Source organism: Pongo abelii, chromosome 18 (assembly GCF_028885655.2).
Source record: "Pongo abelii isolate AG06213 chromosome 18, NHGRI_mPonAbe1-v2.0_pri, whole genome shotgun sequence".
Classification (NCBI taxonomy): Eukaryota; Metazoa; Chordata; class Mammalia; order Primates; family Hominidae; genus Pongo; species Pongo abelii.
In genome coordinates, this window is record NC_072003.2 from 21,433,190 (window position 1) to 21,575,560 (window position 142,371).

Here is a 142,371-nt window from a genome sequence, read left to right on the forward strand (position 1 = left end):
ATTTATTTATTTATTTATTTATTTATTTATTTATTGAGACAGGGTCTCACTCTGTCACCCAGGCTGGAGTGCAGTGACATGATCTCAGCTCACTGTAGCCTTCACCTCCCGGGTGCAAGCGATTCTCCTGCCTCAGCTTCTGGAGTAGCTGGAACTATAGGCACACACCACCATGCCTAGCTAATTTTTGTATGTTTAGTAGAGACGGGGTTTCTCTATGTTGGCAAGGCTGGTCTGGAACTCCTGACCTCAAGTGATCTGCCTGCCTTGGCCTCCCAAAGTGCTGGAATTTACAGGTGTGAGCCACAGCACCCGGTCCGAATGCTTTATTTTATTCTTTTATTTATTTATTTATTTTTCCCTTGAGATGGAGTCTTGCTCTGTTGCCCAGGCTGGAGTGCAGTGGTGAGATCTTGGCTTACTGCAAGCTCTGCCTCCCAGGTTCACACCATTCTCCTGCCTCAGCCTCCCGTGTGAGCTGGGACTACAGGTGCCCACCATCATGCCCGGCTAATTTTTTTGTATTTTTATTAGAGACGGGGTTTCACTGTGTTAGCCAGGATGGTCTCGATCTCCTGACTTGGTGATCTGCCCTCCTCGGCCTCCCAAAGTGCTGGGATTACAAGCGTGAGCCACCACGCCCGGCCGCTTTATTGTTACAGACATACTAGCACCCACACAGATGTCTTCTACTCATGCGGTAACATATATGGGAAAATTCTAGAATCCTCCATGAAAATGTCTCCCAAACATGATTAAAAATATGAACACTGGATAGGTGTGGTGGCTAATGCTTGTAATACCAGCATTTTGGGAGGTGGAGGCAGAAGGATTGATTGAACCCAGAAGCTTGAGACCAGCCTGGGCAACAAATTAAGACCCTGTGTGTACAGAATTTTTTATTTTTTATTAGCCAGGTGTTGTGGTATGTACCTGTAGTCCCAGCTACTCAAGAGGCTGAGGTGGGAGGATCACTGGAGTCCGGAAGGTTGAGGTTGCAGTGAGCTATGATCACCACTGTACTCCAGCCTGGGTGACAGAGTGAGACCTTGTCTGAAAAAAAAATTTTGCAAAAATGTGGATGGTGCTACAGTTCATAACCAATTTAGGAATTGCTCCAAAAAGCACAGGAAGAGAGAGAAAGAGACTGAACAACAATGAAATCTGTTAGCTTTGTCGCCTAGTGCTGTTGCCAGCCATTTTCTGCTGCCTGTACTGGAAAGTAGAAAGCCAGGACACAGAGAAGGAATAAGAAGCCTCAGAGAGAGGCCGAAAAGAGATAAAAGGAGAGAGCCACCGTCCTCGGTTCCCTCTGGTCCTCAGCTCCCATCTCCTTCTAAACTCAGCTGCATCTCACCCAGTGTCTTTCCAGTGAATTCCCACTATCTCTTAAGCAAATCAGACTGGGTTATCATTACTGGCAAATAAAAGAACTGTGGTCTTTACAGCAACATTTTATCAGCAGGTACCAGGACTTTAAGGTAAGTAAGGGAATGTGTTGGTGTGGTCTTTACAGCAACGTTTTATCAATCAGCAGGTACCAGGACTTTAAGATAAGTAAGGGAATGTGTTGGAAGAGGAAGAAAACATTTTGCCAAAGGTTTTGTTTAGGCAAACCAGCCAAATGGGTTTAAAAAAAAAAGAAAAGCAAACAAATTAATAGCAAACTTCAATGATCTGTGAAAATTCAGAGAAGCAAAAACATCGGCTAATTCTTTTACTATAAATGAACTAAAATGATGTGTATACATCTGTTGGTGCATGTGACATAATTTAAAAAATATATATTTGGTCTCTGTCCTTGGTTCCTGGTACACAGCTCCTAAAACCCTTGTAATTTCCTGAGTGATGGGGTGATAAGAGCATCTTTTGCTATGTTTAGTCTTTTTTGTTTGTTTGTTTCTTTGTGATGGAGTCTCACTCTGTCGCCCAGGCTGGAGTGCAGTGGCACAATCTCGGCTTACTGCAACCTCCGCTTCCCAGGTTCAAGAGATTCTCCTGCCTTAGCCTCCCGAGTAGCTGGGATCACAGGCACCCACTGCCATGCTTGGCTAATTTTGGAATTAGTAGAGACAGGGTTTCACCATGTTGGCCAGGCTGATCTTGAACTCCTGATGTCAGGTGATCCACCTGCCTCGGCCTCCCAAAGTGCTGGGATTACAGGCATGAGCCACCATGCCCAGCCATGTTTAGTCTTAATCCCTGGTTCCTGATGCAAGAACTTTTAAGACCCTTGGAATTTCCAGACTGATAAGTCTCTTTTCGTAAGTTTATGAGCTGACTGGTGGCTGTGGTCCTAGACAGTTTCAGGATGGTGGCTGGTTGTCAGAGAAACCCACAACATGATTAGAGGGTTGGAATTTTTAGCCCCACCCCGATCCCTGGAGAGGGGAGACAGGCTGGAAGTTGAGTTCAATTACCAATGGCCAGTGAATTTAACCAATCGTGCCTGCATAATGGAACCCCCATTAAAAACCCTAAACAATTTGAAGAGCTCCTGGATTAGTGAGCACGCGGAGGTGCTGCGGGGATGCCTAGAGAGGGCGTGGAAGGTCCACGCCCCTTCCCCATACCTTGGCTTATGCCTCTCTTCCTCCCGCTGTTCATTTGTACCTTTCATAACAAACCAGTAAATGTAATTCAAGTGCTTCCCTGAGTTCTGTGAGCTGTTTTAGGCAATTATCAAACCTGAAGAGAGGGTCATGGGAACCCCCAATTTGTAGCCGTGTCAGTCAGAAGCACTGGAGGCGTAGGCTTTGCAACTGGCGTCTGAAATGAGGGCAGTCTTGTGGGACTGAGCCCTTTATCTGTGAAGTTTGACTCTACTCAAGGTAGGTAGTGTCAGAATTGAATTGAATCGTAGGTCGCCCAGCTGGTGTCAGGAGAGTTGAAAGAGTGGTTGGTGATATGGTTTGGATCTATGTCCCCACCCAAATCTCATGTCAAATTGCAACTCCCAGTGTTGGAGGTGGGGCCTGGTGGGAAGTGACTGGTTCATGGAGGCGGAGGCAGATTTCTCCCTTTGGTGCTGTTCTCATGAGAGAGTTCTCAGGAGCTTGCTCTCTCTCTCTTTCTCTCTCTTATTATTATTTTTTTAGATGGAGTCTCACTCTGTTGCCCAGGCTGGAGTGTAGTGGCGCGATCTAGGCTCACTGCAACCTCTGCCTCCCAGGTTCAAGTGAGTCTCATGCCTCAGCCTCCTGAGTAGCTGGGATGACAGACGTGCTAATTTTTGTATTTTTAGTAGAGATGGGATTTCACCATGTTGACCAGGCAGGTCTTGAACTCCTGACCTCAGGCGGTCTGCCCACCTTGGCCTCCCAAAGTGCTGGGATTACAGGCATGAGCCACTGTGCCCGGCCTGAGATCTGGTTGTTTAAAAGTGTGTGGCACCTTCTCATTCTCTGTCTCTTCCTCCTGCTCCTGCCATGTGAGACATCTCATTCCCCTCTTGCCTTCTGCCTTGATTGTAAGTTTCCTGAGGCCTCCCCAGCCATGCTTCCTATACAATGTGCAGAATCGTGAGTCAATGAAACCTCTTTTCTTTATAAATTACCCAGTCTCAGGTATTTCTTTAAAGCAAGGTAAGAATGGACTAATACATTTGGTGTGAGGAAAAAACCCACACACACATTTGGTGTCAGAAGTGTTGTGAGAGGAACTGATCGTTTCCTTTGGTGTGTCTAGTGCCCTCTCCTTTGGTCCATTTTGCAATCCCACAATTTCTTTTCTTTCTTTTTTTTCTTTTCTTTTTTTTTTTTGGGAACAGAGTTTTTGCTTTTGTCACCCAGGCTGGAGTGCAATGGCGTGATCTCGGCTCACTGCAACCTCTGCCTCCTGGGTTCGTGATTCTCCTGCTTCAGCCTCTTGAGTAGCTGGGACTATAGGCATGTGCCATCACGCCTGGCTAATTTTTTGTATTTTTCGTAGAGATAGGGTTTCACCGTGTTAGCCGGGATGGTCTCCATCTCCTGACCTCATCATCTGCCCACCTTGGCCCCCCAAAGTGCTGGGATTACAGGTGTGAGCCACCGAGCCTGGCAACAATCCCACAATTCTAAGTCTTACATAGCCACGGCTATGGCATTAACATTTATTTAGAAGTTTACATTTTGCAAAGCATTTCTGTTGTAGACAATGTGTGGAATGACAGTAGGTGGGGGTGGGAGGAAGGGAAAAAGATGCAGGGTGTCCGGGGTCCCAGTTTGTATCAGGACAACCTGCATTAAGGCCAAAGATGATGGGGCCAGGAATTTACTCTTTTTTTTTGAGACAGAGTCTTGCTCTGTCACCCAGGCTGGAGTGCAGTAGCACGATCTCGGCTCATTGCAACCTCTGCCCCCTGGGTTCCAGTGATTCTCCTGCCTTAGCCTCCCTGGTAGCTGGGATTACAGGCATGAACCACCATGCCAGGCTAATTTTTGTATTTTTAGTAGAGACAGAGTTTCGCCATGTTGGCCAGGCTGGTCTCAAACTCCTGACCTCAAGTGATCCACCCACCTGGGCCTCCCAAAGTGCTGGGATTACAGGCATGAGCCACTGCGCCAGGCCCATTAATATAATTTCTTAAAAAAATATGAGTGACAATGGCCCATGACAAAGCCCTCAGGAGGTCTTGAGAACATGTGCCTAGACCTCCTTTTCTGAGAGGTTTGCTCCGAGTGCTGATGCACAAGACTTGGGCGAGGCAGGGAGATGGTCAGGAGGCCGACCTTGCCTTGGCAGGGGTGGTGGTGCTGGGTGAGGTGAGCCGCTGGAGGGAAGGAGCAGAGAGGAGAGATTCCACTTTCCCTCCGAGCCATGGTTCTTTTCTCTATAACATGGAGTTGAAGCTTCCTACTGATGTCTTAGAGAGGATGAAGGTAAATGAAGGGGCATGTGGTAAGCGTTTGGCTCAGAGTAAGTTCTCAGTAAGTGACAGTTGTTGTTTTTCCCCCTAATAGTAAAAGGGAGCCCTCACCAAGCTTATAGTCTAGTGTGAGAAACAGATAGAACAATTGGCCGGGCGCGGTGGCTCACAACTGTAATCCCAGCACTTTGGGAGGCCAAGGCAGGCGGATCACCAGGTTAGGAGGTGGAGACCATCCTGGCTAACACGGTGAAACCCGGTCTCTACTAAAAATACAAAAAATTAGCCGGGCGAGGTGGCACACGCCTGTAGTCCCAGCTACTTGGGAGGCTGATGCAGGAGAATTGCTTGAACCAGGGAGACAGAGGTTGCAGTGAGCTGAGATCATACCACTGCACTTCAGCCTGGGCGACAGAGCGAGACTCCGTCTCAAAAAATAAAAAAAAAAAGAAAGCATCACATGAATTGATAATTCTGCCCGTCGTTCTGTCCTACTCACCATCCTTCTGTCTGAATTTCTTTGTATCCATCTGTCTGCCTTCTTCCTCTTCTATTCCTTCTAACAGGAGATTTTAGTGACTCTTGCTTCCTTAAGAACTATCCTATTTTGATTCCTGTAAAATTGTCTCCTGGGAGCAAGGAGTCTCCTTCGGGAGCCTGCCTCATTCTTCTGCTCCTGGAAAAATAACTGAGTTCTCTCTGGCTCAGGATGCAGAGCCAAGCCAGGGCCAGGTGCCAGGTGCAGCCAGCAAGAAGTGCTGGGTCTTCTCTCTAGGGTCACTGCACAGTCACCACTCGCCTCCATCACATTCCATCTTCCATATGCAGAAAAACTGGGTTCCACCCATCCCTTTCCAGATCTGCAGGCTGGGACTGTGGGCTGGGAGGTGGCCTCCAGTAAGGAAGGGAAGAGGGAGGAATTGTCTCTCAGAAATAGTCATCATTTCCTGACACTCCCTCTGTGCCACAGGTTTAAAGATCATTTTTTAACATTTGAGTATGTATCAGTAATATGTCTATGGAGTAAAAAAAGGGGTAATTAATAAAAATTCCCCTGCCCTTATCCTGAGATGTAAGCTGCATTTACAAACAGATACATATATATTCTTGCTTTTTTTAACCCAAATCGTGGCTTACCTGATACACTTGTTCATCTTGGTTTTTTTTTTGTTTGTTTGTTTGTTTTGTTTTTGAGATGGTGTCTCGCTGTTGCTGGAGGGCAGTGTCATGAGCATAGCTCACTGAACCTTGAACTCCTGGGCTCAAGCAATCCTCCTGCCTTAGCCTCCTAAGTAGCCAGGACTACAGATGTGTGCCACCACACCTGGATAATTTTTATTTTTGTAGAGATAGGGATCTCACTATGTTGCCCAGGCTGGTCTTAAACTCCTAGACTCAAGTGACCCTCCTGCCTCAGCCTCCCAAAATGCTGGGGTTATAGGCATGAGCTACCACGCCCAGCCTCCACCTTGCTTTTTCACTTAATAATATACCTTCTATAAATATAATTTTCGATACATCTCCGTGTAGTATGTAATTGCTGGACAGATGTGTCAAAATTTATTTAACCCCTCTCCTATCAACAGAAATTTAGACTGCCCCTAGGCAGTTGTTGTTGCCACAGCCCTGGGACCTAAGCTCTAGTCTTATATCCTCATTTTACAGATGAGAAAACAGGCTCAGAAAGTTTGTGGCACATGGTCCAGCTCACATAGGAAATAATCAGAAACCAGGTTCCCATCCAGTGACCTTACCCTTAACCACAATAAAAACAGCTTTTATCAGCTGGGCACGGTGGCTCATGCCTGTCATCCCAGCACTTTGGGAGGCCAAGACGGGCGAATCACTTGAGGTCGGTGGTTTGAAACCAGCCTGGCCAACATGGCGAAACCCCATCTCTACTAAAAATACAAAAATTAGCTGGCGTGGTGGCAGGTGCCTGTAATCCCAGCTACTCGGGAGGCTGAGGCAGGAGAATTGCTTGAACCTGGGAGGCAGAGGTTGCAGTGAGCCAAGATTGTGCCACTGCCGCCAGCCTGGGCAACAGAGTGAGACTCTGTCTCAAAATAAATAAATAAATTAAAAATAGCTTTTATTTTGAGCCAGGAAATTACTTACCCACACACATAATTTTCTGTTTTGGAATAGTTTTAGATCTACAGAAAACCTTTGAGGATAAGATAGTGAGTTTTCACATGGCCCACGCCCAGTTTCCCCTACTATTAACATCTTACATCAATATGGTACATTTCTCACAATTAATGAACCAAGATTGATACATGACTATTAACTGAAGTCCCTACTTTATTAAGATTTCCATAGTTTTTAATGCGTTTTAACTTGTGTTCCAGGAACTGAGTAGCTCAGATTATAGGCATGCACTACCACATTCAGATAATTTTTAAAAATTTTTGGAGAGATGGGGTCTCAGTATGTTGCTCAGGCTAGTCTCCAACTCCTGGGCTCAAGCCATCCTCCTACCTCAGCCTTCTAAAGTGCTGGGATTGTAGGCATGAGTCACTGCATCCAGCCTCCTTTTTTCTCCTTTTTTTTTTTTTTCTTTTGAGACGGAGTCTCACTCTGTCGCTCAGGCTGGAGCGCAGTGGCACAATCTCGGCTCACTGCAAGCTCCGCCTCCTGGGTTCAAGCAATTCTCTGCCTCAGCCTCCTGAGTAGCTGGGGTTACAGGTACCTGCCACCACACACAGCTAATTTTTATTATTATTATTATTATTATTATTATTATTATACTTTAGGTTTTATGGTACATGTGCGCAATGTGCAGGTAAGTTACATATGTATACATGTGCCATGCTGGTGCGCTGCACCCACTAACTCGTCATCTAGCATTAGGTATATCTCCCAGTGCTATTCCTCCCCCTCCCCCAACCCCACAACAGTCCCCGAAGTGTGATGTTCCCCTTCCTGTGTCCATGTGTTCTCATTGTTCAATTCCCACCTATGAGTGAGAATATGCGGTGTTTGGTTTTTTGTTCTTGCGATAGTTTACTGAGAATGGTGATTTCCAATTTCATCCATGTCCCTACAAAGGACATGAACTCATCATTTTTTATGGCTGCATAGTATTCCATGGTGTATATGTGCCACATTCTCTTAATCCAGTCTATCATTGTTGGACATTTGGGTTGGTTCCAAGCCTTTGCTATTGTGAATAATGCCGCAATAAACATACATGTGCATGTGTCTTTATAGCAGCACGATTTATAGTCCTTTGGGTATATACCCAGTAATGGGATGGCTGGGTCGAATGGAATTTCTAGTTCTAGATCCCTGAGGAATCGCCACACTGACTTCCACAATGGTTGAACTAGTTCACAGTCCCACCAACAGTGTAAAAGTGGTCCTATTTCTCCACATCCTCTCCAGCACCTGTTGTTTCCTGACTTTTTAATGATTGCCATTCTAACTGGTGTGAGATGGTATCTCATTGTGGTTTTGATTTGCATTTCTCTGATGGCCAGTGATGGTGAGCATTTTTTCATGTGTTTTTTGGCTGCATAAATGTCTTCTTTTGAGAAGTGTCTGTTCATGTCCTTCACCCACTTTTTGATGGGGTTGTTTGTTTTTTTCTTGTAAATTTGTTTGAGTTCATTGTAGATTCTGGATATTAGCCCTTTGTCAGATGAGTAGATTGCGAAAATTTTCTCCCATTTTGTAGGTTGCCTGTTCACTCTGATGGTAGTTTCCTTTGCTGTGCAGAAGCTCTTTAGTTTAATGAGATCCCATTTGTCAATTTTGGCTTTTGTTGCCATTGCTTTTGGTGTTTTAGACATGAAGTCCTTGCCCATGCCTATGTCCTGAATGGTAATGCCTAGGTTTTCTTCTAGGGTTTTTATGGTTTTAGGTCTAACATTTAAGTCTTTAATCCATCTTGAATTGATTTTTGTATAAGGTGTAAGGAAGGGATCCAGTTTCAGCTTTCTACATACAGCTAGCCAGTTTTCCCAGCACCATTTATTAAATAGGGAAACCTTTCCCCATTTCTTGTTTTTGTCAGGTTTGTCAAAGATCAGATAGTTGTAGATATTTGGCATTATTTCTGATGGCTCTGTTCTGTTCCATTGATCTATATCTCTGTTTTGGTACCAGTACCATGCTGTTTTGGTTGCTGTAGACTTGTAGTATAGTTTGAAGTCAGGTAGTGTGATGCCTCCAGCTTTGTTCTTTTGGCTTAGGATTGACTTGGTGATGCAGGCTCTTTTTTGGTTCCATATGAACTTTAAAGTAGTTTTTTCCAATTCTGTGAAGAAAGTCATTGGTAGCTTGATGGGGATGGCATTGAATCTGTAAATTACCTTGGGAAGGATGGCCATTTTCACGATATTGATTCTTCCTACCCATGAGCACGGAATGTTCTTCCATTTGTTTGTATCCTCTTTTATTTCCTTGAGCAGTACACACAGCTAATTTTTTGTATTTTTTTAGTGGAGACAGGGTTTCACCATCTTGGCCAGGCTGGTCTCGAACTCCTGACCTTGTGATCCACCCGCCTTGGCCTCCCAAAGTGCTTGGATTACAGGCATGAGTCACCACACCCAGTCTCCAGCCTCCTTTTTTTTTTTTTTTTTTAAATGACCTTGACCGTTTTGAGGAATACTAATTATGTATTCTGTAGAATGCCCCTCAGTTGAATTTGTCTGATATTTTTCTTATAACCACAGGGGTAAAGTGCCCTTCTCATCACATCATAGGAAGGGTGCACACTATCCTCATGGCTTAATGTTGATGTTAACTTATTTACTTATTTTTTTTTTTGGAGATGGAGTCTTACTCTGTTGCCCAGGTTGGAGTGCAGTAGTGCAATCTTGACTCATTGCAACCTCCGCCTCCTGGGTTCAAGAGATTCTCCTGCCTCAGCCTCCCTAGTAGCTGGGATTACAGGCGCCCGCCACCATGCCCAGCTAATTTTTTTGTATTTTTGGTAGAGATGGGGTTTCGCCATGTTGGCCAGGCTGATCTCGAACTCCTGACCTCAAGTGATCCACCTGCCTCTGCCTCCCAAAGTGCTGGGATTACAGGTGTGAGCCACCGAGCCCGGCTGATGTTAACTTTGATCATCTGTCTGAGACAGTGTTTGTCAGGTATTATCTAATATAAAGCCTACCCCCACCCTCTTCCACTACCACTTCCATACTGCACTCTTTTGGAAAGATGTCACTATGGGCAACTCACACTTAAGGAGTAGGGAGCTAAGCTCTCCATCCTTGAAGTATCTACGTAAATGATTTCAAAATCTGCACAGATTTCTCTCCATTTTCCCCATTTATTTATATTTAGCAATTACTTTTCTTTTTCTTTCTTTCTTTCTTTTTTTTTTTCTGAGATGGAGTCTCCCTCTGTCACCCAGGCTGGAGTGCAGTGGCGTGATCTCAGCTCACTGCAACCTCTGCCTCCTGGTTTCCAGCGATTCTCCTGCCTCAGCCTCCCTGGTAGCTGGGACTATAGGCATGCACCACCATGGCAGGCTAATTTTGTATTTTTAGTAGAGACAGGGTTTCACCGTGTTGGTCAGGCTAGTCTCGAACTCCTGACCTCAGGTGATCCTCCCGCCTCGGCCTCTCAAAGTGGTGAGATTACAGGCGTGAGCCACTGCGCCTGGCAATTTTATGTTTTAACCTGCACACGAACAAAGGTAGAGATGAAACGAGGATATAGTGCAAAACGTAAAAGACAAACACTGCACGTGGTTTTCTCTTCACTCAGCCCTCTAGCTCCCCACCCAGGGCTACCACAGGTAGCCAGTTTTTTGCACCCTCTAGGGAGATAGCTTAGGCATTTACAAGCATGTACAAATATATTTTTTGGTTTCCTTTTTGTTCCCAAATGGTAACTTACTAGATGCACTGATTTGGAGTCTTGGGGTTTTTTGTGTGTGGACTTTTTATTTTTTAATTTTAAAGATAGGGGTCTCACTGTGTTGGCCAGGTTAGTCTCAAACTTGTGAGTTCATGCGGTCCTCCAGCCTCGGACTCCCAAAATGCGAGGATTACAGACGTGAGCCACAACGCCCAACCAGTTATTTTTGTTATTTATTTCTTTATTAGATCAGGTTTGATTTTAGATGCAGGGGGTCCATGTGCATGTTAGTTACATGGGTGTACCGGGTCCTGGTGGGGACTAGGCTCCCAGTGCGCCCATTCTATTGTTATTTTTTAAGCTCAGTGAGACATCAGGGAGGTCGCTGCTTGTCGCCGCCGCTGGATGGAGCCTTGCCGGATCTCCCGGGCTCTGCAGCACCTCTCCGGTCCCTGATGCTCGGCTCCTCGAGGGGGCGCCCCACTCCAGCCTCTGTGAGGTCAGCGCCGGAACCTGGAATCCCGGCTCCGCGAGGGAAGGCCGGGGAGGCGGCGGCGGCGGCAGCGGCGGCTGGAGAGGGTCCTCGGCAGCCTCTGAGGAGCGCGGGGCGCAGCCATGAGTGAGTCCAGCGCCACTGCGCTCCCGTCTGGCAGGCCCAGCCGGCAGCCGGCGGTCCATCCAGGTAGGGCGGCAGGGAGCGCGCGCGGGGACGGTGCGCCTGGGGTCCGAGGGCGCACGGAGGGAGCCGGGTGCTGGAGGCTGGGCCTGGCCGCTCTTCCCTCCCACCCCCGGCGCCGGGTGCTCCCGGCTCCGGGGAACAGCAGGTGGGAAGGAGATCTTCCTTATTCCTGCTCCCTCCACAAACGCGTCCTCATCCAATCCAGTGGAAGCCAGCCGGGCCAAAAGGACACTAGAATTGCAGTCTGCACCGTGGTGGGTTTGTCTTCCAGCTGTTGACCGAGACAATCTTTCAATAGCCTCATCTGTTAAATGAAAGGATTGCGAGCACCCCCTCCACGCCTAACATTCTGGTATGAGGTGCCTGCCTCCCAGACATTTCAGCCTTCACATACAGTTAGACCAACTTGAAACCGAATTCTGCCTTGTCTGTTTATTGCTGTGGGACCTTTGGTAAGTGGCTTGCCTTCTCTGAGCCTCATATCCTTCAGCAGTAAAATGGGAGTAGAATGGGGCGGGGATTAGCTGAGAATCGTGTGATGTGTCCAGCACAGTGCCTGGCATTGTGGCTAGACAGTCACAATAAATGGTAGCCAGCCAAGTATTATAATCTTTTGTGTTGGGTAGACTTACAGTAAAGTATACAGCTCCATGAATTTCTACAGAAATATGTACAACCGCTGCCCAGTCAGAATAAGAAACTTGCCAGCACTCAGGCAGGGTTCCTTGTAGCATTTGGAACTTACGAATCTTGTCCTGAACAAAACACAAGACCCTGCTGTAAAGTTTTATCTGCAATGTTTTCTCTTTTTCAATTTTAGAATAGAGATTTACTGAAACCAAGGATGTAGGGCTGGGCATGGTGGCTCACGCCTGTAATACCAGCACTTTGGGAGGCTGAGGCGGGTGGATCACGAGGTCAGGAGTTGAAGACCAGCCTGGCCAAGATGGTGAAACCCCATCTCTACTAAAAATACAAAAATTAGCCAGGTGTGGTGGTGGGTGCTTGTAATCCCAGCTACTCGGGAGGCTGAGGCAGAGAATAGCTTGAACCTGGGAGGCGGAGGTTGCAGTGAGCCAAGATTGCGCCACTGCACTCCAGCCTGGGCGACAGAGCAAGACTGTCTCAAAAAAAAAAAAAAAAAAAAAGAAACCAAGGATATAGAATAAAACATGAGTGTAGATTTGGGCATTGAGGCCTTCAAATTGGATTGTTCCCAATGTCCAGAAGAAAAAAAAAATTTAGAAGAGACCCAAATCAGAAAACAAAAGTTGGAGTGGATTCAATGCGAATTATTTTCTAGCTTAATATTGATACTGCTTATGTCAGCTGAATTTCAGCCTTTCATTAACAGCTAGTCAAGTATTTTTTTAGTTGGTTCCTATTGATCGTCATCTTATTTTAGTGGAATCTATTATATTGAAGATGTCAAGTTCCTCATTTCCCATACAAAGAATGTGAGATTCATCTTTCTTGAATCTTTGCTAAGTGTTTAAGGGGACTTTTGGCATCTTTTCAGGAGGACTATAATTGGGCCCTCTAACTAAAGTCTCCTATGCCCCTTAGATAGATGAGATTTTTTTTTTTTTGACCTTGTACCCACCAACATTGGTGGGAGGCTCAGAAGGGACTGTGTTTGTAACTTTGTAGCACTTTCTAAACAGTGACCTGTTGTATGGGCATTATAGGACAGTCCGTGGGGTGGGGCGGGGGATGGGGGAGGTGACAAATGAGGTTTGGTTTAAAGAATGAGAAGTGTGACCAGGCTTGGTGACTCATGCCTGTAATCCAGCACTTTGGGATGCTGAGGCGGGAGGATCACTTGCTCCCAGGAGTTTGAGGTTACAGTAAGCTATGATTGTGCCGCTGGGCTCCAGCCTGGGTAACAGAACTAGACCCTGTCTCTAAAAAAAGAAGAAGAGGTGTGTATCCTTCTAAATGATAAAACAGATCACTCCCCTGCTTACATAAAACTTTCCAGGCACGGTGGCTCACGCCTGTAATCCCAGCACTTTGGGAGGCCGAGGTGGGCAGATCACGAGGTCAGGAAATCGAGACCACCCTGGCTAACATGGTGAAATCCTGTCTCTACTAAAAACACAAAAAATTGGCCAGGTGTGGTGGCATGCACCTGTAGTCCCAGCTACTCGGGAGGCTGAGGCAGGAGAATCGCTTGAACCCGGGAGTGGAGGTTGCAGTGAGCCGAGATTGCGCCACTGCACTCCAGCCTGGGCGACAGAGTGAGACTCTGTCTCAAAAAAAAAAAAAAAAAAAAAAAATTAGATGGGTGTGGTGGCATGTGCCTGTAATCTCAGCTACCGGGGAGCCTGAGGCAGGAGAATCACTTGAACCTGGGAGGCAGAGGTTACAGTGAGCCGAGATTGCACCACTGCAGTCTGCCTGGGTGACAGAGCTAGACTCTGTCTCAAAAACAAAAAAACATAAAACAACTCTTCAGTGGCTTCTCACTGCTCTGATAATAAACTCCAGGCTCTTCCATCGCAACCAACAGGATCTGGTGATTCGACCCCAGCCCCTCTTTCCAGGCTCTCATCACCTTGATCCTCCCTTAACCTATCCTGCTCCAGCTGCACTGGCTGCCTTCCTGTTCCTCCAGCATACCAAGATTGTTTCTGCCTCAGGGCCTTTGCATCTGCTGTTCTCTTCGCCTGGACTCCTCTTGGTTCTTTTCTTTTTTCTTTGAGATGGAGTCTCGCTCTGTCGCCCAGGCTGAAGTGCAGTGGCGCGATCTCGGCTCACTGCAAACTCCGTCTCCCGGGTTCACGCCATTCTCCTGCCTCAGCCTCCCGAGTAGCTGGGACTACAGGCATCCACCACCACGCCTGGCTAATTTTTTTGTATTTTTAGTAGAGACGGGGTTTCATCGTCTTAGCCAGGATGGTCTTGATCTCCTGACCTCGTGATCCGCCTGCCTGGGCCTCCCAAAGTGCTGGGATTACAGGTGTGAGCCACCATGCCCAGCCATAGAGCAGCCTCTTCCTTTTCCTGTTGGGTCTCTGCTCAAATCTCATGTCGGAGAGGCAGACCTCTGGGGCAGTCTATCTGAGGGAATGCACCCATCTCTCTTCCTCTGACCAGTTAGTTACCTTGCTTATTCTTTCAAAGCCCTTACCACCACCTGAAGTCATCTATCTGGTTTGGTTATTTTCTTGTTTAGTAGCAGTGTTTTTTTTTTTTTTTTTTTTTTTTTTTTTTTTTTTTGTGATGGAGTCTCACTCTGTTGCCCAGGCTGGAGTGCAGTAGCGTGATCTCGGCTCACCACAACCTCTGCCTCCCAGGTTCAAGCGATTCTCCTGCCTTAGCCTCCTGAATAGCTGGGACTACAGGCACATGCCACCATGTCCAGCTGATCTTTGTACTTTTAGTAGAAACGGGGTTTCACTATGTTGGCCAGGCTGGTCTCGAACTCCTGACATCAAGTGATCTGCCCACCTCGGCCTCCCAAAGTACTGGGATTACAGGCATGAGCCACCACGCCAGGCTGGTAGCAGTTTTTCCTAGAATGTGGATGCTTTGGAAAACAGGGGCTTTGCCTTGTTTCCCTAGAACCTAGAATGGCATCTGGCACACAGCAGATGCTACATCTATTGTGAATGAATAAATGAATGAATGAAAGGAGTGTCCTTGCAGCCACACTGGCAGCTGTAACATAGTGGTTATAAATCTAGACTCTGGAGTCTCAAGTGCAAATGTCATTGGCCTCTCCTCCAGCCTCCTCAAGGGGCACTCAATGAAAGAACCTGGAAGGGCCCTGATATGACTGTGGTTGGACTGACCTGACTGCCAGATGGTGGGACTTGGTCTGGAGCAGGAACTACTTGGAATGGTAGAGGCAAAACTCAACAGCTCTAGGAGCTGCTCTTGTGGTGGAGCTGGACCCTGATTTTAGCTGGACCTTTTTTTTAGAGACAGGGTTTCCTTCTGCAGTCTCAAACTCCTAGCCTTGATTGATCTTCCTGCCTTGGCCTCCCAAAGTGCTGAGACTACAGTTGCATGCAACCACACCTGGCTAATTTTCTTTTCTTCTCTCTTTTTTTTTTTTTTTTGACAGAGTCTTGTTCTGTTGCCCAGGCTGGAGTGCAATGGTGCGATCTCGGCTCACTGCAACCTCTGCCTCCTGAGTTCAATCCATTCTCCTGCCTCAGCCTCCCAAGTAGCTGGGACTACAGCTGTGTGCCACCGTGCCTAGCTAATTTTTGTATTTTTAGTAGAGATGAGACTTCACCATGTTGGCCAGGCTGGTCTCGAACTCCTGACCTCAGGTGATCCACCCACCTTGGCCTCCCAAAATGCTGGGACTACAGGCGCATGCCTCGTCTGGCTAATTTTCTTGAGTTTTAGTAGAGACTGGGTCTCGTTATGTTGTCCAGGCTGGTCCTGAACTTCTGAGTTCAATTGATCTTCCTGCCTTGGTCTCGCAAAGTGCTGGGCCTACAGGCGTGAGCCACCATACCCAGCCCAATTTTTGTATATTTTGTAGAGACAGAGTCTTGCTGTGTTGTCCAGGCTGGTCTCAAACTCCTGGGCTCAAGGGATCTTCTCGCCTTGGCCTCCCGGAGCACTTGATTACAGGCATGACTGCATGTGCTGTTGTGCCTATACTTTCTGGAGATACGTTGTTAGGAATTTATGTAGTTGGCCAGGCACAGTGGCTCACGCCTGTAATCCCAGCACTCTGGGATGCTGAGGCGGGTGGATCACCTGAGGTCAGGAGTTCAAGACCAGCCTGGTCAACATGGTGAACTCCTGTCTCTACTAACAATACTAAAATTAGCTGAGCGTGGTGGCACATGCCTGTAGTCCCAGCTACTTGGGAAGCTGAGGCAGGAGAATGGCTTGAGCCCGGGAGCAGAGGTTGCTTGCAGTGAGCCAAGATCATACCATTGCACTCCAGCCTGGGCAACAGAGCGAGACTGTCTCAAAAAAAAAAAAAAAAAAGGAATTTACATAGTTGAACAACTATTCTTTGGACGTCTTTCAGTCCAGTAGATGGTGTTAAACTTGAAGACAAATAACCATTTGACCTGTGATATTTGTTTTTCCCTCTTATCTTCCAAGCCCATTCGTCCAGGTCATTCATCACCTTTAAAGGCATCCCCAGAGGGAGGCAGGTCTGGACAGAACTGAAGATTACACAGGCCATTTGCAGGCTGGATTCGTTCTCTTGTGACCCTCCTGTCTGACTCGAGTTATTTTTTTCCCATGTCTGGACAAGACTGACCTCTGCCCAGCAACTCAGGCCTGGATTTAGTCCAAGGGCCCTCAGTGGCTTTTGTTTGTTTTTTCAGGAAGTGAAGAATTTAGAGGGATAAAAGGCGGAAATAACTTTTCGGCCTCTGACCTTTGTCACAATCTGGTTTCCGTTTAAAGGAGCATTGTTTGGGTCTGGGGCCACCTAGACCTTCTGATGCTCTGTCCCCACCCTTGGAGGAGGAGGAAAGGATGAAAATGGGCCCTGAGGGATCACCACATACCAGGCCCTGGGGGTCTAGTGGTGAAGGAGGCAGGTGGGGTCTCTGCTTTCATGGAGCTTCTAGTCAAGCGAGACGCACTAAACAGTAAAGGGACAAATAGGATTACTGGAGGTAGCCCTAACTACTGGGACAGAAACAAGATGGTAAGATAGAGAAGGAAGAGTGGCCTCCTCAGATGGGGTGGTCCAGAGGCCTCTCGGGGGAGGTGACTCCTTTTTATTTTATTTTTTTTGAGATGGAATCTAGCTCTGTCGCCCAGCCTGAAGTGCAGTCGTGTGTTTCATGCGCGTCCGTGTGAAGAGACCACCAAACAGGCTTTGTGTGAGCAACATGGCTGTTTATTTCACCTGGGTGCAGACGGGCTGAGTCCGAAAAGAGAGTCAGCAAAGGGTGGTGGATTATCATTAGTTCTTAGAGGTTTTGGGATAGGCGGTGAAGTTAAGAGCAATGTTTTGCCAGCAGGGGTGGATCTCACAAAGTACATTCTCAAGCGTGGGGAGAATTCCAAAGAACCTTTTTAAGGGTGGGGGAGATTACAAACTACATTGATCAGTTCGGGTGGAGCAGAAACAAATCACAATGGTGGAATGTCATCAGTTAAGGCTATTTTTACTTCTTTCGTGGATCTTCAGTTACTTCAGGCCATCTGGATGTATACGTGCAAGTCACAGGGGATGCAATGGCTTGGCTTGGGCTCAGAGGCCTGACAGTGTGATCTTGGCTCACTGCAAACTCTGCCTCCTGGGTTCAAGCAATTTTTGTGCCTCAGCTTCCCGAGTAGCTGGGATTACAGGTGCCCGCCACCATGCCCGGCTAATTTTTGTATTTTTAGCAGAGACAGGGTTTCACCAGATTGGCCAGGCTGGTCTCGAACTCCTGTCTCACGTGTCCATGTGAAGAGACCACCAAACAGGCTTTGTGTGAGCAACGTGGCTGTTTATTTCACCTGGGTGCAGGCGGGCTGAGTCCGAAAAAGGAGTCAGCAAAGTGTGGTGGGATTATCATTGGTTCTTATAGGTTTTGGGATAGGCAGTGGAGTTAAGAGCAATGTTTTGGGGGCAGGAGGTGGATCTCACAAAGTACATTCTCAAGGGTGAGGAGAATTACAAAGAAACTTCTTAAGGGTGGGGGAGATTATAAAGAACCTTCTTAAGAGTGGGGCAGATTACAAAGTACATTGATCAGTTAGGGTGGGGCAGAAACAAATCACAATGGTGGAATGTCATCAGTTAAGGCTGTTTTCACTTCTGTGGATCTTCAGTTGCTTCAGGCCATCTGGATGTATAACGTGCAGGTCACTGGGATATGATGGCTTAGCTTGGACTCAGAGGCTGACATTCCTGTCTTCTTATGTTAATAAGAAAAATAAAACAAAATAGTGGTAAAGTGTTGGGGCAGTGAAAATTTTTGGGGGTGTTATGGAGAGATAATGGGTGATGTTTCTCAGAGCTGCTTCGAGCGGGATTAGGGGCGGCAAGGGAACCTACAGTGGGAGAGATTCAACTGAATATTTTGGGGTAAGGGCTGATATTGTGGGGTTGTTAGAAGGAGCATTTGTCATATAGAATTATTGATGATGGCCTGGATACGATTTTGTATGAATTGAGAAACTTAACAGAAACACAAGGTCCGAATAAGAGAAGGAGAAAAACAGGTATTAAAGGACTAAGAATTGGGAGGACCCAGGACATCCAATTAAGAGAGTGCCCAAGGCGGTTCAGCATAATTACTTGCTTGGGTGGCAAGTTTTTGGGCTCTATCCTTGAGTTTTTTTATGTTGTCATATACCAGGCCAGATTGATTTAGGTAAAAACAACACTCTTCATTTAAAAATATACAGAGTCCTCCTTTTTCAGCAATGAGTAAATTGAGGCCTCGGTGATTTTGGAGGAAAGAGAATTGCAAAGCCAGCAATTGTTTCTTTTTTATTTATTTACTTATTTTTTTAAATTATACTTTAAGTTATGGGGAACATGTCACAATGTACAGGTTTGTTACATATGTATACATGTGCCATGTTGGTGTGCTGCACCCATTTACTCGTCATTTACATTAGGTGTACCTCCTACTGCTATCCCTTCCCCCTCCCCCACCACACAAGAGGCCCCATTGTGTGATGTTCCCCTTCCTGTGTCCAAGTGTTCTCATTGTTCAATTCCCACCTGTGAGTGAAAACATGCGATGTTTGGTTTTTTGTCCTTGTGATAGTTTGCTGAGAGTGATGGTTTCTGGCTTCATCCATGTCGCTACAAAGGACATGAACTCATCCTTTTCATGGCTGCATAGTATTCCATGGTGTATATGTGCCACATTTTCTTAATCCAGTCTATCATTGATGGACATTTGGGTTGGTTCCAAGTCTTTGCTATCGTGAATAGTGCCGCGATAAACATACATGTGCATGTGTCTTTATAGCAGCATGATTTATAATCCTTTGGGTATATATCCAGTAATGGGATGGCTGGGTCAAATGGTATTTCTAGTTCTAGATCCCTGAGGAATCGCCACACTGTCTTCCACAATGGTTGAACCAGTTTACAGTCCCACCAATGGTGTAAAAGTGTTCCTATTTCTCCACATCCTCTCCGGCACCTGTTGTTTCCTGACTTTTTAACGATCGCCATTCTAACTGGTGTGAGATGATATCTCATTGTGGTTTTGATTTGCATTTCTCTGATGGCCAGTGATGATGAGCATTTTTTCATGTGTCTGTTGGCTGCATAAATGTCTTCTTTTGAGAAGTGTCTGTTCATATCCTTTGCCCACTTTTTGATGTTTTTTTTTTCTTGTAAATTTGTTTGTGTTCTTTGTAGTTTCTAGATATTAGCCTTTTGTCAGATGAGTAGATGGCAAAAATTTTCTCCCATTCTGTAGGTTGCCTGTTCACTCTGATCCTAGTTTCTTTTGCTGTGCAGAAGCTCTTTAGTTTAATTAGATCCCATTTGTCAATTTTGGCTTCTGTTGCCATTGCTTTTGGTGTTTTAGACATGAAATCCTTGCCCATCCCTATGTCCTGAATGGTATTGCCTAGGTTTTCTTCTAGGGTTTTTATGGTTTTAGGTCTAACAGTTAAGTCTTTAATCCGTCTTGAATTAATTTTTGTATAAGGTGTAAGGAAGGGATCCAGTTTCAGCTTTCTACATATGGCTAGCCAGTTTTCCCAGCACTATTTATTAAATAGGGAATCCTTTCCCCATTTCTTGTTTTTGTCAGGTTTGTCAAAGATCAGATGGTTGTAGATGCGTGGTATTATTTCTGAGGGCTCTGTTCTGTTCCATTGGTCTGTATCTCTGTTTCGGTACCAGTACCATGCTGTTTTGGTTACTGTAGCCTTGTAGTATAGTTTGAAGTCAGGCAGCGTGATGCCTCCAGCTTTGTACTTTTGAAAGCCAGCAATTGTTTCTTAAAGAAGGATTAGAAATGGCTAGGAGAGAGTGAGTGAGATTGATAGTGTGGTGGAGATAGCTGGGGAGAGGTAGAGGGTTGAATAAGAACGGGAACGAGAACGAGAGTGAGTATAAAAGTAAAGAATAGGACTTCATCAGGGTGAAAGTGTTGGAGTGTGTTCTGTCAGCAAAGATCATCTATCCACTCCAAGAGGGAGTCAAGAGTGGAGGATTGGGGATAGATATTCACGATGGAAAGGAAATGAGAAGTTTTAAGAGGCAGGCTAACAGCTTGTAACCTACATGGAAGAGGTTATGAAATGACGATGGAATAGAATGGGCCTGTGAGGCTGGAAGGAGATATTTTCCTTGGTCTAAGAACCATTTGCCTTGTGTGGGAAGAGACTGATAGGTGGAAACTTCAGTAGGAGAGTAAATAGGAGTGACTAATGAGAAGGAGAAAAGCTGGCCATGAGGGACAGAAGTTGAAATGCTGCTGCTTCTTTAGCTACCTTATCAGCATAAGTGTTGCCCTGAGTGATGGAATCTGATGCCTTTTGATGGCCCTTGCAGTGAATGACTCCAGCTTCCTTTGGAAGTAAAGTGGCTTTGAGAAGAGTTTTTATTAAAGAGGCATTAATGATGGAGGACCCTTGCATGGTGAGGAAATTTCTTTCTGCCCATATAACAGCATGGTGGTGCAGGATATGGAAGGCATATTTAGAGTCAGTGTAAATATTGATGCGTAGTCCCTTTGCAAGAGTGAGGGCCCAAGTTAAGGCAATGAGTTCAGCTTGCTGAGAGGTAGTGGAGGGGGGCAGAGCAGTAGCCTCAATGATAGATGTGGACGATACTATAGCATAGCCTGCCTTTGCTGGTGAGTGGCAATTAGGCCTGGTGGAACTGCCATCAATAAACCAAGTGTGATTAGGATAAGGAACAGGAAAGAAAGAAATATGGGGAAATGGAGTGAATGTCAGGTGGATCAGAGAGATACAGTCATGGGGGTCAGATGTGGTATCTGGAATAATGTGGGAGGCCGGATTGAAGTCCGGGCTAGGAACAATAGTAATTGTGGGAGACTCAACAAAGACTGAGTATAGCTGAAGGAGCTGGGGGGCAGAAAGTATATGCATCAAGTATGAGGAGGAAAATAGATTTTGAAAGTTATGAGAACTGTAGAGAGTAAGTGGAGGATAGTTTGTGATTTTGAGGGCCTCTAAAAGTATTAAAGCAGCAGCAGCCGCCACATGCAGACATGGGGGCTATGCTACAACAGTAAGGTCAAGTTGTTTGGACAGAAAGGCTACAGGGCGCAGTCCTGGCTCTTGTATAAGAATTCTGACCATCACGCCACTGCACTCCAGCCTGGGTGACACAGCGAGACTTGTCTCTTAAAAAAAAAAAAAAAGGAATTCTGACCGCACAGCCCTGTACTTTGGCTGTGTGTAATGAAAAGGGTTGGGATGAGTTAGAGAGAGCTAGCGTGAGAGCAGCTTTTAGGGCTGCTTCTTAAGGAATGGAAAGGAGAGTGGGGAAAGGAGTTAGGATTTATGGGGTCAGCTAGGTTTATCTAGAACAGAATGGGTTGTGGAGGGAGGTATTGAGGATGGGAGAGTATATAGCTTTTGCACCATGGGGTGGGCAGGCAAAGATAATTTGGTTCATAAGGTGCAGATCCTGAACTAACCTGTAAGACTTGTCCGGTTTTTGGACAGGTAAAATGGGGGAATTGTAAGGCTTTAAAAGGCCATGCTGTAACAGGCAAGTGATAACAGGCTTTAATCCTTTTAAAGCGTTCTGTGAGGTGGGATATTGGCATTGAGCAGGGTAATGGTGATTAGGTTTTAATGGGATGGTAAGGGGTGCATGATCCATTGCCAAGGAGGGTGTAGAGGTGTCCTATACTTGTGGATTAAGGTGGGGAGATACAAGGAGAGGATGTGAAGGAGGCTTTGAACTGGGGGAAAAGGCGGCAATGAGGTGTGGCTGTAGCCCAGGAATAGTCAGAGAAACAGATAATTTAGTTAAAATGTCTCAACCTAATAAGAGCTGAGCAGGTGGGGATAAATAAAAGGAGTGCATTAAAGAATGTTGTCCAAGTTGGCACCAGAGTTGGGGAGTTTTAAGAGGTTTAGCAGCCTGGCCGTCAATACCTACAACAGTTATGGAGGCAAGGGAAACAGGCCCTTGAAAAGAGGGTAATGTGGAGTGGGTAGCCTCCTTATTGATTAAGAAGGGGATAGACTTACCCTCCACTGTAAGAGTTACCCAAAGCATCCATGATGGTCCAGGAGGCTTCTGAGGCGACTGGGCAGCATCAGTCTTCAGCCGCTAAGCTGAGAAGATCTGGGAAGGAGTCGGTTAGCGAGCCTTGAGCCAGAGTTCCAGGGGCTCTGGGAGTGGCTGCCGGGTGAGTTGGACAGTCCGATTTCCAGTGGGGTGCCACACAGATGGGACATGGCTTAGGAGGAATCCTGGGCTGCGGGCATTCCTTGGCGCAGTGGCCAGATTTCCAGCACTTAGAGAAAGACCCTGGGGGAGGCGGTCCTGGAGGAATGCCTAGCCACTGTGGTTCAGATGTTTTGAAGTTCTTGTGTGGTAGAGATGTGGCTGGGGTTTCTCTCACAGTGGAGGCAAGTAATTGCAACTCAGAAATACATTGCTACTTGGCTGCATCTACTCTATTATTGTACACCTTGAAAGAGAGGTTAATTAGGTCCTGTTACGGGGTTTGAGGGCCGGAATCTAATTTTTGGAGCTTTTTCTAATTTTGGGAGTGGATTGGGTAATAAAATGCATATTGATAATAAGACAGCCTTCCTCTGGGGTCTAGGACAGTAAAGTGTCTAAGGGTTGTTGCCAACCATGCCATGAACTGGGCTGGGTTTTTATATTTGATGAAAAAGAGCCTAAATGCTAACTGATTTGGGAGTGGTCAGTTAAAGAAACCTTGACTTGCCTTTAGCTCCAGCCACCTCTTTAAGAGGAAATTGTTGGGCAGGTGGGGGAGGGCTAGTTGCAGAACGAATCTGTAAGCCAGACCGGGTGTGAGGAGGGGAGGTGACAGAAAGATCCTAGGGTTGGGGAGCAGAGGCTGAGGAAGAATTGAGACCTGGCTTGGCCTGGCGAGGAGCAGCCTGGGGAGAAGGAGAGAAGTCAGATGAGTCTGTAGAAAAGAAGGATTCAAAGGACTCAGAGCTTGGGGTGGTGACTGAAGGAACAGACAGGAGAGAAAGAAGAAAGATTTGGGACGAGTCGCATGGGAGCAGAGACTAGGGAGGGAGCTATGTGTAAAAGAATGCCTGGATGTCAGGCACCTCAGACCATTTCCCATTTTTCGACAAAAATTATCTAGATCTTGTAGGAATTTGCCCATTTTTCAACAAAAATTATCTAGATCTTGTAGGATAGACGGATCGAAAGTGCCATTCTCTGGCCACTTGGAACTACTGTCGAGTTTGTATTGGGGCCAAGCGGTATTGCAGAAGAAAAGAAGACATTTAAGTTTTAGGTCAGATGTGAGTTGAAGAGGTTTTAAGTTCTTGAGAACACAGGCTAAGGGAGAAGAAGGGGGAATGGAGGGCGGAAGTTTGCCCATAGTGAAGGATGTAAGTTTAAAGAGAAAGGCAGAGACATGGAGAAAGGGGTGGGTGAGCAGCCAAAGCAGGCGTCTCCACAATTGACTTGCTACCAAGGGAATGTGGGTGAATGACCAAGGCAGGCGTCCCTGCGGTGATCTGACACCAATGAAATGTGGGTGAATAATCAGGCAGGCATCCCCGCAGTGATTAAACACGAAGGGAAGACTGTCTTCCCAGGTCCGTGACCAGCACCAGAGTTTTGGGTCCACGGATAAAATGTGTCTCCTTTGTCTCTATTAGAGAGGAAAAAGAACTGGAATTGGAATGACAGGGAGATTGAAGGGTAGCAAGAGAGGCCAGAGAAGAGTGAAAAGACCACTTAACCTGATTTGAAATTGGTGAGATGTTCCTTGGGCTGGTTGGTCTGAGGACCCGAGGTCATAGGTGGATCTCCTCATGGAGTGAGGGCGAGGACAGGGGACCGGTCTCCCAAAGGAGTCCTCCCGTCCCGGGTTTTGGCACCAAATGTCTCACGTGTCCGTGTGAAGAGACCACCAAACAGGCCATCTGGATGTATACGTGCAGGTCACTGGGGATATAATGGCTTAGCTTGGGCTCAGAGGCCTGACACTGACCTCAAGTGATCAGCCTGTCTCAGCCTCTCAAAGTGCTGGGATTACAGGTGTGAGCCACCGCACCCGACCTTTTTATTTTTTGAGACAGGGTCTCACTCTGTCACCCAGACTGGAGTGCAGTGGTGTGATCTCAACTCACTGCAACCTCTGACTCCTGGATTCAAGCGATTCTCCTGCCTTAGCCCCCCAGGTAGCTGGGATTACAGGCGCCCACCACCACACCCAGCTAATTTTTGTATTTTTAGTAGAGACAGGGTTTCGCCATGTTGGCCAGGCTGGTCTCCAACTCCTGACCTCAGGTGATCCACCCGTCTCTGGCCTCCAAAGTGCTGGGATTGAGCCACCGCACCCAGCCTCAGGCACTGTTTTGAGCCAAGGATCTGCCAACAACTCCTGTGCCAAATCCAGCCTTTTTTTTTTGAGACAGAGTCTTGCTCTGTCGCCCAGGCTGGAGTGCAGTGGCGCGATCTCGGCTCACTGCAAGCTCCTCCTCCTGGGTTCACGCCATTCTCCTGCCTCAGCCTCCCGAGTAGCTGGGACTACAGGCGCCCGCCTTCACGCCCGGCTAATTTTTTTTTTGTATTTTAGTAGAGATGGGGTTTCACCATGTTAGCCAGGATGGTCTCAATCTCCTGACCTCGTGATCTGCCCGCCTAAGCCTCCCAAAATGCTGGGATTACAGGCGTGAGCCACCGAGCCTGGCCAACCTTTTTTTTTTTGTAATTAAACCCTTAGTAGAACACAGCCATGCCCATTCGCTTATGAATTATCTGTAGCTGCTTTCCTGCTACAAGGACAAAGCTGAGTAATTGCAAATAGTAAATTCTTACCTCTTTTCAGAAAACGTTTGCTGACCTCTGTTCTAAGCACATTACATATGATTGCCATCTAATCCTCAGGACAGCTATAGGAGGTAGGAACTGCTGTCCACATTTTATAGGTGGGAAAACCGAGGCACGGAATGGTCAAGTAACTTGCCAGGTTATGCAGGCGGCAAGTGAGGCTGGGGTCCAAATCCAGGCAGGGTGCGTTGGGAAACTGTGCTTTTAACTGTCAGGCCTTGCCACCTTCTCGGACAGACAGAATCGCAGTAACTGCCCCACAGACCCCTGACCAGATGCTCCACGGGCACGAAAAGCAGGGGCTTGGCTGGACACGGTGGCTCACGCTTGTAATCCCAGCACTTTGGGAGGCTGAGGTGGGCGGATCACGAGGTCAGGAGATCGAGACGATCCTGGCCAACATGGTGAAACCCCGTCTCTACTAAAAATACAAAAAATTAGCCGGGCATGGTGGCGGGTGCCTGTAGTCCCAGCTACTCGGGAAGCTGAGGCAGGAGAATGGCGTGAACCCGGGAGGCGGAGCTTGCAGTGAGCCGAGATCAAGCCACTGCACTCCAGCCTGGGTGACAGAGCGAGACTCTGTCTAAAAAAAAAACAAGAAAAGCAGGGGCTTGAGGGCTTGAGTTCCAGGCTCAGCAGCAGCTCTGATGATGGAGTTAGTCACTGCTCCTGAAGGCTGTTTGCTCATCTGTTTGTAAAGCCTTAGACCCAGCCAGTCGCCAGCCCCACCCAGGTGGCAGTTGGCGTGAGTCATGCAGTTTCTCCTGACACTACTGTTACAAAGTCTAGCAGATCTGGGAGGCTACCAGGGCCTCTGGCTCCTCCCTTCTCAGACTAAGCCCTGGGCTGCTGTGAGTGAGGCCCCTCTACGCTGTATTTATTTATTTATTTTGAGACAGTGTCTTGCTCTGTCACCTAGGCTGGAGTGCATTGCTTCAATCACAGCTCACTGCAGCCTCGACCTTCCAGGCTCAAGCGATCCTCCCCTCAGCCAAAAAAATGTTTTATTTTTTTGTAGAGACAAGGTCTCACTGTGGTGCCCAGGTTGGTCTTGAACTCCTGGGTTCAAGCAATCCTCCCGCATCATCCTCTCAAAGTGTTGGGATTATAGGCGTGAGCCACTGCATCCAGCCAGTCATATTTCAATTGCTTATTAGTCCCACGTGGCCAGTGGCCACTGTATTGGACATTGCAGATATAGAACATGCCTTTCATTGCTGAAGCCCAACAAAGGGTAAGCCACCATGCCCGGACCCCTGACTTATTTTTCTCCATGCACTTATCAACATCTGAAATACATTGTTTTTACTTGTTCAATGTCTGTCTCCACCAAATAGAATGTAAGTTTCATAAAAGCAGGGAAATAGTGTGTGGTGTTCAAGGCTATATTGTAGTCCTAGAATAGTGCTTGAGCGGTGATAGTTGCTCAGTAAATGTTTCTGAGTGACTGAGTGGTGGGTGAATAAGTGAATGGATGGATGGGTAGGTGGTCTTTCCAGGAGCAGGGCAGTGATCAGCCCCTGGCTTTGGAGGGCTTCTTGCACTTGATTGACATGTCACAGCAGCTTCAACTAGAGTTCGGGGACTTTTTTTTTTTTTTTTTTTGAGACGGAGTTTCACCCTGTCGCCCAGGCTGGAGTGCAGTGGTGCCATCTCGGCTCACTGCAAGCCCTGCCTCCCAAGTTCAGGCCATTCTCCTGCCTCAGCCTCCCGAGTAGCTGGGACTACAGGCGCCCGCCACCACGCCCGGCTAATTTTTTGTATTTTTAGTGGAGACGGGGTTTCACCGTGTTAGCCAGGATGGTCTCGATCTCCTTACCTCGTGATCCGCCTGCCTTGGCCTTTCAAAATTCTGGGATTGCAGGCGTGTAATCGCAAAGGTGATTGGCCGTGAGCCACCGCGCCCGGCTGAGTCTGGGCTTTATGAATTCTTGGGTTAAGACCCTTTAGTAGCTGTAAGCACAGATTATCTGGACACCCTACCTCCACTTAACATCCAAAATAAAAACAATTCAGCCAGGCATGGTGGCTCATGCCTATAATCTCAGCACTTTGGGAGGCCGAGGCAAGTGGATCATTTGAGGCCAAGAGTTTGAGAGCAGCCTGGCCAGCATGGTGAGATCTTGTATCTACTAAAAATACAAAAAATTAGCCGAGTGTGGTGGTGCACGCTTGTAATCCCAGCTGCTTGGGAGGCTGAGGCAGGAGAATCACTTGAACCCGGGAGGCAGAGGTTGCAGTGAGCCGAGATTGCGCCACTGCACCACTGCACTCCAGCCTGGGTGACAGAGCAAGACTCTGTCTCAAGAGCAAAAACAAAAAATAAAAACAATTCAGGTGAAAAGAAGTCCATAATGTTTTGAGATTGATACCTACATTGACTTATTGGTAATATCAGATTGTGTGTGCGTGCATGACATTTTATCATTCCATGAGAAAAAAAAGCAAAGCACATTTCTAATAGGGTTGGTTTGTGTAAAGTACCTGAAATAGGAAGAATGTGATATATGGTCAACATCTCAGTCAATATTTTTTGCCAGCTTTTTTTACCCTTTAAATTATTTTTGTTCCAGGTGCGGTGGCTCACCCCTGTCATTTCAATAGTTTGGGAGGTGGAAGCAGGTGCATTGCTTGGGTCTAGGAGTTTGAGACCAGTCTGGGCAATACGGTAAAACCCCATCTCTACAAAAAATACAAAAAATTAACCAGGTGTGGTGGCACACACCTGTAATCCCAGCTACTTGGGAGGCTGAGGCCGGAGGATTGCCTGAGCCTGGAAGGCAGAGTGAGTGGAAATGGCACCACTGCGCTCTAGCGTGGGTGACAGAGTGAGATCCTGTCTCAAAAACAAAACACAAAACAAAACAACAAAACATTTTATATTGTGAAAAAAATACATCATTCATATAGAAAAGAATAATATTCAAGGCTTAAATTCCTAAAATATTTTACTCATTTTTTTGACACCCTTTCTTTCCTGGTATGTAAAGTACTTTGGTTGGCTTGGTGGGTGGTCTAACGTATCTTGTATCCTCAGCACCAAATTCATTCATTCCTGAATTATTCATTCATTCAACTTAGGAGGTATTTATTAAGCATCTGTCCTGTACCAGGCTCTGTGCTAGACCCTGGTAATTCAGCAGTGACAGAAAGAGACAAGGTCCCTGCCTTCATAGAGGTTATAGAGTCAGAGACAACACACAAGTAAACAATTAAAAAGGACAGACTAGGCTGATTGTGGTGGTTCACACCTATAATCCCAGCACTTTGGGAGGCTGAGGCGGGAGGATCACTTGAGCCCAGAAGTTCGAGACTAGCCTGGGCAACATAACGAGACCTCATCTATACTAAAATATATGCATATTAACTGGCTGTAGTGGTGCACACCTGTGGTGCCAGCTACTCAGGAGGCTGAGGCGAGGAGTATTGCCTGAGCCTGGGAGATCAAGGCTGCAGTGAGCTATGATGGCACCACTGCACTCCAGCCTGGGCAACAGAGCAAAACCTTGTCTTAAACAAACAACACAAAAAGGATGGAGTAGTAACAGGGGTGAGTGAGTGCGGTGGAGTGGGCACTTAGGAGCTATGTGGTGTTTGAAGGAGTGAGCAAAAGCTCATCAAAGCACAGAGCAAGTCTTCGTCTTCTCCAGAGTCCCAACCTCCAGTCTGGAGTCTGGCACAGAGAGAGGATCCATGCAAGTTGTCAAACAGAACTAATTCCCATAGCAGCTGGTGAGAGGCCTGGATTCAGTGACCTACAAGGTCCCTTTTTACCCAGAGTTTCCATGATACTTTGTGTGGGAAACAAACCCCTGCTGTGAACTCAGCACCAAATACGGTTGGGCAACTTTCTTGGCTAGAACGCGGGGGAAGCTGGTGGTGGTTTTAGTGCCATTTAGATCATACTTGGCTGGTGCCCACATCCTGGGAGGGTTCATGCCTGTTGGTAGAATGTGGTGTCCTGTGGGAAAAGTTGCCAAGAAAGGTCCTCAGGATGCTCTCCAGATGTATCTGCCTCTGCCACTGCTCATTCATTCATTCATTCATTCTTCAGATGGAGGGCTGCTTTTTTTTTTTTTTTTTTAAGTTGGAGTTTCGCTGTTCTTGTCCAGGCTGGAGTGTGATGGAGTGATCTCAGCTCACTGCAACCCCCGCCTCCTGGGTTCAAGTGGTTCTCCTGCCTCAGCCTCCCAAGTAGTGGGATTACAGGCATGCATCACCACGCCCAGCTAATTTTGTATTTTTTTAGTAGAGATGGGGTTTCACCATGTTGGTCAGGCTGGTCTTGAACTCCTGACCTCAGGTAATCCACCTGCCTTGGCCTCCCAAAGTGCTGGGATTACAGGTGTGAGCCACAGTGCCCAGCCTGGATGGAGGGCCTTCTATGAGCACGACACCGCTTTTAAGCCTCAGAGAGACTTTGTCCTTAACCTGGAAGAATAGTATATGGCAGAAAAATTGGCTATGCCTGGCCCTGCTCCCTCATGTCTCCTGGAATTACCCAGTCATCCTCCTACCTAAGTAATAATCTCCTAATTGCTGAAATCTGGCTCCAGTGACCAAGAAGTTCTAGGCATTCTTAGATAGAGGCACCCCAATATCTGAAATATGCTACCCGCTCCTGTGCAGATGGTCAACAGCGGCCCACGCTGACCACAGGACTACAGTGGCCATCCCAACAGCAAGGCTCTTGGCTGGACCAATTCAGTAGAATGTCTGACAATAACTGTAATGAGACGATCTTATTCCTTAAGGATGAGAAGGACATCAAGGCTCTAAGTGGTGAAATGACCTGTGGTAAAATCAGGAGTCTATCTTGACACTCAAGCTTTGGGCAAGTCACCATGCCTGGGCCTCAGTTTCCCTGTTGGAAAGCCACAGCAGGCCAGGGGTGGTGGCTTATGCCTGTAATCCCAGCCCTTTGGGAGGCTAAGGTGGGAGGATCACTTGAGCCCAGGAGTTTGAGACCAGTCTAGACAACAAAGCAAGACCCTGTCTCTACTAAAAACTGAAAAAAAAGAAAAAAATTAGCCAGGTGTAGTGGTGTTCATCTGTAGTCCCAGCTATTTGGGAGGCTGAGGTGGGAGGATCGCTTGAGCCCAGGAGTTCAGGTTACACTCCAGCCTGGGCAATAGAGCAAGACCCTGTCTCAAAAAAAAAAAAAAAAAAACCAGGGCAGTGAAGCCCTCGGTGTTTACCTCTGCAGGTTGGCGTGAGAAATGAGGTGACGTCGTGCTGGGAAAAGTGTGTGTTCCTATATGCAAACAAGAGGGGGTGGATCCTAGTTATAAAAATAATGATGCCTGTGTTCAAAGACATGGTTATGACATTTTTTGTTTGAAGTTGAGGAACTTCCCTGGAGTGTCTAAAGAGGAAAAATCAGGACAGTTCTTCCTAGGAGGGGGTAGGTGGTATATGAAAAACAGGATAATTACCTAGTTGATTTGTATGGAATTTTATTTTTATTTTTATTTTTATTTATATATTTGTATATATTTTTTAGGGTGGAGTCTTGCTGTGTTGCCCAGGTTGGAGTGCAGTGGCGTGATCTCGGCTCACTGCAACCTCCGCCTCCTGGGTTCAAGCAATTCTCCTGCCTCAGTCTCCTGAGTAGCTGGGATTACAGGCACCCGCCACCATGCCTGGCTAATTTTTGTATTTTTAGTAGAGACAGGGTTTCACCATGTTGGCCAGGCCAAGACTCATCTACATGAGTCTTGAACTCATGACCTCAAGTGATCCACCTGCCTCAGCCTCCCAAAGTGCTGGGATTACAGGCGTGAGCCACCGTGCCCGGCTTATATGGTATTTTAACATTTACAAAGCACTTTTAAATCTATGGCCCCCTGAATTTTTTCATGGTGAATACTACAGCTCTGGGGTCTGATAAACCTGTGATGGGTTCCTAGTTCCAACACTTACTGTGTGAGCAAGCAGCCCTTACTAATTGTCTGAGCCTCAGTTATTAATCTGTAACATGGAGATAATTCTTTTGTTTGTCTTTTGGGTTTTTTTTTGTTTTTCTTGGAATCGGAGTCTTGTTATGTTGACCAGGCTGGTCTTGAATTCCTGGGCTCAAGCAATCCTCCTGCTTTAGCCTCCCAAAGTAGCTGAGACCACACTAGCACAATGGGGATAATTCTCTCCAAAGAGTAGTTTGGAGTATTAAGTGTGACGATGCATGTTCAATACTTTATTTTATTTATTTATTTATTTATTTATTTTCTGAGATGGAGTCTTGCTCTGTCGCCCAGGCTGGAGTGCAATGGCATGATCTTGGCTCACTGCAAGCTCTGCCTCCTGGGTTCACGCCATTCTTCTGCTTCAGCCTCCCGAGTTAGCTGGGACTACAGGCACCCGCCACCATGCCTGGCTAATTTTTTGTATTTTTAGTAGAGATGGAGTTTCACCATGTTAGCAGGATGGTCTCGATCTCCTGACCTGGTGATCCACCTGCCTTGGCCTCCCAAAGTGCTGGGATTACAGGCGTGAGCCACCACGCCCGGCCCACATGTTAAATCTTTTAAATAGCCTGGTACAAGGTAGGCAAGTACTCAATAAATCTTAGCCAGTGTTGTTCATGTTGTTTGCAACTCCTTCCTCACCATCGTGCTGATGAGGCCTATGGTATTAGATCCTCCATTCCCGAGATGAGAAAAATGTGACTCTGAGGCAGCTGTGGTCTCTCCTGGGGTGGCTTGGCTGGTGGATGACAGGCCAGTGTTTTAAACCAACCCAGGCTCCAGCCTGGGGCCCCTGACCCCACAGCTGTTGAATATTCAGTAGGTCCGTGCTGTTCTATATTCAAAGACCTTTGTTTGTGGTTAATAATAGCTCTTTGTTTCTGCTAGCGGGAGGGTAGCCTCCATGCAGGGCTTAGACCCTTTTCCTTTTCAGGGGCCACACCCGCCCTACCCTCATATTGGCTCTAGGGAGCCACTGCCACTAATGGAAGTGTGTCATATCCTCAGGGTGTGCTAGACAGGGAGGTAGAAGGAGGGGTGAGGCTCGTAGACTTGCACATGACGATTGGCAGGGCCCCAGCCACGTGTCCGTGTGTCATCTACAGTGGGACAGCTGCTCCATTGTGTCTGAACTTGCCTATCCGAGAAAGGCAAAGATTACAGTGTCAGAGCCAGGCCTTGACCGGTCCCCATCTGGCCCTGCCCCTGCCCATCCTCATCCGGTTGGTGCCTTTATGGAGCTCTGTGTGTGCCAAGCACTACCTAGGACCTTCTACCCATGTGATCCCCTTTAATGTTCATAAACAGGCTGTGTAGCAAGTCCTGACCCCAGCCTTGCCCTTGCAGCCTCCAGGGTGACCTTTTTTTTTTTTTTTTGAGACGGAGTTTCGCTCTTGTTGCCCAGGCTGGAGTGCAATGGCACGATCTTGGCTCACTGCAACCTCCACCTCCTGGGTTCAAGCGATCCTAAATAGCTGGGATTACAGGCATGCGCCAGCGTGCCCAGCTAATTTTGTATTTTTAGTAGAGACGGGGTTTCTCAATGTTGGTCAGGCTGGTCTCGGACTCCTGACCTCAGGTGATCCCCTTGCCTTGGCCTCCCAAAGTGCTGGAATTACAGGCGTAAGCCACCGTGCCCGGCCCAGGGTGACCTTTTAAAACGCAGTCAAAGCACGACATCCCAAGGTCCTGCCACAGTCTACAAAGCCCGACTTGGTTCGACCCCAGCCACCCTTCTGACTTCAGCGTTTCCATTCTCCCTGTCCTAAATACCTATCGTTGCTCAATACACTGCTCCAAACGTGCTGGCTTAAACCATGTTATTATTTCTGCTGATTCTGTGCATCAGGGACGATGCAGGGCATGGGGGAGCCCGCTTGCACTGCTGCCTGGGATGTCTGCTGGGGCTGGAGCACCCAAGATGGCCTCATCATGGCGATGCCTAGTGAGGATGCCCCAGGGGTTTTTTTTGTTTTCTTTTGTTTTGCTTTTTTTTGAGACAAAGTCTTGCTCTGTCGCTTAGGCTGGAGTGCAGTGGTCCAATTTTGGCTCACTGCAACCTCTGCCTCCCAGGTTCAAGCTATTCTCCTACCTCAGCCTCCTGAGTAGCTGGGATTATAGGCGCGTGCCACCACGCCCAGCTAGTTTTTTTTTTTGTATTTTTAGTAGAGATGGGATTTCACCATGTTGGCCAGGCTGGTCTTGAACTCCCCACGTCAGGTGATCTGCCTGTCTCGGCCTCCCAAAGTGCTGGGATTATAGGTGTGAGCCACTGTGCCTGGCTGTCCCAGGGAGTTGAAGACACAAGCCTGGGGCCTTGGTTCTTGCAGTCACCCAGGTTGTTGGTTCTTTTTGTAGGCTTAGGGACTCTTCCTCTCCACCTCATTGTCCTAGGTAGTTGGACTTCCTACCAGGCAACCCTGGCCCAAGAACACAGAAGTGGCTACTGAAAGGCCTTCTTATGACTTTGGGCTGGAAATGGCAGAGCATTACTTCCATTGAGTCCTTTGGTTAAAGCAAGCACAGGTCCTGTGCAGATTCAAGGAGGGGACCAAGCAGAGGGCCAGTGTGACTCATTGGAGGCCACCAATGAAACCGCCTACCAGGTTCTTGCTCATTCACTCTTCCTCCAACCTGTTACACACTCTCCTGCTGCTGGGCCTTTCCACTTATGGGCTCCCTCTGCCTGGGGTGCTTTTCCCCAAATATCCAATGGTCTCAACCCTTCCCTTCATTCAGCCTTAGCTAAATGTCACCTTTAAAGAGAGACCGAGATCGTGCGCCACTGCACTCCAGCCTGGGTGACAGAGCAAGACTCCGTCTCAAAAAAAAAAAAAATAAAGAGAGACCATACCTGACCCCACCTTATCAAAAACAGTTCACCCCCCTCATATCACCTCTGTCCCCTGACACCACGCTGTTCTTTTTTTTTTTCATTGCACTTATCACTTCCTGGCATAATATTTACTGCCTGTTTATTATTTGATATCCCTCTCCCCCATCTCAGAATATAACTGCCATGTGAGTAGGGCACTTGCCTTGTTCATTGCAGTTCCCTTAGCTCCAGATATGACACATGGTAGATAGAGTTGTTGAATGAATATTTGAGATGAGGAAACTGAGGCTTAGAATGGTTAAGTAACTTTCACAAAGACACACAGCTAATAAGTGACAGAGTGGGGATCCAAATTCAATCATTTAGCATCGATCATGAAGCTTTGCTGAATAGAAGCTTTGCTGCATAGGGGTAATTGCTTAGGGCTGCCTGCCCCCTCTTCTCCCTGAGTCCTGTCTGTCTCCACTCAGAGTGATCTTCCTGCAACTAAAATCTGATCAGGGATAAAACCCATCTTGAAGGTAGCTTCCCTCCCCTTAAGCAGAAAGCCCACCCGCCTTAGCCTGCTGCCCAAGACACAGCAAAGCTTGGCTTCTGGCTCTGGCCTGATATAGAAACGATAAGGGTTTTGGAGTCAACCCTGGCTTTGTCTGCAGTGCGCCCAATCACCAGCTCTCTAAATGCAAGCAAATTAGGAATGTCATTCATTCTGAGTGTCTGTGGTTAGCAGGGCGGTCAAGCTGGCTGAAGACTGGTCTGGAGTGGCCTCAGCTGGGGCAGTCATCCCACATAGTCTTATCTTCCAGCAGGCTAGCTCAGGCTTGTTCTGGCTGGGCTCCAGAGAGAAGCAGAAGTCTGCAAGACCTCCTAAGGCTGGGCTTAGAACTGGCCCAGCATCACTTCTGCTGTGTTCTGTTGGTCCAAGCAGATCAGGAGCCAGCCCAGATCCCATGAATATGTGTGAAGCTCTTAACACCATGCCTGACACACAGGAAATGCTATTATTATTGTTATTGATGTTGTTGCCATGCATTTGCATGGTATACTTTATGCTTTTTAGAGTTTTATTGAATACATTACTATACCCTACACTGTGGGAGGAAGTTGGAGCAAATATTACTAGCCCCATTTGACAAATATTTAAAATATTTAAAACTTTGGGCAAGTTTAGATAACTTGCCCAAGGCCATGCTTTTAGCTAGTGTCTGCAGCCAAACACTGAATATCAGATATTGTGCAATTTAAAGCACGTCTGCAAACGCATCTGCAGAAAGTGAGCCCATCTGCAAATGATTTCATTGTCCTGAGCACCACTGTGATAAATAAAATAAGATCAAAATGCTGTCGTCACTGACCCAGGCTAGTAACTATCTGCAAGGTTCAGTGATGATGTACAAGATCCAAGTTTCCTGCTTGGTTTCCGAACTCACTGGAATGAATGATGACTTTCTTTTCTTTTACATAGAGAACCTCTCTCTAGACTCCAGTTGCTTTTCCTCTCCACCGGTGAACTTCCTCCAAGAATTGCCAAGCTACCGGTCCATTGCACGCAGGAGAACGACTGTCCATTCCCGCGACAAGCAAAGCGGTACTTTGCTAAAGCCAACCGACTCTTACAGCTCCCAGCTGGAGGACAGAATCGCTGAAAACCTCAGCGGCCAATCTCTTCGAAATTATGCACTGAACATCTCTGAGAAGCGGAGACTAAGGTTTGTTCACTAGCCACCTGGAACCTGCATTGTGTATGTTATGGCCCAGAGGTACGTTTTGTGCATGAAATGCATTTCCTGAAGAGCTCATATAATTAAAATTTTATTCCTTAGGGTAAGCTAAGCCTCTTTGACAAAGATACCCGAATTTTCTTCTCCACTCCTACTGCTTCACTTGACTAGCCTTAAAAAAGAAAAAAAAAAAAAAGACACCCAAACATACTCAACATATTAGAAGTTTCTTTCCAGGCTGGGCGCGGTGGCTCACGCCTATAATCCCAGCACTTTGGGAGGCTGAGGTGGGTGGATCACCTGAGGTCAGGAGTTCGAGACCAGCCTGGCCAACAAGGTGAAACCTCTTTTCTACTAAAAATACAAAAAATTAGCCAGGCATGGTGGCGGGCGTCTGTAGTCCCAGCTACTCTGGAGGTTGAGGCAGGGGAATGGCGTGAACCCGGGAGGCGGAGCTTGCAGTGAGCCGAGATTGCGCTACTGCACTCCAGCCTGGGGAACAGAGTGAGACTCCATCTCAAAAAAAAAAAAAAAAAAAGAAATTTCTTTCTTTCTTTCCTTCCTTCCTTCTTTCTCTTTCTTTCTTTCTTCTTTCTTTCCTTCCTTCCTTCCTTCTTTTCTCTTTCTCTCTTTCTTTCCTTCCTTCCTTCCTCCCTCCCTCCCTCCCTCCCTCCGTCCCTCCTTTCTTTCCTTCCTTCCTTCCTTCTTTCTTTCTTTCTTTCTTTCTTTCTTTCTCTTTCTTTTCTTTCTTTCTTTCCGACAGAGTTTCACTCTTGTTGCCCAGGCTGGAGTGCAACGGCACGATCTCAGCTCACCTCAACCTCCACCTCCTGGATTCAAGCAATTCTCCTGCCTCAGTCTCCTGAGTAGCTAGGATTACAGGCATGTGCCACCATGCCTGGCTAATTTTGTATTTTTAGTAGAGACAGGGTTTCGCCATGTTGGCCAGGCTGGTCTTGAACTCCTGACCTCAGGTAATCCGCCCACCTTGGCCTCCCAAACTGCTGGGATTACAGGCATGAGCTACCGTGCCTGGCAGAAGTTTATTTCTTGCTAGCATAAAGTACTAGGTTCAGGTCAGTGGGGGACTTTGCAGCCATTCAGGGACCCAGGCTCTTTCCATCTTGTGGCTCTGCATACCCCTAAAGCCTCATTTTTGTCTGCAACCAAGCAGTGCAAAAAGAAAGAGTTTGCAGTATGAGTATACCAGTTAGCTACGCAGCAGAATAAATCACCCCACAACTGAGTAGCTTAAAACAATAGTTTCTCAAGTCTACCAGTCAGCTGGACAAATCCTTCTAGTTTCAGTTCGGCTGAATCTTTATCCATAGTTGGCTGTTGTTGAGGAGGTGTCTCTGCTGATCTAGGCTGGGAATCAGCTGGCTGTAAGCTGGTCTGGGGTGGCTTCAGCTGGGATGATCACATGGAGTCATCGGGATAGCTCGGGTTTGTTTGCATGGCAACAGCTGGAGCCTAAGAGAGGATCAGAAGCCTGCAGAACCTCCTGAGACTAGGCTTAGAACCAGCTCTGCTTCCCTTCTACTGCAGTCTGTGGTCTAACCAGATCACAGTCCAGATTCAATGGGTGGGAAAAGATTCCTCCCGCTAATGGGAAGAGCTGTAAAGTCACATGGCCATGGGGCATTCACACATTCATTGAGTAATCGGGAGTTTTGGAAGTGGGTTAAGAGCCAAGTCTGAAAGGTGCACATATCACTTTTCTTTACATTTCTACCAGAGAGAATTTAGCCACATGGTCATACCTAACTGCCAGGAAGGCTGGGAAGTGTCTCCAGCTAGTGCCAGAGAAGGGGAGAATGGATTTGGGTGGTAGCTTGCCATCTCCCCTATTCTTGAAGAATTTAAAACATAATTTTCCCATTGACCTGGAGTAATGACAGAGGTGGTTATTTCTGCTTAACTCTCAAATTACTGCCCCCCACAGGGTCAGTAGCATAAATGCATTAGAAGGATCGGGCAAAGTGGCTCATGCCTGTAATCACAGCACCTTGAGAGCCTGAGACAGGAGGATTGCTTGACAGCAGGAGTTCTAGACCAGCCTGGACAGCATAGCAAGACCCTGTCTTTACAAAATAAATAAATAAATAAATAAATAAAATAATAATAATAGAAAAATTAGCTGGGTGTGGTGATGTGTGCCTATAGTCCCAGCTACTCAGAAGGCTGAGGCAGGTGTATCACTCAAGCCCAGGACTAGGAGGGCTGCAGTGAGCTATGATTGTGCCACTACCTTCCACCCTGGGTGACAGAGTAAGACCCTGTCTCTACGAAAAAAATAGCAAAACAAAATGACACATTGGATGATACACTGTACCTTGTAGGTTTGAGAATATGTTATCTTTGGTTTTATTTTTAATTTGGGTGGTCTTGTATTCTCAAAAAATATTCGGACTTTATAAATGTATTTTAGCTGGCACAGTGGATTATACCTGTAGTCCCAGCACTTTGGGAGGCTGAGGCAGGTGGATCACTTGAGCTCAGGAGTTCGCGACCAGCCTGGGCAATGTAGTGAAACACTGTTTCTACTAAAATTACAAAATTTAGCTGGGCATGGTGGTGCACTCCTGTAGTCTCAGCTACTCAGGAGGCTGAGGTGGGAGGATCACCTGAGCCTGGGAGGTTGAGGCTGCAGCAAGCCAAGATGGCGCCACTGCACGTCAGTCTGGGTGACAAAGCGAGACGTTGTCTCAAAAAAAAAGGAGAAAAAAAGTATTTTAGTGTTCCCTTGGGCAGCGCATATACTAAAATTGGAGCGATACAGAGAAAATTAGCATGGCCTCTGGGCAAGAATGACACACAAATTCATGAAGCGTTCCATATATTGATTTATTTAAAAAGCAAATAAATAAATAATGTATTTTATTTCCCACTCTTTCAGATTCACAGATTTTGAATTCTTATAAACTATTACTGCTCTATACCAAACTCTGCCACACCTAAGAGAGAGACATATTTTCTTCCATCAAGGGACTTCCAGGCTCACTGGAAAAATGAAAATAACAGACTCATGAGAGCAGGGCCCATGTCTATCTGGTTTACCAGTGAATCCCTAGAAAGTGGCAAAGAAGGCTGGATGCAGTGGCTCACGCCTGTAATCCCAGCATTTTGAGAGGCCAAAGATCACCTGAGGTCAGGAGTTCGAGAACAGCCTGGCCAACATGGTGAAACCTCATCTCTACTAAAAACACAAAAATTAGCCAGGCGTGGTGGTGGGCGCCTGTTATCCCAGCTACTTGTGAGACTGAGGCAGGAGAATTGCTTGAACCCAGGAGGCAGAGGTTGTAGTGAGCCGAGATCGTGCCACTGCACTCCAGCCTGGGCGACAGAGTGAGACTCTGTCTCAAAAAATAAAAAAAAAAAAAAAAAAAAAAAAAAAAAGAAAGTGGCAAAGAAAAGGATACAGGAAGGATCATTCTTTTTTTTTTTTGAGACGGAGTCTTGCTCTATCGCCCAGGCTGGAGTACAATGGCACGATCTCGGTTCACTGCAACCTCCCTGCCTCAGGTTCAAGGAATTCTCCTGCCTCAGCCTCCTGAGTAGCTTGGGATTACAGGCACCCGCCAGCATGCCTGGCTAATTTTTGTAATTTTTAGTAGAGACAGGGTTTCACCACATTGGTCAGGCTGGTTTCGAACTCCTGACCTCAGGTGATCCGCCTGCCTTGGCCTCCCAAAGTGCTGGGATTATAGGCTTAGCCACCGCACCCGGCCAGGAAGGATAATTCTAATTGCTAACAGTTGTTATTCTGAGCTCTTTATTTCCTTTAATTCCCACTCCACCCTCTGAGGCAAGGTTTTCAAATTATTATTATTATTATTTTATTTATTTATTTTTAGATGGAGTTTCGCTCTTGTTGCCCAGGCTGGAGTGTAATGGTGTGATCTCGGCTCACCGCAACCTCTACCTCCCGGGTTCAAGTGATTCTCCTGCCTCAGCCTCCAGAGTAGCTGGGATTACAGGTATGCGCCATCATGCCTGGCTAATTTTATATTTTTAGTAGAGACAGGGTTTCTTCATGTTGGTCAGGCTGGTCTCAAACTCCCGACCTCAGGTGATCCACCCGCCTCAGCCTCCCAAAGAGCTGGGATTACAGGCATGAGCCACCACACCTGGTCTATTTTATTTATTTATTTTTGAGACGGAGTCTCACTCTGTCGCCCAGGCCGGAATGCAGTGGTGCCATCTTGCCTCACTGCAACCTCTGCCTCTTGGGTTCCAGCGATTGTCCCACCTCAGCCTCCTGAGTAGCTGGGATTACAGGCACCTGCCACCATGCCTGGCTAATTTTTTCTATTTTTGGTAGAGACGGGGTTTCACCATGTTGGCCAGGCTTGTCTGGAATTCCTAGCCTCAGGTAATCCATCTGCCTTGGACTCCCAAAGTGCTGGGATTACAAGCATAAGCCACCGCACCCGGCCGAGGGAGGGTTTTTTTAACTTTAGCACTCTTGCTTTTTTTTTGAGATGGAGTCTCGCTCTGTCACCCAGGCTGGAGTGCACTGGCACCATCTTGGCTCACTGCAAGCTCTGCCTCCCGGGTTCACGCCATTCTCCTGCCTCAGCCTCCCGAGTAGCTGGGACTACAGGCGCCCACCACCACACCCGGCTAATTTTTTGTATTTTCTTTTTTTTAGTAGAGACGGGGTTTCACTGTGTTAGCCAGGATGGTCTCGATCTTCTGACCTTGTGATCCGCCTGCCTCGGCCTCCCAAAGTGCTGGGATTACAGGCGTGAGCCACCGCGCCTGGCTGCCCTCTTGCTTATTGACATTTGGGGCCAGATAGTTCTCTGTTGTGGAGGGCTGTCTGTGGATTAGAGGATGTGTAGCACATCCCTGGCCTCTACCACTAGATGCTAGAAGCATGTGCCCCTCCCCCAAGTTGTGACAATCAAAGATGTCCCCAGACCATTGCCTGATGTTCCTTGGGGGGTGTGCAAAATCGCCCTGACTTGAGAACCACTGATCTAAGGGTAGGTACTTTACTAACTCCAACTTACAGATAAGGACCCGATGCAGAGCACTGGGAAGCTTGTTTAGATGGAAGGTTCAAGTCCTTTTCTTTAATAGGAGCTTCCTGTCTGATGGAGGAGGACAGACTGGTGGGAGGGTGGAGGCGTGTGCCATGTGCCATAGATGGCTGGCAAATTCCTCAAGTTTCCTCTCTTGCCTTCAGGCCCCAGCACCTTCTCTTTCCCCTGCTCTCCTTACTCCCTGCTCCAACACCAACTTGGACTTGGGGCGCCTCCTCCAGGTTTCCAGAGCTCTGACCACATCCCCTTTTGTAGCACTTCTCCCAGGGTGCTGTCGTTGTTGGATGTCAGCATGTTTGCCTTCCCTCTAGACTCAGGATCAGCTTTGTGGGCTGTGCAGTCTCTGTTGCAACCACTCAGTTCTGCTGTTGCAGATGGTTCATAAATGAATTGGCATGGCTGTGTTCTAGGAATATTTATGGACACTGAAATTTGAATTTCATGTGATTTTCATGTGTCACAAAATATTATTTTTCTTTTGGCTTTTATTATTTTTATTTAATTTTTTTTTTTTTTTTTTTTTTTTTGATATCGAGTCTCGCTCTGTCACCCAGGCTGGAGTGCAATGGCAACATCTCGGCTCACTGCAACCTCTGCCTTCTGGGTTCAAGCGATTCTCCTGCCTCAGCCTCCCTAGTAGCTGGGATTACAGGTGCCTGCCATCATGCCCACCTAATTTTGGTGTTTTCAGTAGAGACAGGGTTTCGCCATGTTGGTCAGGCTGGTCTTGAACTCCTGGCTTCATGTGATCTGCCTGCCTCGGCCTCCCAAAGTGATGGGATTACAAGTGTGAGCCACTATGCCTGGCCTCCTTGTTTTTTTTGAGACAGGGCCTTGCTCTGTCTCCCAGGCTGGAGTGCAGTGGTGAGATCTCAGCTCACTACAGCCTGATCCCCCAGGCTCAAGCAATCCTCCTGCCTCAGCCTTCCAAAGTGCGGAGATTACAGGCATGAGCCACTGTGCCTGGCCCGTCATTCCTTTTTGAGGTTGAATAATATCCTATTGTGTGGATAGACCACATTTAAAAAAATCCACTTATCCGTCAATGGACATTTGGATTGTTTCTACCTTTTGATTATTAGCAATAATGCTGCTATGAACACTCAAGACAAGTTTTTTTGTTTGTTTGTTTTTGAGACCAAATTTCACTCTTGTTGCCCAGACTGGCCAACATAGTGCAGTGGCATGATCTTGGCTCACTGCAAACTCCGCCTCCCGGGTTCAAGAAATTCTTCTGCCTCGGCCTCCCAAGTAGCTGAGATTATAGACGCCCACCACCATGCCTGGCTAATTTGTATTTTTAGTAGAGACGGAGTTTCACTATGTTGGCCAGGCTGGTCTCGAATTCCTGACCTCAGGTGATCCACCCGCCTCAGCCTCCCAAAGTGTTTGGATTACAGGCATGAGCCACCGCGCCCAGCCTCATGACAAGTTTTTGTTTGAGAGCTCTGTTTTCAATTCTTTGTATGTACTAGGAGTGGAACTGCATGGCACGTGGTTATTCTGTTTGACATTTTGACGGACTGCCAAACTTTTTTCCATAGCGGCGGCATTTTATATTCCTTGCAGCAATGTATGAGGGCTCACACATTTCTCTGTCCTTTCAGCTGGGGTTTTATGAGATGCTGAGTCTTTCTTTTCTTTTTTTTTTTTTTTGTGAGATGAAGTTTCACTCTTGTTGCCCAGGCTGGAGTGCAATGGCACCATCTCGGCTCACCGCAACCTCCGCCTCCCAGGTTCAAGCGATTCTCCTGCCTCAGCCTCCTGGAGTAGCTGGATTACAGGCGCCCACCACCACACTTGGCTAATTTTGTATTTTTAGTAGAGATGGCATTTCACCATGTTGGCCAGGCTGGTCTTGAACTCCTGACCTCAGGTGATCCACCTGCCTCGGCCTCCCGAAGTGCTGGGATTACAGGCATGAGCCACCGTGCCAGGCTGGGATGCTGAGTCTTGATGCTGCTGTTGTTGTCATTGTCATGATCATGTTTTCCATGCAGGGACATTCAGGAGACACAAATGAAGTATCTCTCCGAATGGGACCAGTGGAAGCGGTATAGCAGCAAGTCTTGGAAGAGGTTCCTAGAGAAGGCTCGAGAGATGACGACCCACCTGGAGCTGTGGCGGGAGGACATTCGCAGCATAGAAGGTACCCCGCCCTGGCCTCTCTGCAGGCTCCTCCGCAGAAGTCTCTGTGTCTGGGGAGCAAGTACAGCTTCCTTTCCACTAGGGTCTAGCTGAAATTGAGCATTTCTTTCCATGATGAATGTGAGCAACAAACCACAGCAAGGTTTAGCAGAACCTGTGTCTTTGTCACCAGGAAAAAATTGTGGATATTTTCCTGTCCCTTCTAGTTGTTGTATTTATCTTGGAATACCATTAATGCCCATGACTACTTGGAAATTTTAGTCGTTATTAGACTTGCCACTAGATCTTGTTATTTAGTGTGCTAGTGAAGACCAGGCACAGTGGCTCACTCCTGTAATCCCAGCACTTTGGGAGGCCAAGGTGGGTGCATCATGAGTTCAGGAGTTCGAGACCAGCCTGGACAACATGGTGAAATCCCACCTCTACTAAAACTACAAAAAATTAGCTGGGCATGGTAGTGCATGCCTGTAATCCCGGCTATTTGGGAGGCTGAGGCATGAGAATCACTTGAACACGGGAGGTGGACGTTGCAGTAAGCCGAGACCGCACTATTGCACTCCAGCTTGGGTAGCAGAGTGAGACTCTGTCTCAAAAGAAGTGACAGTAAAGGTGCTCACCGATGCTCACATAGGTCATTCTATCACACATATTTTTTAAATAATATGATAACTATATCTGTTTTTATCTTATTCATTTAAATTAAATAAAATAGTATTATTTAAAAATATTAAATTATTTAATAATTTAATTTAAATTAAATGCATAAAATAGTACTATTTAAAAATAATATTAAATTATAATATTTTAATATTAGTAAACTATTATTTCATGCATTAAAATATTATTATGCATAAATATATTATTTTTAAAATGTTATACTTTTAATTTCAATGCATAAAATAAAAACAGACATACAGTTATCATATTATTAAAAATATTATCCCAGCCAGGCGGTGGTTCATGCCTGTAATCCTAGCATTTTGGGAAACAGGCGGGAAGATCATGTGAGCCCAGGAGTTTGAGACCAGCCTGGGAAACAAAGTTTAAGACTTTGCCTCTACAAAAAAAAGTTTTTAAAAAATTTTTTTGAGACGGAGTCTTGCTCTGTCGCCCAGGCTGGAGTACAGTGGTGCCATCTCGGCTCACTGCAGGCTCCGCCCCCAGGGGTTCACGCCAGTCTCCTGCCTCAGCCTCCTGAGTAGCTGGGACTACAGGTGCCCGCCACCTCGCCTGGCTAATTTTTTGTATTTTTAGTAGAGACGGGGTTTCACCGTGTTAGCCAGGATGGTCTCAATCTCCTGACCTCGTGATCCGCCCTTCTCGGCCTCCCAAAGTGCTGGGTTTACAGGTGTGAGCCACCACGCCTGACTCCAAAAAAAGTTTTAAAAATTAGCTGGATGTCGTGCTATACGCCCATAGTCCCAGCTTCTGGGGAAGCTTAGGCAGGAGGATCACCTGAGCCCAGGAGTTTGAGGCTGCAGTAAGCTATCATTGTGCTATTGCACTCCAGCCTGGGCAACAGAGCCAGACCCTGTCTCAAAACAAAAACATAAATAAACAAACAGCCTTATTATCCTGAGTCGAGGTTCATCACTCTTACCAAACTGCAAAGAGTTCCCATGGCCCTGAAAATACTGCGAACCCCTACTTTCCTATAATGGTGAGAATTTGGGATTAAAATAATTGTTATTAGTTGGCTTGGGCTGCCGTAACAAAACACCGCAGACTGGATGGCTTAAAAAACAAACTTTTTTTTCTCATAGTTTTGGAGGCTTGAACAGGCCTTCTTGCTGTGTTCACGTAACCTTTGCTTTGAGTGTGCTCTGAGAAAGAGTGCAAACTGTCCGGTGTCTCTTTTTATAAGGACACTAATCCCATCATGGGGCCCCACTCTCAAGACCTCATTGAAACCTAATCACCTCCCAAAGGCCCATCTCCAAATACCATGACACTGGGGGTTAGGACTTCACCATACGAATTTGAGGGTGGGGACACAATTTGGTGCATAGCAGGTATGCAAAAATGGGAAGTTGTGCCAAAATACAAAATTAGCCGGGCATAGTGGCTCATGCCCCCATCCTAGCACTTTGGGAGGCTGAGACAGGAGGATCACTTGAGCTCAGGAGTTTGTGACCAGCCTGGGTAACATAGTAAGATCCTGTCTCTATTTCATCTAAAAATAAAAATGAAAATAAAAAAAAAACAAAATACAAAATTAGAAACATTAAACATTTTTTTGATTATCTATTTGATTTTATTTGTTGAGACAAAGTTTCGCTCTTGTTGCTCAGGCTGGAGTGCAATGGTGCGGTCTTGGCTTACTGCAACCTCCGCCTCCCAGGTTCAAGTGATTCTCCTGCTTCAGCCTCCCACTTAGCTGAGACTATAGGCACGTGCCACCAGGCCGGCTAATTTTTGTATTTTTGGTAGAGACAGGGTTTCACCATGTTGGACAGGCTGGTCTTGAATTCCTGACCTCAGGTGATCTGCCTGCCTTGGCCTCCCAGAGTGCTCTGGGATTACAGGCATGAGCCACCACTCCCAGCCAGGATTATCTATTTTACAGCAAAACATTTTTCAAACATCTCCCCAAAACTGCTAAAATGGAAACTTTGTGAGGTTTGTAAGGAATGTAGTAGGATAAATAAAGGAAATGATTGTCTCCATTATTACTATTTTAAGACCTATAAAATATAATTGGCAATCTATCCAATGAACTACCTTTTTATTGTTGTTTTATTTGGAGAATATAACATATTTCTAAAAGGCTTCTTGGCTCACTTAAGACTTCGACCATGCACTCATATACTTTTTCTCTTGAGATTTAAGTGTAATATGTTTGGAGCAAAATAATAAAAGCTAATTGTTACTGAGCATTTACTATGAACCAGGCATTGTGTTAAGCACTTTACTCATTACTTCAGTTAATCTTCAGAGGAAACTTTCATTTAGGTACTTGTCATTTGTATGGCTCAGAGAGTTTGAGATCTTGTCCAGGTTCACTCAGACAGGGTGAGGCAGAACCAGGGTTTGAATCCAGGCATTCAAGATGTAGAGTCCAAGGTTTTAGCCACTATGTCTAGCTCCCTCTCTTGCGAAGTGGTAGGCTTTCTGGAGATTTTCATTCAGAAAGTGGCCTGTGTGGTAGAGGGTAGATTCTCCCTGGGAACCGGGATTTTTATTTTCTCTGCAGTTACTCTACCCCTGTGATTTCTTGGCTGGGTAGGTGCTCATCTGACATGAAGTGCAGGTGTGATAATTAAATTTCTTGCCTCTGGCAGATTGCTAAGTATTAGAGAGTGGCAAAAAACTGTGGGTATCTTATATCTTCGGTCTCCAGTAATAAGTTCTTTGCTCCTACCAAGAACAAGAAGCCATCCTTGCTCTTCAGAATGCTTTCTATCCTCAGCAATTTAATCATCATCTAGCAGAAGGTTGGTTTTCTATTTGCAAATCAATCAATGTAATTTACCACAAAACAGAATAAAAGAAAAAAATTATATGATCATCCCAACAGATGCAGAAAAAGCACTGATAAACTTCAGTTCTCATTTTTAGCAAATAAGAAATACATAAGACCTTTCTTAATTTTGATTTTAAAAACCTATAAACATTATACAGCAAACAACATACTTAATGATGAAATATTAAAAGCTTTTTCCCTGAGATTGAGAATGAGAAAAAGGTGCCGCTTATCACAGATTCTGCTCAAAATCATCCTGGAAGTTCTAGCCAGTGTAGTAGGATGGGCTGGGGGAAGGATAATAATTGGAAAGGAAGAAATAAAATGTCATTTTTTTTGGCAGATGACAATGATATGCATGTAGATAATTAAAAAGACAACTATTAAAATTAATGTAACAAGGTTTATTGTTAATGTTAAAATGTCTCTATATAAAATGTATTGTATTTCCATATACCAACAACAAACATTTAGAAAGTGAAAATTTTTAAATGATACAATTTACAATAATATCAAAAATGTCAGGGCCGGGCGTGGTGGCTCACGCCTATAATCCCAGCACTTTGGGAGGCTGAGGCAGGTGGGTCACCTGAGGTCAGGAGTTTGAGACCAGCTTGGCCAACATAGTGAAACCTCGTCTCTACTAAAAACATAAAAATTAGCCGGGCGTGGTGGCTCATGCCTATGGTCCCAGCTACTGGGGAGGCTGAGACAGGAGAATTCCTTGAACCCAGGAGGCAGAGGTTGCAGTGAGCTGAGATCACGCCATTGCACTCTACCCTGGGCAACAGAGTGAGACTTGGTGTCAAAAAAAAAAAAAAAAGTCAGATATCTAGGAATATATCTAAAGAATCATATGCAATAATTATGCACAGAAAACTATAAAGTATTATTGAGAAAAACTAAGGAAGACCTAAATATACCATGTTCATGGATCAGAAGACTTAATATTATAAATATGTCACTTATCCTCAAATTGACCTATATATTTTATGTAATCCCAATCAGAATCTTAGCAGATTGTGCGTGAAAATTAAAACACTAATTCTAACATTTGTATATAAATGCAAAAGACCAAAGATATCTAAGACAATCTTGAGAAGTAACAAAGCTGAAAGATACCATATATCAAGTCTTGCAAATCTGCAATAATTAAGACAGTCTAGCATTGGTGTAAGGATAGACATGTAGACTCATGGAACAGGATAGAGTTCAGAAACAGATTCATACATATATGGTCAGGTGATTATTTCCAAAAAAGACAACCAATAAGTGGTACTGAGTCAACTAGAGATTCATATAAGGAAGAGATAAATACTGAGCCTTCCCTCATACCATTCTCAAGTGATTAATTCAAGATTAATTGTAGATCTGCAGGTGAAAAGTTAAAACACTAGAAGATCTAATCTTAAAGCTAACAATTAAAAAAAAATAAAATGTTTCTTCCTCCTTCCAGCTACTGATTCCTCCAGCTTCAGCTTTTGTGGCTGATTGAATCTGTGATGTGTAGTTCATCAATATCCCTGGTCAGTGATGTCCGGGTTTGTTTTTTCCAGGGAAATTTGGCACTGGGATTCAGTCCTATTTCTCCTTCTTGAGATTCCTGGTGTTGCTGAATTTGGTGGTATTTCTGATCATCTTTATGCTGGTTTTGCTCCCAGTCTTACTCACGAAGTACAAGCTCACCAACAGCAGCTTCGTGCTCATTCCTTTCAAAGAGACGGGTGAGTCTAAGGCCTGGTTTACTACGGAGTGTGTTTGTTTTTCACCGTGTACCTTGCTACAATGCTTCCTTTGCTAAGAATCTTTATTTTAATTCTTGGGCGACTGTATTAGTCAGGATGGTCTAGGTTATGCTGCAGAAGCAAGTGACCCCATAACACTCACGCTGCTATGGAATAACAGCATGCAAGCATGACAGCATAACAGTATGAGACTGTGAGTGAGAAATAACCACAAAGGTTCACTTCTCACTCACAGTCCATGGCCACTGTGGGCTGGTGAGCTTCACTCTGGAGCCCAAGCTGATGGAGCAGCCTCTATCTGTAGCATTGATAGTCGCAAGCAAAAAACAAGCTCTATATGCGGACTTACATAAAAAAATATAAAAAAAGACATATCCCCAGATGTGTGGGGAGAATAGTGAAGGAAACACTAGAAGTAGAAGGAGAAAGAAATGTTACTGTATTGGACATATTGGGGTTTGGACTGAAAATGGCAAATCACAAACACACAAACATATCTATGTGCAAATACGCAAATATATATGACATTTCTAAATGTAATATACATATACAGTCATGTACCCCATGTCAATGTTTCAATTAACAATGGACCACATATGCAATGGTGGTCCCCTAAGATTATAATACTGGATTTTTACTGTACTTTTTCTTTGTTTAGATATGTTTAGATACACAAATACTTAACATTATGTTGCAGTTACCTACAGTATTCAGTGCAGTAATGTGCTGTCCGCGTTTGTAACCTAGCAGCAATAGGCCATACCATACAGCCTAGGTGTGTAGTAGGCCATCCCATCTAGGTTTGCGTAAGTCCACTCCGTGATGTTCGCATGACGAAATTGCCTAGGGACATATTTATCAGACTGTATCCTCCTCGTTAAGCCATGCATGACTGTACATGCTTATACACACAAATAGTGAAAAACAGGCAGGCTGTGGCTGGGTGCGGGGGCTCACGCCTGTAATCCCAGCACTTTGGGAGGCTGAGGTGGGGGGATCACCTGAGGTCAGGAGTTCAAGACCAGCCTGGCCAACATGGCGAAACCCCGTCTCTACTAAAAATACAAAAATGAGCCAGGTGTGGTGGTGAATGCCTATGATCCCAGCTACTTGGGAGGTTGAGGCAGAATTGCTTGAATCCAGGAGGCGGAGGCTTCAGTGAGCCAAGATCATGTCATTGCACTCCAGCCTGGGCGACAGAGTGAGACTCCTTCTCAAAACAAACGAACAAACAAACAAAAAAACAGGCAGGTTATAGAGACTGTAAAACTGTTTCCACTGACATTCTGGTTTTTGTTTCTTACAGATATACAATGTACAGTCTATCCAGTAAGCAGTTCTGGACTCATTTACTTTTACAGTTATATCATAGACTTGCTTTCTGGCACTGTAAGTATTTAATATAATCCTTTGTTTAGCTCCTCAATCTACTAAAAATTGATTGATTTAAAGATCAGTTTCCCAAATTTCTGCAGTGAGAGCCAAACACCAGTGTTGGTTGACATATGTACCAGTAAATGAAATAGGATTTGCAGTTACCTCATCAGAAAGAACAATGTTCACCATCGCCTGCTAGAATGTCAGGAAATATGCTTTATCACTTTCGGCCATTGGCCTTTTTCTAGTCCTTTCTTTTTATTTATTATTATTATTTTTTTGAGATGGAGTCTCGCTCTGTTGCCAGGCTGGAGTGCAGTGGTACAATCTTGGCTCACTGCAATCTCCACTTCCCGGTTTCAAGTGATTCTCCTGCCTCAGCCTCTTGAGTAGCTGGAATTACACATGTGTGCCACCACGCCCAGCTAATTTTTGTATTTTTAGTAGAGACGGGGTTTCATCATGTTGGCCAGGCTGGTCTGGAACTCCTGACCTCAGGTGGTCCACCCTCCTTGGCCTCCCAAAGTACTGGGATTATAGGCGTGAGCCACCGTACTGGCCTCTAGTTCTTCAATCTTTGTATTGATCTGCAACAAAATACCGAGGTGCCCCACAGAAAGAAGCTTCAGTGAAAATGAACCCAGATAGAATGTTTACAATTTCTCTGACACTGATAAACCCCAACATTTTGGAGTCCCAGACTGGGTGGATGAAAGACGTAGCTCTTCTTTCCAGAAATTACACACAGGGACATGTGCGATGCACAACTTCACACTTTTAGATGAGATGATATGCACATATACCTGCATATCATGTACATGGGCATATGAAGATTCTCTGAAATCCCTTATAAGTCAATCCCAGGTTAACATCCCCCACCACCACCCCAACTCTAAAATGGAATTAATCTCTTTGCTTTTATGGTAGTTGTAAAAGGTTTTTATTATCGCCTTCTAAAAAAATGATTTTGGCCAGATGCAGTGGCTCACACCTGTAACCCCAACACTTTGAGAGGCCGAGGCAGGAGGATTGCTTGAGGCCAGGAGTTTGAAACCAGCCTGGGTAACATATCTCTATACAAAATAAACATAATTAGCTGGGCGTGGTGGCATGCACCTGTAGTCCCAGTTACTCTGGAGGCTGAGGTAGAGGAATCACATGAGCCCAGAAGGTTGAGGCTGCAGTGAGCCAAGACTGAACCACTGCACTTCAGCCTGGGCAACAGAGCAAGACCCCATCTTGAAAAACAGATTTTGTGGTTTTTCATTTTTTTATTTCACTTTTTTCAGCAAATAAGATTGCAGCTATGAAAGATGCCATCTTTGCCCTTTAGACCAGGGTTTCTCAAACTTGGCACTATTGATATTCTTTTTTCTTTTTTTTTTAGAGATAGGATCACGCTCTGTTGCCCAGGTTAGAGTGTAGTGGTGCAATCGTAGCTCACTGTAATCTCAAACTCCTGGGCTTAAACGATTTTCCCAAGTAGCTAGGACTACAGGCGTGCACTACACTTGGCTAAAAGCAATGAGATTTTGGCTCGGTGTGGTGGCTCACGCCTGTAATCCCAGCACTTTCGGAGGCTGAGGCGGGTGGGTCACAAGGTCAGGAGATCGAGACCATCCTGCCTAACACGGTGAAACCCCATCTCTACTAAAAATACAAAAAATTAGCCAGGCGTGGTGGTGGGCGCCTGTAGTCCCAGCTGCTCGGGAGGCTGAGGGAGGAGAATGGTGTGAACCCGGGAGCCGGAGCTTGCAGTGAGCCGAGATTGCACCACTGCAGTCCAGCCTGGGCAACAGAGTAAGACTCCGTCTCAAAAAAAAAGCAATGAGATTTTAAGTACTGGGGTAACAGGCATGAGCCACCGTGCCCGGTGGATTAGATAACTCTGTGTTGTGTAGGGCTATCTGGTGCACGGTAGCACGCTGAGCTATATCCCTGGTCTCCACCCACTAGATGCCAGCAGCACTGCCCTCTTCCAACTCTGACAACCAAAAATGTTTCCAGAGATTGCCAAATGTTCCCCAGTGGACAAAATTACCCCCAGTTGAGAACCACTGCTCTAGGTGTTTAAGAAATACAAATAAGTATTTTTATTTTTTCAGAAATACTTTCTGAAAATTACTGGTATCAAAATACCATACTGGCCGGGTGCAGTGGCTCATGCCTGTAACCCTAGCACTTCAGAGAGGCCAAGGGGGGCAGATCACCTGAGGTCAGGAGTTCAAGACCAGCCTGGCCAACATGGTGAAACCCCATCTCTACTAAAAATGCAAAAATTATCCAGGCATGGTGGCGGGTGCCTGTAATCCCAACTACTCAGGAGGCTGAGGCAGGAGAATTTCTTGAACCTGGAGGCCGAAGCTGCAGTGAGCTGAGATCGCGCAACTGCACTCCAGCCTGGGCAATGAGAGGGAGAGTTCGTCTCAAAACAAAACAAAACAAAACAAAAAACAAAAAACAAATAAACAAATGCCATACCATTGAGCTTCTACTTTTCTGAATAAATTGTTAGAAAGCCTTGAATTTGTCCACTGCATTTGATTTTGAAAAAGCCCCCCACCCTTTTTTTTTTTTCTTTTTGAGACAAGATCTGGCTCTGTTGCTCAGAGAGTGCAGTGGCACGATCTTGGCTCATTGCAACCTCTGCTTCCTAGGCTCAAGCCATCCTCCCACCTTAAGCCTCTGAAGTAGCTAGGACTACAGGTGCATACCCCCATGCCCAGCTAATTTGTGTGTGTGTGTGTGTGTGTGTGTGTGTCTGTGTGTTTCGTAGAGACAGAGTTTTGCCATGTTGCCTAGGCTGGTCTCGAGCTCCTGAGCTCAAGCAATCCACCTGTCTCGGCTTCCCAAAGTGCTGGGATTACAGGTGTGAGCCACTATGCCCCGCTTGATTTTGAAAAAATGCTTTTATATCTCTGCTCTCACATTTTCCTAAAAACAACCCAGAGGAATTGTTGGGTGGGTGTTCAAATGTCTACTGTGCAAAAAAAGTTAAAAAAAAATAGATGGCTGGGCACAGTGGCTCACGCCTGTAATCCCAGCACTTTGGGAGGCCGAGGCGGGCGGATCACGAGGTCAGGAGATCAAGAGCATCCTGGCTAACATGGTGAAACCCTGTCTCTACTAAAAATAGAAAAAAATTAGCCGGGTATGGTGGCGGGCACCTGTAGTCCCAGCTACTTGGGAGGCTGAGGCAGGAGAATGGCGTGAACCCGGGAGGTGGAGCTTGCAGTGAGCCGAGATCGCACCACTGCACTCCAGCCTGGGCGACAGAGTGAGACTCCGTCTCAAAAAAAAAAAGAAAGCAAAGTTAGGATCAAATCCCAGAGCTGCTCTTAACCCTATTTCTTTAGATTGCATCCCACAAGAAAAGTTTCTGTTTGTGAGAAAAAAAAGTTTCTTCGCACACTGTAACCTTCTTCCTGATAGGAAAAATTTTATAGGAGAGTTAGCTTGATTATAGATGTTCAATAAAGTAAGCATGATAACAGCCTGTCTGAAAGAGAACTTTCTGCAATGATCTGGAGAATGTGGACCTGTGCTGTATAACAATGGAACCACTAACTCTTTTTTGTTTGTTTTTTGAGACAGAGTCTTGCTCTGTCGCCCAGGCTGGAGTGCATTGGCGTGATCTTGGCCCACTGCAACCTCTGCCCCCTAGGTTCAAGCGATTCTCCTGCCTCAGCCTCCCAAGTAGCTGGGGTTGCAGGTGCACACCACCACACCCAGCTAATTTTTATATTTTTAGTAGAGACGGGGTTTCACCATGTTGGCCAGGCTGGTCTCGAACTCCTGACCTCAGGTGATCCACCCACCTCGGCCTCCCAAAGTGCTGGGATTACAGGTGTGAGCCACCGTGCCTGACCTTTTTTTTTTTTTTTCTAAGACAGAGTCTTGCTCTGTCACCCAGCCTGGATTGCAGTGGTGCAATCTTGGCTCACTGCAACCTCTGCCTCCTGGTTTCAAGCAATTCTTGTACCTCAGCCTCCCGAGTTGCTGGGATTACAGGTGTGTGCGATGATGCCTGGCTAAATTTTGTTTTTAGTAGAGACAGGGTTTCATCATGTTGGCCAGGCCAGTCTCGAACCCGTGACCTCAAGTGATCTGCTTGCCTCAGCCTCCAAAAGTGCTGGGATTACAGGTGTGAGCCACTGTGCCCGGCCCAGAACCACTAACTCTTGAGCACTTGAAATGTGTCTAGTGTGGCTGGGAAACTGAATTTTCATTTAATGTTATTGTTAATAATCTAAATGTAAATAGGCACAAGTGAAAGAGGGCCAGAGAGATCAAACAGGGGCTTGTTTTTCTTGAAAACAATTGAACCAAGCTCATTATCAAATCAGAAAATATTTTCCAGGCCCAGCTGACCTTTCCCCTGTAATTGTTACATTATTTTTAGGGAAAGGTTGGTGATAGCCCTGATATCAGCCCTTGGCAGTATAAACAGGTTTCTTCTGGTTGGACACGTTTTTGTGGCCTTTGGGAGAGTTGAAAGGAGAATGGAGTCTTCTGCTTCTACTTTTTCGTTTCCAGTTAACACATGACTTAATTACCCAGATAATATAAGAATGCACGGTTGTCTTGTATAATTTTAAAATACAGATATGCACAATTGTATAATATAAATATGCTCAGCTTCAATAAATTTGTTTTAAGAAGACACACACACACACAAGAATGCACAGTTGTCATGAAAAATACAGAATTTATAGAGTAAAAAATGAAAATATCCCTCCCCAGAGGTCACTGAACATTTAACCCCATGGTTTACAGCCTACTTGACTGCTGACCTTTCTCTGTGCACTTACATGGTCTTGCTTGATATTTCATAATATGGATTTTTAGTGTTCTAGCCCAATCCCTGTATGGACATTCAGATTTCCTCTCATTTCCTTCCTTTATAAACAGTGCTGTAGGGAACCTCTATGTATTATCTACCTACAGTGTTTCTGCTATATCTGTTCTCTCTTCACTCTCCTGGAGTTTTTCTGCCATCCAAGGAGGTATTTGAGGTGTTCAATCATTCCCACCATAAGAAGTCAGTCAGTCGGGCACAGTGGCTCAAAGCCTGTAATCCTGGCACTTTGAGAGGCTGAGGCTGGAGGATCGTTTGAGCCCAGGAGTTGGAGACCAGCCAGGGCAACATGGCGAGACCATATCTCTACTTTTTTATTTAAAAAAAAAGAAGGAGAAGAAGTCAGAGAGTGTTCTGAGCCACCAGGCCTTACTGTTCTTCTTCTTCAAAGTTGTTTTGGCTCTTCTGGGTGCGTTGCGATTCCATATGAATTTTAGGATCAGCTTGTCAGTTTTTCTATAAGGAAGCCAGCTAGGATTCTAACAAGGATGATGTATCTGTAAATCAATTTGAGGAATTTGGCCATAGATCTTCTGATCCATAAGCATGGGATGTTTTCAGTTTCTTTAGAGCTTCTTTAATTATTATTATTATTTTTTTGAGACAGAGTCTGGCTCTGTTGCCCAGGCTGGAATGCAGCGGCGTGATCTCGGCTCACCACAACCTCTACCTCTCGGGTTCAAGTGATTCTCCTGCCTTAGCCTCCCAAGTAGCTGGGACTACAGGCACATGCCACCATGCCCGGCTAATTTTTATATTTTTAGTGGAGATAGGGTTTCACTGTGTTGGCCAGGCTGATCTCGAACTCCTGACCTCATGATCCACCCGCCTCGGCCTCCCAAGGTTCTGGGATTACAGGCATGAGCCACTTTGCCCGGCTGAGATTTGCACTTTTTTTTTTTAAAATTTTTAATTATTTTATTTTATTTAATTTATTTATTTATTTTGAGACGGAGTCTTGCTCTGTTGCCCAGGCTGGAGTGCAGTGGCGCGATCTCGGCTCACTGCAAGATCCGCCTCCCGGGTTCACACCATTCTCCTGCCTCAGCCTCCTGAGTAGCTGGGACTACAGGCGCCTGCCACCACGCCTGGCTAATTTTTTGTATTTTTAGTAGAGACGGGGTTTCACCGTGTTAGCCAGGATGGTTTTGATCTCCTGACCTTGTGATCTGCCTGCCTTGGCCTCCCAAAGTGCTGGGATTACAGGCGTGAGCCACCATGCCCGGCACGACATTTGCACTTCTTTAGTTAAATTTAGTCCTAATGTTTTATTCTTTTTGATGCTATGGCACATGGAATTTTATTCTTAATTTCAGTTTTGGCTTGTTATATGTGCTTTTTTTCTTTCAGAGACAGGGTCTGCACCCAGTCTAGGGTGCAGTAGCACAGTCACGGCTTACTCCAGCCTCCCGAGCAGCTGGGACCGTAGCCATGCACCTCTATGCCTAGCTAATTTTTTTAAAAAAAATTTGTAGAGATAGGGATCTCTCTATGTTGCCCAGGCTTGTCTCAAACTCCTGGGCTCAAGTAATCCTCCTGCCTCGGCCTTCTAAGGTGCTGGGATTACAGGTGTGAGCCACCATGCCTGGCCATCTGTGCATTTTTTTTTTTTTTTTTTTTTGAGATGGAGCCTCACTCTGTTGCCCAGGCTGGAATGCAGTGGTGTGATCTCAGCTCACTGCAACCTCCGCCTCCCGGGTTCAAGTGATTCTCCTGCCTCAGCCTCCCGAGTAGCTGGGGTTACAGGCACGCAACACCAGGCCTGCCTAATTTTTTTGTATTTTTAGTGGAGATGGGGGTTTCGCCACGTTGGTCAGGCTGGTCTTGAACTCCTGATCTTAGGTGATCTGCCCGCCTCAGCCTCCCAAAGGGCTGGGATTACAGGTGTGAGCCACCTTGCCCGGCCCACCTGTGCATTTTTAATGCCACGGTTTTATCAGTGCTTTATTTACCAAACACTGAGTACTCCCTGTGCCTCTGGGGCTGTTCCAGTCTCTGGGGATACAGAGAGGAAAGGGGACACTGGAACTTGTGTTCCTTGAGGCAGGGACTACTCTTCTGGTTCCTTGCAGTGAGCTGACCAGTCTGACCTCATGCTCTTGGCTTTGTTTCAGGGTTTCCTGGAGGAAACTAGCCTCTTTTACGGACATTACACCATTGATGGGGTGAAATTTCAGAACTTCACCTATGATCTGCCCCTGGCGTATTTGTTAAGCACAATCACCTACCTGGCCCTGAGCCTTCTTTGGATAGTGAAAAGGTAAAGTCTGTCCTTGCATTCTCTCTGAATTACCCTTGATGGCTGGAGGCTATTGGAGATAAGGGAGCTCTGGGAGCCATTGCCTAAAGATGAGTGGAGTCCAATGGTGGGTTTTGTGGGGAAGGGCTTGTGAGTACATTGGCAGCTGAAGAGACCTGGGAGAAATAGAAGTCAAGATTTGGGATGGAGTAGCCGACTAGCAGACTGAGGTTCTTTTTTTTTTTTTTTTTTTTTTTCCCCCGAGACAGAGTCTTTCTCTGTCACCCGGACTGGAGTGCAGTGGTGGGATCTCGGCACACTGCAACCTCTGCCCCACAGGTTCAAGTGATTCTTGTGCCTCAGCCTCCTGGGTAGCTAGGACTACAGGAATGTGCCACCACGCCTAGCTAATTTTTGTATTTTTAGGAGAGTTTGGCCAGGCTGGTCTCGAACTCCTGACCTCAGGTGATCCGCCCACCCTGGCCTCCCAAAGTTCTGGGATTACAGGTGTGAGCCTGGCCTGGGGTTCTCCACTCAATCATTACTGAACACATCTGGCAATCCCACCCCACTGCACACATACCCCTTCCTTTGCTTCGGTGTGTATGTTAACTAGATCTCTACTGGGTTGTAACTAGCAGAAACCTAGCTCTGAGGGTTATTGAGTGGCTCACAGATCCAAGGAAGGGAGGAAACTCAAATTACAGGAAGGACAAAGATGGAGCCACGGCTCAGGAACAACATCAAAAGCAAGAATCCCTCGTCTTCAATTCTTTGGTGTAGTGGTGGCTTTCTTAAGTGGTGGGAAATAGGGCATCTTATAGTTTGCATCAGCCTTGACCTCCTGGGTCACAGGTGCAGAAATCCTTAGAAGAAACTTGTTGTGTCTGCTTCATTCAGGTTCCCAGCCCTGACCCTTCCACCGTGGCCATGGGGAGCAGTGTGTCTGCGATGAGCCCCTGGTGGTTCAAGTGCTCAGCACTGTGCTCCTTCAGCTGTGGCCAGGGGCTAGGGTCCTATGACAACATGGCTTTTCCTGTGGGAGACAAGTGGTTTAGGGAGAGAGAGCAATTCCCAGGAAAAGAGAAGAGTATTAATTCCCTTAACAAACAACAGGTACAAAAGGTACAATGACCCAAACACAATAGAAATTTTATTTCTTTTTTATTAGCTGGGCGTGGTGGCACACACCTGTAGTCCCAGCTACTTGGGAGGCGGAGACAGGAGAATCACTTGAACCTGGGAGGCGGAGGTTGCAGTGAGCCAAGATCGTGCCACTGCACTCCAGCCTGGGCGACAGAGCCAGACTCTGTCTCAAAAACAAACAAACAAGCAAAACAAAAACAAAACCTGTATTTCTCTTTTACGTGACAGTTCTGGGTAGGGGCACAGGTTAGTGTGGTAGAATTCATCTTATAGTATTCTAGGACTAAGGTTGACCAAAGTTCAGCCATCTTCAGCATGTGGCTTTGAAGGTCCTGCCAAGGGATGGGAAAGGAAAACTCATGGAGGAGAACCATGTGGATGGTATTTATAGGCCAGACCTGGAAGTGGTGTACATCACTCACGTCCCATTGGCTACAGCTCAGTCACATGACTATAGCCAACTGCAAGGGAGGCCTGGAAACATTGTTCCTGGCTGGGCGGCTGTTACCCAGCAGTGACACTGTACTATAGAAAGTGAACCACAAATTTTTGATGGATAGCTTGCCATCTCTGCCCCAGGGGGGTTGCTTGGCAGACAGTATCATGGATGGGCCTCTTTCTTGCCCACTTGATTGTCCCTGTGAGAGCATGCATCCTGTAAGCCATGGAGCTGTGAAGCTCCTTATCACAGGTGCAGAAGAGACCAGGGTGCTGCAGATTGATTTGGCCCTCCATAAGGACCAGGATTCACCACTGCAAAGAAAACCCAAATGCCCAACTGGGAACTTGTATCCTGAGTCAGAATCTATGAGATGAGCGTTAACTAGTGAGCGTCCATCCCCCACCCAAATGTACTATGTACAAATGAGAAGCAGCCTCAGGCTGCTTTTGAGGGGCAAAGTGATGCTTGGTAAAGAAATATTGGTGGATTGGGGTTCCGTGATTGTGCCAGGGGAGATCCAAGTTTTATAGACCTACAGGCTGGACAATTTGGAAGCGTCATCTTTAAGACAAAGAGTATGAAAATATGTTTTGTAAATGATAAAAAAAAACCCCAGATAAGACCATAGGAACACATTGCTAGAGTCTTCCAAAGCCTTGGAAGAGGCCCTGAAGAATGAATAAGGTTTTTTGTTTTTGTTTTTGTTTTCAAGAGGGAGTCTTGGTCTGTCACCTAGGCTGGAGTGCAGTGGTGTGATCTCGGTTCACTGCAACCTCTGCCTTCTGGGTTCAAGCAATTCTTCTGCCTCAGCCTCCCAAGTAGCTGAGATTACAGATGCACGCCACCACGACTGGCTTAATTTTTGTATTTTTAGTAGAGATGGGGTTTCACCACATTGTCCAGGCTGGTCTCGAACTCCTGACCTTGTGATCTACCCACCTCAGCCTCCCAAAGTGCTAGGATTACAGGCGTGAGCCACCGCACCCGGCCAAATGAATAAGGTTTGTTAGTTGCACAGCGAATCTACCTATGAATCTTGTTCAAGCCCAAGGCCTTGATTGCTTTCTGGGGAAGGCCATGGAGGGAGGGCTGGGTGTGATGTAATGGGATAAAGGCCTGCTGTGGCCCAGAAAGTGGATGTGCCACAGAGTGACAAAGAGTATGGACTTTGTAGGCCAGAGACCATGACTGGAATGTCAGTTCACCTCTTTGAGCCTCATTTTCTTCATCTGTGAAATGTGCATCCTGGAAGGGTTGCTGGGAGGATGAACATAAACTAGGCAGGTGAATGAAACCTTAGCACTGTGCCTAGTACCTTATAGACATTTATTAAGTTAAAATTATCATCATCATCATCATTATCATCAAAGTAGCACCAGTTCTGCCACCTAACTCTCTGGATATAGGGAAATAATTTTCCTTCCTCTGGATCTTAGTTTTCTCATCTGTAAAATGTAGTTCTGGGTCAGGCATGGTGGCTCACACCTGTAATCCTAGCACTTTGGGAGTACCAGGTGGTTGGATCACTTGAGCCCAGGAGTTCAAGACCAACTCTGGGCAACATGGCAAAACCCTATTTCTACAAAAATACAAATAATTAGCTAGGTGTGGTAGCGTGTGCTTGTAGTTTGAGCTATGCAGGAGGCTGAGGTGGGAGGATCACCTGAACTTGGAGAGGTTGAGGCTGCAGTGAGCCATGATCACACCGCTGCACTCCACCCTGGGTGACAGAGTGAGACCCCATCTCAAAAAGTAAAAAATAAAATAAAATGTAGCTCTGTTCTGAATCAGAGGCTTGCAACTGGGATGGGTCACCGTGAGCTTTATAACATGGCATATTTCTGGAACCCACGTGAGACCTATTGAATTGAAAATCTCAGGTAAGAAACCATTTGGGAACCTGGATTTGGGGAAAGCATTCCATGTGGTTCTGACATAAATTCTTTGCTGTAATCCTTTGGCAGAAGGACTGATCATAACAATTCCTTCCATTTCTGTTGTTTTCATGCCTCACTGGCAAATCCTAAAAATAACCTGTTTCATCTACAGAGGACTGTGCATGGCATCTGGTGTTTTATACCAAGTGCCAGGTGGATTTTTTTCCATGAAAGCATTTGAATGAATAAAAATATGCAACAGAATTGTATCTGACCTAAACAGGTGCTCACTAAATAGTTAATTTAAGTCATTTATTCATTGCTTCATCCATCAGTTGCATGTTAATCAAAGTATATAGTCCATACATTATGGATATAAAGGTGGCAAGATAGCCAGGGTACCTGCTCTCAAGGAATTTAAAATTTAGTTAGAGTAAGGAGTTACAAGCAGTAAACAGATGAATAAGATAATTGCAGGTTAGTGTCATTCCCATGAATTAAATAAAAGGGATTGGGCTGGGCGCGGTGGCTCATGCCTGTAATCTCAGCGCTTTGGGAGGCTGAGGTGGACGGATCATGGGGTCAGGAGGTCGAGACCAGCCTGGCCAACCTGGTGAAATCCTGTCTCTACTAAAAATACAGAAAATTAGCTGGGCATGGTGGCAGATGCCTGTAATCCCAGCTGCTCGGAAGGCTCAGGCAGGAGAATCACTTGAACCCGGGAGGCGGAGGTTGCAGTGAGCCAAGACCACGCCACTGCACTCCAGCCTGGGCAACAGAATGAGACTCCGTCTCAAAAATAAATAAATAAGTAAATAAATAGATAAATAAAAGGGACTGACTTGAAGTGGGGGTTATAGCCTTAGATGGGGGAGGTGAGGGATTATAAAGGGATTGTTTGAGCCAAAACCTGAAGGATGGGAAGGAGACCAGCCATAGGGAGGGTCAGAGGAGCACCATCTCTGGAGATGGTGGTGGGAATTCCCAAGTGTAGAGTCCCAGAGGCAGGAACAGGAATTTGTGTATTTATAGAAAGGAGAGAAAGCAAGTATAGTTACATGGGAGGAGAGACGACGGCAGAGCTGGATCGTATAGGATATCTAGGCTGTATTAAGGAGTCTGGATTTTAAAAGAAAATGAATCGTTCTACCAGAAAGACATATGCACTCGTATATTCATCACAGTGCTGTTCACAATAGCAAAGAAATGGAATCAACCTAGGTGCCCATCAACGGAGGACTGGATAAAGAAAATGTGGTACACATACACCATGGAATACTACACAGCCATAAAAAAGAATGAAATCATGTCCTTTGCAGCAACATGGTTGCAGCTAGAGGCCGTTATCCAAAGCAAATTAATGCAGGAACAGAAAACCAAATACCTCATGTTCTCACTTATTAGTGGGAGCTAAACATTGGGTACTCATGGACATAAAGATGGCAACAAAAGACACTGAGGACTCCTAGAGTGGAGAGGGAGAGGGAGAGAGGGAGCAAGGATTGAAGAACTATTGGATACTGTGCTCAGTACCTGGATGATGGGATCGTTTCTATCCCAAATCTCAGCATTGTGCAATATTACCAAGGTTACAAACCTGCACATGTATTCCTGAATCTAAAATAAAAGTTGGGGAAGAAAATTTGGATTTTATTCTAGCTGTGATTGAAGCGATTAGATAGGTAAAAGGAAAGGATCAACAATGAGATACCTTGTTAGCTGCCACATATATTTAGAATGGCCCCAAACTTGACCATGTCACAATGGGCTGAAAATGCAGCTATGTCTAACTTTTTAAGTTTCAGACAGAGCCAATTCAGGGGACTCTCTTTTGCTGTTGTTTCTATAAGAAGGATGATTGTGTTTTGGGGTCAGGTCGGTGGAAGGGTTCAAAATCAACCTGATTCGGAGTGAGGAGCACTTTCAGAGTTACTGCAACAAGATATTTGCTGGCTGGGACTTCTGCATCACTAACCGTGGCATGGCGGATCTGAAGCACAGCAGCTTGCGGTACGAGCTCCGAGTGAGTGCTCCTGGGTTTGCCCCTGGTGGGGTCCTCACCAGCAAGGTCCTGCCTTTGGATCCTGAGTTTTCAGCTTGCAGAGGATCAGGGTGGGGGACAGGTTGTCCCTGGTGCTTAGCAAGTTACCCCTCTGTAGCTTTCAAGAACTTCTCACAGCAAACACGTTACTGGGGTTGATTACCCTAGACCTGAACAGGAGCACTGGTGAACTGGTACTGGGAAGTAGGGTGGGGTCGCAGTGGCTGGAAGAAGGTGATGTCTTTCCCCATGCCCTGCTACTTTACACTGTTATTTTTCCACCTGAGGAGGACCTGTCATAAACACTACTTATACCACGAGAAATGGGAGTAAGGAGGGAATGTTATGACAATAGTGTGGGATGGAGAGTATATGAAAAAGTACAGACCGGGCGTGGTGGCTTATGCCTGTAATCCCAGCACTTTGGGAGGCTGAGGCAGGCAGATCACAAGGTCAGGAAATCGAGACCATCCTGGCTAACATGGTGAAACCCTATCTCTACTAAAAATACAAAAAATTAGCCGGGCATGGTGGCGCCTGTAGTCCTAGCTACTTGGGAGTCTGAGGCAAGAGAATCACTTGAACCGGGAGGCAGAGGTTGCAGTGAGCCGAGATTGTGCCACTGCATTCCAGCCTGGGTGACAGAGTGAGACTCTGTCTCAAAAAAGAAAAAAAAAGTACAAGAGAGTTTCCAACCATCTCTACTAAAAATACAAAAAATTAGCTGGGCATGGTGGCACATGCCTGTAGTCCCAGCTACTTGGGAGTCTGAGGCAAGAGAATCACTTGAACCGGGAGGCAGAGGTTGCAGTGAGCCAAGATTGCACCACTGCATTCCAGCCTGGGTGACAGAGCGAGACTCCATCTCAAAAAAAAAAAAAAAAAAAAAAAGTACATGACAGTTTCCAAATGAATAAGGAGAGAAAGGAGTAAAGAATAGCACGTTAATAAACCCATCAAAGAAAAGGAGGAGGGAACAAATAAATCAAAAGCATAATAAAATGGAAGGAATCAAATCAAATCTATTCTTTCTTACACTAAATACGAACTGATTAAATTCTCCTAATAAAAGCAGAGACTACTACATTGTGTAAAAGAAAAAATAACAACACCTTACCTGTATTGTGTTTGAAGAAATGACACATACTATATTTAAGTAATATCATGAATAGTTTATAGTTCTGTTTTCACATTTATTGCAAAGCCCAATTGCAGTCTTAAATAGGAGGTTCTGCCTTTACTTAGGTCTTTAGTAGATATAAAAAATAGTTGGGCTAGGCCAGGCATGGTGGCTCATGCCTGTAATCCAGCACTTTGGGAGGCCGAGGCAGGTCAGGATCAGGAGATTGAGACCATCCTGGCCAATATGGTGAAACCCCGTCTCTACTAAAATTACAAAAATTAGCTGGCGTGGTGGTGCATGCCTGTAATCCTAGCTATTCGGGAGGCTGAGGCAGAAGAATGACTTGAACCAGGGAGTCAGAGGTTGCAGTGAGCCGAGATTGGACCACTGCACTCCAGTCTGGCAATAGAGCGAGACTCCGTCTCAAAAAAAAAAAAAAAAAAGTAGTTGGGCTAAGTCTAGGATGGTTTCTTGGGGGAGATGAATATTTAAAAGATGTCTTTTTTTTTTTTTTTTTTCTTTCTGAGATCGCATTTCACTCTGTCACCCAGGCTGGAGTACAGTGACGTGATCATACATAACTGCAGACTCGAACTCCCGGGCTTAAGCAATCTTCCACATCAGCCTCCTGAGTAGCAGGGACTACAGGCACTCATCACCACACCCAGCTAATTCTTCTGGGTTTTCTTGTAGAGATGGGGTCTCACTATGTTGCTAGGGTTGGTCTTGAACTCCTGGGCTCAAGTGATCCTCCTACCTTGGCCTCCCACGGTGCTAGGGTTACAGGAGTGAGCCACCATGCCTGGCTAGAACTCTTAAAGATGGATAGGGAGAGAATGATTAATCAGTTTCTATCCCTGAGTATCCCTTCATCCCACTGCTCACAAGTGAATTTTCTTTTATCTTCAGGCAGATCTGGAGGAAGAAAGAATACGGCAGAAAATAGCAGAAAGGACCTCAGAAGAAACAATACGCATTTACTCTTTGAGACTGTTTTTGAACTGTATTGTTCTGGCTGTTTTAGGGGCGTGCTTTTATGCAATATACGTAGCAACTGTCTTCTCGCAAGAGCACATGAAAAAGGTAAGTTAACTTGTACTCTGGCTGGACATTATGCCTAGTGCACTGAAAATCTGTGAGGTAGATACCATCGTCATTTCTGTTTTACTTATGGAGATACAAGTTTGGCTGATATGATCAAGGCCTGAAAATCAGAGGTGATCAGTTTCCACTTTTTTTTGAGACAGAGTTTCGCTCTTGTTGCCCAGGCTGGTGTGCAATGGCATTGTCTTGGCTCACTGCAGCCTCTGCCTCCCAGGTTCAAATGATTCTCCTGCCTCAGCCTCCAGAGTAGCTGGGATTACAGGCATGTGCCACCACGCCCGGCTAATTTTGTGTTTTTAGTAGAGACGGGGTTTCTCCATGTTGGTCAGGCTGGTCTTGAACTTCTGACCTCAGGTGATCTGCTCGCCTCCGCCTCCCAAAGTGCTGGGATTACAGGTGTGAGCCACTGTGCCCTGCCCAGTTTTCATTTTTAGGGGAACTTTTTTGTTTTTGTTGTTGAGACAGAGTCTCACTCTGTCGCTCAGGCTGAAGTGTGGTGGTGTGATCTCAGCTCACTGTAACCTCCACCTCCCAGGTTCAAGCGATTCTCGTGCCTCAGCCTCCCTAGTAGCTGGCATTACAGGGATGCACCACCACACCCAGCTAATTTTTGTATTTTTAGCAGAGACAGGGTTTCACCATGTTGGCCAGGCTGGTCTCAAACTCTTGACCTCAAGAGATCCACCCACCTTGGCCTCCCAAAGTGCTGGGATTGCAGGTGTGAGTCACCGCACCTGGCCTTAGAGAATTTTTTAAAAGCATCTAAAGTGTAGTGTTTGAGATCCTTACTGCTCCTGGAATTTGCAATATTCAAAACTAGGCTGGATTAGGGTTTTATCCCTGACTGTTATTTATGAACTAAGGCCTTGGTTTACTTAAAATAGCAGTGGTTTTAAAAATCCAAGTTTGTCCAGTGGCTCTGTTTTATGAAATCAATCAGCAGGTGTCCAGGTTCCGTTCATCTTGTGGCTCTGCCCTCCCTAGGATATGGTTTTCTTTTCTTCTTTCTTTTTTCTTTCTTTTTTTTTTGAGACAGAGTCTCGCTCTGTCACCCAGGCTGGTGTACAGTGGTGCAATCTTGGCTCACCGCAACCTCCACCTCCTGGGTTCAAGTAATTCTCCTGTCTCAGCCTCCCGAGTAGCTGGGATTACAGGCACCCGCCACCACACCTGGCTAATTTTTGTATTTTTGGTAAAGACAGGGTTTCGCCAGTTTGGCCAGGCTGGTCTCGAACTTTTGACCTCAAGTGATCCACCTGTCTCAGCCTCCCAAAGTGCTGGGATTACAGGCATGAGCCACCGTGCCTGGCTGGGTATCGTCTTCTGTATGGTAAAAGATAGCTCACCACCATGGCCACGTTCTAGCCAAGGGGAAGGAGATGAAGGGGCTAAGGAGGTCACATTTCTTCCTTTAAAGGACATAACCTGGAGGTTACGCTAAAAACTTCCACTCATATCCCCTTGGCCAGAATTTAGTCACATGGTAGTACCTAGCTACAAGGGAGGCTAGGAAATTTACTTTTTATTGCGGATGGCTATATATTGTCTAAGTGGTCTGTTACTGTGAAAGCAGGGAATTGCTCTTTCAATTTCAAATCAATCAATTCTACACCGTTGAAGATACTTTAAATTGCCCGTTTATACAGAATACATGGGTCTTCTTATACATCCCCTTAATAAATCCAGTAGAGACTGGTTTTCTTCCAGCACAGTACTAGATACCTCTTTTTGAACATCTGAAGAAGGAGATGGCGGCCGGGCGAGGTGGCTCATGCCTGTAATCCTAGTACTTTGGGAGGCCAAAGTGGGGTGGATCACCTGAGGTCAGGAGTTTGAGACCAGCCTGACCAACATGGTGAAACCCTGTCTCTACTAAAAATACAAAAATTAGCCTGGCATGGTGGCGGGTACCTGTAGTCCCAGCTACTCGGGAGGCTGAGGCAGGAGAATTGCTTGAACCAGGGAGACGGAGGTTGCAGTGAGCCGAGATCATGTCCCTGCACTCAAGCCTGGGCGACAGAGGTAGACTCCATCTCATTAAAAAAAAAAGGAACGAGATGTCTTGCATTTTCAGGCCATGCTCAATGACAAATATGTTTTGTTTTCCCAACACACATAGTTGAGTTCTTTTTCGTTCTATTTGTGGTGTAACTTCCTTATATACTCCTGACTAATAAGTTTTGTTATCCTCCTAGGAAATCGACAAGATGGTTTTTGGAGAGAACCTCTTGATATTGTATCTACCGTCTATCGTGATCACACTGGCCAATTTTATCACCCCAATGATCTTTACCAAGATCATCCGCTATGAGGATTATTCTCCAGGCTTTGAGATCCGTCTGACAATCCTTAGGTAATGCCTAACATGAAGATGGCAGGCATGTTCAAGCCAGTCACCACCTACCCACTCTCTTGCCCATGGCAGACATCGCTAATCAATTGTGGTGCATTTTCTTGCTGCGCCAAGAGTCCTCCTCAACCTTCAGACAGCCCCCATGAATGAATCAGAATTTGTATATATGGTGAAATGTCTTTGATTTGAGAGTCTATTCCTTGGTATTATATTTTTGCTCCATATAATAGCACAGGGCATAGGCTGGGACCCTAAGAGGAGGGGTTGCTCTAAAGTTGTCAGAAATGACAGCTATAAGGCAGAGTCCAGGGAGTTAACACAAATGAGTGGAGAGGACCAGGTGGGACTGTGCAGGACTTGAGAGTTTTCTTTCTGTTTCTCAAATGCCTTAGATTGCATTTGCAACTTATTTAAAACATTTTTTATTTTGAAAATTTTCTTCCTTTTTTTTTTTTTTGAGATGGGGTCTTACTCTGTCACCCAGGCTGGAGTGCAGTGGTGCAATCATAATTCACTGCAGTCTCAAATCCCTGATCTCAAACAATCCTCCCACCTCAGCCTCCCACGTAGCTGGGACTATAGACATGCACCACCATGCCCAGCTAATTAAAAAAATTTTTTTTGGTAGAGACAGGGTTTTGTTATGTTGCCCAGGCTGGTCTTGAATTCCTGGGCTTAAGTGACCCTCCCACCTCCACCTCCCAAATCCTGGGATTACAGGCAAGAGCCACCATGCCCCGTCTCAAAGTTTTCAAACAGAATGCATAGTGTAATGATCCCCATATACCTTTCACTTACATTTCAGTCATTCCCAACATTTTGCTAATCTCATTTCCATCCATTCTCTCCTAATTTGCTGGATTACTTTAAGCAAATCTCAGGCAACATGCCATTTCATCTGTAAACACTTCATTATACCTTTTTTTTTTTGAGATGGAGTCTTGCTCTGTTGTTCAGGCTGGAGTGCAGTGGCGTGATCTTGGCTCACTGCAACCTCCACCTCCCGGGTTCAAGCAATTCTCCTGCCTCAGTCTCTTGAATAGCTGGGACTACAGGCATGGGCCACCATGCCTGGCTAATTTTTTAAAATATATTTTTAGTAGAGATGGGGTTTCACCATGTTGGCCAGGCTGGTCTTGAACTCCTGACCTCCGATGATCCACCCACCTTAACCTCCCAAAGTGCTGGGATTACAGGCATGAGTCACCGTGCCCAGCCAACTTCATTATATCTCTAAGTGATGGGAGCTTTAAATATATAACCATCATCACACCTAATAAAATCGAGGCGGTCTCCCCATTGGGGTTGCAGATGGTTTTCCACAGTTGATTTGTTCAAAGCCGAATCCAAACAAGGCCCACATGCTGTTTGGTGGTCATGTCTCCTAAATCTCTTTTATTCTTGTCAGAGTTTCCCCTCCCCTTTTGTTAGGCTTTTGATTTGTGGAAGAAACTGGATCATTTTCCTGTAGAATAGTTCCTATTCTGGATTTCGTCCATTGTTTCTTCCTGGTGTGTTTAATTTGTTTTTCTATGCCCATAGTTGCTGTAAATGACTGTGTAGATTCAGAGTTTTTGTTAGATTCTGTGTCAGTTTTTAGTTAAGGAAACCTCATCAGGGGTGCCATGTCCTTCCTGTTGTATCCCAGCAGAGACACAGAAGGTGGTGTTAGTAATGAGAAGAGTGAGCAGAGGGCGTGGGTTCGCTCTTTCCCCCATTCTTCTCTTTCCATTTTTTTTTTCTGGGACTGGGTCTTGCTGTGTTGTCCAGGCTGGAGTGCAGTGGCACGATCATAGGTCACTGCAGCCTTGACCACCTGGGCCCAAGTGACCCTCCTGCCTCAGTCTCTCGAGTAGCTGGGACTACAGGTGCACACGACCGTGCCAAGCCAATTTTTTGATTTTTTGTAGAGACAGGATCTCCTCACGTTGCCCAGGCTGTTCTCAAACTCCTGGGGTCAAGCAATCTTCCCACCTCAGCCTCCCAAAGCGTTGGGATTACAGGCTTATGAGCCACCATGCCCAGCCTCCCTTATTTTTTAAATTATTCCTTCTTTTTCTGTTTTTTTCTTTTTTTTTGAGATGGAGTCTCGCTTTGTTGCCCAGGCTGGAATGCAGTGGCTCGATCTTGGCTCACTGTAAGCTCTGCCTCCCGGGTTCACGCCATTCTTCTGCCTCAGCCTCCCAAGTAGCTGGGACTACAGGTGCCCAGCACCACGGCCGGCTAATTTTTTGTATTTTTTAGTAGAGATGGGCTTTCGCCATGTTAGCCAAATGTTTCTATTTAATTTATTTTTGTATTACAAACCAAACAATGGAAAATTGTCTTAAAAAAAAATGAGAACAAAAACTCACCGTCTCCGCCCACCTCCCTTGAATCCAGTGTGTTTTTGTCTGCACAGTTCCTTATGTTTGTGCCAACACTCACATGTTTTTTCTTCCAAAAATAGGATCGTATTTATGTGATATCTCTGCAGCATACTTTTTTTCACTTTTCAGCATACCAGACATCCCTTGACGCTGACACAGAAAAGATTCCATTGGTTCTTTTCAGGAATGTGTCATGTCCTGTAGTGTCACTACGTCATCACGGAATTAGGAGGTCCCAGCTTTCTGATCTTTTTAAAAAATTGTAGTAACATATATGTATTATAAAAGTTGCCATTTTAACCATCGTCAGAGTACAATTTGGTGGCATTAAGTATAGACCCAATGTTGTGCAACCAACACCACCATCCATCTCCAGAACCTTTTCATCAGCCCCAACAGAAATTCTGTACCCATTTAGGCGTTTGCTTATTTATTATTTATTTATTTCTGAGATGGAGTTTCGCTCTTGTTGTCCAGGCTGGAGTGCAATGGCGTGATCTCATCTCACCGCAACCTTCGCCTCCCAGGTTCAAGCGATTCTCCCACCTCAGACTCCTGAGTAGCTGAGATTGCAGGGATGTGTGCCACCATGCCCAGCTAATTTTGTATTTGTAGTGGAGACGGGGTTTCTCCATGTTCGTCAGGCTGGTTTCGAACTCCTGACCTCAGGTGATCTGCCTGCCTCTGCCTCCCAAAGTGCTGGGATTACAGGTGTGAGCCACCGTGCCCGGCCTGCTTTTTTTTTTTTTTTTTTTTTTTTTTTTTTTTTTTTTGAGATGGAGTCTTGCTCTGTCGCCCAGGCTGGAGTGTAGTGGTGTGATCTCGGCTCACTGCAACCTCCGTGCCCCAGATTCAAGTGATTCTCCTGCCACAGCCTCTGAAGTAGCTGGGACTACAGCCATGTGCCACCACGCCCAGCTAATTTTTATATTTTTGGTAGAGACGGTTTCACCATGTTGACTAGGCCAGTCTTGAATTCCTGACCTCAGGTGATCCCTCTGCCTCGGCCTCCCCAAAGTGCTGGGATTACAGGCATGAGCCACCATGCCCAACATTGGTTTTTTTGTTTGTTTGTTTTTTCTCACTCTGTCTCTGAGGCTAGAGTACAGTGGCTCAATCTCGGCTCACTGCAGCCTTGATCTCCTGGGCTCAAGCAATCCTCTTGACTCAGCCTCCTGTGTAGCTGGGTCACCACCATACCTTGCTCATTTTTATTTTTATTTTTTTGTAGAGACGGCCAGGGGGTGGTGGTCTTACTTGACTGCCCAGGTTGGTCTCAAACTCAGGGGCTCACGTGATCCTCCTGTCTCTACCTCCCAAGGTGCTGGGATTATAGGCGTGAGCCACTATGCCTGGCTGGGGTTTTAAGAAAGGCAGCTTTGGGCCGGGCACGGTGGCTCACACCTGTAATCCTAGCACTTTGGGAGCCCGAGACAGGTGGATTGCTTGGGGCCAGGAGTTCGAGACCACCTGGGCAATATGGTGAAACCTCAGCTCTACTAAAAATAGAAAAAAAATTAGCTGGGTATGGTGGCAGACACCTGTAATCCCAGCTACTTGGGAGGCTGAGGCAGGAGAGCTGAGATCACACCACTGCTCTCCAGCCTGGGCGACAGAGCAAACACTCCATCTCAAAAAAAAAAAAAAAAAAAAAAAAAATAGAAAGGCAGCTTCTACATTCCCTAGCCCCAGTTCCAAGGGACCAGCTGCCCTGAGGGCCTCATCTTCCCATCCTCTCTCCTTCTCTCCCCGAAGGTGTGTCTTTATGCGGCTGGCCACCATATGTGTCCTGGTGTTCACGCTGGGCTCCAAGATCACATCCTGTGATGATGACACATGTGACCTCTGTGGCTACAACCAGAAACTCTACCCGGTGAGTTGCGGGGCGGGGGCGTTCGGCTGGGTGGGTCTTTCTGGAATACAGTGTCATGGTCAAGAGAACAGCGGTTAAAGCCATGGGTTTGAACTGCATTTACTTCGCTTTCTAGTTCTAATGATGGGACAGAGTCTGGCCCCATGGAGTCTAACCCCAGGCACTTCTGAGGGCTTGGAAACCAACGTCTGTGCTGAGGCTCAGAGTTTGCATCAGCTGATGCCCTCACTGGAGCCACAGGATCTGGAGTTGGAAAGGGAACTAGAAGGTGTCTTGGGAGCCTGGTTTTCTCTGCCTCAGCTAGGGTCTTTCAGTTTCCCTCACTCTCTTTGGTTTCAGTGCTGGGAGACCCAAGTTGGGCAGGAAATGTACAAGCTGATGATCTTCGACTTCATCATCATCTTGGCTGTGACACTCTTCGTGGATTTTCCTAGAAAGTAAGTGTGAGGGGTGCCCATATTATCCCCCCACCACATACATGCACACACACACATACACACACATACACACATACAACTGGAGGGTCCCATGGCAGCTGCATTGCAGAAGCTGCTGGATGACTCTACAGCCCTGGAAATCTGACAACTGGTAACTTTCTTTTTTTTTTTTTTGAGGCAGGGTCTTGCTCTGTCACCCAGGCTGGAGTGCAGTGGCGCGATCTTGGCTCACTGCACCCTCCGCCTCCCAGGTTCAAGCGACTCTCCTGCCTCAGCCTCCCGAGTAGCTGGGACTACAGGTGTGTGCCACCACGCCTGGCCAATTTTTTGTATTTTTAATAGAGATGGGTTTTCACCATGTTAGCCAGGATGTTCTGGATATCCTGACCTCGTGATCCACCTGCCTCGGACTTCCAAAGTGCTGGGATTACAGGCATGAGCCACTGCGCCCGGCCAAGTTTTTAATTTTTTGTAGAGAGGGGCTCTTGCTATGTTGTCCAGGCTGGTCTCGAACTGGCCTCAGACGATCCTCCTGCCTCCGCCTTCCAAAGTGCTGGGATTACAGGTTTGAACCATTGTGTCTGTTCACAACTGGAAACTTTCAAGCAGCTCCAGGCTGTTGACCTCAGCATTCATTAGTTGCCCATCTAAAGGCAGCATGAAGAGCAGAAATGGGGTCGCTTTCCATGAGGTTTTGCTGGAGATGACCTTCTGCCATCAGCACAAAAGGTGCAGACCCTCCAGGCTGCAATGGACACCCGTCTCCTGATCTGGGTTCATACTCCCTCCCTGCCCCTTGCTAGTCATGTGACCTTGGGCAAGTTATTTAAGCTCTGGCCTATTTTCTCATCTGTAAAATGGGGATAGTAGTAGTACCCACCCAGTAACTTTGTGGTGAGGAGTAAATGGGATAATTAATGCAGATAAAAGCACTGAGAACACTCCACAGTACAGAACTCAACAAAACATTAGCTATCACCAGCATGATTATCATAAACTGTGTTGTCATTTCTGTTATTATTCTCTGTTCACTTAACCACTCTTTACCCATGTATGCAGATAATCTAGGCAGAGGCCAGAGGTCCAGTGAGCCCTTAAAAATAAATATGGAAGCCTGGCCACAGTGGCTCACACCCATAATCCTAGCACTGGGGAGGCCAAGATAGGAGGATCACTTCAGGCCAGGAGTTTGAGACCAGCCTGGGCAAAATAGTGAGACCCTGTCCTTACAAAAAACAAAAATTAGCCAATTAGCCAAGCATGCACATATAGTCTCAGCCACTTGGGAGGCTGAGGCAGGAGGATCACTTGAGCCTTGGAGGTCGAAGGTACAGTGAGCTATGATTGCACCACTACACTCCAGACTGGGTAACAGAGTGAGACCTTGTCTCAAACAAACAAACAAACAAACAAACAAACAGAAGAAGTCAAGGGTTGTATCAATTTGAGTGCTGAACTGTAGATCTGAGACTTGGAACCTGATCTTAATGATTCCAGAGTTCATTATATTCTGCATCTTTAAGACATTTGACTAACCGGTGTCCATGAGAAATGTGCATGGAAATAGTCCTGATCTTTGTGATATGGTTCTGTGGCCTTGGCAGACACCAGTAGCCCAAATGAGAATTGTCTGTTTCCAGGCTCCTGGTGACCTACTGTTCCTCTTGGAAGCTGATTCAGTGCTGGGGGCAGCAGGAGTTTGCCATTCCTGATAACGTCCTGGGGATAGTTTATGGGCAAACCATCTGTTGGATTGGAGCCTTTTTCTCACCCCTTCTCCCTGCAATTGCAACCCTGAAATTCATTATCATCTTCTATGTGAAAGAGGTAAGGAGCTGGTGGGAATTGGGGCTCATATGCTGGGCCATTTTCGACCTTCCAGGGCAGCAATATGTCTGGAGCTCACCTCATATCCCATGAGACGTATCAAAATTACATCCTTTTTTTTGAGATGGAGTCTTACTCTGTCACCCAGGCTGCAGTGCAGTGGCGTGATCTCGGCTCACTGCAACCTCCTCCTCCCGAGTTCAAGTGATTCTTCTGCCCCAGCCTCCTGAGTAGCTGGGACTACAGGAGCCTGCCACTGTGCCTGGCTAATTTTTGTGTTTTTAGTAGAGATGGGGTTTCACCATCTTGGCCAGGCTGGTCTTGAACTTGTGACCTCGTGATCCGCCCACCTCAGCCTCCTAAAGTGCTGGGATTACAGGCGTGAGCCACCATGCCTGGCTGAAAAAGATGCTTGATGGGTTTTTTTTTTTTTGAGACGGAGTCTCGTCTGTTGCCCAGGCTGGAGTGCGGTGGCGCGATCTCGGCTCACTGCAACCTCTACCCCCCAGGTTCAAGCGAGTCTCCTGCCTCAGCCTCCTGAGTAGCTGGGATTACAGGCACGCTGTAATTTTTGTACTTTTAATAGAAACTGGGTTTCACCATCTTGGCCGGGCTGGTCTTGAACTCCTGACCTCGTGATCCACCCGCCTCGGCCTCCCAAAGTGCTGGGATTACAGGCGTGAGCCACCACGCCCGGCCTACTCTTGAGAATTTTTATGTTTTTATAATTTTGAGAGTTTTGTTAAGAATTGTTTTGTTAAGGCCAGATGTATTTTGTAATTTTCTGTTGCATTTTGGAGCCAATGCATTTTTTTATGTTTGTTTTCTTGATTTTTTTTTTTTTTTTTAAATTAGAGATGGAGGTCTTGCCATGTTGCCTAGGCTGGTCTTGAACTCCTAGGCTCAAGTAATCCTTCTACTTCAGCCCCACAAAGTGCTGGAATTGCAGGTGTGAGCCACCCCGCCTGGACCAGTGCATTTATCTTTGGGTCTCAATGATTTGTGTAAGACCTTGGGCGGTTCACAGTCCATTGCGCCAGAACTAAGTGCTAATGAGGGATGTGGCCTTGCAGATGACTGGCTCATCCGGGCTTATTAACCTCTTTTTTCTTTCTTTCTTTTATTTTTTGAGACGGAGTTTAGCTCTTGTTGCCCAGGTTGGAGTGCAATGGCATGATCTTGGCTCACGGCAACCTCCACCTCCCGGGTTCAAGCGACTCTCCTGCCTCAGCCTTCTGAGTAGCTGGGATTACAGGCATGCGCCACCATGCCCGGTTAATTTTGTATTTTTATTAGAGACAGGATTTCTCCATGTTGGTCAGGCTGGTCTCGAACTCCCGACCTCAGGTGATCTGCCCAGCTCGGCCTCCCAAAGTGCTGAGATTATAGGCAAGAGCCACTGTGTCCAGCCTCTTTTTTCTTTATTATAGAGGCAATACAATATTAAACATTTAAATAATGCATATATGTATACAGTAACTTCTGTCCCTTCTTCCAGAACAAGGACAACATTTATTGTCCCTCTGTTAACAAGCCCAACATTTATTGATTACCTATTATGCCAGGCCCTGCAGATTCAAAATTGAAAATCATAATAATAGTGTTAATAATAATAATAGTGTTAGTAATAATAGCAGATAATAATGCCATGTGTCCCCACTCTGCCATTATTTTACACAAATTATCATGCAGTGATTACACCCACTGTTTGACAAAGTACTAAATTATATTTTATTTAAGAAAAATTTGTTTGAGACAGGGTCTCACTCCAAGTTGGAGTGCTGTGGCGTGATCTCAGCTCACTGCACCCTCTGCCTCCCGGGTTCAAGCGATTCTTGTGCCTCAGCCTCTTGAGTAGCTGGGATTACAGGCACGCGCTACTGTGCCCAGCTAATTTTTGTATTTTTAGTAGAGACAGGGTTTCACCATGTTGGCCAGGCTGGTCTCCAACTCCTGGCCTCAAGTGATCTGCCCACTTTGGCCTCCCAAAGTGCTGGGATTACAGGTGTGAGCCACTGCGCCCGGCCAAAGTGCCATATTTTATAAATTAGGAAGCTAAAGTTCAGAGAAACTGGTCCAAGGTCACACAGCTTTTAAGTGACCCCTTGGATTTGAATCCAGGTTTATTTCACTCCAGAGCCTAAGCTCATAACCCAGTAAGCAAAGCCTTGAATTGGGCCAACCTTTCTACCTGGATGTTTTGGCTTTTGAAGAATGTTCTGATGCTTTCATTTGAAAACACAAGTTGGCTGAAATCATCAAAGGAGAGATGGACGTGAGAAAGCTCACAGGAACTTTTTTTTTTCCCTTTCCAGAAAATACTGATTAGCCCGTGGCTTCGCAGTGTGTAGCATAGTAAAGACAGTGTGGGGTGATGGGTTGGGTCATGGGGGGCACCAGGCCTTACTTCGGTCACTCACACCAGGCATGTCCCGCCGGCTGCCCCGAGGCTGGGTGCCAATTATCCTCGGTACTCAGTGTCCTCTGGCTCACAAGATGTTCCGGCTCCTGCTGAATTCAGAAGAGCTTATGTCCCTGCGTAGTAACACAGCTTTTTAAACTATTGAGAAATTTCATGCCTGTTACCATTATATCCCTTCTTACTCCCCATTTGATATTTCCTTCAAGTCTTTTTTCCCTCAATGGAAATACTTATTTTTAACATGTAGGAAAAAATATATGTGCTTGTAAAAACCTTCAAATAAAGGAACTCTTAATTTGGTGTATATTATTGTAGATACAGTTATACATGTTTAAATCCCTATAAAGATTACATACTTAAAAAAACTTAAATGGCCGGTCACGGTGGCTCATGCCTGTAATCCCAGCACTTTGGGAGGCCGAGGTGGGCAGATCACGAGGTCAGGAGATCGAGACCATCCTGGCTAACAGGGTGAAACCCCATCTCTACTAAAAATACAAAAAATTAGCCGGGCGTGGTGGCGGGTGCCTGTAGTGCCTGCTACTCGGGAGGCTGAGGCAGGAGAATGGCATGAACCTGGGAGGTGGAGTTTGCAGTGAGCCGAGATCGCGCCACTGTACTCCAGCCTGGGCGACAAAAAAAAAAAACCAAAAAAACAAAAAACCTAAATGAATTCATCTTGTACAGAGTTTTGAAATCTACCATTTTCACAGTGCCACATGGGGATGTAAAGCTGTCTCTCATCCTTCTTTTTTCTTTTTTGAGATGGGGTCTCACTCTGTCACCCAGACTAAGGGCAGTGGCATAATAGCATGATACAGCTCACTACAGCCTCAACCTCATGGGCTCAATCCATCCTCCCACCCCAGCCTCCCAAGTAGCTGGGAATACAGGTGCACACCACCATGGCTGTCTAATTTTTGTAGAGACAGGGTTTTCTTATAGAGATGGGGTTTCACCATGTTGGCCAGGCTGGTCTCGAACTCCTGGCCTCAAGTGATCCACCCACCTACGCCTCCCAAAGTGCTGGGATTACAGGCGTGAGCCACCACACCTGGCCTCATCCTTCTTTAGAACTGTATGGTATTTCATTCTATATAGATGTACTTTAACCTTTAACTATAACCTAATGAACTCCTGCTCCCCACCTCCACTTTTCTTTTTGAGACAGGGTCTCTCTCTGTTGCCCAAGCTGGAATGCAATGGCATGATCATAGCTCACTGCAGCCTCAAAGTCCTGGTCTCAAGTGATCCTCCTGCCCTGACCTCCCAAAGTGCTGGAATTACAGATGTGAGATGTCTCACGCAGCCATGAACCCCCACTGATAGCTATTTAGGTTGCTTGCAGTTATTCCGTGTTATCAATGACTGTAGCGTTAAACATCCACATGCCTGTGTTTTGGCCCATTTCCCCTTCTATTTCATCAGCATGAATTCTCCAAAGTTTGGAGTCTGGATGAAACCCTTTTTTTTTTTTTTTTTTGGATGTTTTCTCCACCAAAATCTTTTTTTAAAAATTTTATTATTATACTTTAAGTTTTAGGGTACATGTGCACAATGTGCAGGTTTGTTACATATGTATACATGTGCCATGTTGGTGTGCTGCACCCATTAACTCGTCATTTAGCATTAGGTATATCTCCTAATGCTATCCCTTCTCCCTCCCCCCACCCCACAGCGGTCCCTGGTGTGTGATGTTCCCCTTCCTGTGTCCAAGTGTTCTCATTGTTCAATTCCCACCTATGAGTGAGAACATGCGGTGTTTGGTTTTTTGTCCTTGCGACAGTTTGGATGAAACCTTTTTCATTTTGATCTGTATTGCTGGACTACCCTCTGGAAAGGTTGGAGTGATTAACATTCCCACTGTAATGCAGAAATGCGCTTATTTATCCTCACAGAAGCTGTACTTATCGATCTTAATTTTTCTTTCTTTTTCTCCTTGTAGTGGAGCCTGCTTTACACCTGCAGACCCTCCCCCAGGCCGTTCAGAGCATCCAATTCTAATTTCTTCTTCCTGTTGGTGTTGTTGATCGGGCTGTGTTTGGCAATAATACCTCTGACAATCAGCATATCACGGTAAATGCGACTTTGTTTTCTAGAACATTTCATTGCTTCTTGACCTGTTCCTCTTTTATGTAAAAGGGTCCATCGTATCACATTTTTTTTTTTGAGATGGAGTCTTGCTCTGTCACCATGCTGGAGTGCGGTGGTGCAGTCTTGGCTCACTGCACTCTCCGTCTCCCAGGTTCAAATGATTCTCCTGAGTAGCTGGGACTACAAACTCCATCTCCCCAGGTTCAAACAGGCTCCTGAGTAGCTGGGACTACAGGTGTGTTCCACTATGCCCAGCTGATTTTTATATTTTTAGTAGAGACAGGGTTTCGCCATGTTGGCCAGGCTGGTCTTGAACTCCTGGCCTCAGGTGATCCGCCCGCCTCGGCCTCCCAAAGTGCTGGGATTACAGGCATGAGCCACCGTGCCTTTATTGGCTTTTCTCATGGTGTTCTACCCACAGAGGCTGACAAGACTTCCAAGGCTCAAGCGATCTTCTTCCCTCAGCCTCTTGAGTAACTTGAGACTACAGGTGTGCACCACCATGCCTGGCTAATTATTGAGACGAGGGCTCACTATGTTGCCCAGGCTGATCTCAAACTCCTGAGTTCAATGATCCTCTTGCTTCAGCCTCCTGAAGTGTTGGGATTACAGGCATGAACCACCACATCAGGCCAAATTTTGTTTCTTCATCTTTAAATTAAAAGCCTGTACTGGGTGCGGTGGCTTACACCTGTAATCCAGCACTTTGGGAGGCCAAGGTGGGGGTATTGCTTGAGCCAAGGAGTTCGAGACCAGCACTGGCAACATAGCAAGACCTTGTCTCAAATTAAAAACAAAAAACAAACAAAAAAATAGGAAAAGCCTGTAACTTTGAGTCCCTCTCTCAGATTTTGTTCTTTTTTTTTATGAGATGTGGTCTCACTCTGTTGCTCAGGATAGAGTGCAGTGGTGTGATCTTGGCTCCCTGCAACCTCTGCCTCCCAGGTTCAAGCAATTCTACGGCCTCAGCCTCCCAAGTAGCTGGGATTACAGGGACCTGCCACCACACCCAGCTAATTTTTGTATTTTCAGTAGAGACGGGGTATCACCATGTTGGCCAGGCTGGTCTGGAACTCCTGATCTCAAATGATCCACCCATGTCGGCCTCCCAAAGTGCTTGGATTCCAGACATGAGCTACCATGCTTGGCCAGATTTTGTTCTTTTTTAACACTTTGATTCTGTATGTGTTTTGTTGGTGTTTATTGTTATGGTAATATACGTTATATAAAAAATTCAAGCAGTACAGAAGGGTGTAAATTGAAGAGAAAAAAATTGCTCCTTATCTTCACCTCTTATTCTCACTCTCCATAGGTTACGTAACAACTGTGAACATTTTCTTATGAATACTTCCAGAAATTCTTTATGAAAAGCAATTATTTATTTTTTAAGAAAACGTGAGACAATAGTATAATCCTGTTTGGTAATTATTTTTTCATTTTAATATTCTTCTTTTTTGTTTTTCTTTTTTTTCCAGTTAGTTTTATATTGTATCCTTTCCCATGTCCATGGACACACAAAACTCTTCTTCTCTCAAAAATATTTTTAGCTTTGATTTTTTTTCTTTTTGAGACAGAGTTTCACTCTTGTTGCCCAGGCTGGAGTGCAGTGGCGCGATCTCGGCTCACCGCAACCTCTGCCTCCCGGGTTCAAGCGATTCTCCTGCCTCAGCCTCCAGAGTAGCTGGGATTACAGGCATGCGCCACCACGCCTGGCTAATTTTGTATTTTTAGTAAAGACAGGGTTTCTCCATGTTGGTCAGGCTGGTATCGAACTCCCAACCTCAGGTGATCTGCCTGCCTCGGTCTCCCAAAGTGCTGGAATTACAGGCGTGAGCCACCATGCTCGGCCTGATTTTTTAAAATAGGAAATGCATTCACATAGCACAAAATTCAAAAGATATTTTTAAAAATGGTGACAATTCATTTTCTCATTCCTTCTCAAGTACTTAATTTTCCTGAGTGATGGTCATCTCCTCATATCTGTGTCTTTTCTGTCTTTTTTTTTCTTTTATTTTTAAAGATGCGATCTTGCTATGTTGCCCAGGCTGGTCTTGAACTCCTGAGCCCAAGTGATCCTCCCACCTCCAGCTCTCAAAGCGCTGGGATTACAGGCACGAGCCACCGTGACTGGCCACTTTTCTCTCTTTTTCTCTCAATGGTTCTTCAGTATTCCATCAGATGAATGGGCCATAAATTGTTCATCCATTTCCTTAAACAACATTTAGGTTGTTTCCAGGAATTTATTTTTATCCCTACATAAAGGGCTGCAATGGAAAGTCTTATACACGGACCTTTGTGATGTGAATTTAGTCAGTTCTTTCCAGGTCTTAATTTTAGTGCTTTCCTATTGTAATTTTATTTTATTTTTTTCTCTCCTTTTCATTTTGAAAAAGTTTAAATCTACAGAAAAGCTGAAAAACTAGCAGCAGTAAAACGCATATGCCCTTCAACTGGATGTCCCAATTGCTAACATTTTACTATGCAGTCTCCCTCAGGACCTTTGGGGAACTGGTTCCATGATCTTCCCCCCCAACCATATTAAAATCTTCAGATGCTCAAGTCTTTGCTATAAAATGGCATGGTAGGCTGGGCGCGGTGGCTCACGCCTGTAATCCCAGCACTTTAGGAGGCCAGGGAGGGCTGATCACCTGAGGTCAGGAGTTCGAGACCAGCCTGACCAACATGGAGAAACCCTGTCTCTACTAAAAATACAAAATTAGCTGGGTGTGGTGGCGGGCGCCTGTAATCCCAGCTATTCCGGAGGCTGAGGCACGAGAATCACTTGAACCCGGGAGGCAGAGGTTGCAGTGAGCCGAGATTGCACCAATGCCACTCTAGCCTGGGCAACAAGAGTGTAACTCTGTCTAAAGCATGGTATTTGCTTTTTTTTTTTTTTTTTTTTTTTGAGAGGGAGTCTCACTCTGTCACCCAGGCTGGAGTGCAGTATCACCATCTTGGCTCATTGCAACCTCCGTCTCCCAGGTTCAAGTGATTCTCCTGTCTCATCCTCCCAAGTAGCTGGGATTACAGGCACGTGCTGCCACTACACCTGGCTAATTTTTGTATTTTTAGTAGAGACGGGGTTTTGCCATATTGGCCAGGCTGCTCTTGAACTCCCAACCTCAAGTGATCCATCTGCCTCGGCCTCCCAAAGTGCTGGGGTTATAGGCACAAGCCACCACGCCTGGCCATATTGTTATTTTTTATTTTTCAAATATTTTTATCTGAGGTTGGTTGAATTTGATGAAGAACCTTTGGATATGGGGGGCCAACTGGATTTGTTTTCTCTGTGCATACTTTTTTTTTGGATAGGAAATAATTTGAAATTAACTTATAGACATCATAATATTTCACTGCTAAATACTTCAGTGTGCAGCTCCTAAGACTAATGGCACTCTCCTTTATGTGTTTCCACAATAATATATCACACTTAAGAAGTTTAATACTAATATCATATTTCTGCCATTTTAAATTTCTCCAGTTGTCCCTAAATAGTCTTTAGTATAGCTGTTTTTTTTTTTTTTTTTTTTTTTTTTTTTTTTAAGATGGAATCTTGCTCTATCGCCCAGGCTGGAGTACAGTGGCCTGATCTTGGCTCACTGCAATCTCCACCTCCTGGGTTCAAGCAACTCTCGTGCCTCAGCCTCCCGAGTAGCTGGGATTACAGGCGCCCACCACCATGCCCAGCTAATTATTGTATTTTTAGTAGAGACGTGGTTTCACCACGTTGGCCAGGTTGGCCTCCATCTCCTGACCTCATGTGATACACCCTCCTTGGCCTCCCAAAGTGCTGGGATTACAGATTTGTTTTTAAAATAGTGATCTTTCAAGTTTGACCCATTGCTTCTGTTTCTTCTATCTCCTTAGTCTCTCTTTTTTTTAATTTAAATTTTAACTTTAAGTTCTGGGGTACATGTGCAGGACGTGCAGGTTTGTTACCTAGGTAAATGTGTGCCATGGTGGTTTGCTATACCTACCCCCGTCACCTAGGTATTAAGCCCAGCATACATTAGCTACTTTTCCTAATGCTCTCCTTCCTTAGTCTCTTTTAATCCCTGATTCTTTGAAGAGTCCAGGCCAGTTTCCTCACTTCTAAATTAAGAGACTGGAGAATAGAATGCCCACATTTTGGATTTGTCTTGTTATTTTCTTACACTGTCATTTAACTTGCTCTTCTGTCCTGAATTTCCTGTAAACTGGAAGTTAGGTCTAGAGACTTGATGAAATTTCAGGGTAAGCATTTTCTTTTTTTTTTTGAGATGGAGTTTTGCTCTTGTTGCCCAGGCTGGAGTGCAATGGTGCAATCTCTGCTCACTGCACCCTCCGCCTCCCAGGTTCAAGTGATTCTCCTGCCTCAGCCTCCCAAGTAGCTGGATGGGCATGCACCACCATGCCCGGCTAATTTTTGTATTTTTAGTAGAGATGGGGTTTCACCACGTTGGTCAGCCTGGTCTCGAACTCCTGACCTCAGGTGATCCACCCACCTCGGCCTCCCAAAGTGCTGGGATGACATTCGTGAGCCACTGCGCCCGGCCAGGGTAAGCATTTTCGACTCAAACATTCCAGAAGTCCCAGGAGGTCAGGCGGCTCCCTGTAGGCCATTGTTAATAAAACATTCTGGGTATGCAGGGGTGGGACACTCAACCTGTGCTGCACGCTCCTTCTGAGCCCGTTGGTCTGTGTCCTGGCAGCATCCCTTCCTCGAAAGCCTGTGGGCCGTTCACCAACTTCAACACCACCTGGGAGGTCATCCCCATGACGGTGAGCACCTTCCCCAGCTCGCTGCAGTCCTTCATCCATGGTGTCACGTCCGAAGCCTTTGCAGTTCCTTTCTTCATGATTATTTGGTGAGTGAGAACCACCAGGACCCACTGAGGCACGTGGGCACCTCCCATTGGGAAATGGCGGCGGTCAGGGCGGGGTCACCCTAGACTTGACAAGTTACTGAGCTTCTTTGAACTGCACTTTCCCATCTCTAAAATGGGCATAATAGGCCGGGCGCGGTGGCTTACGCCTGTAATCCCAACACTTTGGGTGGCTGAGGCGGGCAGATCACTTGAGGCCAGGAGTTCGAGACCAGCCTGGACAGCACAGGGACACCCCGACCCTACAAAAAAAAAAAAAAAAAGTAACAAAAATTAGCTGGGCATGGTGGTGCATGCATGTAATCCCAGCTACTCAGGTGGCTGAGGCATGAGAATCACTTGAACCTGGGAGGTTGAGGTTGCAGTGAGCCAAGATCATACCACTGCACTCTGGCCTGGGTGACAGAATAAGACCCTGTCTCAAAAACAAATAAATAAATAAATAAACTAGGCATAATAATAGTCACTCTTTCAGAGGCTCATTGGGCAAATTAAGAAAGATCACACTTAGCCCAATGCCTGGCTTATAAAAAGCCAATATATATTGCCGATTATTAACATTACTGTTTATTTACAGAATCTCTTGCTCTTTGACAAGGAACAGATTTATGAGCAGAGAGATGAACATCAGATTAGAAGCATGCCCTTGAACCCTGGCTCTACCACTTATAAGCCATGAATAACTGGCATTAATTGTACCTTGCATGTACTAACTCATGAAATCATTGTAATTACTCTGTGATGCAGATGTTATTACAGTAAAGCCCCACCATAATACAAGAAGTGAGCCCAAAGAAATGTACCTGTAAAAAGGCAGGATACCTTTGATGAGATTAATACAATGACTTGGGGGAGCTGTGCAGCTAGCCAGCCTCGAATTCGTAGGATCCAGGGCTCCAGCTGCTTCACCCTAATGGGTTCACCCCAGCAGTGCTTTGGCCGGTGCCACCTGGTAGCATTTCTCTGAACTGACTTAAGTATCTCAGGGACTTCTAGGGGAATACTGTGGACGTCACTGATTTCAGGATCTCCTGGTTACTAGGCCCTCATTTCATCAGCCTTATCTGGGGAGACTGGATAGGAAACCACCTTCCCTTCATTCAGTGAGGTTGCCTTCTGTTTTTATGAGAGCTTACCCTCCATTCCATTTGCCTCTCTCCCCAAAGATAATAACTTTAACCACCCCCATTTCAGATCTAGAGCTGCACAGAAGACAGGAGCCAGCTGTTGTTTTTTTTTTTTTTTAGGAGACAGTGTCTTGCTATTTTGCCCAGGCGGGTCTTGAGCTTAAGTGGTCCTCCCTCCTTAGCCTCCTGAGTAGCTGGGACACCAGGCACCAGGCACCTTCCACTACACCTGGATTTGATTGCTTTTAATTAAAATGATATTATCAGCCAGGCATAGTGGCTCACGCCTGTAATCCCAGTACTTTGGGAGGCTGAGGCGGGTGGATCACTTGAGGTCAGGAGTTCGAAACCAGCCTGACCAACATGGTGAAACACTGTCTCTACTAAAAAATATATAAAATTAGTCAGGCATGTAATCCTAGCTACTTGGGAGGCTGAGGCAGGAGAATTACTTGAACTTGAGAGGCAGAGGTTGCAGTGAGCTGAGATCGCGCCATTGCACTTAAGCCTGGGCAAAGAGAGCGAAACTCCATCTCAAAAATAAATAAATAAATAAAATAAATAAAATAATTTTATCCCAAGCTTGCAATCACTGGGTTTTATTATGTTTTCCCTATTTTACAAATGAGGAAATGGGCTAGAGAGGCTCCACAGTGATTATCCACTTGTTAATTACATGCTCAGCTGACTTTCTCGACTATGTCCTTCTCTCTCTTTCTGTCATTCTGTATGTACAAGGGGAACATCCGCAAATTTTAATATTAAAAGTAAAAAGCAAGGCATAAATCAGATTCTGCTGCCACTGCCAAATAAAAACTTAAGTAGCTGTTTTTTATACCCTCTGCTTGGAAGAGATGAGGGTTTTCTTTATTTTTTGTAGAGACAGGGTCTGGCTCTGTTGCCCAGTCTGGAGTATGGTAGTGTGATCATAGCTCACTGCAGCCTTGAACTTCTGGGGTCAAATCCTCCCGCCTCAGCTTCCTGAGTAGCTGGGGACTACAGGCTCGCGCCACCATGCCTGGCTAATTTTACATTTTCTTTTCCTTTGTTTTCAGATGGAGGCTTGCTCTGCCTCCCAGGCTGGAGTGCAGTGATGCGATCTCGGCTCACTGCAACCTCTGCCTCTTGGGTTCAAGGGATTCTCCTGTCTCAGCCTCCTGAGTAGCTGGGATTATAGGCATTCACCACCACACCCAGCTAACTTTTGTATTTTTAGTAGAGACGGGGTTTCACCATGTTGGTCAGGCTGGTCTCGAATTCCTGACCTCAGGTGATCCACCCGCCTCGGCCTCCCAAAGTGCTGGGATTACAGGCAGGAGCCACCGTGCCCGGCCATATTTTATTTTTCTAGAGATGGGGCTCTCACTATGTTACCTAGGCTGGTCTCAAACTCCTGGCCTTAAGTGATCCTTCTGCCTGGGAAAAGCACTGGGATTATGAAAATGAGCCATTGTGCCCAGCCTTCTTTTCTAACAAAAGTAAAACTGTTCCAAGGCAAAATATGTTGGGTTGTTTTTCTAGTGGCCTTCAGATGATCCAGACTCCCTTGTGAACTGTCTGTCTTGTGTTGCAGCCTCATCATGTTTTACTTCATCGCCTTAGCTGGAGCACACAAACGGGTGGTCATCCAGCTCCGAGAGCAGCTATCCCTGGTAAGGAAGCATAGCCCCAGAGGGTCATGGCTGGGGACATTTACCCAGGACACCGCAAGGAAAATGCTGTTTTCCTAGGAGGGAGTGAAATAACGGCAGCCTTCTCTCACCACCACCTCCCCAAAACTCTTGAGGCCCGACCCCATCCAGCTTCATTAATTCACTGATTCATCCGTTCCTTCAAGATGTGTATTAAGGGGGATACGGTGGCTCATGCCTGTAATCCCAGCACTTTTGAGAGGCCGAGGCAGGCAGATTACTTGAGCTCAGGAGTTTAAGACCAGCCTGGCCAACATGGTGAAACCCGTCTCTACTAAAAATACAAAAAGTAGTTGGGCGTGGTGGTGGGCACCTGTAATCCCAGCTACTTGGGAGGCTGAGGCAGGAGAATCCCTTGAACTCAGGAGGTGGAGGTTGCAGTGAGCTGAGATTGCGCTATTGCACTCCAGCCTGGGCGACACAGTGAGACTCCATCTTAAAAATAAAAATAAAAAAAGATGTGTATTAAGTACCTACTCTGTGCCTTGTACTGTGCTGGGTGCTGGGACACTTTGGTGAACAAGAGACAAAACTGCTGGGTAGTTAATAAGATAAATACTGATTAATTATAGCTTCTATGAAGACAATAAAAACAAGGGAGAGTGACGAGTGGGCTATCAGTTACTGCAGATGCGGCTGTAGAAGGTTTCTTTGAGGAGGTGATTTTTTTTCATTTTTTTATTCAGGATGGGGACTCACTCTCTTGCCCAGGCTGGAGTGCAATTGTGTGGTCATAGCTCACAGCAGCCTCAAACTCTTGGGCTCAAGCCATCCTCCCACCTTAGCCTCCCAAGTAGCTGGGACTACAGGTGTGCATCACCATGTCTGGCTAATTTTTAAATTTTTTATAGACATGAGGTCTCCCTATGTTGCCCAGGCTGGTCTTGAACTCCTGGGCTCAAGTGATCGTCCCCTCTCAGTTCCCCAAAGTGCTGGAATTACAGGCATGAGCCACTATGCCTGGACCCTAGCTGAGACTTGAATAATAGAGAGAGGAGGCCATTATCTGAGGTCCTATTTAAGGATGAGAGTAAGAGGCAAAGAGCACAGTGAGGAAATGAGCCAGGCACTTCAGGGGGACAGGAGGGAGGGGACGGTGTGGCCACAGGGTGGTGAGTGATGGGAAGAGGCAAGGTGATATTGTAATAGCAGCCAGAGTCATCAAGTCACAGTGCCTTGAGGGCTCTGTTAAGAGTTTTATTCTGAGTGGGATGGGAAGCCGCTGAAGGGTTTGTAAGAGTCTACTGTGCATTTTTTTTTTTTTTTTTGAGACAGAGTCTTGCTCTGTCACCCAGTCTGGAGTGCAGTGCCGCAGTTTCAGCTCACTGCAACCTCCAAGTCCCGGGTTCAATCGATTTTCCTGCCTTAGCCTCCCAAGTAGCTGGGATTACAGGCACCCACCATCACAACCGGATAACTTTTGTATTTTTAGTAGAGAAGGGGTTTCACCATGATGGCCAGTCTTTTTTTTTTTTCCTTTGAGACAGGGTCTCACTCTGTCGCCCAGGCTGGAGTGCAGTGGTGTGATCTCAGTTCACTGCAACCTCCACCTCCCGGGTTCAAGCAATTCTCCTGCCTCAGCCTCCCAAGTAGCTGGGACTACTAGCTAGGTGTGCGCCACCTTGCCTGGCTAATTTTTTTTTTTTCTTTTTTTGAGATGGAATTTCGCTCTTATTGCCCAGGCTGGAGTGCAATGATGTGACCTCTGCTCACTGCAACCTCCGCCTCCCGGGTTCAAGCGATTCTCCTGCCTCAGCCTCCTGAGTAGCTGGGATTACAGGCACTCGCCACCACGACCGGCTAATTTTTTGTATTTTTAGTAGAGACGGGGTTTCAGGGTTTCAGGGTTTTACCATGTTGGCCAGGCTGGTCTCGAACTCCTGATCTCAGGTGGTCCATCTGCCTCGGCCTCCCAAAGTGCTGGGATTACAGGCGTGAGCCACCTCACCCAGCCTAATTTTTGTATTTTTAGTAGAGATGGGGTTTCACCACGTTGGTCAGGCTGGTCTCAAACTTCTGACCTCAGGTGATCCACCGGCCTCGGCCTCCCATAGTGCTGGGATTACAGGCGTGAGCCACCATGTCTGGCTGTACTGTGCATTTTTTTAAAAAAAGGATCGGCTGCTTTGTGGACAAGGGGCTGTGGAGCAGACACAATGACAGACCAGATGAGAGGCCATTACAATAGTCCAGTGGTTAGAATCCTCAGCCCTCAGTCTGGTAGGTAATGATGGTATTTGTTTCCAAATATATTAAATGTACATGTGAACTTATTATTTTTTAGGAAAGTCGTGACAAGCGCTACCTAATCCAGAAACTAACAGAAGCCCAAAGGGACACGAGGAACTAACTAGACTGAGTGTGAAGATGGTGCTGCCTGTTGCTTCTAAGCTGACCTAGTGATTCTGCTGAGCCTACAGAGTCTACCTGGGTTTTGAGTGGACATTTAAAAATATATTTTTCTGGAGTTTAGGCTTTTCCATACATGCAGATGTGTTTACCTAACCCAGCCCTTAATTAGGGCTTCAGTGACTTAGAAAAGCAGGGGAAACCCAAGCGTTTGCCTGTGGACCGGCCACTCTGTGACGACTCTACCAAAAACCAACAAGCCGTTCAAGCTTTTACAAGAATGAAAGAGCAGAGACGGTAGTTTAGTATTTGAGCCACAAGTTTATGTGCACAAGTGTTTTGGGATGTGGACTGAAGCTCAGCCTGTTAATCAGACCAGCCCATGAGTGTATAACAAACAGAATTGGAGGCTGGTTTCTTAAACACACACATCCACATTTCTTAGGGTTGTTTTCCTGTGCTTACAATTTTTAATGCACGTGCCTTTATTTCACAAAACATGTGGCTGGGTGCAGTGGCTCACGCCTGTTATCCCAACACTTTGGGAGGCCAAGGTAGGCGGATCACCTGAGTTGGGGAGTTCAAGACCAGCCTGACCAACGTGGAGAAACTCCATCTCCACTAAAATACAAAATTAGCTGGGTGTGGTGGCACATGCCTGTAATATCAGCTACTCAGGAGGCTGAGGCAGGAGAATTGCTTGAACCCAGGAGGCGGAGTTTGCAGTGAGCTGAGATCACACCATTGCACTCCAGCCTGGGCAAAAAGAGCAAAACTCTGCCTAAAAAAAAAATGTAGAATATCTCTTAAGATTTCCGTTATGGTAAAAACCATATGCAATAAATACCTCATTGTAAGCTTACCCAAAATTGATAGATGTGAACCTTTTAACAGAAGAACAGAAGTTTAAGTTATTGTTTAAGGTAATCAGTTTTCATTTTAATATCTTTGAGACCTTTTTCAAAGGACTGTAGTTTTGTAATGGACTTTTCAAGCCTTCCTTCCATTGTTTTTCTTCCTTTCACTGGCTCCACACGTTTCCTGGGGAGTAGCCTGGAATTTAAAGTTGGGTGCAGGTTTTAGAAAGCTGTTGCTGTTAACACTAATTCTCCCCGGCCATCTCCACTCCACTACTCAAAAATGCCTGACTCCTCGCTCAGAGGAGCAAAGATATCTTCTCGTCCCTTTCTTACAGCCATTTTCTTGCTTTTCCACAAAGATATTATTTAAAGTGGGATATTTTTGTAACTGGGATACCAATGAGCTTTTCGGTCTTTTCCTGACTTGTTAAGGTTTATGGGTTTCTAAAGCTAATAACTATAGCCATACCACTCTGAACACGCCTGATCTCGTCTAAATCTAATAACTGGTGTCATGGAATTTTGAGTAACCAAAGATTCATTCCAGTCTCACTTAAAAAAATAAATTCTGCTGGGCACAGTGGCTCATGCCTGCAATCCCAGCACTTTGGGAGTCCAAGGCGGGCAGATCACTTGAAGTCAGAAGTTTGAGACCAGCCTGGTCAACGTGGCAAGACCCTGTCTCTACTAAAAGTACAAAAATTAGCCGGGCATGGTGGCGTGTGCCTGTAATCCCAGCTACTTGGGAGGCTGAGGCACGAGAATCACTTGAACCTGGGAGGTGAAAGCTGCAGTGAGCGAGATCGTGCCACTACTCCAGCCTAGGTGACAGAGGGAGACCCTATCTCAAAAGAAAAGATAGGTGAAAAGAAAAAAAAAAGTTGTAATTGTAAACATTTCTGCCCAGTGCCTTTATATTTATATAACATTTTCACTGTGACCAGGCTTGATGATATTCAAGTTTTCTATTTGTGTGTGTGTGTGATGAACACAACGAAAACGTACTGCCTTTTTTTCCTATTATAAAAGTGATACTGAAATATGCTAATTAATATATTAATTTTAGTTAAATGCTGCTAATATGCATACCTCTTACTTGAAGGTTTTTATATGTTTTGATAACTTTAATAACTTCAGGTGATGTCTGTATAATTTTTAAAGTGCAGCTCTCTCTAACAAATATGCCTTACAACTCCTGATTAAACGGCGTCTTGAAGGTTTTAAAATGTGATCATGTATACTGGAATTCAAAGAGGCTTCTTGTCAGCCGTCAAGTGATGACGGAAAACTGTAACAGTTTGTAAAGTTCCTCTTTGCTTTTTCCTAAAATGAGAGAGAAGAAAGAAGTGTTTAATGTAGTCCTCAGATGAGTGCTTTTAAAGCTCCTTGGCTCTGTTGAAGCCAAGGAGGGGTGTATGTGTGTAACTGCCCAACTGGTTCATTTTGCCCACTGCCTGGATACAGCCCATTCATCAAGACAGAGGAATTGCAACAGAGAAAGAGTTTGATACATGCAGAGCTGGCTAAACAGGAGACCAGAATATTATTATTACTCAAATCAGTCTCCCTGAAATTTTGGAAAGTGTGTGTGTGTGTGTGTGTGTGTGTGTGTGTGTGTGTTGAAGTCTTGCTCTTGTTGCCTAGGCTGGAAAGTGTGTGTGTGTGTGTGTGTGTGTGTTGAAGTCTTGCTCTTGTTGCCTAGGCTGGAAAGTGTGTGTGTGTGTGTGTGTGTGTGTGTGTGTGTGTGTGATGAAGTCTTGCTCTTGTTGCCTAGGCTGGAGTTTGGAAACTGTGTGCGTGTGTGTGATGAAGTCTTGCTCTTGTTGCCTAGGCTGGAGTGCAGTGGGGCGATATTGGCTCACCGCAACTACACCTCCCAGGTTCAAGCGATTTTCCTGCCTCAGGCTCCTGAGTAGCTGGGATTACAGGCATGCGCCACTACACCCAGCTAATTTTGTATTTTAGTAGAGACACGGTTTCTCCATGTTGGTCAGGCTGGTCTCAAACTCCTGACCTCAGGTGGTCCACCTGCCTCTGTAATCCGGTGGGATTACAGGCATGAGCCACCATGCCCGGCCGTGTATTTTTTTTTTTTTTTAATATGTAGTCTCTATTGCCCAGGCTGGAGTGCAGTAGTGAGATCTCGGCTCACTGCAAGCTCTGCCTCCCGGGTTCACACCATTCTCCTGCCTCAGCCTCCCAAGTAGCTGGGACTACAGGCGCCCACCACCACGCCCGGCTAATTTTTTGTATTTTTAATAGAGATGGGGTTTAGCCAGGATGGTCTCGATCTCCTGACCTTGTGATCTGCCTGCCTTGGCCTCCCAAAGTGCTGGGATTACAGGCGTGAGCCACCGTGCCCGGCCGTGTGTTTTTTTTTTTGTTTTTTTTTTTGAGATGTAGTCTCACTCTATTGCCCAGGCTGGAGTGCAGTAGTGTGATCTCGGCTCACTGCAAACTGGGTTCAAGTGATTCTCCTGCCTCAGCCTCCCAAGTAGCTGGGACTACAGGTGTGCACCACCATGCCCAGCTAATTTTTGTACTTTTAATAGAGATGGGGTTTTGCCCTGTTGGCCAGGCTGGTCTTGACTGCTGACCTCAAGTGATCCTTCCACTTCGGCCTTCCAAAGTCTGGGATTACAGGGGTGAGCCACCGTGCCTGGCTGAAACTAGTTTTTTTAATGGATAATTTGGTGGGTAGGGGGATGGAATTAAGGAATAGTATGCATTTTTGTTTTTTAAATTTTGTTTTGCCATTATAAAAATACTTGTTTTTTATAGCAAATACAGAGAACACCAAAAGCAACAGAGAAAAAAACTTAAAAAGCACCATTTATGGGCACCCACTGTTAATCTTGGCAAAATTCCTTTTAAGATAGAAAGTACATGACTTTTTAATGATTGCCATTCTAACTGGTGTGAGATGGTATCTCATTGTGGTTTTGATTTGCATTTCTCTGATGGCCAGTGATGGTGAGCATTTTTTCATGTGTTTTTTGGCTGCATAAATGTCTTCTTTTGAGAAGTGTCTGTTCATGTCCTTCGCCCACTTTTTGATGGGGTTGTTTGTTTTTTTCTTGTAAATTTGTTGGAGTTCATTGTAGATTCTGGATATTAGCCCTTTGTCAGATGAGTTGGTTGCGAAAATGTTCTCCCATTTTGTAGGAAACAACAGGTGCTGGAGAGGATGTGGAGAAATAGGAACACTTTTACACTGTTGGTGGGACTGTAAACTAGTTCAACCCTTGTGGAAGTCAGTGTGGCGATTCCTCAGGGATCTAGAACTAGAAATTCCATTCGACCCAGCCATCCCATTACTGGGTATATACCCAAAGGACTATAAATCATGCTGCTATAAAGACACATGCACACGTATGTTTATTGCCGCATTATTCACAATAGCAAAGACTTGGAACCAACCCAAATGTCCAACAATGATAGACTGGATTAAGAAAATGTGGCACATATACACCATGGAATACTATGCAGCCATAAAAAATGATGAGTTCACGTCCTTTGTAGGGACATGGATGAAACTGGAAATCATCATTCTCAGTAAACTATCGCAAGAACAAAAAACCAAACACCGCATATTGTCACTCATAGGTGGGAATTGAACAATGAGAACACATGGACACAGGAAGGGGAACATCACACTTCAGGGACTGTTGTGGGGTGGGGGGAGGGGGGAGGGATAGCATTGGGAGATATACCTAATGCTAGATGACAAGTTGGTGGGTGCAGCGCACCAGCATGGCACATGTATACATATGTAACTTACCTGCACATTGCACACATGTACCATAAAACCTAAAGTATAATAATGATAATAATAATAATAATAATAAAAGAAAGAAAGAAAAAAAAAAAGATAGAAAGTACAGAGGGAGGGAAGTAGGACAGAAAAAGAAGGAAAGAACTTTGGTATTCTCATTTCTTTTTCACTTAATATGTGTTTTCTTGAAGAATCTAAAGATAGTGTTTCTCCTGTTATTAAAAGCTCTTTACAAACATTTCAATGGGCTACATAACATCATACAGTTGGATTTTTTTTTTTTTTTTTGAACCAGAGTCTAGGTCTATCACCTAGGCTGGAGTGCAGTGGAGTGATCACGGCTCAGTGCAGCCTCCTGGGCTCAAGTGATCCTTTTAGCCTCACAAGTAGGTGGGATCAGAGGCACACACCACCATGCCTGACTAATTTTTAAAATTTTTTGTAGAGATGGGATCTCACTATGTTGCCCAGGCTGGTCTTGAACTCCTGGGCTCAAGTGATCCTCTCGCCTCAGTCTCCCAAAGTGTTGGGATTACAGGCGTGAGCCACTGCACTCGGACATAATGTTTTGATATTCAATTGTTGCTTAACATTTTGTTTCCAAATTTTCCCAGTAATAAATAATGGGCACATCTATAAATCTTTGTCAACATTTTTTCTCCTTAGAAACAGAGACCTAGGCCAGGCACGGCGGCTCACGCCTATAATCCCAGCACTTTGGGAGGACAAGGTGGGAAGATCACTTGAGGTCAGGAATTTGAGACCAGCCTGGCCAACACAGCGAAACCCAGTCTCAGCTGGGCGTGGTGGTGTGTGTACCTGTAATCCCATCTACTTGGGAGGCTGAGGCAGGAGAATCGCTTGAACCCGGGAGGCAGAGGTTCCAGTGAGCTAAGATCTCCCCACTGCAATCCAGCCTGTGCGACAGAGTGAAACTCCGTCTAAAAAGAACAAAAAAAACAAAACAAAAAAGGAAACAAGAGACCTAGAAGTGGGGTTACAGCAAAGGTTTTGAACATTTTAAGGCTTTTGAGAACCAGATTCAGACACTCAGTAGTTTTACATGAGAATGCTACAACATCCTCACTAAGTAGTATTTGGGTTCATCATAATTTTAAATTATTTTGGTGTGTCAATTTGAACACTAGAGTGATATAAAAACAACTAAAAACTTGAATTCAATAATTTTACAATTGTATGGCATCTTAAAATATTTTATAGTAAACTTGGATAAAGTATATAAATAATCCAAGGGTGTAAAGTAGAAAGTGAAAGCTCCCTTCTCCCAGTTCCAGCCCCGATGTTGCCAATATTAAACGTTGTATATCCTTGCAGACATGCATCTTTGATTTTTGCCCTCATGTACATTACTCATTTAAAAATTATTTCGTTGAGTAGATTCCTAAGACTGCTGTATTATATGATCTTTTTAAAGTATGTTGCTAAATTTCCCCTCCCCCAAAAATTCCAATTTGCACAAATATACATGCATACATGCACACAATACATTAAGGTGGATACCAAGGATAAAACATGTTCTCTGTAGAAAAATCTGAAAATAGAGAAAAGGACCGGGAAGAAGTTTAAAGTTGGCTTTCAGTCCACCAATAGAGATAACACTATATAACACGATTAACCATGTGGTGCATGTAATTTATATATACATATAATTTTATTTATTTATTTATTTATTTATTTTTCAGACAGGGCCCAGGCTAGACTGCAGTGGCAGAATCACGGCTGACTGCAGCCTCGAGCTACTGGGCTCAAGCTATCCCCCCACCTCAGCTTCCCGAGTAGCTGGGACTACAGGTGTGCTCCACCAGACCCGGCTAATTTTTAAAACTGTTTGTAGAGGCGGGGTCTCGCTATGTTGCCCAGGCTTACTATTTTAAGGTAGATGTAGGATATAAATAAAAAAAAAATCTCCTTCCACGTAGGTAAAGCAGGAAATACCGTGCCTTGTTAATAAGTAATTCCCTCATGATCCTTTTTCCTAGGAACTTGGGTGAGAAATCATAACCTTGTCCTGATCTTTTTAAACAGCAATTTAGCATTTTCATCTCCCTAGCAACCCAAGGCGCCTTGGCTTCCTTCGTCTCCCGAGTGATTGACAGTGACCCCACCCAATATAATCTTTTTATTTGTCGTATCTAACCAATCTAACCCCTAGCACGAGGCTAGGGGGCGTTCCCACCGGTGCGCGGGCGAGCTGCGCCTTCCTTACGTCTGCTTGCGTCATCAGTCCGAGTCAAGGGCACTATTGGCCAGTTCCGTTCAACAAAGTGGTTGCATTTTTTGTCCCGGCAATGAGTTGCGCCCGGGCGGCGGCGGCTCCCTGCCTTTGGCAGCTGCGCCCGGGGGTCCGGCGGTTCCTCTCAGGTAAAGGGAGGCGCGCAGTCACAGTCCTGCGCCGGGCTAGCGAGCTAGGGAATTTTCGCTTGAGGTTTGGGTCGAAGAGGTCACGGGGGAGAGGTTCGTAACGTCACAGGCCTGCGACGGAGCGCGACTGCGTGACTTCAGCCTCCGGGGCGCTGGCGGGCGGGGCGGGGCGGGGCCTGTAGTTAGCGGCGAGAGTGACAGGAGGACGGGGGTGGTTTCGGCAGTGACGCCTGGGGAGTGACGCAATTGCACACCTGTGCAGTGATGTCACGGCGGGTGCGGCCAGCGTTCCGAGTCCAGGGCAGTTGGCGACACTGAAAATTCAGCGTCTCCGGGAGTCTCTCTCTTTGTAGTCTTTGCCCAGGGCCATGCCAGGCGAAGGGTAGCCCGACGACCAGCAGCCTCCGCTACTTCCGGGCGCTCGCTAGAAATACAGATTCTCGGGCCCCACCCTGACCTACTTGGTCGGTATCTGTGCTCTGTGAACAGGACCTTCAGGTGATCTGCATGCACTGCAGACTTTGAGAGCCATCAGTGTAGTAAAAGGAACATCGAATTTAGAGTAGAGAGACATGGTTTTGGACCCTGGTTCCTGCTTTCCTTGTTTCATCTGTGCTGCCTTAGAAAATTGTCATGAGCCCGGGCGCGGTGGCTCTGGCCTTTAATCTCAGCACTTTGGGAGGCCGAGGCTGGAGGATCACCTGAGGTCAGGAGTTTGAGACCAGCCTGGCCAACATGGTGAAACCCCGCCTCTACTAAAAATACAAAAATTTGCCGGGCATGATGGCAGGTTCCTGTAATCCCGGCTACTCGGGAGGCTGAGACAGGAGAATCGCTTGAACCCGGGAGGCAGAGATTGCATTGAGGCGAGATTGCACCACTGCATTGCAACCTGGGCGTCAGAGCGAGACTTTGTCTCCCCCGCGGGAAAAAAAAAAAAAAAATTCATGAAGTCGTTTTCTCAACGTTAAATTACCGTGTACCGCTTTCGGGATTTTTGTCTAATGGCAGTACTGCTTGAACTTTTGATTACTAGATGTGTTTTTTTGTATAGCTATGTCCCATTTAAAAATTAAATTAATTTCCTTGAAACAAAATCCTTATGGTGAATGGGAAGCCAGTGACACTTGCCACAAATGGATGAGTAATCATTAAAAAAAAACAAACTGAAATTAAAAAGTTATGAAATTGTATTAAATACTGTCTTTCTGTTACAAAGGGGAAATTAGCAAGTGTTGGGAAAGTGTTAAGGCTATACCAGCTGTAGATGGAGTTATCTTCCTTAATGAAAGAGATTGCAAGAGAATTTAAAAGAGTACCCCTTACTACATGGGGTTATTTGCTGCATATCCATAAACCACTTAATATTTTTTAGGTACCACACTGGCATGTTTCATACTTTGGGAAAATATGGACATAAAGTGATGCATTTGAGAGCTTCTAGTACCGAGCCTCAATTTTATTTTAAAGTATGTGGTAATGCAGGCAAAACTCCGAGGGTTGTTGAATGTGAATTTTAATGCTGCTCTGTTCAGCCAGTGAGCATAAGAGAATAAGATTCATTTCTGTTTATAGTTACTTTGCTTCTTATATCTTATTTTATCTTCATAACTCAGTAAGAAAATTTTATTATTGTATGTTTTCCCTTAAAAAGGAAAGAGCCTGATTATTGCCTTTTTTTTTTTTTTTTTTTTTTTTTTTTGAGGCAGAGTCTTGCTTTGTCACCCAGGCTGGAGTGCAGTGGTGTGATCTCAGCTCACTGCAACCTCCGCCTCCTGGGTTCAAGCGATTCTCCTGCCTCAGACTCCCGAGTAGCTGAGGCTGCATGCAAGCACCACCATGCCTGGCTAATTTTTCAATTTTTGGTAGAGACGGGGTTTCACCGTGATGACCAGGCTGGTCTCAAACTCCTGACCTCAAGTGATTCTCCCTCCTTGGCTTCCCAAAGTGCTGGGATTACAGGCGTGAGTCGCCGCATCCAGCTAATGATTACTGCCAATTTTATATGTAAGAAATGTCGATCCTGATTTTCCCAAGACTAGTGTTAGAGATGGGACACATGTTTTCTGTTTCTTTTTTTCTTTTTTTGAGACAGAGTCTCACTCTGTCACCCAGGCTGGAGTGTAATGGTATGATCTCAGCTCACTGCAACCTTTGCCTACTGGGTTTAAGTAATTGTTCTACCTCAGCCTCCTGAGTAGCTGGGACTACAGGCGCGTGCCACGATGCCTGGCTAATTTTTATATTTTTGGTAGAGATGGGGTTTCACCATTTTGGCCAGGCTGGTCTTGAACTCCTGGTCTCAAGCAATCCACCTGCCTCAGCTTCCTAAAGTGCTGGGATTACAGGCATGAGCCACCACACCCGGCCTATGCAGTCTCTTGAGTCAGATATGCTCAGTGAGATGGAGGGGATCATGGCGAGGAGTAGACCAAAGCTGGGTCATTATGCTTCAGAATTTAGGTCCACGCTTCTTTGTTAAAAGTGTGACATTTACAACCCCATCTGGTAGAAGATTTCAAGTTCAGAGCCACCCCAAATTTCACCAACCCACCTCACTACCTCGTGTCCAAAGCACTCAAGCCTTTGTCATGAAAGAACCACATATGTATCCAAAATGAATTTTTTCCACATACTCGCTGGCTGTTGAAGTTAGCCTAAATGAAAAGAAGTTTGCATAAAAGACATGGTAGTCACGGCTAAGAGCCCTAAAACATTACAAAGTGATACCAATGCTGGCTGGGCGCAGTGGCTCACGCCTGTAATCCCAGCACTTTGGGAAGCCAAGATGGGAAGATTGCTTGAGCTCAGGAGTTCGAGACCAGCCTGGGCAACATGGTGAAACCCTGTCTCTACTAAAAATACAAAAATGTAGCTGGGCATGGTGGCGCCTGCCTGTAGTCCTAGCTACTCTGGAGTCCTAGCTGCTCTAGAGGCTGAAACAGGAGAATTGCCTGAGTCTGAAAGGTGGAGTTTGCGGTGAGCCGAGATCGCGCCTCTGTACTCCAGCCTGGGCGATACAGTCAGAGTCTGTCTCAAAAAAAAAAGTGATACCAGTGCAGATCGAAGCTACCATTACAAACTAAATGACCCCTAGGTCTCTATTTTCCGTATCTGCAAAATTAGGTGAATACACCTTACACACCTAAGAATGCTGCAAAACTCCTCTCTGGCAGGGAAAAAAACCTTTTGAGTTACTCTAATATAAGGCTCAGAGAATATAATTAAGGTGTTAAGGTTAGGAGATTTATTTTTAAAGATAAAGTATAATCTGTCATGAAGAATTTACATTTTGAAGATGAGAGTTCATTTGAATTGATTTTGGACCATAATGAAGTGAAATCTAGGCTCCAAGGCTAGTCTCAAAATCGAATGCCCAAGGGTGTGGGGTTTTTAAATTTTTTTTTTTTTTTTTTTTTTGGTTGTTTTTACACAGAGTCTCACTCTGTTGCCCAGGCTGGAGTGCAGTGGCATGATCTTGGCTCACTGCAATCTCTGCCTCCCGGTTTCAAGCTATTCTCCTGCCTCAGCCTCCTGAGGAGCTGGGATTAAAGGCACGTGCCAACACACCCAGCTAATTTTTGTATTTTTGGTAGAGATGGGGTTTCACCATGTTGGCGAGGCTGGTCTCAAACTCCTGACCTCAGGTGATCCATTCTCCTTGGCTTCCCAAAGTGTTAGGATTACAGGTGTGAGCCACCGCACCCGGACAGGTGTGGATTTTAAGAGAACTTAGTCTGTGGTTCTCAGCCTTGGCTGAAGAGAAGACTTATGCACAGAGCTTCTAAACAATATCAGTTCAGAGAGCCCCCTCCTAGAGATTGATTGGGGAAGAGCACGGTGTTTTTGAAAGCTCTGTACGGGCCTCTACTGTACAGCCTGGGCTGGGGTGAAGCGGGCCAGAGGGCCGGTGAACTGGAGAACCATGCCCATCTAGAAGCGGTTGCCATGTTAACTGCCTGGTAAGAAGGTAGGCTCAGCATTTCCAGATCTTCGTATACTTAAAGCGAAACCAGAAATCCAGATCTTTAGGTAAAATCCTGTGTTTTAACACTGTAGGTTAAACAGAGTCCATTTATGGGCACGCCTGGCCCATGGGGAGCTGATTTGTGACCTCCATCCCAAAGTGCCCTTTCTTCTGTCTGTAAAAGGAACATCTGGATTTTACCTGAGCGTAACGAAGAATAAACACTTGCATTTCAGCTTATGGAAGAAGGATCAGTGTCAGATTTCGCAGTTCAGGAATGACTTTAGACAATATCAATCGGGCAGCTGTGGATCGAATAATCCGGGTGGATCATGCAGGTGAATATGGAGCAAACCGCATCTATGCCGGGCAGATGGCCGTCCTGGGTCGGACCAGCGTCGGGCCAGTCATTCAGGTGGGTGCTTCTTCATCTCCCTCACCCTGGTCTACTGAATGAGCAGATCCAAAGGCCTTCAAGTAATGAATCATGGGAGGTCAAGCGTTCCCTAGGGAGATGCTGTTGTCTCCAGGAGAGCGAAGGTTGGTTCTTGGTGGAGAGATGGGGAGCAAAAAGCATATTGTTCTTTTTATGGATAAAGCACAGAGAGACATCTAGTACATAGACAGGTATGCGGTATATCTTTGGTATCAGTACTCCATGGCGGGGGCAGGCAATAATGAAAAAAGGTTGAGAATCGCTCAGCACAGCAGTCAACTGTGCTGAGAGGTTGCAGCCCTGCCCCCTGCCGTGCTGGAGGAGATATTATATCCCAAGAGGCCATGGGAGGACCTGGAATTTGTAGTTACACAGACCTGGTTCACATTTTGGCTCTCTTGCACCTCCTACCTGTGCGACCTTGAGGATGGCACAAGACTTCTCTGGGTTTCCATTTCCATATCTGCAAAATGGCCTTATAATGGCCTGGGTTTGGGTAAGGAACCAGGCCTGGCCCATAAAGGTCAAGTTAGTACAAGTTAAATGGCCTGCCCTGAACCCTTGGGCAAGCTACTTAGCCTCTCTGTGCTTCAGTTTCTTGTGTATACTGGGGCAGTCATAGTGTGTCCTTCACAGGGATTGTGTGGATTGAATGAATTGCTTGCATAAAGCTATTTGATGGCCCCTGGCACTTAGGAAGTGCCATCTAAGTGTTAGCTGCAGCTAGCATTCTCCCTTTTTCCTCTGATGTAAATAATATTCAGGGCCGGGTGTGGTGGCTCACGCCTGTAATCCCAGCACTTTGGGAGGCCGAGGCCGATGGATTGCTTGAGCCCAGGAGTTTGAGACCAGCTTGGGCAAGGTGATGAGACCCCGTCTCTACAAAAAATACAAAAATTAGCTGGGTGCAATGGCTCACACCTGTAATCCCAGCACTTTGGGAAGCTGTGGCGAGTGGATCACCTGAGGTTAGGAGTTTCAGATCAGCCTGGCCAACAAGGCAAAACCCTGTCTCTACTAAAAATACAAAACAAATCACCCAGGCGTGGTGGTACATGCCTGTAGTCCCAGCTGCTCGGGAGGCTGAGGCAGGAGAATCACTCGAACCTGGGAGGCAGAGGTTGCAGTGAGCTGAGATCACACCACTGCACTCCAGCCTGGGCAACAGAGTGAGACTCTGTCTCAAAAAAACAAAAAAAACCGCACACACACAACCAAATTAGCCAGGTGTAGTGGCATGTGACTGTAATCCCAGCTAATTTGAGAGGCCGAGGTAGGAGGATCGCTTGAGCCTGGAGGTTGAGGCTGCGGTGAGCCATGAGCTTGCTACTGCACTACAGTCTGGGTGACATAGTGAGATCCTGTCTGGAAACAAACAAACCACAACAACAACAAGATGATACTATTCTAGTAATCTGGAAGGAAATTACACAACAGCTGATGTTCTGCCTTCCTGACTTTGAAATGGGTTAAACATGTCATTTCTTATGTGTGTGGACCCTTGTCATTTACTAGGCACATTGTGGGCCTGAGAGACTTCTGCTGCAACCATGGCTCATGGCAGTCTTACCTGGAATTGAGATAATAGACTGTTTTGTATTCTTGGCACTCTCTTCTGTTTGTCACAGATTCCCTTAGTCTGATGTTTTACTCTTTCCATTGATGTTTTGAGGGGGATGCGGGAGACAGCAGTTCCGTCATTTTCTCTGTTTCTGCTTTGCTCCCTGTATGCTGCTTGGATGAGTGGGAGGCCTCTACGGAATGCTTGCATGTCTTTATTTTTATGTTTCTTGCAGAAAATGTGGGATCAAGAAAAGGACCATTTGAAAAAGTTCAATGAATTGATGGTTACGTTCAGGGTCCGGCCGACAGTTCTGATGCCCTTTTGGAATGTGCTGGGGTTTGCACTGGGTACGTGTCTCTCTAGAAGAGCTTATGCAAGCTTGGGGATCTAAGATGATTAAATCCTTCAGGTATCATGTTCACAATTCTTGCTGTGTCCTCTTATGACCTCATTCTGTTTACTTCATATTTTTCCAAAGTTAAATTGACTGCCTTTTTGTGTGTGTGGCTTAAATTTATTTAAGATAGAATCTTAATGTCAGTACTTTAAAAAAAGAAGGCCGGGTGCGGTGGCTCACACCTGTAATCCCAGCACTTTGGGAGGCCGAGGCGGGCAGATCATGAGGTCAGGAGTTCGAGACCAGCCTGACCAACGTGGTGAAACCCCCGACTCTATTAAAAATACAAAAATTAGCCGGGCATGGTGGCGCGTGCCTGTAATCCCAGCTACTTGGGAGGCTGAGGCGGGAGAATCGCTTGAACCTGGGAGGTAGAGGTTGCAGTGAGCCAAGATCGGCCCACTGCACTCCAGCCTGGGTGACAGAGTGAGACTCTGTCTCAAAAAAAACCCCAAAAAAACAAAAAACAAAAAAAACAGAGCCAGGGTTTCACTCTGTTGCCCAGGCTGGAGTGCAGTGGTATAGTCATAGCTCACTGAAGCCTCAAACTCTTGGGTTCAAGTGATCCTCCCACCTAAGCCTCTGAGCCTGAGTAGCTTGGACTACTGGCGCATGCCACCACGCACAGCTCTATTTTTTTGTAGAGATGAGGTCTCGTTATGTTACCTAGGCTGGTCTCAAACTCCTGGCCTCAAGCCATCCTCCCTCTCTGGCCTCCACGAAGTGCTAGGATTACAGGCGTGAGGCACCGCACCTGGCCTAATGTCAGTATTATAAATAGAAAATACGGTAAAAATAAACAACAGAGAAAAAAAGCTAGTAGAATTCAGTTGCAGCCAAATACTGTTCCCTGACAAAGATTCTCAACCTGAGATCTGTTCAGTCTTTTAAAAAACGGAGAAGCATAAATGGTATAAAAGATCAAAGATATACTCACCCCAAATGCGGACTTTCTCTTGGCCACGGTCAGGATAGAACAGCATTGAAAAGAGAATGGCTTTTCTTACTGTGTAATTCCAGGTTTAACACTGGGATCCAATCTCTCCTAAAACAGTGCTTCTCCCTTAGGGGGAGTTTGCCCCCCTGATGAGGACATGTGGCAATACCTAGGGACATATTTTTTTTTTTTTTTTTTTGAGATGGAGTCTCGCTCTGTCACCCACGCTGAAGTGCAGTGGCGTGATCTTGGCTCACTGCAACCTCCGCCTCCCGGCTTCAAGCAATTATCCTGCCTCAGCCTCCCAAGTAGCTGGGATCACAGGCGCCCACCACCACACCAACTAATTTTTGTATTTTTAGTAGAGACAGGGTTTCACCATGTTAGCCAGGTTAGTCTCGAACTCCTGACCTCAGGTGATCCGCCCGCCTCGGCCTCCCAAAGTGCTGGGATTACAGGCGTGATCCCTCGCGCCCAGCCCTCGGGACAGTTTTGGTTGTCAAAACTTAGTTGGCACTGCTGGCATCTAGTTCGTAGAGGTCAGAGATGCAGTTAAATATCCTACCATGCATGGGACAGCCCCTGTCACAAAGAATGACCCAGACCGATGTCTGGTGCAGAGGTTGAGAAGCCCTGGCCACAGGTGATCTCCACTACCGGTCATATCTGTCTCTTACTTTTCTGGTCTGGGTTTAACAATCCCAGGGGCGGGGACCGCCTTGCTCGGGAAGGAAGGTGCAATGGCCTGCACCGTGGCGGTGGAAGAGAGCATAGCACATCACTACAACAACCAGATCAGGACGCTGATGGAGGAGGACCCGGAAAAATACGAGGAACTTCTTCAGGTATTTATCCGTGCTCTAGAACGGGGCTGCTCAAGGAGGAAAAGGGCAGATAGCAATCGTGTAAGAGGAAAACATATTAGAGATTGTTAGGGGATGATGGGGATTTAGAGGCTTAGGTCAGTGCCTCAGTTTAAAGGTGAGCAAACTGACGAACAGAGAGGTGAACCCATCTGCCCTGGCCATACAGCACAGACAGAGCTGGGACTAGAACCCTTGTCTCCTTTGTCTTTTTTCTTTTTATTTAGAGATGAGGTCTTGCTTCGTTGCCCAGGCTGGAGTACAGTGGCACAGTCATAGCTCACTGCATCTTCAAACTCTTGGGTTCAAGTGATCCTCCTGCCTCAGCCTCCCGAGTAGCTATGGGACTACATACATAGCCACCACGCACAGCTAATTTTTTTTTTTTTTTTTTTTTTTTTTAAGAGATGGGGTCTCACTATGTTTTCCAGGCTGGTCTTGAACTCCCAGGCTCCAGTAGTCCTCTCTCCTCAGCTTCCCAAAATGCTAGAATTGTAGGCATGAGCCACCACATCCGGCCAGAACCCTTGTCTCTTGAGCCCTGTCCTGTTCACTTATTTTATTTTTAATTTTTAAAATTTTTTGTAGAGACAGTCTGTCTCTATGTTGTCCAGATTGATCTTGAATTCCTGGGCTCAAGTGATCCTCCTGCCTCGGCCTCCCAAAGTGCTGAGATTACAGGTGTGAGCCACACCACCTGGTGCTGTTCACTTTTTTTTTTTTTTTTTTTTTGAGATGGAGTCTCACTCTGTCCCCGAGGCTGGAGTGCAGTGGTCTCCGACTGCACTGCAGCCTCCGCCTCCCGGGTTCCAGCGATTCTCCTGCCTCGGCGTCCCAGGTAGCTAGGAATACAGACATGCACCACCACGCCCAGCTAATTTTTGTATTTTTAGTAGAGACGGGGTTTCACCATGTTGGCCAGGCTGGTCTGGAACTCCTGACCTCAGGTGATCCTCCTGCCTTGGCCTCCCAAAGTGCTGGGATTACAGGCGTGAGCCACCGTGCCCGGCTCACTTCTTTATCATTGGTAGATTCTGAGCAGATGCTGTGAGCAGGAACCCTTTAGATTGAATAAATGAATAGATATCCTGAGATAATTTTCCACAGCAAATAAGGGAACTGTTTAGTTTTTTAGAGTCTAAATCTGAGGTTGGCAAACCATGGCCTGTGGCCAGCCACCTGTTTCTTTAAATAAACTTTTATTGGAACACAAGCATGTCCATTTGTTTGCATGTCTCCAGCTGCTTTTCTGGTTACAGTGGCAGAGCTGGGTAGTTGCGACTAAGTATTTACTCTCTAGCCCTTTAGAAGAAAAGCTGGCCTCCCTGTCTTAGGCCATAATAAGAGGCTTTAGCCTCCAAAATGAAATGGAACAGCAGGAGAGTTGGAAGGCTAACTTGCTTCGGTGTCTTTTTATTTCACCAGCTGATAAAGAAATTTCGGGATGAAGAGCTTGAGCACCATGACATAGGCCTCGACCATGATGCAGAATTGGTAGGGCCCTACTGTTACCTGTTCTGCTTTGGGACTCCTTATTTGGGAGGCTGAAGGGGCAGGAGGTTTCTGTTGCCAGAAAAATACATTTTAAAGTGACAGCCAAAGGGAGAGAAAACCAATGACATTGCTTTGACAAAAAGCAAGCAAACGCATTATTGCTCCAGACTGGGAATCTCCTTTCTTGCTTTATCCCTTCTCCTTTTCCCCAGGAGCTTTTTTTTTTTTTTTCTTTTCAGACACAGTCTCACTCTGTCTCCCATGCTGGAGTGCAGTGGTGCAGTCTTGGCTCACTGCAGCCTCCTTCCGGGTTCAAGCAATTCTGCCTCAGCCTCCCGAGTAGCTGGGATGACAGGTGCATGCCACCATGCCCGGCTAATTTTTGTATTTTTTATTTTTAGTAGAGACCGAGTTTTCACTTTGTTGGCCAGGCTGGTCTCGAACTCCTGACCTCAGGTGAGCTGCCTGCCTTGGCCTCCCAGGAGCTTGTTTTCCTTTCCTGTGAGAATCTGGATGACTCCAATGCTTTGGCAGTAGTAGCAGAGGCATTCCGACCTTTTGAATAGCTTTCTTTGAAACTAAAATAAATTGTTCCTTAGATCTATTTCTTATCCAGAGAAATCCAAAGCCTGCCCTGCCAGCCCTGAATCTTACAACCAAAAATGAGCACGTAACATGTTTCTTTGTTTGCTTATTGTTTTTAACAGGCTCCAGCCTATGCCGTCCTGAAGAGCATTATCCAGGCCGGATGCAGAGTGGCGATATATTTGTCAGAAAGATTATAAAGTGTGTCCAGTTTTGCCTGTCTATAAAAGATGATAGTAGTTTACCAGGTGACATTTGCAGAGAAACAAATGTACAGTTATCTTTGTACTTTTGTACAATGTGAATTTTGTTAATAAATTATAAGGTTTTTGTTTTTGTTTTTTTTTTTTTAAACTCTGCAGTGTTGATTTTTCTCTGGGTTGTTTTTTCTGCCATGAGACCAACAGGTCACCAGCCTTGTTCAAGTTACAGCAAACGAAGCTGGGCCTTGTTTGGTCTCATACTTAATTTTCTTTTATATACGTGTTTTTCTTTTACATGCATATATATATATATATATATATTTTTTTTTTTTTGGAGACAGGGCCTCGCTGTTTTGCCCAGGCTGGGTCACAACTCACTGCAGCCTCGACCTCCCAGCCTCAAGCAATCCACCCACGTCAGCCTTCCAAGTAGCTGGGACTGCAGGTGTGCACCACCACACCTGGCTAATTCTATTTTTTTGTAGAGGCGAAGTCTCACTGTGTCGCCAGGCTGGTCTCTAACTCCTGGGCTCAGTGATCCTCCCGTTTCGACTTCCCAAAGTGCTGGGATTACAGGTGTGAGCCACTTCACCAGGCTCATTTTCTCCTAAAACATCAAGGACAAATCATTAATAATGTAACAGGAATCTTTAGGAGAAAAAACAATTTGGTTTACTGATAACAAAAGATAATTGGAAACATGAGAGTATTTGAGGTTGGCCACGCGGAACTGTGAAGTCCATCAGTAAGTCAAAGATCATCGTTTCTGTTTTGAATTGTGGGTGATAATGGGTGGGAGAGTGCTACAGTCTGTATGTCCGTGTCTCCCTAGAATTCATACGATGAAATCTTCACTCTCAAGTTGATAGAAGGTGGGGCCCTTGGAAAGTGTGAGGTCATGAGAGTGGAGCCCTCATGAGTGGGATTAGTACCTTATGAAAGGCCCTAGAGAGATACCTCATCCTCTCCATAGTGTGAGACTTCAAGGGCAAGTGTGAGACTTCTCTGAGGAAGCAGACCCTTCACAAGCAAAATCAACCAGCACTTTGATCACGGACTTCCCAGCCTCTAGGACTTGAGCAATAAATATTTGATGTTTATAAGCCACCCAGACTGTGGTATTTTGTTATAGCAGCCTGAACAGACTAAGACGGGGGTGTTGCCTCCATCAAAGAATATACTAAGTTGTGGATTATTTGTGAAGTTGAATTACAGTCTTTTCCTTAAGGTCTTTTACCACCTCCCCCGCAAAAAAACCCCCAAAACTGATTCAAATATTCATACTTTAATGAAATATTTTATAATTTGCAAATTTGTAAGTAATTTATGAAAAACCTACATCAGTGGATCTCCTCTCTGGCTGCCCATTAGAATGTCCTGTGGAGATTAAACTTTTTTTTTTCAGTTTATGGACCAAGAGTTTTGATTTATTTAGGGTGGAGTTCAGGATCAGAATGGTTTCAGAAGCTCCCAGGTGATTCTGGTGTGAGTTGGAGCTGCAAGCCCCTGAGCTAGATTATAAGATGCTTGTGGGAAAGAACCACATTTTAGGAATTTGCCTCCCACCCAGTGCCCTGCATTTAATCAGCATCTGATGACTTGGCAGGACTTGCCCCACCAGAGTCTGGCTTTGAAGGGTAGTGGACACCAGGATCATTTGGATTAATCCTCTGCCACCTCTCTCTTTTCCTCAACCAAGAGTGAATTTATGTAATTGAGTGAAAGTCTACGAATCATAATTGTAATAAATTAAGGCTGGGCGTTTGTTTGAAATTAGATAAGATAAAGCCAAAGGTTTGAACAAGTTGTGGATAGTTTGTAAAAATTAATCTTACAAAATAAATGCTCTGTGTGAACACATTGATTACATTCAAAAGGGTATTATTTGGTTTTTCTGTATATTGAACCTTGAAATAAAAGCACAGCAAGGTTTTCTTAAGGCACTGATCTGCTCTTTAACAAGAATTTGTAAAGGGTTATAAAATGTTTACAAGAATCTCACCTCATGGTCAAACTAGTGAAGATTGGATAGATTTATCTATAAGGTATTATTAAAAATTGAGGAGGACATTAATAGTAGACTGATGCAAGGATGAAATTTGACTCTGTCTTGAGCAAGATTTTTATGTAATAGTAAAGGATAATGAAAGATTTTTGTTTGCCTTGCAAATAAACTACCAAAAAAAGAAGGGAAAGGCAATAGACAAATTGTTTGGAAAGTTGTCTTCTCTTTTAATGAGTAAAGGTTTTGTGCCTTTTAAAAAAGTTTTTGAGTCATCATTTTGGCTAATGATAACCTGGAATTCTATTTTATAATATCAAGTGTTTTAAACCTTTAACATGTTTAGTAGGCTTCCCCAAATCAAACTTTAGCTTCAGAGTTGTCTTTTTTGACCCCTAACTTTTGGATGCCACAGAGCGCCCCTGGATTATTTGACATGTTTAATTACATGGGATTGCCAAAATAAAAATAATGTTTAATCTTATTCGGGTTACATTTTAGTGAATAACATTAATATATGTTCCAAAATTGTATGAGATTTCTAAAATTCTAATATCTGAGTATATGATATCAATTATAATTAGGGTTATTATGTTAAGTTATTGTAAACCACAGAAATAACGAAATTTCTTTGTCAATCGTGTTTTTGACTGTGACTGTCTAAAGACATCTTGTCATTCACAGACAATTGTAGTCTTGTTTTGATCCTCTTCAAAAGATGGTTTATAATCAGCTGTAGAACTTAGGTGCTCTTAAATGCAGATTTCCAATATCTTTAGATGGCGATATTAGAATAAAGGAAAAACATTCAGGACTCATGAAGAGCTGAAATATTCATGAATATCAAGCAGAACAAGAGTTAACTGAATGGGCTGAACTAATAGAAAACAGGTAATCTGTTTAACTTTTTGCTTAAAACTGCTGATGTTTTGTTTTTCAGAGTCAAGAAACTTATTTTGAGCTATTTACAGCTTTTAACAATTGAGTAAGGTGTACTCCTGTGAACAAAATTTGGAGCGTATTTGTTTCTCTGCTGGTTTCTCTAGAATTTGGAAACTATTTGTGAGTATTCTTCTGGCAATGTAGTTATTTGCATAAGTGCAACAAGAATCCATTTTCTTTTGCAACAGGACACAATTGGAGAAACTGGTTGTTTTACCAGTTTCTGATAGAAGGGTGTGCTTCCCTTTAGGGAATCAAGCTTGACTTGCAGAGCCAAAAAAAAGGAGAAACCGGCCTCATACCTTGTCTACACAGTCCTTGTACAGGGCTCGTAACCTGTGATGAGTAAAGAATGTCACTTTCTAACAGGTCCAGGAGCCCCAAGTTATCTTGGGACCTCAAGAAGAGAGGAATTTACCCAACTCGTAGGTATTTGAGAGTACAAACCCATTGCTGGGCTTGACTTTAAAAAGTCTTTTCTGATATGCCTTATGGAACAGAATTCCATCAGAGCCAATTTTAAAAGCATATGTGAAAAATAATTATTCTTGCTGTACTTTATACAAATAATCAGGCCAAGTATAAGACTAAAGTTTATTTTGTAAACAATCCTATTATGATTTGTTTTTAACAGAAATGAAGACTGGAGAGAGAAAAGTTGTTTTAAAACTTATCACACTTGTCATTAAATTCTAGTTTTATTAGTTGTTTTTAAGTTTTTGTCTGTATTTTAGACTAACCCTGCTTATTCTGTGAACCAACCAGTGATCTCTGGCTGAAGCTCAGAAGAAACAAGGGATGGTTAATATAGAAATCTGGATCAATATTCTAGTTCTGGGCAACTGTCCTGCAAATTCTGCCAGGTGATAGGGGGTAAATGAGGTGCCCGTAACCTGGAGGTTTCTTTGGGAAAATAAGACCAGGGAAGCTAACCAAAGCCAAGCTCCATGTACCCAAATTTTAGCAGACGTAACTCTAGCCACAAGTTACCTGGGCGTGTTGGCAGCCTCAGGATTTTTGAGCTATTGTTACCCCCTTGTTTTGTTTTGATACATGTCTTCTAATAACCTGGTTTGTCTCTTCTCACCTAGAGGTCATCAAACTCCAAATGGTCATGCAACCAGAATCTCAGATGATGGCCCCTTTTACCAGGGACCCTTAGATAGGCCTCTGAGTGAGCTCTGACTGCCATTTTCCCAAAACAGCGCCCCCTGTCAGCAGGAAGCAGTTAAGAGTGATCATCGTCCTTATCCTAACGGCAATTAGGTATACCTCTTGAGACGGGAGAATGATAGCAGCAGGAGGCAGTCACATGCCTATGCAGATAGGAGTGGGTCCCTGGTGAAACCTGACCCTCAAACCAAAGACAATTTAAAGCCTGAAAGCCAAACTACAAGTCCCAGGTAAATCCACAGACTGGATTGAGAACTGGTCTTCTTGTCTGGTGTGCTTTCCTCTGATTGATCCCCACCCTTCACCTATTTTACATATATCTACCCTTCCTTGTTTTTTCACACTGTTGTGCTCAACTTTTGTGCCTTTGTTTTAACCTTTTTTGCATACTCAGAAACCAATCAGCATGCACTTCTCCATTCTGAGCCCATAAAAGCCCTGGACCCAGCCACACTGGGGGAGAGACCACCCAACATCAGGTGGGGGACCACCACCCTTGTGTCCCCTGTCTGCTGAGAGCTGTTCCATCACTCAATAAAATTCGTTTTCATCCTCCTTGCTCTTCGATTGTCAGCATAACCTCATCCTTCTTGGATGCAGGATGAGAACTTGGGAACCACCAAATGCGTGTATGAGCTGTAACAGGTGGGCTGTGGCACACCTGGTCCAGCCACAGTCTGAGCTGGTGTGCAAGTCAGGTGCAGCCAGCAGACCAAGTGGGCGGGGTGCCTCCTGCAGCAGGTCTGAGGCCAAGTGAGTCCCGGGTGGAGGGCATCACTATCCATGGAGTTCCCCGGTTGGCAAAGTGGCCAACAGAAATCCTGCATCAATACCTTGCTGATAGGATTGTAAAAATGGTATAGCCATTTCAGGAAACAATCTGGTGGTTCTTCAGTTAAACAGATAGGATACAGCAACTCCTCTCTTGAGTATTAACCCAATAGAAATGAAAACATGGCCATGTGTGGTGGCTCACACCTGCAATCCCAGCACTTTGGGAGGCTGAGGTGGGTGGATCATTTGAGCCCAGGAGCAAAACATAGCAAAACCTTCTTAGCTGGGTATGGTGTGGGGGCCTGTAGTCCCAGCTACTTGGGAGGCTGAGGTTGGAGAATTGCTTGAGCTCAGGAGGTCAAGGCTGCAGTGAGCCATAATTGTGACAGCGCACTCTAGCCTGGGTGAGAGAGCAAGACCCTGTCTCTATAAAAAAAAGAAAGAAAACGCCGGGCGTGGTGGCTCATGCCTGTAATCCCAGCACTTTGGGAGGCCAAGGCAGGCAGATCACCTAAGGTTGGGAGTTCCAGACCAGCCTGACCAACATGGAGAGACCCGTCTCTACTAAAAATACAAAATTAGCCGGGCGTGGTGGCACATGCCTGTAATCCCAGCTACTCGGGAGGCTGAGGCAGGAGAAGCGCTTGAACCTGGGAGGCGGAGGTTGCGGTGAGTTGAGATCACGCCATTGTACTCCAGCCTGGGCAACAAGAGCAAAACTCCATCCCCCAAAAAAAGAAAAAAAGAAAACATGTTCAAACCAATCCTTGTACATGAATGTTCATAATAACTAAAAGTAGAAACAACTCATGTTCATCAACTGATGAACAAAATGGCAATATACCCAAACAAGGCAATCTTGCTCAGCTATAAAAAGGAATAAAGTAGTGACACATGATACAACATGGATGAACCTTAAAAACATTATGCTTGGGTCCAGAGTTTCAGTATGGGAAGATGAAAATAGTTCTGGAAATGGATGACATTGATTTTTGAACAATGTGAATGTACTTAATGTCAATGGAATGTATTCTTAAAAATGGTTAAAATGGAGCCAGGCACAGTGGCTCATGCCTGTTATCTCAGCACTTTGGGAGGCCAAGGTGGAGGGATCGCTTGAGTTGAGGAGTTTGAGGTTGCAGTGAGCTATGAGAGCACCAGAACACTCTAGCCTGGGCGACTTTGAGAAGAAAAAAAAAAAAGGTTGGGCCAGTTGCAGTGGCTCACACCTGTAATCCAGGCACTTTGGGAGGCTGAGGCAGGCAGATCACGAGGTCAGGAGTTCAAGACCAGCCTGGCCAAGATGGTGAAACCCCGTCTCTACTAAAATTACAAAAATTAGAGAGGCGTAGTCCCAGCTACTCAGGAGCTGAGGCAGGAGAATCGCTTGAACCCAGGTGGCAGAGGTTACAGTGAGCTGAGATCATGCCACTGCACTCCAGCCTGGGCAACAGAGTGAGACTGTGTCTAAAAAAAAAAAAAAAAAAAAAAAAAAAGTTAAAATGGCAAATTTTATGTATATTTTACCACAATTTTAAAAAATCATGCCAAGTGAAGGAAGCCAGACACAAAAGGTCATATATTGTATTATTCCACTTACATGAAATGTCCAGAATAGGCAAATCCATAGAAACAGAAGGTAGATTAGTGGTCATCTAGGGCTGGAGGGGCAGGGATGGGGAGAAATAGGGAGTAACTGCTAATGGATATAGAATGTTTTTTCGGGTGATAAAAATGTTCTAGAATCAGTGGTGATAGTTGCAAAACCTATACTTAAATTTACTGGATCATACATGTTAAAATTGTGAATCGTATGGCATGTAAATTGTCTTAGTCTGTTTTGTGTTGCTATAACAAAATACCCAAGACTGGGTAATTTATAAAGAAAAGAGATTTATTTATCTCACAATTCTGGTGGCTGGAAGGTCCAGGATTGGGCAGCTGTGTCTGGTGAAGGCCTCACACTGCTTCCACCCATGGTGGAAAGTGGAAGGGTAGTGGGCGTGTCAAAGAGATTGAGACGGGATGCAAGAGTCAAACTGAGGAAGCCAGACACCTTTTAACAACGCACTCTATTGGGAATTAACCCATTCCCAAGAAAAGGAGAACTCGCTCGTCCAGCAGGAGGACATTCATCTATTCGTGAGGGATCCACCTCGATCATCCAAACACCTCCCAACACTGCCACATTGGCGATCAAATTTCAACATGAGTTTTGGTTGGGACAAACCACATCGAAACTGTAGCACAGAGCAAAGCAATAGGAAAAATACAGGTGATTTAGTTTAGTTTTTTGTTTGTTTCTTTGTTTTAGGCTAGTTTTATGCAAATTTTAATTCTGGCTGTTAAATGAGAAAGCGACATTTGCTAACCTTCAAGCGAGCAGAGCATGAAGAAACTTTCATCTTCTGAGACTCGGGTGCTATTTCTTGCCCTCCCATATCAAAGCTAATTTTATAAGTACTGCAGCCGGGAGTCTTAGTCCCATAAAGCACTTTGTACAATTCTTATTAAAAACCCAGGCTCTTTGTTTAGCCTCCCCTTCAGAATTGATGGCTGATGTTTTATGCTTCTGAGAGCTTCCAGAACAAGGCCAGAGAGATTTTTTGAATCTCTCTTTGATTGTTTTTAATTCCATTACAGCTTGTCCTTGTGTATTAACAAGGTAATCTTGTCTTTCTCTTACGTTCCTGATCTGACCTTTCAGGGAAAATGTGATTTTAAAATTGGACGCTATCCAAAGATGATGGCAGGATGAGAAAGGATATTATTCTTGCAAGCACTGTAGTTGCAAAGAGGCGATCTGAACTATAGTTCTTTGCAAGTCTTTGATTCTCTCATTATTCAAAGTGTGGTCCAGGGACCAACAGCAGTGGTATCACATGGGAGCATGTTAGAAATGCAGAATTTGGGAATCTCTCCAGACCTACTCAAACAGAATTTGCATTTTAGAAAGATGTGGTGGTTTTAAAGTATGTCCACAAATTCCTTGATACACCTATGTTCGGTGGAGCTTGTTTCCTCTTGTCTTGCGTGTGGGCTGTATTCAGTGACTTGTTTCTAACAAACAGAACATGGTGGAAATGAAGTGTGACATCCAAAGTTAGGTCATAAAAGACACTGTAAAGGTTGGGCGTGTGTGGCTTACACCTGTAATCACAGCACTTCAGGAGGCCAAGGCAGGAGGTTTGCTTGAGGCCAGGAGTTCAAGACCAGTCTAGGCGATATAGCAAAACCCTGTCTCTACAAAAAAATAAAAATAAAAAAGTAGCTGGGCATGGTGGCAGGTATCTGCAGTCTTAGCTACTTGGGAGGCTGAGGTAGGAGGATCACTTGAGCCCAGGAGTTAGAGGCTGCACTAAGCTATGATCATATCACTGCACTCTGGCCGGGATGACAGAGCCAGATTCTGTTAAAAAAAAAAAAAAAAGACACTGCATCTTCCGTCTTTCCCCCTAGGATTACTCATTCTTGGGGAAGCTAGCTGTCATGTCATGAGGATACCCAAGCACTTAATCTGTGCAGATGCTCACATGGTCAAGAACTGAGGCCTCCTGCCAATAGCCATGGGAGTACACCATCTTGCAAGTGAATCCTTTGGCTCCAATCCAGCCTTCAGATGACTGCAGCCCCCAACATGTTGACTCCAACCTCCTGAGCGGCCCCAAGCCAGAATCAACCAGCTAAATCACTCCTGAATCACTCAGGAGTGATTAGATAGACCCTCAGCAACTATTTTAGATGATAAATGTTTCCAGCTGCTGAGTGTTGGGGTCATTTGTTTTGCAGCAACAGATAACCAATACACCAGCTCCAGGTGATGTGGAAGCACGTTAAAGTGGGAGGCACACTGAGCCAGACCATAAACTCCTGCAAGGCAGACACCAATTTGGTCGTTTCCATGTCTTCAAGGCTTAGCGGAGTACCTGACGTGCAATACATTTTTGTTGGACTAAAGACAAGGTTAAATTGCCCTGTTTTTAAAACATTAAAATTTTTTTGTAATAAAAATGCATGTATGCACATAGGAAAATATTCCAACAGTGCTAAAGGGTATTTACAGTGACAAGTAAATCTTCCTGTAGACTGCTGATTAGCAGCAAACTCTGTTACCAATTTCCTTTGAGATAAGCTAGTAGCAACCTACCACTAAGTGCATTTTTTTCTTTTTTTCACCTCCAAAAGTAATACTTGCCTCAAAATCAAATATAAATTGCATATAAGTAGAAAAAGAAAAGAGAAAAATAAAAAAAGGCTCTTCTTCCAAATGTTCCCTAGAAGCAACTACTATTAATAATTCAATGTATATCTTTCTGGATGGTTTTTTAGAAATCTTTTATCCACATACATGTTTGGGTTTGTGTTGTTCCCCAAATGGAATAATATTATACATTGGATCTGCAATTTGTGCATTTCACTCGGTGACCTACACTGGCCATCTTCCCAAGTCAGTTCATAGAGCTCCATCTCGTTCCTTTAATTGGCTGCCACACTCTTCCATGGCAACCACTGCTGACCTGGCCCAGCTCCTACCCCAGCCCAGGCCTGTGGTTGAACCTCCTTGGCCTGGTTCCAGAGGCTGTAAACTTAACCACTAAGCCACTCTTCTTCCGCTCCTCTTCTCTTTCTGCCTCTTAGTGGACATCTGGGTTGCCTTTTTTTTTTCTTTTTTCCTGAGACAGGATCTCCTTCTATGGTCCAGGCTGGAGGGCAGTGGGGTGATCATAGCTCACTGCAGCTTCAAACTCCCAGGTTCAAGCGATCCTCCTGCCTCAGCCTCCCAAGTAGTTGGGATTACGGGCGTGGGCCACACCACGCCTGGCCTGGGTTACTTCTAACACAGCCTTTTGGGGGCCCCTAACGCTTAGGAGGACCATCTTTCAGAAGGAGGGACCCCTGGGAAGGAAGTAGAGCTCAAGGTTTTAACCCTTTGGGAGATCCCATACCTCTGATAATTTGATAAAAACACCAGACCCTCATTAAGGTCCCCCTTAAGATCCCTTGATCCAGGTGATTTGAGGCCAAGAAAACACGACCTTTCCCAATTCAGGGAAACCAAAGACACCTTTCAAAGTGGAGCTTCAGCCTCAACACCGCTCACGTCTGGCTTCTCCGGGTTCCCGAGAAACATCCCGGAGTGCACAGCACTTTCCCACCTCATGTGTTCAGAGCTTGAAAAGGAGCCTCTCGCCCCCAGGACGTGCGTCCTCCCACTCCTGCCTCTGAAACAGCAGCCCTGAGGGTCTGAGCCCGAACACTCCAGGTCCTTCCATCCTGGATCGCGTAGAGAGATCGGCTCCTAGGCGCGCCAAGGGCAAAGGTGGTCTCGGGCCCGCGGCGCCCGCCTGTGTCCGGCAGAGGGCGCGCGCCCCACGCGGCGAACCCTGCTACGCGCTGCTGCAAGGTCGGCTGGACAACACCCGGCAGGAGGGCCGGGTCATTGCTGCGCGTTATATATGATACATATGATAACCTGGCCACAATCATCCCGCCCCGCGATCTCGGCTTTGTTGAACGGGAACTGATGTTACGTGTGTGCACGGCCAGAGGCGGAGGGCTCGGCTGGCTGCTCCAGTCTGCGCTGCCCACCCGTCTCGGGTGTCCTATCCCGGTGGATACATTTTTCTTTTTCAGAAAAGGGAAACAGGAAAACGGGGACGATTAGTCTCTATCTAGGGGAGCCACGTGGAAAAACCAGCTTCAGGTATTAGACAACATCCGAGGGGCTGCACTGAATTTTTTTTTTTTTTGTAAGAGACAGGGTCTTGCTGTGTCGCCCAGGCTAACCATAGCTCACTGCAGCCTCGAACTCCTAGGTTCAAGCGATTCCCCTTCCTCAGCCACCTAAAGTGCTGGGGTTACAGGTGTGAACCACCATGCCCATCTAATTTTTTTTTTTTTTGAGACGAAGTCTCGCTCTTGTCCCCTAGTCTGGAGTGCAATGGCACGATCTCGGCTCACTGCAACCTCCACCACCCGGGTTCAAGCAATTCTCCTGCCTCAGCCTCCGGAGTTCCTGGGATTACAGGTGCGTACCACCACACCCAGCTGATTTTTTAAATTTTAAGTAGACACGGGGTTTCACCATGTTGGCCAGGCTGGTCTCGAACTCCTGACCTCAGGTGATCTGCCCGTCTCGGCCTCCCAAAGTGCTGGGATTACAGGCGTGAGCCACCACGCCCGGCGCCCATCTAATTTTTATTTTTGTTTTTAATGACGAGGTCTCACTATTTTGCCCAGACTGGTCTCGAACTCCTGGCCTCAAGCGATCCTGCCTCAGCCTCCCAAAGTGTTTCTTTTTTTTTTTTTTTTGAGAATTTCTCTTTATGATACTTTCTTCCCTCCACTTAAAAAAAAGTCCAATTATATTTCCAAAATTATAATTTCCCAGTGTTTAACCATGGATTTTTAACTGGGCATTGCCAGTCAGAATAAACCCAAGATTAAAAAAAAAAAAAAAATCTACGGATGCTCCTGCTCTATCCAGTCCTACTGAAGCAGCAGCTATGGGGCTGGGCCTAAGGGATGAACATATTATAAAAACTCACACAGGACCTCTGATGTGTAGCCCTGGTTAAGAAGCAATGGTTCAAGCCAGCTGCGGTTTCCAGCACTTTGGGAGGCCGAGGCAGGCAGATCACTAGAGCTCAGAAGTTTGAGACCAGGCTGTACAACACAGGGAGACCCTGTCTCAATAATAATAAATTTGGCCAGGCGTGGTGGCTCACGTCTGTAATCCCAGCACTTTGGGAGGCCAAGGCGGGTGGATCACTTGAAGTCAGGAGTTTGAGACCAGCCTGACCAATTTGGAGAAACCCCGTCTCTACTAAAAATACAAAAATTAGCCAGGTGTGGTGGCGGGTGCCTGTAATTTCAGCTACTCAGGAGGCTGAGGCAGGAGAATTGCTTGAACCTGGGAGGTGGAGGTTGTAGTGAGTTGAGATGGTTCCACTGCACTCCAGCCTGGGTGACAGAGTGAGACTCCGTATCAATAATAATAATATTAATAATAATTTTTTAAAAAGAAGAAGCAATAGTTTAATTGCACAAAAGCATGCATCCTAAATCTGCCTCTGTTTGGATGTACTTTCCCTGCTTTATATCCTACTTGCCTGGGTTGATTCAGGATATCCATTCTGTCCCACTTTTCCCGCACTGTTTTCTGCTAAGATGTAACCTGTTGTTCCAATTTTCTGTAACTTATTCAGTGCTGTGACAGCTGGAAACATGTTTCAGACCAAGCTGTCTTTGCCAGGTGGAAACAATGGCAAACACCCATGCTTCCCGTTCTGCTGGGGCGGCAGCCTCTGTATGGTATTTTCCACGCCTAATTTCCAAGTGGCTTTATTGCAACAATAAAAAAAAAAAAAAACTGCACAGAAATGACACCTGTTGCACTTACTTGCTGATGCTCTGTGTATGTGTGTATGTTTAAATAAGACCACATGGGCACTTAAAGAATAATTATTGGAGTTATTCATTTGACTGCTTTAAGGGCACACATTATTCTAAGTGCTGAGGAATAAAAGAATTTTAGAACATGAAATTCGTATTTTCCCCTTATATCATTTAGAAGCAACACAAACATTTCATTTTTGCTTCTTTAGAGTACAGCGGCACCATCATAGCTCACTGCAACCTTGGCCTTCCAGGTTCAAGCGATTCTCCTGCCACAGCCTCCCAAGTAGCTGGTATTACAGGCGTGCACCACCATGCCTGGCTAATCTTTGCATTTTAGTAGAGATGAGGTTTCACCATGTTGCCCAGGCTGGTCTTGAACTCCTGGCCCAAAGTGATCTGCTCGCCTCAGCCTCCCAAGTGCTGGGATTACAGACGTGAGCCACCTTTGCTTCTATTAGGAAGTTATTAGCTCTGCTAAATCAGGGATCCAGAGGGCTCTTTCTTCAGGTATTGCTTGATCCAGGAACTGAAACCAAACAGTCGACTTTTCTTTCTCTTTCTCTCTTCTCACTGCTTTCCGCAGTGTTGATATTAGGCTCACAGTGACCCTCCCCCCAACCCCCACCCCCCCCCGTGGTCCTCCTCACCTATGGCAGCAAAATGGCCATAGCACTTCTATATAGGACATCCTAACACCCCTCCATCCACAAGAAAAATGACAGTCTCTTTCTCTTGCTTCTGCAGAACACAGGGAAGCTGCTAGAATCCACAACACACACCCCTTCCCCATCTCTAGCCTTACTTTTCCCCAATCAGGTTACATTCCTGACCCTCCACCAATCACTGTGGACTGGAAAGGCCTGTGGGGCTCTCATTGGCCAGGCCTGGTCACATGGCTGCTCCTGCAGCAGGTGGAGTGGGAAAAACTCCACCCAAGCCCTGCGGGCTGAGAGTGGGGTAGGGGTGGTTCGCACAGAAGAAGCCAGAGTTGTGTCCCAGAAGAGAGAACAGATGTTGGGAAGATCAAAAGGCCTGATGTCCCCTGAGCCCAGGAGGTCCAGATGTAGTCAGGACTTGGGAGTGGATATCAATTAGTCAGTGGGGTCAGGATGGCTTGGAGACAGGAAGACGGAACCCAGTTGGGGACATTTACGTAGTGCTGGTCTTGAGGGTGGGTGAAGACCTGGGTGAGAGCTCTATGCGGACCCAGAGGCAGCGTAGTGTAATGGGCTATACCACCAGTGGTGGGGATGGGAGAGGTATCCTTGCTTACCACTTACCAAGTGTTACCCAACTTCTAACGTTCTTACCTGTAAAATGAGAACACCTGGGTTGCATGGCTGAACCTTGAAAACAATATGCTAAGTGAAGGAAACCAGTCACAAAACACCACCTATTGCATGATTCCATTTACCTAGAATGCCCGGCATAGACGAATCTGTAGAGACAGAAAGTAGGCTGGGTGTGGCAGCTCATGCCTGTAATCTTAGCATTTGGGAGGCCGAGGTGGGCAGATCAACTGAGGTCAGGAGTTCAAGACCAGCCTGGCCAACATGGAGAAGCCTCATCTCTACTAAAAATATAAAAATGAGCCAGGTGTGGTGGCATATGCCTGTAATCCCAGCTACTTGGGAGGCTGAGGCACGAGAATTGCTTGAACCAGGGAGGCGGAGGTTGCAGTGAGCTGAGATCGCAACACTGAACTCCAGCCTGGGTGACAGAGTGAGACTCTATCTCAAAAAAAAAAAAAAAAAGAAAAAGTAGATCAGTGAATGCCTAGGGCTAGGGGGAACTGGGGCATCAGAGGCTAATGGCAAAGGGTGCAAGATTTACCTTTGGGGCAATGAAAATGCTCTAAAATAGACTGTGATGATGATTGCATGACTCTGAATGTACACCTTAAATTGGTGAATTGTATGGTATGTAATTATATCTCAATAAAACTTTATTTGAAGGTTAACATATTAAGTGTTTTGGACAGTGAGTGCCTACTCCACCCCCTCTGCATGCCTTCTCAATCCACAGGTCGTAGCATCCTCTTACAGATGCAGGTCCTTGGAAGCATCACCAGCCTTCAATCTTAAGTTCCCTTCATCCTGTGCGGACCTTTCTGACCAGTCCCCTCATTCATTTCCCTTCAATAAGCCTCTTTTCCGTGTGCCTCTCTTTCCTGCCAGGATAGAAATCAACTCTCCAGAAAAGAACAGATGTTGGTGACTAATTGGAAAGGACCTGGGATGGTTAATTTTGTGTGTCCACTTGACTGGGCCACAGGGTACCCAGACATTTGCTCAAACATTATTTCAGGCGTGTCTGTGAAGGTGTTTCTGGGTCCGATGAACATTATAGTCAATAGATTGAGTAAGGCTGACTGCCCTTCCTAATGTGGATGAGCCCTGTCCAATCAGTTGAAGGTTTGAATGGAATAAAAAGGCTGAGTAAGAGGGAGCGCCTCCTGTCTGACAGCCTGCAAGCCGGGACATTGTTTTCTTTCTGGCCTTCAGACTTGAATTGAAACATTCGTCTTTCTTGGGTCTCAAGTCAGTGACTTTTGCTGTTGTTGCTGATGGTTTTCTTGAGATAGGGTATCACTCTGTCACCGAGGCTAGAGTTCAGTGATCTTGGTGTGATCTTGTATCACTGCAACCTCTGCCTCCCAGGCTCAAGCAATTCTCCCACCTCAGCCCTCTGAGTAGCTGGGACTACAGGTATGCACCACCATGCCTAGCTAATTTTTGTGTATATATATATATATATATATAAAATTTTTTTTTTGTAGGATGGGGTTTCACTATGTTGCCCAGGTTAGTCATGAACTCCTGGACTGATACAGTTTGGCTGTGATCCCACCGAAATCTCATCTTGAATTGTAGTTCCCCCAGGTGGAGATAATTGAATCATGGTGGTGGTTTTCCCCATCCTGTTCTTGTGATAGTGAGTGAGTTCTCATGAAATCTGATGTTTTTATAAGGGGCTTCCCCCTTTGCTGGGCACTCATTCTTCTCTCCCCTGCTGCTATGTGAAGAAGGACGTGTTTTCTTCCCCTTCCACCATGATTGTAAATTTCTTGAGGCCCGCCCAGCCATGCAAAACTGTGAGTCAATTAAACCTCTTTTCTTTATAAATTACCCAGTCTCCAATATGTATTAGCAGCATGAGAACGGACTAATACATGGACTTAAGCAATCCACCCCTGCCTCGGCCTCCCAAAGTGCTGGGATTACAGGTGTGAGCCACTGTGCCTGGCTCAAGTCAGTGACGTTTGGACTGGAACGACACTATCAGCTCTCATGGGTCTCCAGCTAGCCAACTGCAGATCTTGAGACTTCTCAGCTTTCATAATTGCTCTGAGCAAATTCTTTATAATAAATCTCTCTCTCTCTCTCTGTGTGTGTGTGTGCATTTGATTGTTTCTGTGATTCTGTTTCTCCAGAGAACCCCAATAATTACAAGACCTCAAGATGAGTCAATGATGAGTTTAAGGCTGAATGACTAGGAAAACAATCAAAATATAGGACAAAAATAAGGAAGTCAAGGGAAGTGATTCATTTCAGGGGAAGATTTTTTTTTTTTTCATTCACAAACATTTATTTAGCATGTGCCCTGTGCCAGATAGAATTCCAGCCACTGGGGATTGAAAGTTCCACACAGTTGCCTAAATTAGAGGCCAACATGTATTAATGACTCTTCTCAGCCTCACCCTCAACATCTAATTAATATTAAAACGTGTAATTTCACCTGCTTGCATTGCTTTCAAATCTATTTCCTTGACAGGTAGAGAGGTTTTGAAGGATGATCCTCAACTCGTTGGAGTCACTGTGTCTCCCTTTCAGATCCACAACAGTTTGTAATGATTTCACTTATAGGTCAGAAGGACCATGGACCTATTTGAGGTATATGGAGATTTATCATACGTGAGATTAGGAAACTGAAAGTTATTGGGATTGATCAAAGCACATGAACATAAAATATACTTCACATCTCCCTACTTCTTAAGGTGACGAAGAAGGGTGTGGCTGATGATATTGTTTGTTGAGGGATCTGATAGTGTCCAAAGAAAAATTATCTGCAATTTTCTTTTCCCTTCCTTCCTTCCTTCCCTCCTCCCTCCCTCTTTTCTTTTCTCATTTCTTTTCCCTCCCTCCCTCCTCCCTCCCTCCCTCCCTCCCTTTCTTTCTTTCCTTCCTTCCTTCCTTCTTTCTCTTTCTTTCCTTCCTTCCTTCTCTCTTTCTTTCTTTTCTTTCCTTTCTTTCTTTTTCTTTCTCTTTCCTTCCTGCTTTTATTTCTTCTCTCTGTCTCTGTCTCTGTCTCCTGTTGCCTAGGCTGGAGTTTAGCTCACTGCAACCTCTGCCTCCTGGGTTCAAGCAATTCTCCTCCCTCAGCCTCCTGAGTAGCTGGGACTACAGGCTTTAGAACTGGCGGCTTTATAAGAAGAGAAAGAGAGATCTGAGCTAGCACACTCAACCCCTTTGCTCTGTGATGCCCTGTGCCGTCTCAGGACTCTGCAGAGAGTCTCCACCAGCAACAAGGCCTTCACCAGAGCAGCCCCTTAACCTTGGACTTCCCAGCCTCCATAACTGTAAGTAATAAATTATTTTCCTTGTAAATTACCCAGTTTCAGGTATTCTGTAATAAGCAACAGAAAATGGACAATCACTATTTTTTGAATCAATGAATATTGAATGAATTATCTATAATAAACACAAATACCTGTTAGGTGAACAAAAGTCACACAGTAGGACAAGGATCATTCTGTTAAAATAACTCTGAGTAAACATAGCTGCCTGCCTTTTCCATCCCTCTTTGTGGTTAAGATAAGCTGTGCCTAGTTTGGGCTTTGAGTTTTTACTCATGCAAAGTGAACACTGGCTTCCTACTGGGCACGGTGTGGACTGGAGATCCCAGATGATTGACAAAGTGGATATTGTTCAAAACCTCCTAAAACATGTAGGTGTTGAGGTGGTCCTTCATGCAGGGTCAGAAATGAAACGCATCAAATTAAACCTCAGGTGGCTTTGCAGAGGAAATGGAAGGTAGATTATGTGCTCCGCACAGCCCTGACATGAGGGCAGGGCTGATGATCCATCCCTTTTAAGCACACAGTGTGGCGTAGATCACCTCCAGCTGCAGAAAAAAAGGCTGACCTTTAGATAGGGCTATAAAAAGAGAGCCAAATTCACTCCTTCTTTGCTCACAAAGTGCCCTCAACAAAGGAGGAAAAATGAAGGACCTCTGTGTCCAAGTGCCAGGTACACAAAGGCGACTCAGCATTTTGTCAAGCTGATGGTCAGAGCATGGAGTGACAAAGAAGGTGGCTAGGCTTGGGGAAGCCTTATGTGTCTAGGTGAGAAGCTGCCAGTGTGACTGTCAGCAGAGAGGGGCATCTTGTAAGTGTCAATCTTGCAGGACAATCAGGTGACCAGGGAGGTGGTTTAGAAAAGCTGCTCAAGAGGTTCTGGAACAAGGAGTCCCAGATCACTGGGAAGTTAGCTTTTTTAATGTGTTTTTTTTTTTTTTTTTGAGACAGGGTCTCACTGCATCCCGGAGGCTGGAGTGCAGTGGCGTGATCATGGCTCACTGCATCCTCAACCTCCTGGGCTCGAGTAATTTTCCTGCCTCAGCCTCCCGAATGGCTGGGACTACTGGTGGGCACCACCATGCCTAGCTATTTTTTTTTTTTTTTTGTAGACAGGGTCTCACTATGTTGCCCAGGCTGGTCTCAAACTCCTGGGCTCAAGTGATCCTCCTATCTCAGCCTCCCAAAGTTCTGGGATTACAGGTGAGAGCCACCATGCCCAGCCTGAGGTCAGTTAGCTTCTGAGGATTTAGAAGTCACATCCACATTTCCATGAATTCAATGGGTTGGGGTAGGTTGAAGGATATTATGCCCTCTAGCAAGAGTATTTGAAACTGCAATGGACTCCAATATTCCAAAGCGAGAGTTACTGAAGGTTTCAGAGTAAGAGACCTGTTCATTCTCTCCATCTCTTTCCATGTGGAGCTGAGGTCGGGGGAGGTTCCAAGGTCAGCCAGGATGGTGAAAACCACTATTGTCAAAGACGCTCTTGAGTACAGAGTCTCCCAAGAACTCCATACACATAGTTTATTTTTTCCCAGGGCTGGAACACATCACTGCATTTCTTCAGTTGAGCTCTATCAAAAGTAAAACCTTAGACAAATTAAATTTAACAGAGTTGAATTGAGCAAAGAACGATTCATGAATTGGGCAGTCCTTGAAACAGAATAGGTTCAGGGAGACTCTGGTGCAGCCACGTGGTCAAAGAAGATGTATGAACATAGAAAGGAAAGTGAAAACGGAGGTGAGGTACAGAAACAGCTGGATTGGTTACAGCTCAGTGTTTGCTTTATTTGACACGGCTTGAACAGTTGGCTCTCTGTGATTGGGCAAAACTCGGTGATTGACACATGAGTAGTTTACAGTCTGTTTATACCTCCAGTTAGGTTATAGTCCATTATGGATGGAGAAACCTTTACGCAGAACTTAAAATATGTTAGGAGGCAGCTTTATGTTAAACTTAATTTAACAGCTCTGTAAGACATTGTTTCTAGGGATGATATTGAAGGAAATTAGAAATCTTTATTATTATTATTTTTTGTTTTGTTTTTGAGACAAAGTCTCACTTTATTGCTCAGGCTGGAGTGCAATGGCGTGATCTTGGCTCACTATAACCTCCACCTCCCGGGTTCAAGCGATTCTCCTTCCTCAGCCTCCCAAGTAGCTGGGATTACAGGCACGCACCACCATGCCTGGCTAATTTTTGTATTTTCAGTAGAGACGAGGTTTTAGCATGTCGGCCAGGCTAGTCTTGAACTCCTGACCTCAAGTGATCTGCCCACCTTGGCCTCCCAAAGTGTAGGCTAAACTTAATTTAAAAGTTCTGTAAGACATTGTTTCTGAGGATGACGTTGAAGGAAAATAGAAATCTTTAAACCTGAGTCACACCCAGCAGGTGGGGAAACTGGCCTAGCCTGAGGGGCCAACAGCCAATTTCAGTTCCCTTCTCACAGGCCTTTCAAAGATTCACAGGTAGATGGGCTCCCCGGCAATGTTTGTGACTTTCACATTCTTCCATGTTCTCCCTCTCTCTCTCTCCCTCTTTTTTTTTTTTTTTTTTTTTTTTTTTTTTTTTTTTGTGAGATAGAGTCTTGCTCTGTCACCCAGGCTGGAATGCAGTGGCGTGATCTCAGCTCACTGCAACCTCTGTCTCCCAAGTTCAAGCAATTCTCCCGCCTTAGCCTCCTGAGTAGCTGGAATTACAGGCGCCCACCACCACGCCTGGCTAATTTTTGTATTTTTAGTAGAGACAGAGTTTCACCATGTGGGCCAGGCTGGTCTCAAACTCCTGCCCTCAAGTGATCCATTCACCTCAGCCTCCCAAAGTGCTGGGATTACAGGTGTGAGCCACCACTCTGTCCTCTTTCTGCCATATACTTATAGCTGAATTCACATAAATTAAACGTGTCCCTAATTTGACTTTACTATATTCTAGACATCAACAATGTCCATCCATTTCCATATGTTCCATTTTCATTTCTAAGTATTTTCTTCTGAAAAGTCTTAGAGGTACAAATCACCAAATTGTAAACATTGTGGGCTGGGCGTGGTGGCTTCTGCCTATAATCCCAGTACTTTGGGAGGGTGAGGTGGGTTGAGGGGTGGTGGGGGGTGTTACTTGAAGCCCAGAGTTAGAGACCAGCCTGGGCAACATAGCCAAGACCTAATCTCTACAAAAAATAAAATAAATTGAGGTGGGAGGATTTCTTGAGTCCAGGAGTTCGAGACCAGCTTGGGCAACATAGCGAGACCCTATCTCTAAAAAAACAAAAAACAAACAGCATTGTGTTTAGGTGTCATTGGATTTTGTGATGAGGCTTCTCTGTTTCACCCTAAGGGAAAAACTGGAAGTGATTTGGTTACCCATGGAGGCATTAACATAACACGAAAAAAAGTGACCGATATTCCAAACCAGCCACTTTTTCCAGATCAGAAGGTTTCAGTTGACCTGCTCATCATTAAATTGGTATGCTACAAGGCCGGGGTGTGGCTCACCCCTCTAATCCCAGGACTTTGGGAGGCTGAGGCAGGTGGATCACTTGAGGTCAGGAGTTCGAGACCAGCCTGGCCAACATAGCGGAACCCTATCTCTACTAAAAGTACAAAAATTAGCTGGGCATGGTGGCGCACGCCTGTAATCCCAGCTACTCAGGAGGCTGAGGCAGGAGAATCCCTTGAACCTGGGAGGTGGAGGTTGCAGTGAGCTGAGATCAATCACGGCACTCCAGCATGGGCAACAGAGTGAGACTCTATCTCAAAAAACAAACAAACAAAAATAATTAGTATGTGACAACTGTCCTTGCATCTTTCCTGAAAATTCCTGCAGTCTTATCACATCTCTGCTGAAGGCAAAAGCAGACACTTGTGTGAAACCCAACTTCAGCACCGTCATTTTTTTTTTTCTTAAGACAGAGTCTTGCTCTGTTGCTTAGGCTGGAGTGCAGTGATGTGATCACAGCTCACTGCAGCCTCGACCTCCTGGGCTCAAGTGATCCTCCCACCTCACACCTAGCTAATTTTTAAATTTTTGTGAAGAGATGGGGTCTCTCTCTGTTGCCCAGGCTGGTCTCAAACTCCTGGGTTCAAGCGATCCTCCCACCTAGGTCTCTCAAAATGCTGAGATTTACAGTTGTGTGTCAACTTCAGGTCTGACTGGATCCAGAAGTTCCAGTGAAGCCAATTTCTATCTCTAGTCTTTGTGGTCCTTTCCTCTCCAGCAAGGCTTTTCCTTGCAATGACACGACACCTGGCAGCATCTCCAGGTTTACTCAACCAGTACCCTTGATGGGAAAAGGGCTTTTCTTTCTTAATTTTCCAGCAAAAGCCCCAAGATTGACTCTGGAGTAAATTGCACATGGCCTCAAATTCTTTGCAGCTCCTTCCACTATGAGGTGGCATGTATTACTCCAGTCCTTGCATCTGGGCTGGATTTGTGACTTGTTTTGAACACTAGAATGTAGTAAAAGTGACAGTGACAATGTATGAGTTTCAAGCCTAAGACAACATGCTTTTCAGCCATTGCTCTGGATTTCTTTGAATGCTGCTGTCACATAAAGAAGACTGAAATAGCCTACTAGAGGATGGGAAATTACATGGAGCAGAGACAAGCAGTCCCAGGTGTGGAACCCCTAGACCAGCCAGCTTACCAACCACCAGACATGAGAGTGAGACCATCCTAGATCACTCAGCTCCAGCCAAGCCACCAAGAGACCACACAGATCAGTTGAATTGGCCTAGGCCAGACGAACCACTCTGCCAACCCACAGAATTATAAAAAATAATAAATATTTGTTAGTGAAGACTTCAAGTTTGGGGATGTTTGTTATGCAGCAGAAGCTAACTGATACTCTCTTATTGGATCAGCTTGGATCACTTTCCCACTCTGAAACACACAGTGAGCAGGGGGGTAGTGGACAGGCCTAGGTCATATGTTTTTTCCTGGAGTTGGCCACTGGGGCCAGATCAATGAACTGAGAACTGGGGAGGTGTGGAGAAAAATCAGGGTGCTGTCACCAGAAGAAGGGAGGAACGAATGCCAAAGAGAATGAAACAAGAGACATCCACTGGAGTGTTCTAACCCCATAATAGTAATTGATGAAAGTTTGAATTTATGGTCTCAATTCCAGTTCTCATTTGTAAAATAGACCCAAAGACAATGCCACCCACTTTGATATTCAATTCAAAGAATCCTCATGATGTAGAAGTAAGGGCACTGGCGTGGGAGTCAGGTGGAACTGAGTTCAAGTTTTGGTTCCATCTGCCCATATTTGGATGCACACAGATACATTTTAGAATCCTTCTAAATTTCAGTTTCCTCATCTGTAAACTTGGTGATGATGTTAATACTGACCTTAAAAATTGGCCATGACACATTGGGGGGCCAAGGCGGGAGGATCGCATGGGTCAAGGAGTTCAAGACCAGCCTGGGCGACATGGTGAGACCCCTGTGTCTACAGAACATTAAAAAATTAGCTGGACATGATGGCATGCACCTGCAGTCCCAACTAGTTGGGAACCTGAGGTGGAAGGATCACTTGAGCCCAGGAGGTCGAAGCTGCAGTTAGCTGTGTTTGTGCCACTGCACTCCAGCCTGGGTGACAGAGCAAGACTCTGTCTCAAAACAAAAAAACAAAACAACAACAACAAAAAAAACTGGCTATGAGTTTTAGTAATAATGCATATGCAAAGTGTAGTGCTTGACACATAGCAAGGGCATGAGAATGTGGACAACTGTTAAGTATGAGTTGAATCACGAACTATGGATGCACCCATGTGCCAAGAAATCAGGACTCAGTAAGTAGGTGGCAGAATTTGCCACTGTGCCTATCTAGAGAGCAGGAAATATGATGGTTCAGGGCTTCTCTGCTGTGTTTCCATCCACTGCTGCAGAGTCTTTTCTTCCTTCTCCACCAGAAATATGCAAATGTCAAGTGATCCTTTTTTTAGGCATCAAAACACACAGGGTCCTCTTGGCTTTTGGGAATATAAAAGAGTCATTCTTTTTCTCCTTGGGATGAAACTGATGGAGGATTACTTGCAATAAAGGGAATCCTGGACGGGACATGGTTCTGTTCCTGCTGGTTGGGAGGCCGTGACAACTATCTCTATGGACACATAGTCACAGGTTGTGTGTGGCTGGGCTATAGTTTAGGGACATCTGTCTAACCATCCATGTATTTAGTAATGACTTAGTGACTTCTGGTGTGTTGATGCAGGTTTTTCTTTCCCTCAATGTTTTAGATTTCATGAAGCATTAAAATTAATTCAACAATTATTTATGTATTGAGTGACTATCTATGCCAGGTACTGGATAGGTAACAAGGAAAAAAGCAGACAAAAGCCCTGTCCACATTTTTGAGTGGCAGAAGGTAAAGTATTCGAGGGGTTAACCTAGAATTGCCAACTTTTCATTTTACTAAGTTAGGACTTAAGGAGAGAAGAGAAGCTGCTTTGACTATCATTAGTATCAGTTTTCCCCTAGAAGAAAATGGTTATTTTCATGTCCAACAGAGTGGAAGTGTATATTCTCACAGTATTTTTTTTAGTGGCTTAAAACAATAAACATTTATTATCTCACGCAGTTTTTGTGGGTCAGAAGCCTAGAAGCAGCTTCACTGAGTGGCTCTAGCTCAAGGTCTTTCATGAAGTTGCAGTCAAGATCTCAACTGAGGCTGCATTATCTGAAGGCTTGACTGAGGCTGGCAGAAGTGATTCCAGTATGGCTCAGCACACACCTAGCACGTTAGTGCTAATTGTTGGCAGGCAACTTCAGTTTTTCAGCATGTGGGCCTCCCCACAGGGGTCCTTGAGTGCCCTCACAACAGGACAGCTGTCTTCTTTTGGAGCAAATTATCCAAAAAGAACAGATTTTTGAAATAACTATACTGAAACCACATCCCATACAGATTTAAATTATTGGAATTCAGCTACCCAAACAAAAATGCTCTGGGGTAGGAAGAGAATGCTTTATTTTATATGTGTATATATGTATGTATGTATGTATAGATAGATAGATAGAGTCTCGCTCTGTCATCCAGGCTTGAGTGCAGTGGTGCAATCACAGCTCACTGCAGCCTCAACCTCCCGGGCTCAAGGGATCCTCCCACCTCAGCCTCCTGAGTAGCTGGGATTCCAGGCACAGAGCACTGCACTCAGCTAATTTTTGTATTTTTTTGTAGAGACGGGTTCCGCCATGTTGCTTAGGTTGGTCTCAAACTCCTGAGCTCAAGTGATCTTCCTGCCTTGGCCTCCCAAAGTGATGGGATTACAGGTGTGAGCCACCACACCCAGCCAAGAATGCTTTGAATAGTGTTGGCAATCTCCCTCATCTTTTTACTGATGTAAAGGGATCATGTCCCTCAATATTTTTTTTTATTCTTTTTTATGCTAATGAAACACTTACATTTAGCAGGATACATGGAATCTAGGAGAGACTACATTTCCCAGTCTTCATTGCTGGTCTGACATTATCTTACATTGTGAGCGTCACACTTTGCTGAGTGCTTAAAGGTATATTCACATAAGTTGGCTCCTAAACTCAAACCAACTTCTTCATCAAATGCTCAACTGAGCATTCTCCCTTAACATTATATTTACATTTTTCCCCAAACATAGAGAGAAATGGAAGGAACTGTGTAGTGAACACCCATATACCCCACAGCCTAGATTCTACCATTAACATTTAACTCAACTGGACTTACCTCATGTCAATTCCTTTATCCACCCCCTCTCCACTCATCAATTCATCTTATTTTTTGATGCATTTTAAAAGCAATTGCTGAGGTCAGTATACTTCACCCCTAACCCCTTCAGCATGCACATCACTCACTAGAATCCAATATGTGTTTATGATTTTTTGAGATCAAATCTAGATACCGTGAAATGCACAAGTCTAAAGTGGACCATTCAATAAGTTTTGACAAATTGTAATTCAAACTCCTACGCTGATAGAACAAAGGTAATTTGAAGTAAATACAAATTTCATTGTCTATGTGCTGACTTAGAAATGTCCCTGACCTGTAAGATGAGACTCCACTGTAAATTAAGCTTTACAAAAAAAAAAAAAAAAAAAAAAAAATCCCATCATATGTCTTATTTTGTTCCTCTTGCCTCAAACCATGGAAAAAAAAGCATCAGACATTTATTTGGAAAAACTTACTTGAAGCAGTATTTAGGGTGATTAAAGGTATAATGTAGGAAGCATAGGTTTGAATCTGGCTGCCTGATCTCATACAATGTATGTATCTTGCCAATGCCTTAGTTTACCTGTCTGCAAAATGGGGATAAAGATAGAACCTATGGCCAGCAAGGTGGCTCATGCCTATAATCCCAGCACTTGAGAGGCCAAGGTAGGAGGATCACTTGAGTTCAGGAGTTTCAGACCAGTCTGAGCAACAGCGTGAGGCCTCGTCTCTTTAAAAAATTAAAAAATTAGTGGGGAGTGGTGGTGCACGTCCATAAAGTTGTTCTTTTTTTTTGAGATAGAGTCTCGCTCTGTTGCCCAGGGTGGAGTACAGTGGCGTGATGTCAGCTCACTGCAACCTCTGCCTCCCAGTTCAAGTGATTCTCCTGCCTCAGTCTCCTGAATAGCTGGGATTACAGGCACACGCCACCATGCCTGGCTAATTTTTGTATTTTTAGTAGAGACGGGGTTTCACCATGTTAGTCAGGCTGGTCTTGAACTCCCGGCCTCGTGATCTGCCCACCTAGGCCTCCCAAAGTGCTGGGATTACAGGTGTGAGCCACCGCACCTGGCCCATAACGTTGTTCTTTGCTGTGAGGGCTGAATGAGTTAAATCAAGTGCCTAATTAGAACATTGCCTGTCCCCTAGTAAATGTTCAATACAGCTGGCTCTCATCACCACAATGCTAGCAGGAGACCAGGAAGAGGGGGTCTTGTGTTTGACATGTTAACTTTGTAGACAACGGCTTTCTGCCCTCGGTAGCTTTATGTCCCACTCACTTCTGAGTTTCTTTGGTCCCATTGACCCTCCAGGCAGAAATTTAATGACTGTCAAAATTCTCACCGTGACATCACCAGACAATGTCAGCAGGAAGTCGGCGTCCATAAAATGACTCGAACTAGAAGAACTGGAGCAGGTGGGGGATCGGGTTCTCAGTCTTTAATTGTGTTGGCTTTATAGTGTAAATCTCATGGCCTTGGAGTTAATATCGTACCAGTTTATTGGCACCAAATTGTATTACAGACTTATTAGCTTTCTCATGGTCCTTCATCTCTGCCACATCAAAGCTTTCCTTTGACTGATGTTGGTTTCATTATTCATGACTCTTACAGAGACAGTGGCCTCTAAAATAGAGACCAGGGAAGAGCATTTTTCTTTCTTTCTTTTCTTTTTTTTTTTTTTTTTTTTTTTTTTTGAGACGGAGTTTAACTCTTGTTGACCAGGCTGGAGTGCAATGGCACAATCTCGGCTCACTGCAACCTCTCCCTCCCGGGTTCAAGTGATTCTCCTGCCTCAGCATCCCAAGTGGCTGGGATTACAGACATGCACCACTGCGCCCAGCTAATATATATATATATATATTTTTTGAGACAGAGTCTTGCTCTGTCGCCCAGGCTGGAGTGCAGTGGCGCAATCTCGGCTCACTGCAACCTCCGCCTTCAGGGTTCAAGTGATTCTCCTGCCTCAGCCTCCCGAATAGCTGGGACTACAGGCACGAGCCACCATGCCCAGCTAATTTTTGTATTTTTAGTAGAGATGGGGTTTCACTATGTTGGCCAGGATGTTCTCCATCTCATGACCTCGTGATCTGTCTGCCTTGGCCTCCCAAAGTGCTGGAATTACAGGTGTGAGCCACCGCGTCCAGCCTAATTTTGTATTTTTAGTAGAGATGGGGTTTCTCCAAGTTGGTCAGGCTGGTCTCAAACTCCCGATTTCAGGTGATCTGCCCACCTCCTGCTGGGATTATAGGTGTGAGCCACCGTGCCCGGCTGGAAGAGCATTTTTCTAACGAAAGTTTCTTTAGCAATCCAGGGCTAGTTTGCTGGACTTCTGAAATAAGATTCATTCCTTCTTTTGTTCTGTTGATCTTATAGGTAATTGAGCACCTATAAGACAGACATGGACCCTGCTCTCAAAGCAACTTATAATACATTTGAAAATGCACTTAATTAGAAATCACAATTAGCATGGGACTGATCCAACAGTGGCTCATGGAGCAGATACTGTTGGTTGCCTACTATGGCAGAGGGTGATGAGTGTCCCTCAATATTTATTCTCTTTCTTTCTTACAGTAATGAAACACTTATGTTTAGCACGACACATAGAATCTAGGATAATGAGTATATTTCCGAGCCTTCTTTGCTGTTATATGTGGTCATGTGTCTAAGTTATGAGATTTCTGCAAAAGATTTCCTTGCTGTAAAATAGAGATCCCGCTAAAAAAAGAGAGCCAACTCAGTAAAGTACCAGGCATGGTGCTAGGTCCATTTTCTCATGGATGTTGCTATGTCTGGATGTGATGCCTGGATCCATGGCTGCCACTGTGTAACCAGGAGGAAAGTTAGTCTGAAGATATCAGAGCAGAAAGATGGAAGGAACTTGATGTCATGGTTGAGCCGTTTAATAAGCAAGCCTGGAGCCACTCCACCTCCAGATGTCCAGTTAGGTAAGGTTGTAACATGTCTTTGTTGTTTAATTAGAAGAGTGAGGGCCTTCTGTTACTTGCAGACAGGAGCATCCTAACCAAACAGCATGGTACACAGAGTCCATCGTGGCCTGCCTTGTGGACCACTCTCCAGTCTCATCTCTCAGTATTGCTTTCTCCAGTCTCAAACTTCAGACCCACTGCATTTCAAACCACGGTCTTTCATTTCTCCAGGATTCCATGCATGACGTGACTTCTGCCCAGGATGCCTTTCTCCATCTCTTTATCTAACAATGATCAATTCATCCTCCAAAATCAGCTTAGCAGATGTCTCTTCCAGGAAGCCTTTTGTACCAGACCCAGCTTATGGGTCATCCCAGATCCATTTGGCCCCATCTGCACTCCTGGGCCTCAGCCACTTGCCTTGTTTCGTGTGTGTGTGTTTGTGTGTCTGTGTGTGTGTGTGTCTGTGTGTGTGTGTGTTTTAAGGCAGGGTCTTGTTCTGTTGCCTAGGCTGGTGTGCAGTGGCATGATCAGGGCTCACTGCAGCCGCAGCCTCCCAGGGCTCAAGCAATCCTCCCATCTCAGCCACCTGAGTAGCTGGGACTACAAGTGTATACCACCTTGCCTGGCTAATTTTTTTAAAATAATTTTTTGTAGAGACAGGGTCTCACTATGTTGTCCAGGCTAGCCTCAAATTCCTGGATTCAAGTGATCTTCCCGTCTCTGCCTCCCAAAGTGTTGGGATTCCAGGTGTGAACCATAATACCTGGCCTGCCTTATTTCTTAACAAGAGCAGCTCTAGCAAGGGATCATTCTATTTTCACAGCTGGAAAGAACTGGCTGCTGCCACTCCTGCCACAGACTAAGGACCTCTTTATGTGGTGCTGACCGATAAGGAGAGACCACCCACATGTACAGGCAGGGACTTTCAGGGACGCTGGCTTCTTCATCAGCCGATGACATGGCCTGGAGTGGGGGCAGTAAATATCCTGTGGGTATCCTTTGACCAACAAGAGACAGGAGATGGGAAGAATCATCAGCTCAATTGTTTGCCCTTTTTTCTCCCCAACTGTTTAGAGATTAAGAGGCTCTGTGCAGCCTCTTTGAAGGGGATGGAGGAACCAGCTGTGTTTGCTGCAAAGCTTCCTTGGGCTTCAACCACTCCCCATAAAACACTCATAGGCAAGCCATACCCTTAGGTTCTGTTTTCTGAGGATCTGGGCTAAAGAGCCTCCCCACCCCATGCTGCCACCACCCAACCAGTCTGGGTGGCAAGGAAGAGACACATTTGGACGATCTCAGACTCCAGCAGGGATTGTTAGAAGGATCACAGGGAACCCAGACGGCACTACTTACTCAAGCCAGAAAAAGAGCTGTAAGGTCATTCAGGCTCCACGGCAGCTTTTGTGCCCCCAAATCAACTCCGACAGCCCGACATTCTTGGACTCAGCTGTTTGGTCACCTTGCTTCTTCCTACCTTCCCTGATCCGCCCAGGTTTCCATTGCCCCCTGGCCTTTGCCTACTCTATAGCTTCTGCTGATTTACGGCTTCTGCTTAATTCTGAATTCTCTTTCCTCAGGGCTTCTGTGTCTCATTCATTCAGACTCCCCAAGAGAGATCGGCATGGGTTGCTTGGTTGCCATTCAGTACTGGGTGGCATTGTTGGCAAAGTTGTGCATTGGGCTCCCTTGTTACTGGTGGTCCTGGTCCAGTCCCTCGAGAGTGTTTAGAAACATCTGCATCAACTTGACATTGCTGTGACATTTACAAGAGTGTGACTGACAGGCTCATCTTTCTAGGCACAGGTCAGTGTGGATAATCTCTAAATAAAGATAGGCCTGGTCAAATACTGAACACGCAAGGTGATTAACATTTTTTTGTGTGTAGAGATGGGATCTTCCTCTTTTGCCCAGACTGATCTCGAATTCCTGGTCTCAAGCAATGCTCCCACCTTGGCCTCCCAAAGTCCTGAGATTACAGGCGCCAGCCACCTCACCTGGCCAAAGGCAGATTTTTAATAAAATAATCGTCAAAAGTCTAAGTTGCCTGTGAATTGCACATGACATGAGCTATGTAATAGTCTTGTATAGTAGAACCAACAGGAAATTTTAAATAACAAACCAGCAACAGGTCATTTATCACAGAGAGTCTGAGAATCACCGGGAAGGCTGCAGTAAAGGAATCTGAGCGGAACTTCCAGAAATAACTCTTAAGCCACAGAGCAGAAACTGGGCCACCAAGGAAGCCGCTGCCTCTGTCCCCACCAGGAAGCTGCCTGCAGAACCAGGGCCCCTGCTCCAGCTGCGGAGTTTCGGAACCACCCCACCTCTGCTGCCAGCCACACTAGCAAAGCGGGTGTCTCGGGTGGCTCCTGTCTTCCTGCCAGGAAATGTGGGCATGTGTTTCGCTTCCCAGCTCCTGCTGTAGAAGCTCCCTAGAGGAAAGCTGAAATGAATGGCTAGTAAGTGGAGCCACGGTGTCCATTCAAAAATTCTACACTTCCGTGACAACAGGACTGATGTCCTGTTCTCCCAAGTGGTCACATGCTCCTCGACCACAAGCATATGCACATTTTGTTTGTATTACCTGGAATGGTCTCCTTGAATTTCTGCTGGTCAAAATCCTATTCATTCATTCATTCATTCATTCAACAAATGTCTGTAAAGTACCAGGCATGGCGTAGGCTACTCGGGATACCAAAATGAATATGGCAAAGTCCCTGACTTCAAGAGCCCCATCATCTGGTTAGGGAAATAGACATGAACATAAACTACACTGCTCTTTTCCTTTCTGTCCTATGAAGCCCTTTACAATGTAAAAGAGTGAAGTACAGGGATGACGAGTCCAGCTCTGTAGTCAGACTTGCCAGCTGTGTGACTTTTTGGAGACAGATCTCTCCCTCTCACCCAGGCTGAAGTGCAGTGGTGCAATCATCAGGCTCACTGCAGCCTCAACCTCCCAGGCCCAATTGATCCTCCTGCCTCAGCCTCCTGAGTAGCTGGGACAATAGGCGCACACCACCACACCCAGCTATTTTTTTTTTTTTTATGACAGGGTCTCACTATGTTGCCCAGGCTGGAGTGTGATTTTTATTTTTATTTGTCTATTTATTTTTTTGAGATGGAGTCTTGCTCTGTCATCCGGGCTAAAGTGCAGTGGCACGATCTTGGCTTACTGCAACCTCCACCTCCTGCGTTCAAGTGATTCTCATGCCTCAGCCTCCTGAGTAGCTGCGATTACAGGCATATGCCACCATGCCCAGCTAATTTTTATATCTTTAGTAGAGACAGGGTTTCACCATGTTGGCCAGGCTGTTCTTGAACTCATGACCCCAAGTGATCCACCCACCTTGGCCTCCCAAAGTGCTGGGATTACAGGCGTAAGCCATTGCGCCCAGCCCCTGCAGTGTTTTTTAATAAGTTACTTAACCTCTCTCGGCCTCACTTTTCTTTTTTCCTTTTTTTGAGACAGAGTCTCGCACTGTCGCCCGGGCTGGTGTGAGCGATCTCGGCTTGCTGCAACCTCTGCCTCCTGGGTTCAAGCGATTCTCCTACCTCAGCCTCCCGAGTAGCTAGGATTACAGGCGTGTGCCACCACGCCCAGCTAATTTTTTTGTATTTTTAGTAGAGACAGGGTTTCACTATGTTGGCCAGGCTGGTCCTCACTTTTCTCATATGTAAATGGTAATAATAACAGCACCTGCCTCATTGGGCTTGTTCTGAGCATTCCAAGAGATACTGCTGAGGAATCGCCACATCTAGGAGGCGTGTGATACAGGCATCAAATGGGCTATCATTTCCTGTCCTTCAAAACCTGGTTACATGTTACCTCTCCATGAGCTCCCCCTGCTCCCGCTGTGGGAAATGAATCACTTCTCTCTCTTTTCCTCTCATCAGTGCTCACATTCATCCTCTGTGAGACACACCTACAAGACATCAGAAACTCTGGGAGGAGTGTCTGTATATATACTTGCTAAGCTATTGAAAACAAAAGCCATAGGAGTGACCTTTGTCAAATATTAAATGCTAAAGGAGTTTTGGTTTTTGGTTCCTTTTTTTTTTGGTTTGTTTTGAGACCGGGTCTCGCTCTGTTGCCCAGGCTGGAATGCAATGACGCAATCATGACGCAATCCTGACGCAATCCTGACTCACTGCAGCCTCAGCCTCCTGGGCTCAAGTGAACCTCCCACCTCAGCCTCATGGGTAGCTGGGACTACAGGTGTGTGTCGCACTCTGTTGCCCAGGTTGGAGTGCAGTGGCACGATTTCGGCTCATTGCAACCTCTGCCTCCCAGGTTCAAGCAATTCTCGTGCCTCAGCCTCCTGAGTAGCTGGGATAACAGGTGCGTGCCACCATGCCCGGCTAATTTTTTGTATTTTTAGTAGAGACGGGGTTTCGCCATGTTGCCCAGGCTAGTCACGAATTCCTGAGCTCAGACAATCCGCCTGCCTTGGCTTCCCAAAGTGCTAGGATTACAGGCATGAGCCACTGTGCCTGGCCAACAGTGACAATTTTCTTAATCCACCCACACACTGTGTATGTACCATTTTCGTTTGTAAGCTCAAAGCCCTGTGTTTTCCTTCACATTCCCCTTGGCCTAGCACATGTTAAGAACCCACAAATATGAGCAGTAAATTAATGAATGAATAAATTTGTATTTGCTCTGACACATATAGTAGATTTGCCAAAGTGCAAAGTTCTGAGGCCTGTACCTTGAGCCCTTTAGAAGAAATGAGCTATGGAAACAGATTACAGGCAGGAAAAATAGCAATAGTAATATGTCATTTACTTGGTGTAGCGGGGGTGAATTATGGTCCTCCCAAATATACGTTCTCATCCTAACCCCTAGAACCTGTGAATGTGAACGTCTTTGAAAAAAAGGGTCTTTGTAGACATGATTTAATTTAAGAATCTTTAAATTAAGGATCCTTAAATTACAGATCTCCAGTTGAGATCAATGGGGTTACCCCAGTGTATTCTAAATCCAATGACAGGTGTCCTTATAAGAAACAGAAGGCCAGGCACGGTGGCTCACACTTGTAATCCTAGCTCTTTGGGAGGCTGAGACAGGAGGACTGCTTGAGTCCAGGAGTTCGAGAGCAGCCTGGGCAACACAGTGAGTGAGACCCCATCTCTACAAAAAATAAAAAATTAGCTGGGCGTGGTGGTGCACACCGTAGTCACAGCTATTCAAGGAGGCTAAGGCAGGAGGATCATTTGAGCCCAGGAGGTGAGGTCAACGATGTGGAGAGCCATGATCACCCACTGTACTCCAGCCCAGCCTGGGTGACAGAATGAGAACCTGTTTCAAAAAAAGAAAAGAAAAGAAACAGAAAAGGAGAAGGCCACGCAAGATGCAGGCAGAGATGGGAGTGAGGCAGCCACAAGCCAAGGGGTGCCTGGAGCCACCGGAAGCTGTAAGAGGCAAGGAGGGGTTCTCCCCTGGGGCCTTGAAAGGGAGCACAGCCCTGCAGATACCTTGATTTCAGATTCCTGCTTTTGAGAACTCTGAGAGAATACATTTCTGTTGCTTAAACCACATTGTTTGTGGTATTTTGTGACAGTAGCCCTAGGAAGTTAATTACTCAAGGTACATTGAGTGTGTTTGTATGACCCTCGAGCTGAGATTAGTTTTTATATTTTTTTAGAGTTAGGGTCTCGTTCTGTCATCCAGGCTGGAATGCAGTGGTATGGTCATAGTTCACAGCTCACAGCAGCCTCGACATCCTAGACTCAAATGATCCTCCTGTCTTAGCTTCCTGAGTAGCTGGGACTACAGGTGTGCACCAACACACCCAGCTAGTTTTTTTGTTTTGTTTTGTTTTTTTCTAGAGACAGGGTCTCACTGTGTTGCCCAGGCTGGTCTTGAACTCCTGGGCTCAAGCAATCCTCCTGCCTTGGCCTCCCAACGTGCTGGGATTACAGGCATGAACCGCTGTGCCCAGCAGGTTTTTATATTTTTAAACCGTTGAAAAAAATCAAAAGAAGTGTATTTCATGACACACGAAAATCTTACAAAATTCAAATTTCAGCATCCATAAATAAATTTGATGGGAACAGCCCTATCCACTCATTGACAGATCATCTCTAGCTGCTGTAGTGGGTTGATCGTGTCTCCCTAAAAGGTAAGTTCAAATCCTAACTCCTGGACATGTGCAGGTGAGCTTATTTGGGTCTTTGTAGAGGTCTTCAAGTTAAGATGGATTAGGGTGGGCCCTAAATTCAATGAATAGCGTCCTTATATGAGAAAGGAGGGGAAGATTTGGATACAAAGACCTAGAAATATGTACAGGGAAGAAGGCCAAATAAAGACAGAGGCAGCCAGGTCCAGTGGCTTGCTCCTGTAATCCCAGCAGTTTGGGAGGCCAAGGCGGGCAGATCACCTGAGGTCGCGAGTTCGAGACCGGCCTGACCAACCTGGAGAAACCCCGTCTTTACTAAAAATACAAAATTAGCTGGGTGTGGTGGCGCGTGCCTGTAATCCCAGCTACTTGGGAGGCTGAGGCAGGAGAATCGCTTGAACTCGGGAGGCGGAGCTTGCGGTGAGCCGAGATCATGCCATTCCACTCAAGCCTGGGCAACAAGAGTGAAACTACGTCTCAAAAAAAAAAAAAAAAAAAAAAAGAAAAAAAGACAGAGGTAGAGGAATGCAGCTATTAGTAATAAAAGTCATGGCAAAAACTGCAATTATTTTTGCACCAACCTAATGCAAGCCGAAGTTTGCCAAGCAACGGCCCCAAACCCAGCTATTTGGGGCTACAGCAGTGGACCTGAGTAGTTGTAGTAGAGATTTTATGACACTCAAGCCTAAAATATTTACTCTGTGGCCCTTTACAAAAAGTGTGAGCCAGGCCAGGCACGGTGGCTCATGCCTGTAATCCCAGCACTTTGGGAAGCCAAGGCAGGGGGATCGCTTGAGGCCAGGAGTTCAAGACCAGCCGGGGCATGTCTACAAAAAATTTAAAAATTAGCTAGGTGTGGTGGTGCATGCCTGTAATTCCAGCTACTTGGGCGGCTGAGGCAGGAGGATCCCTTGAGCCCAGAAGCTCAAGGCTGCAGTGAGCTATGATTGTGCTGCTGTGTTCCAGGCTAGGCAACAGAGCAAGACATGTTTCTTTAAAAAAAAAAAATAGTGTTTGCTAACTCTGACCTAGAGCATTGCCATTATTTGTATAGTTGGAGATAGCATACCACTATATCTGCCAGGGGAAAAATAAGCCACTCTGTTGGTAGCACCCCATTTTATAGATCAGGAGATAGAAGCAAAGAAGATAGGTTAAGAGAGTTATTCAAACAAGGTGGCCAGCTGTCATCTCTGCATGACAAAACATCTCATCCATCTTTTTCCAGCCGCAGCACCATGACTTTCCTTGGGGGAGAGATACCCCTTCCCACTTTCCCACAGTTTGAACAGGGCTGACTCCACCTCTTGGTTCCGGGGTTGGGTACCCAACTGTATTAGTCAGCTCAGGCTGCCTCTACAAATACCATAGATTGGGTGGCTCCAACAACAGAAATTTATTTTCTCATAGTTCTGGAGGTTAGAAAGTCCAAAATCAAGGTCTGGTAGAGTTCGGCTTCTGGTGAGGGCTTTTCTCCAGGCTTGCAGAAGGTCTTTCTTTGGTGCAACCACATGGAGAGAGAGCCCTCTCTCTTTCTTCCTCTTACGAAGTCACCAATCCTATCAGATTAGGACCCTATCTTTCTGACCTCATTTAACCTAAACTACTGCCGAAAAGCCCTATCTCCAAATACAGTCACATTGGCCATTAAGGTTTCAACATAGATTTGGATTGGGGTTGGTGGGGGCACTACCTGGGCAATGCTAATCAGTGCATTCCCTTGCTTGGTGACTTTAGCATATGACCCAAAACCATCCCAAGTCATGGCATTTACCACAACTTTGAGAAAAGCAAGCCTCTCTGGCCAGGTGTGGTGGCTCACGCCTGTAATCCCAGCACTTTGGGAGGCTGAGGTGGGCAGATCACCTGAGGTCAGGAGTTCAAGACCAGCCTGGACAACCTGGTGAAACCCCATCTCTACTAAAAATACAAAAATTAGCCAGGCGTGGTGATGTGTGCCTGTAATCCCAGCTACTCAGGAGGCTGAGGCATGAGAATCACTTGAACCTAGGAGGTAGAGGTTGCAGTGAGCTGAGATGGTGCCACTGCACCAGCCTGGGCAACAGAGCGAGACTCTGTCTTTAAAACAAACAAACAAAAAACGGGAAAGTCTCTCTTTTCCTCTGCACTGAAGACAATGTGAGACTACAGCAGCCAAGGGCATATGGAGAGGACCTGCGGAGAGTACAGCCCACTTAAAAAGCAGAGCTAAGAAGTGAAGGGAGAACAGGTCTGCATAGCATTGAAGCACCTAGATCCAGCTGTACCTGATATCCCCTTATGGATCTCGGTTAACATGATACAATAATGTGTGTGTGTGTGTCTGTCTGTCTGTCTGTGAGTGCATGCACTTAAGCCAGTTGGAGCTGTGTTTCTGTCACTTGCAACCCTAAGAATCTTGACTAGTAGATGATGATCTCATAGCTAATAGTAGTAGATGGGATCTGAGGGCAGATCCGCTTAGCTCTCAGGGGCCCAATTTAGGATTTATTGGGAATAACCCAGGAGCCATCTTTTGAGTCCTGGTTCCCAGGTGGCAGCTGGGTTCTAACATGTTTTAATGTATTCACCCTTGCTCTCTTTAAAGGTCAGTGCCGGCAAAGAAGGTGTAATGAGTGTGAATAAAGAAAGACAATTATTTAAATAGATCAGATTATTTCAGGAAGTGCTCCCTGTTATGAAACAAAACAAGCTTCCTAGGACTGAGGTTCCAATGTAGACCCTGACAAAGGACCCCCAAACTTCCCAGCAGATGAGGAAGGGACCTTCCCTGGGCCCCCTCCTGGGAGTTCCGCCCCTTGGTTTCTGCCCAGCTCCACAAAGGCTGTGTAACCTTGTGGGGGAGGGGGGAAGGGGGGCAGCTGAACCTGCCTGAGCTGAACCTGTTTGTGCCCCTTTCCTCCAATGGGAAAATAATTTAATTTTAATTTCATTTCATTTTATTTATTTTATTTTTTCAGAGACAAGAGTCTTGCTCTGTCACTCAGGCTGGAGTGCAATGATGTGATCATAGCTCACTGCAGCCTGGAATTCCTGGCCTCACTCAAGCGATCTTCTCGCCGCCTCGACTTCCCAAAGTGCTGGGATTACAGGGGTGAACCAGCATGTTCTGATGAAGTCTCAGGCCAAATGTCACCCCTGTCATCCTCTGGCTTCCACAGGGCAGCCACCACCTTCTCACTCCCTCGGGCACTTTGGTTTATTTTAGAGCGTTTTCTTGCTGTGGAATCCTTCCCCCCACTTTTTTTTTTTTTTTTTTTTTCAGACGGAGTCTCACTCTGTCACCCAGGCTGGAGTACAGTGGCGCGATCTCGGCTCACTGCAGCCTCCGGCTCCCGGATTCAAGCGATTCTCCTGCCTCAGCCTCCCGAAAAGCTGGGATTACAGGCGCGTGCCACTATGCCTGGCTAATTTTTGTATTTTTAGTAGAGATGGGGGGGCGAGGGAGGGTCTCACCATGTTGGCCAGGCTAGTCTCGA

General features: G+C 45.6%; 2 protein-coding genes, 1 long non-coding RNA gene and 1 other non-coding gene across 8 annotated transcripts; 3 read left to right on the top strand and 1 right to left on the bottom strand.

The window, feature by feature from the left end:
- The first annotated feature begins 11,148 nt into the window (after window positions 1-11,148).
- Window positions 11,149-89,914, top strand: TMC7 (transmembrane channel like 7). 3 transcript variants are annotated; one of them, XM_024241417.3, is made up of 16 exons: window positions 11,149-11,348; window positions 35,552-35,795; window positions 42,859-43,007; window positions 48,026-48,193; window positions 49,521-49,603; window positions 56,564-56,709; window positions 62,029-62,176; window positions 64,227-64,400; window positions 66,617-66,774; window positions 70,899-71,016; window positions 71,356-71,453; window positions 73,094-73,280; window positions 77,648-77,778; window positions 82,488-82,643; window positions 85,362-85,440; window positions 87,764-89,914. In XM_024241417.3, exons 1-16 carry the CDS (start codon window positions 11,282-11,284, stop codon window positions 87,827-87,829), a joined length of 2,172 nt encoding a protein of 723 aa, XP_024097185.2. In that variant the 5' UTR covers window positions 11,149-11,281; the 3' UTR covers window positions 87,830-89,914. The 3 variants fall into 3 exon arrangements, with proteins under 3 accessions (XP_024097185.2, XP_024097186.2, XP_054390783.1); XM_054534808.2 differs by lacking the exon at window positions 11,149-11,348 and adding an exon at window positions 39,665-39,787 and having other exon boundaries at window positions 35,668-35,795; XM_024241418.3 differs by lacking the exon at window positions 82,488-82,643.
- LOC112131409 (U6 spliceosomal RNA) lies at window positions 38,546-38,652 on the top strand. The gene has a single exon (XR_002913489.2). It is a non-coding gene; the product is annotated as a U6 spliceosomal RNA (small nuclear RNA).
- On the bottom strand, window positions 88,740-94,796 carry LOC103892640 (uncharacterized). The gene is made up of 2 exons (XR_008514840.1): window positions 94,661-94,796; window positions 88,740-88,881 (listed from the first exon to the last, which is right to left on the bottom strand). It is a non-coding gene; the product is annotated as an uncharacterized LOC103892640 (long non-coding RNA).
- COQ7 (coenzyme Q7, hydroxylase) lies at window positions 94,697-109,963 on the top strand. Of its 3 annotated transcripts, XR_008514839.2 has the most exons (7): window positions 94,697-94,845; window positions 99,049-99,227; window positions 101,045-101,159; window positions 102,852-102,991; window positions 104,435-104,503; window positions 105,211-109,638; window positions 109,803-109,963. XR_008514839.2 is itself a non-coding variant. In XM_002826169.5 (6 exons), the coding sequence occupies exons 1-6, from the start codon at window positions 94,773-94,775 to the stop codon at window positions 105,286-105,288; spliced, it is 654 nt and encodes a 217-aa protein (XP_002826215.1). In that variant the 5' UTR covers window positions 94,697-94,772; the 3' UTR covers window positions 105,289-109,963. The 3 variants fall into 3 exon arrangements, 2 of the variants coding, with proteins under 2 accessions (XP_002826215.1, XP_054390784.1); XM_002826169.5 differs by having other exon boundaries at window positions 105,211-109,963; XM_054534809.2 differs by lacking the exon at window positions 94,697-94,845 and adding an exon at window positions 95,119-95,343 and having other exon boundaries at window positions 105,211-109,963.
- Window positions 109,964-142,371: the final 32,408 nt, after the last annotated feature.

What these genes read in the sequence shown, in the direction of transcription:
- TMC7 (XM_024241417.3), top strand. Translation starts at nt 11,282, where the DNA reads ATGAGTGAGTCCAGCGCCACTGCGCTCCCGTCTGGCAGGCCCAGCCGG. An exon ending in CATTCCTTTCAAAGAGACGG is followed by an intron (nt 48,194 to 49,520) that starts GTGAGTCTAAGG and finishes TGTTTCTTACAG; the next exon opens with ATATACAATGTACAGTCTAT. An exon ending in GCTTGCGGTACGAGCTCCGA is followed by an intron (nt 62,177 to 64,226) that starts GTGAGTGCTCCT and finishes TTTTATCTTCAG; the next exon opens with GCAGATCTGGAGGAAGAAAG.
- COQ7 (XM_002826169.5), top strand. Translation starts at nt 94,773, where the DNA reads ATGAGTTGCGCCCGGGCGGCGGCGGCTCCCTGCCTTTGGCAGCTGCGC. An exon ending in TGTGCTGGGGTTTGCACTGG is followed by an intron (nt 101,160 to 102,851) that starts GTACGTGTCTCT and finishes TAACAATCCCAG; the next exon opens with GGGCGGGGACCGCCTTGCTC. An exon ending in AATACGAGGAACTTCTTCAG is followed by an intron (nt 102,992 to 104,434) that starts GTATTTATCCGT and finishes TTATTTCACCAG; the next exon opens with CTGATAAAGAAATTTCGGGA.